Genomic DNA, 144,179 nt, shown 5'->3' on the forward strand with positions numbered 1-144,179 from the left:
CTACTCTGTCACCATTTCTTCTCCTTCTGTGTTTATTTTTCCTGCAGGCTTCTTTATTTATTCCTTTCCTCTACTTGTAGCAATCACTCTGAGTATTATAGTATCTGTGCTTTTATTACAAGGTTCATAGGGTCTTTTCTTAGCTTTAGCTACCTTACCTAATACTGTCAACTACATTTGTCAAAATTCTTTGTTTGAAAAATAGCCCCAACACTGAGAAAGTGCTACTATCCCCTCTCGAGAGTAGAATATTATGAAGAAATTCAATTCTAATCACATGCCTAGTGAACCGCCCTGTTATCATTATGAAATGATCTTCAGTATGGGAAATCTATGTCTTTGCTTAACTTTTTGCCTCAGTCCAATCAGTATCATAATGCTACAGCATAGAAAAGTACACTTTTCTATTATTTTTCAGAACCTTCTCTGTTTTATTAATTTCTGTTGAATCATCTGACCAAGCTTCCACTATTTCATGAAAGACTCTATTGTCTTTCATATGTTTCTTCTCGGAAGAATCATAACTTGTTTGTCACCATATCCTCCACAGTCACTAACTTTAAGCTCAGTTTGATTTTATTATCTCCTCCTACACCCTTATAATTGCTTGATAAATGATTTTCTCATATATTCTATCCCTTGTTTGAGTTACAGCTATACTTTGTATCTTAGGAATTTCTAAAGACCAGCTCTAAATATGTTACAATTCAGAAATTTTTTTAATGCAAAATGTAGACTGTTTTCCAATCTACCCTCAGCTTGCCTTCTTAAACTGTGCAATTTTATCTTCTCCCTACTTTGATGTCCATCCCCTATATTTTTAAATTTTCTGCCATTATAGCTTTGGAATTGTATAGATCATAGTTAAAGTTTGAGTTTCATCAATGATGTTCATATATTCATCTTGCCTTTGCATTTCTAAGTGGTATTTCATTTAAGGTTTCAACACAAAATGTTTAGCCACTGACCTATTTTTGAACAATTAGGATGTTTCCTTTTTATTTGTTTGGCTATTAAAATTCTTATGAACATTAACAACCAAATCTTATGAACATATGCTTTTGTTTTCTTGTAATAACAATTTAGGAGTAGAAAGCTTGTATCATTGTTTAGTTTTTAAGAAGCAGCCAAATTGTTTATTGTGAGAGTTAAAACATTTTCTTTCTCAGTGACAATTTATGAGAGTTCTAATGCTTCAGCATTGTCACCAACACTCTGCATGATCAGCCTGTTTCATTTAGGATATTATAGCAAAATATGCAGTTTTTCATGTAGCTGTAATTTGGAGTGCCCTAACGACTAAAAGATGTGAATAAAGCACTCATTCTCCTATGTCTTGCCATGCATATATTTTCTTTGGTAAAGTGACTGTCCGAAGGAATTTCATATTTTTAAATAGGAGGGCAGAGCCACGGCCCCCAGTCTCCTATGTACCCTAACAGCCAACACTGTGTGAATCAAGTTGAAGAAGTCTAGACCAGTGAAGTCTCCAGGCACTGCCGTTGACACAAAGGATAACCATGGATGTACATACATGTCACCTGCATATTTATGTTCATGTACTCACACTGATACACTGAAATATCACCCTTAAAATACCTTCTTCTATGCTCCTGTTCCAATAACTAGAATGAAATAAAAAACACCAAACATTGCTTATTACTGAGCCATAACGTTCATATATTTATTTCCTTCCAGAAATATAAAAAATCCAAATATATTCTATTCCTTTTCTATAATCAATTTCTAATAAGTTTCTCCTTTGAGGTAAAACAGAAATGTATTCCATCACTTATTTTCTGTTTAGTAAAATTTTAAGTTATTTTTTTCAGCATTTTTATCTTCATACCCTCTTTGTTTCAAGTTTGATAAAGTTATTATGAGCAAAGGTAGCAATGATTGAATTAATTATATTTCTACTCATTATAATGGCATTGTTTTAAATTCCTTAACTATAATTCATTTTGAATGTTCTAGTCAATAGGAAAGCAATCATAATTGATGAACTTAAAATTGTGAATTCAAATATAATTATCAATATTTAAAACTTTTTATAACACACATCCTATTACATTTAGTTGTGGATTACTTGAAAGAAAATAGTCCATTTTAAGTAGAAAATTGACAAAACATAAGGATTTTTCTAAACTAATCCTTTGACATCATGTTACATGATATAAAAGGAATAACATTTATTTGTGCATACTAAATACTATAGTCCCTAAGCCATTTTTAAGGTACAATTATAGAAACCCACTAATTTTCATTCTTCCTTACATATAATACAATACTCTTCATTAAAAATATCACCAATGATATACATTCAAAAGATTATTGTTAAAAATGTATATATAAATATTTAATTTAAAATTCATTAACATTTTTAGGGTATCAACCATTTTATCATTAAAATAATCATATAAGCCCACTGAGATAGCAAATGAGACACTGATTTTGCTTTCCAAAACATACAGTATTCATATTGGCATGATCTAAAGGAAGACATTGTAAAGGAAACTAATATTAAACATTGTAGTCTTCAGTGTTAGAAATGTAGTAAAATGCTAAACAGAAAAAACTGTATTATAGTCTGTTAATTGAGGCAGCAGGCATTCTCGTGGCATTCAACAGCTGCCTGTATACTTCGTGTACCTAAATATTGTGTTTACATGTAGAACAAAGCATGATCATGTGCCTTTAAGCAGAAATAAACACTAGTTAATTTATATTAAAATATCTAAAGTCACATAAAATAATTTGCATGTTTGAATGGAGCTTTGTGTTAAAATCATTATTCTCTATCTATAAGAGATAAGATATTTCAATTGCCCATTGTATTTAAAATGTTTCATTAGAACTTTTCAATACTAGAGGTAGGTTTTAGAGTAGATTTCAGGAAGCATATTAAAAATAAAGATCAGTAAGAAGGAGATAAAGAAAATTGTATATTAAAATTGTACTTTCTAACAAAAGCTGCAACCTCGGGACACTAAAGTTACTCAAGATTTATTTTCAGAAAAAAATTGAGAAGATAGGGATTTCTCATATAGCCTCTGCCCCCAGACATACATAAGCTCCACTGTTATCAACATCCTCCTTTAGAACATCCCTTTAGTCTGTGTTTTATTAAAAATATAGTCAGTCATAGTAGCTATAGTATTGAATCAGAACATGTATATACAGATTTACAACCTAGACTTGGAAGTTAGTGATAGTAACACAGGAGTCTAAGGAACCAAAAAGATGAAGCTATCTATCCAATGTGCGTGACGCCCATACCCTTATCTTTTACATCAGTGTGTCTCAAGTCTTCATGAACATAATTTGAAATCCAAATTCTGACTACAATTGTGGAGTGCAGTGGCAGATTCCACATAACTAATTAGATTCTAGTGTTTACTAATGCTGCTGGCTACGAGCTATGGGCTATGTTCCAAACTAAATGACTTTAGAACAGTTCAGGGCCAACCTGTGTTATTTTGTAGAAGGTTCTGGGTTACACACTTACAAAACAGTAGGTGGGTGTCTTTAAGGTACAGAGGCAAAATGGATATAGGATCTGGGGTGTCCACACTTGCAAGCGAACACTTTTCTAATATAACATCCAGTCTTGAGTAGGAAGAAAAATAAACAGGTGGTAGTGGTCAGCCCTACCTACATCACCATGCTAAATGATACATTCAAACGAACTCAAGAAATCTAAATTCAAATCAATTATTCCAGGTCATTAGGAAGATACATTTGTCAAAGCATGACACTCAAATATATTTTAATTTATGCATATTAAGATTTATAATTTTCAAACAGCAGTATCATATGTGAGTTTCCATAATGTTTTCTTTTTTCACATAGTGCGAATGATAGTACTGATCTGCCAATTGGTTTAACTGTATTACACCATTGCTCTCTGGAAGTATTCCGTAGAATTAACTTCTAAGGTTTGCTCAAGGGTGTAGATTTCTGCTGACTGATCAGAGACTATTAAATTCTTATGCAGTAAATATAGGCCAACTAAAATAGGCAAATATTGAATGGCTGTTGTGTTTATTCATAGGATTTATCTTCTAAGACTCATATTGTAGAAATGCGAGAAAAGGATGACAAATTCAGATATGTGAATGCTACTAACTCTGACACTCTTTCCTACATACCTAAAGGTAGCAAAAAGAGAGTTACAAATAAAAGAGAGAGTTTTCCTATTGGCACCAGCTAAGGCCGATATTTCTCTGGGTAGTTTGAGGATTTTGTCCTATTACATGCTGCAATAATCATTAAGCAAAAATATTTTGACCTTCAATGTTTCAAAAGATAAATCAGTCAAATTTAAAAGTCAAACTTAATCATTACATTTTGCTTTTCCTGTAACTATGAAAATATTAAATTCTATCATATTAAAAGAATTCATGAGACTAAGTAGAGGAGGATCAATATTTTATGTTAGAAGTTATTAGATTTCCATTAGGGTTCTATTCATCAAAAAGATTAACACAACTCAATCATATTCATTCTCTTTTTACCCTGTTAAGATGGGAAAAGTATTATATAGTATGCGCAAATCAGACCATAAAGAACAATGTTGTGTAGAGTAATTCTGAAAGAAAGTGTTTAGGAACTCTGAGTTTTATAGATGAAATAGTGAACTATTACCGCACATGTTTGCCTGTCCATTTTTTTTCCCACTGGAAAAACGTTAGAAAAGTTAAATGATTTAGGATATAAGACTTTATAAGATATATTTTTGTAATCAAATATACTTATTATCTACCTGGCACTCACAGTAAAAATATTTTTTTCTGCTCAGATTATTTCACTCACACTGCATAAGTATGCTAGGATAATAAACCCTGCAGCTCTTTTGAAATAACTTCTTTCCTTAATCATAAAGGGGAGAGAGTGTTGGCACATATTCAATAAGACATGAGATTAGTTTTACCTTTGGGCATATTATTCACATCCGCTAAAATCTCCATGACTCTGAAGATACATTTGCTTCTCTATAATCCTGGCCTGACTGGAAATTAAAAATATACAAGAATCATATTGCTGTACTGAACAACATGATGGAAATATACACAAAAATGCCTTTAATAAAGTGTAATTCAGAACCTTCTTTGTATTCAATAGAGAATAAACTTGCCTCTTTTATAGGAAAGGTTTGGATTCAATTTCATTTCAGAAATTATTATAGGGTACTTAGTATACAATAAGCAAAATTTAATGTTCCTTAATATTTATTACAAGAATAATTATTTAGTTACACTAGATTATTGACCTATGTGCATTGTCTCCTAAAAGTATATAACTTGTACATTCTTCAGGTATCTTTCTTCAGTTTGGTAAAACAGCTGCACATACCACTCTGTAAAAACTAACTTTCCTTAATACTCATTGACAATCTAAGCAAATATGGGAGAATTCTATCTTATTTTGAATAAGAGTGTAGATGACCTAATAGATTACTGGAAAGGACTAGATTTTTCTCTGTTTAAAAACATAAATAATTTAAGGATGGTATAGAATTTTTATTTTTTATTTTATTTTATTTTTATTTATTTATTTATTTATTTATTTTGGTTTTTCTCCAGTACCGGGAACCGAACTCACGACCTTGCGCTTGCCAGGCAGGCGCTTTTGTCGCTGAGCTAAATCCCCAGCCCCGGTATAGAATTTTTAAAGAATTATTTTGCTGGTTTGGTCAGTAAAACCAGATCAAACTAGTGATTTTTCCAAGTCTATTTTTTCTCACAAATATTCCACCACACCCTTACTCTGGGTTTTGTAGTGCTAACCTACTCTTGTAGTGGCACGTGGGAATTCAGACAGACTATGACTGTTAGCTGTATCATTTAATTTTTCAGCTGAACTTTAAGTAATAAATCTGTTGTCAACCTATCTGTGTTACTCTGAGACACATGAAGAATGAAGCTGTGAGAAAAGCAAACCACAGCTCATTCTTTCCTTCATGGCTAAGAGCAGCAGATCAACAGCTAAATAAAAATGCTTGTCTTAATCACTGAAAAATGCATATTGAGTCCTTTAGCCCATTTTCCTACCTCCAAAACAAGCTATAGATCATGCTTTTGCATTAACAAGCTGTTTTGTTTCTGCAAGGATCTTAACCTGTAAATTACTCACTAAATAATTAAATCAATGAAGCAGAATTTAAATTTCAATTCTATATGTAAAAATATGATATGTAACTGTTTTCTGTGACAATAAAAAGCTACATGAGCTTGCAGAGTGTGAAAAGTAATGGGGAAGCCTTTTAGAAATTTGTCATGAAAATTTGAGAAATCATTTGACTTACCAGTGTCAGTTTCATCACCTGCAAAATGAAGCAGACAGGTTCAGGTGGATTCTAAGGTCACTTTCAGCTCCAGCACGTGATGCCTCTCTAATGTCATAAATCAAGCAAGTCTCCTCTTATTCCCATATATATGATTTAAAATGATTATCACTTAGAGAAACCTGCATTTTAAGGTATGCCATTAATACTGCACTGCAATTCAATATGTTCATTTAATTTTGTTATAGATGGGAGATTTTTTAACCTCACCTGCAGCACTTAGCTTAGAGATTAAGCACAAAGTGCTTTCTGAAATAGACTTGCAAAACTGATATTTTTCTTCTTATCCTTCTATATTAATTTAATGGTAGATGTAATCAGCGTGCCTAATGAACCGTACATCTCACACCTGCCTCTGCACCTATATGGCAACGTCATTTCACGATGCACCTTTGCTTCCATGCATTTCTTTATTGATGCAAATTGCATAGTTATAGTGGCTAGTCATGAAAATTGCTGTCTACATTTAGGCCTCAATGTGACAAAGTCTGTTCTTACATGTAGTGTTAGAATATTTTGTGATGTGTTGAGGATTTATTTACAGGGGCTGTCCAGCATCCAAAAGAGCTCTGTTAACACAAACAAGACTTCAGGTTCTTCTCATTTACTGTCTGATGAAAATCGAAGAATAGCGTGCATGCCAATGAAGGAACATGAATTTTTCATAGTTTGTTCCTTTTCATTCCTTTGAACACCAGTATTCTCTGTAGTGATTACACGGGCTTCTGTCAGGAACCTTATCCCCTGGGTGGAAAGAAGCTAAAGGAACATGAGCTTAAATTGACCTTTTGATAAGTTTGATTGTACCATGTTTGCAGCCTTAGAGAGAGAATATTGGGCTAACTCTGAAAAACAAGCAATGTGTAGATCAAGAGAACAGAGAAACAGGACAAAGTGCTAACCAGAGGTGTATTTTTGAATAGTGAAGTCCTATTAAAACTGTATGAAAAGGCAATGTGGGTGTACGTGTGCGCATGCATGTGCATACAGCTATCAGTGATGAGCACATCAACCACGTTTTGAAAGCTAAACACACCAAGAAACAATGCAGGAAGGAATGTAATAAATTTTAAGTTCAGCATATTGAACTGAAGACTAAATAGGTACTCAGGAAAGGCATTTTGTTTTTATTACAGGAATGTCATATTTCTTGTAAAACTTCTAAGTCTCAGGGTACCTGCTCTATGCAGTAAGCATAATCAAATTCTACCCATTCATTGAAGATGTTTCCCTTAATTTTTAAAAAAATAACAAAAAATTATATGTCAGTATAACTTCTTGGAAACATGGGAACAATATTTGTAATTTCAGCAATCTAAGTTGAAAACTCCATAAAATCTAAACTAAATTCAGGTGAATCAAAAGTACATAAGATAATCCTTTTATCTAAGGAGGCCATTTAAAAATTTATTCTTTTCTTAATAATTACAATGCTTTACAAAGGAAATTTGAGTTTACAAAGAGCTTTGTTTCCTATTAAACCATTTTAAGAGTATTTATGGTTGATTATTCCTTATATTAAATGGATTGTGATAATTCAGTGTTAAAAACAATGTGCAATCTTCAAATAGCAAAGTGCCTATTTACCATACTGTTTAAACACTTTACAAATATCTACTAGAGGGGAAAATGGTACTTTGAGAAGAATAACAACGTCTATGTTTTTTATTCAAATTCCAAAATAAGTCCAGCTGACAACAAGCGATTTACTAATAGTGGCTATACTAAAAGCTCCGCGCAGCCCCAAGCAACCAGAGAACACAGTGACTGCCTGACAAATGGGAACACTCAGGCTGGGTCTGCGATCGGAAGAAATCCCTGAATTAATCAGAAAGATTGTCAAATGCACCACAATTCCCCAAAAGTAGAAACAGGCATAGTACAATCTAGAAATTGGATTCCTCAAAAAAAAAAAAAAAAAAAGGAAAAGACAAGTTAGCAAGAAATTATTGTGCACCTCTTAAGTTCCAATATTGTTCAAAGTGCTCCATAGAATAGAAAATAAATATGGTACTTGTTACGTTTTCCTCACGGGAGTCCGCAGTCTGAGAAAGCGAAGACTTTATATACATAAGACAGTCAGAGGCCAGCCTTCCCTCTCACCCGCACACACCACGGTGAGCTTCGCGCTCCTCCCACCAGCTCCACTCCTACTCCTTCAGTGTGCAATATTCACTCAGATCCTCTGTCGGTGCTCAGCCTTTGAATCTCCACTTTTCCATAAGATTACATTTTAAATATTATTTTCTCAAGGACGCTTCCTAGGTACTCACTTCCAACGCGATCTAAAGTGATCCCTTCAGCTTCATTCTTTCATAGCATCCTATATTTTATCCTCCTGAAATTGACCGCATTTAATACCTATTATTTAATTTTGTGGTTATTGATTTTATATCTTCCTTGTAAACTAATGACATGAGCTCCACCTGGGCAGAGGCTGCGTAATTTGTTGGACATTATGTCCTTTAACTTTCCATCATGATTTCTCAACCTCAGTCCTATTCATGAGTGATGTTCCATAATCCTTCCTTGTGAGGGGTTACCCTGGCAATCATAGCAATCCTGACATCTTCCTAACAAAAGTCGGGAGGCTCCTAACTGAAATGTGATCAACAGAAGTGTCTCCCAGAATTACCCCATGCCACACAAGGGACAACAGTTACTTTTTTTTTTTTTTTTTTTTTTACATGAAATGGATTTCCCCACACCAGTTCTTAACAAATAATACACTTTTAATGAATAATTAAGTAAATGACTAATAAAACCTAAAATGATATTTTAGGTTGGTGTGTTAATGTTAGACTTTCCAGGTTAATGTTGTCAAATTCATCATGGAAATTATTAAGTGAAGTGGTGTTTGGAAAGTAATTTAGCTCAATTTTCTGTAGACTATATAATGTGTACAAGTCTTTAGTAACTAATGACTAGCAGCTACTACTGTGAATGAACTGTACTGTCAGGCTGTGTGTAACTGAATGAGCACCAGCTCAGACTTTAGATTCTAAACCAGTCATCGTGGATGAAATCAATAGTTCTAAAAGCTAAATCTGCCACTCATCTGGGATGAGTGGAGGAAAAGTATCCCACAGATTTTTGTCAGTGGAATATTAAAGACATCAAGACAGGGGCTGGGGATTTAGCTCAGCGGCAAAGCGCCTGCCTGGCAAGCGCAAGGTCATGAGTTCGGTTCCCGGTACCGGAGAAAAACCAAAAAAAACCCCAAAAATAAATAAATAAATAAATAAAGATATCAAGACAAGTTAGGGATCACCATGCCACAGGGACTGTGAACTATGCCAGGTGAAAGCCACTGATGTAGAAATAGCCTGAGGAACTGACAGTTCGTGGGCCAGCCAAGCATCTTAGAAGGATAAGGTCTTCAGTTGGGTAAAATGCCAGCGAAGATGACCTTTCCATCTCCTTTTCTTGCCCATTCTTCATGTTTGTCATTCCTCTCTGCTTTCAACACTAAACTCAGTTCCCATCTCTCAGAACACATCTGCTCTGGCACTTAGGCCTATGGGGCCTCCTGGCAACTTGACTTCTCTCTCATCCACCCCAGGTCCTATAACAAATCATTAACATAATATGTTACTATCTCTTTCAGTTTTGATAAGCTAGTGCATGCTAGACTTACTGTTTCCTATAATTTTTGATGTTCCCCAACTGGAGGTGTATAGAAAGGAACACATTTTTATTTTATACTTTACTTCTAGAGTCATATGATATCAAAGAAAGAAAGAATGCAGAGGCCAATTAGCAGAACTCTTAGAAAAACCATAATACCTCCACCATAATAACTAAAAATATGGTTAGTAGGTGCTTCTTATCTATCGCTAGTGATAGGAAGATCACTGTCTCATTTCCAGTGTTCAAGCCTTTTTGAGTGTCCTCTCCAAATTATACAAACAGATAAACATAACTCTTCCACCATACTCTGGGCATCTGCTCGCATCTATTTTAGGATATCTCCTCAATTCCTTTGCTGCAATGTTCAACTCTATAGTAGGCCTTTATATCCACTGTTGCCCTTCCTACCATTTCTGTTACTTGCAGTCAACCATAGCCTGAAAATATAGAATGGAAAATTCCAAAAATAAACAACTCATACATTCTAAAGTTTGCCCTCCCTTGTGGAACATAATGAAAGCTTGTACTGCCCTGTTTTATCTTGCCTAAGGTACAAATCACTCTGATGTCTGGTATATACCTGCTCTATATCCTATGTTCCCATCAGTTACTCAGCAGGTGTCATGGTTATTATATTAACTGTCTCAGTATTCAGTGCTTCTGTTCAAGCAAATCTTACCTTACTTAGGTGGCCGAGCTACCCAAGAGTAATGATGCTGGAAATTCAATTAAGCCAAAGAAAGACCATAAACTACTTTCTTTATGTGGAAAGGTAAAATTTGACTTAATAAGAAAAAAAATGAGGTGATGCTACTAAGTTCTGTGGTAAGCAACAGTATTCTACGCCCAGAATTGTGAAGAAGTGGAAAGTCACTATAATTTTGTAGTCACACCTAAAACTGCACAACTTAAAGCCATTCTTTCTGTGTGATAGGGGCATAGGTAAGATGGAAAAAGCATTAAGCTTGAATGCATGTGCACAGGAACATATATGGTACATATAGGATTCAATACTATCTCAGATGGCAGGCATCAATTACGGGTCTAAAACATCCTTTGTGGGTAAGAGAAGATGAGCATACATTCTGCCATTCTGGATTTACTTTGTATTTGCTTAAAGCTAATAATTTTATGCATGAATTTTCTTGTAACATATATTTACTAAGTATATTTTTAAGGCTGGAGTGTAGAGAGTTTCTTTTAATTTTTTAATCCTTCCTATGCAATATAGTATAGAAAAATAAATTTAAAATATTTGATTTTGTAAACTGAGGCTGTTCTTTTGATCATATTTATATATATAATATCTTTGCTATTTTTTGATACATGAGAGCCCTAACCTGTTCTTGCTGGGTCTGAAAATTTGAAGGAAGTTTTATAAAGAGTATGTGAGTCAGTACTATGAATTGCACAGGATGGGAGTAAGTAACGACAAAAGGAAAGCTAAAAATATATTCAGGTTCATGAGTTAACAAATGTTTGGTTGAGTGACAATTCCTTAAATCTGCAAAATTATGCCTTGTGTTGACAACCAATATAATTATACAAATGTAAAGTATCAGTAGAAGTTTAGCATAGTTATTTTAATTTCCAATAAAATCAAGAGATATGAATATTGTCATGATTCTGAGAAAAGCTAATTCAGTTTTAGGCCATATTAGTAGAAGTGTCTGATGTGAGCTAGGCCGTGATCATTCCATATCACTGGTCATGGTGCACATGACCTGTAATGTAGGATGCTAGACTTTGGAAAGAAACAGTAGTGTATGTTGATAGGAGGGTGCTTTTAAAAGGATGAACAGGATAACAAAAACAAGATTAAAATAATCAGGAAAATCTAACTTGGAGAAATAGCTTGCTTGAATATAAAAAGCAAATTTTATTTAATTAAAGAGTCATCATATGCAAGCAGTCCTATGAATTATTTTTATGAATAGACTATGATAAGAATAATGATATTCTATGGGATGAAATATACTGATTAAATATAAGGGATTTCCTTTTACTGGCCAGTGACATTTCAATTTGGAAAGCGGTAGGTATTGAGGAAGTCATTTTGGATAATGGAAATTACTGACATCTGTATTTCACCCATCTGTCCTGCATTATAACAATCAAAACTATATTTTAATAAATTAAATCGCATAACTGTTAGAGGCATAGCATATGTAGAGTTTAAACTATAAAATGGCCATTAATGGACATTTTTCTGACCATATCTGAAATTTGTGGTTTTTCACAATTCGTGGGTGCTTAGGAAAGTAATCTCTGGGCGTTTTGGGGCCCACTGCACACAGGAAATAGGAGCTTAAAGTGTCTGAGCAGCAGTTGAGCACAGCAGCAGTTGTAACAGGGAAAAATGCACACAAAATCCTAATAGAAAACATTTATTTCTCCTTCCTTCCTTCCTTCCTTCCTTCCTTCCTTCCTTCCTTCCTTCCTTCCTTCCTTCCTTTCTTCCTTCATCATTGTTGAAGCTTATACCATTGTGATGAAGGAGTGGTAGCATTTTGTACTGGAAATATTGTCTTGAGATAAAGAACATCACATTCTTTTCTGAGCTAGGCTTCTAACACTGTGAGCTCAATAAACTCAACTTCCTTAGGCTTCAGTGTCCTCACCTGTAAAATAAGAGAACTGAATATGGTGCTGTTGGTGGCCTCTCCCAGTATGAACATTCCTCAACTCTAATCTTACATTATTAACTGCTTTTTGTCCCAAGAGAAAGGATTTACAATCTATGAATTTAGCCTCAGTGAATAGTGTATAATAAATGAATTACACTATGCATACACTTTCTCTGATTTCTAGCCATGTATGCATTATTTTTATAATTAAACATGAAAAAATATTCTCTTGCTGTTTCGGGAGATAATAAAATAAGTAAAAACTGAATCACACAGTAATTCTATATTCTTATTCTAATAAAAGCAAGAAATATATCTTAACTCTCTGTTCCTTTTCGTGTCCCAAGTATCTCCACCGTGGCCCCTTAGCCTAAGAGTCTCTTTTCTTCACTGTATCTGGGCCCTGATGTCCAAATCCCTTTTTCTGCTGAGAGCATCTCAGTCTCCCCTCTCTCTGCACTGCTCCAATCTGTTCTCCACCTTTCATCTCTCCCTCAAAGCTCAGCTCATATCCAAGCCGATCAAATTCCATTTCTTAGTATTTGCATGTAGAAGCAAGAGAAAGCTAAATTTAAAATACACACAGAAAAAAGATATGATGTGAAGTTGCATGCAAGTGTTCATTCTGAAGCAGAGCTATGATACGAAGAAGAGATCTGACAGAGCTGCTTAGCAAGAGAGCAGAGACGGGGAAAGCTGCTATTCCCGGCGTAGGGATTGCACATGTGGTCTTTCTCCTTTAGGACCTATTCTCTCCTTTATATTCTTCTGCCTGCCTTTCTCAAACTCAGTTCTGTGGACTCCCTTCATCCATAGCCTGAACACTGTTTAATGTTACTTGAGATTAAACCTGGGACTTTTGCAGTACCCTGAAGCCTTTTTATTTTTATATTTTCTATCTATCTATCTATCTATCTATCTATCTATCTATCTATCATCTATCTATCTATCTATCTATCTATCTATCTATCTATCTATTTATACCAGGAATCAAACTCATGACCTCATGTTTCCCTGGCCCTATTTTTAATTTTTGAGACCAAGTCTTGCTGAAGCCTAACTTGGCCAAGTCAGGCTCAGTCATGTGATCCATCCAAGTTGCTGAGGGGAAGTCAAAGTGTGATTTGTTTATGGGAGATTCACTCAGTGATCATCTTGTTCAGACATCTCCTTTTAGTTTACAGCTCCAAAAGTCTTGGACTTGCACTGTCAAAATGGCCAGCAGTGAAGTGTTTTTTGCATAGACAGTCTGCCAGTTCCTGTACTTGAATAATACTTCTCCTATAGAAGAAGAACTTTCACAGTTTCTACTGAGTTACATCCCCCCCCACTCTTAGAATAAATCTCCCAATACTTAGAGCAACATGAATGAACTCCATAGCTTGAAACCACAAAACCAACTGAAACAATAAATATTTGATTTCAAAGCTTGTATGTTCTGGAATGGTTAGGCACAGGTGGGCTGCACATTTCTTTTATTGATAATTCTCATTGCTTGAGTTTACAGTAGAACAGTGAACCTATTTTCTACTAATACAGTAATATAATTACTTGTTATCATTGAGACCTGCTCTTCTATTTAAGCCTGTTGTTCTGAGTTCAATTTTACACAAGACAAGTAACTGGCGAATAGCAAGTGAAACCCGGACAGCCTAATTCCTGAGCCTTCTTTGCCCTGTGTCCCACTGCCCTTGTGCCTTCCACACCCTGATTGCCTTTCTTATTTCCCTCACTCTATCTGAACCAGTGTCCTTCCTTCCCACATTGTGAAAACACCACATGATCCTTTCTCCCCAGCCCTGTGCATCTGTAGTACTCTATGCCTAGAAAATCCTCCCTGAAATATAAATATGTTTGACTCTCATTTATTCATGCCTCCAATTAAATTTTTTTTCCTCTTAAAACACACAATCTTTGTTTCCTCACTCGTACTTAGCACACCCATCCTCACTCGTACTTAGCCCACTCTATTCCCTAGCATTTTCCTTTGGTTTTTCAGTGTTAACACTACCTGATATTATCTTATATATTAAGTGGTTCACTGATATTATGTTTAAAATATTCTGTCTGGAAAGAAATATTTAGGAATAAAGAAATTATATTTCTTCTCTTTACTATGGTATCTGAAAGTATGCATCATAAAACGTGCCAAATAGATATTTATTTGATGAACAAACCAAAGAAAATAGGAAAATATATTCCAAGTCTCACAGATTTAACTAACTGCATACCTAGAGAAAAATAATCACATAAAAAGAACCTCACATGAGTTTGAAGTTTACCTGCGGGTTTTCTTAGTGATATCTGCTAAAGGAATCTGTTGTGATAACACTGATACCCCTAGCTTAACCGAAAGAAGCCTCTGGTCTGTATTTTAGCCCCAGGATTTCTTAAAGTGACATCTCACTTAGCTCAGTGTAATTTAGCAGCCCAAAGGGAAACTGCTTTCTTGAGTTTCTGATACTTTTTTAATCAAAAATATTCAAACTTGAACTAGAGGTGTAGCTTAGTACTAGAACATTTGCCTAGCACTCACTAAGCCCTGGATTCTACCACTATCACTGCAAAAATGAGTCTTTTAGCCTGAAATCATTTGATTTTTAACCTTACTGAAATTATACCATACATATAAAACAGTTATCAAATATTTCTCCTTTTTTGATGCACTAACAGAAATGCATATATATACATATATTTTATTTTACAATACTTTATTTCTATATTATATATACACATATATATATTCAATATTAGTGCTGGAATTTTAAGACAATTGTGATTTTTCAACTAAGCACTGATGGCATTCTAAAAGGAAACTAAAAACAGATGAGGTGTGCAGTCTTATAGCACTATGTTTCTATACTTTTCTCTTGACTGAGTATAAGAACTGTGCAGTGTTTCTTCCCCTCCTGTTTATCAAACCACGTTAGGGTCAGGCTTTCTGGGACTGAACAGGTAGCCTTTGACTACAAACAGTGTCAAGTAATGGATGTAAAGTGCCTGTCTCCTAACCTAAGGGCTCAGAAACAGCATCAGGAGACAAGTGTTCACAAGCGCAGCCCATTACCAAGAAAGCCCTCTGCCGCTGCACAGGGACAGAAGGTTACCAGTAGCACACAAGTAAAAATCTCACTTCCACTTAGTAACAATTTCTCTTGCAAGCGTAGAGGAATATACTCTCTGAGCCAACATTATTCAGCCTGAAAATTCTGTCTGCTCAGTTCTGAGACACTGACTATCCACCTAAAGGTCTGATTAAGAAGGAAAAATAGGTTTGTCTCCAGAAGCATACTAATTTCAAGCTTATGTGAGTGTTTCCACAGATAAATTCACCAAGGCTAAGTGTGCTTGCTTAGCAATTTGTCTAGATTACTGAGTAGAGAGTGCTGTAGAAAAAATACTTCCCCTAAAGCTAAAATAATCTTTTCTATCAGGTATGAAAAGAAAGTATCTAAAAAAAATAAAAAAACAAAACAAAAAACCAAAACACCAATCGCAACAGCATTATTGAGCATGGAAGATAACACTGCTGTCTCTGCAGAGCCTGTGCTTAGGATAATATGAAGAGAGGGAAGGAAGAATGAAAGAAGGGAGGAGGAACAGAAGGAAGAAGAAAAAGAGGCAGAGAAAAGAGATTAAAGATCAAGAAGGGCACTGGACTTCCTATTTTGGGTCACTGGATTATTTGAATCCAAATTAGTTTTGTTAAATCTTTATATTTCCATTTAGGATGTGTGGAATATGGGGAGAGAATGATAATTAAGAGGTTTTTCGGTATTATATTTTAAGTAGTAAGACTGTTATTGAAAACCTTCATGGAGAAAATCTTTAAATGAAACTATCTTGGGATGCCTTCTGTCCAAGAGACATGCCAGTTTACATACAAGCCACATTCACTATTCTCTTTCTCACGGTTATTCCTTGATTTAAGGAACTCACAGGAAAAGGTAGACACTTTGTTAAGCGTGGTGTGAAGCAGTCCACAAAATGAGAAAGGATTCTTGCTCTGTCAAAAACACATTTTAATAGAGCAGAAAGGCATTAATTAAAAAAAAAGAAATCCAAATGTAACAAACAATTGTAAGCAAACATAGAAAATATATACAAATAGCAATGGAAAAACAACTGTTCTCAGATTGACAAAGATCTCCAGTGAGGTGCATCTACTGGATTAAAGAGAGACGTTCTAAAGATGCGACATTCCCCATGAGAATAGGAGTGTGCAGGGAGATCAAGCCACACACACAGAGGGATAGCTGTAGAACACAAGCCATGACATAAACATGGAGCTCTAGGGCTAGAGGAGGGTGGAAAGAAGTCACCACACACAGAACTCTTACTATCTGATTATCCACAAAAATCCTGGAGAAATGCAAAATGAAATATAAAGATTCTAGTAGTTTCTCATACATTGGTTTTAAAGATAATGGCCTTCTCGGGATATTATAGCCTCAAGTACCCAGAACAAATGGTATTCAATACAAAACTGGTGATTCACCAATAATTACTTGGAATTATCTGAATTTTGAGAATTTTATCTTGCTGAGATTAGAAATAAACACTTTCAAATGATTAATAAAGACTGTAATGAGTAACTAAACACTATAAAATTTGGTTAATATTTTAATTACTGAACCCAAGTCAGTATTTTCTATTTTCACTGTCCAGTGTTGTGTTTCAGGTTGACTTGCAGAAATTATTCTTTATTCAATATTTTTGTTATTTTAAAGATTAATTATTAAATTCTAAATTTGATCTGGGTACTTTGTATAATTGGAAGTATCTTAAAATATCTACCTTGCAAAACAGATACTGGGAAGATAAAAAATTGCCAAAAGGAAAAATATCTATAGAAATATTTGTACTTTGGAGAGCTTTATCCTTTTATATTTAATTTAGCTTTATTGATACGCCTGCTAAGTTTTTGATATGTTGAAATGAGATCATTTAAATAGACAAAAGAAAAATTATTAATTTGTTTGTAATGAAAGTAGATCTCATGGTTTCTCAGCAGTAAATGTGTTTAAGTTTAATAATGCTACGGCTTTTGCTAGTGCTTTCTTGATGATTTGTATTGATTTGCCTGAAAAATTGATCGTAAAAAAATCTTCCTAACCACATTAATATCCTTCTTTGTGAAAAGCAATTCTACTTCTCTGTCATTCATGTGAGTAGAATTTATGAGTACCTGAAGGGACTTAAAGTTTGACAAAATTAAATGTTGAATTTCTGTCTGTAAAAACATGCTTACCCTTTATGCGTATGGTAAATAACTGTCTTGTTTACCTTGGCTTTTCTTAAGTTTGGCACAATATAAGGAAAGTACAAATGTTTAAATGGCTGATTTTATTTCTATATTATTATTGTTAATATTTGATTAACGTGATTTATTTCACTCAATTCCATCTATTACTAAAATAATTTTTAGAAGTATGTCCATCTATTACTAAAATATAAAACGTATATGTACAGCACATAAAATTGCAACAAATCTCATACTGATAATAATTCCAAGAATTATCCAAATCTGAAAGTTCTAAATTTCCATTCTGAAGATTTTATTTAGTTCCTGTACCTAAGGAGGGACAGTTGAACTGGACTGTGGGCTGGACTGGCTTGAGAGCTACCTAAGGATTAGCAAAACACACTTCAGGTTGTGTCTGGAGGGATTGTGGAGGCCTGATGTTGGGTGCTATAGCTGCTCCTTGGCCCATTCCTCCTTGATCTTGTTCCCCTGCTTGGCTTCTTAGCTCTCATGGGTTGTGCAATTTTTTTCTACCAGGCCCTCTGCCATACTATTTCTGCTTTAGAGCCAGCCAATTACATACTGAACTCGCTGAAATCATGAGTCAAAATAAACTTCTTTTCTCATAAATTGTGAGTGTCTAGTATTGTGTCTTAGTGATGAAAAGCTAGTAGATTAAGTCATATAAACATGTTACACTTTATAGAAATTTAATTAATGATAAGAAATTTAATTTTAATTAATAATTTAGTAGAAAATGATTTTATTATTAAACATATAGCTTTTAATGAGTAATTTAAATGTAGTGAATCTAACTAGTGTGTATTAATAGAATGAATTAAAGAACTAAATTTTAGAAAGCAACTGATACATATGCATAATATGGTATCTATTTTGTTGTCCTGCACATACCTGTAAAACATGCTAATTCTACGTTTTGTACCTCTTTTCTGACATCCTTTCTAGTATGATGTATGGAGGAATTTTTAACAAAATGTTTTTGTTGTTGGGGATGAAGAAGATGAAATGGGCATATTAGAATGCTTCTGAAGGACACGTTAGTAAAGAATTTCAGAGGAAGTGCTGTGGAAATTTGTTCATCCTGCAGATGTCGATCATACATTATGCAAAATGCACTTTTGTGATCAAACTATTATCATACTATATTACAGGAAACATCACTTTTAAAAATGCCTAATCAAATTTCTTCTTGTATGTGCATGAGATGAAGGAGTTGGAAGTGAAACAAAATAGTGTGTATGGTTTGCACTGGAAAATTTTCTTGTATTTTGACATAATCAAATCTCACAAACTTTTAGCATTACCAAGTTTACAGAATTTATAAGCTAGAGAGACTGCCTTTCTGCAAAATCATGCAGTGTCATTTGGCATTTGGCATTCCGCTGCACTGGAATAGCCACCGCATGCTGTGCCACTCACAGCTTTTCACAACTCAACAGATCCCTCACTTTGCTGTCTTCCTGGTTCCTACTGGTCGAGTCTGTTGCAGTCAGTTTCCAGACCTGAGTATTGAACCACTGCCCATTAATTCCACAAAGCCATTGTCCTGTTTAATAAATGAGGTTAAATTGCTCTTAAAATAAATTAGCTGTATATATCTTAGAAACTTACACTCTGGGGCTACAGTGATCATTTTGTCTATTTCTTACCCAATCTCCAACAGAAAATGTGCCTCCTATTTGGCATGAAATTCCTACCTGGATAATGTGTTTATAAAACTTCTCATAAGATCTACCAGAAACAGCAATCTATTATTTTCAAATGTAGTCCTAGTTTTCACTTTAAAAGTTTGAACACTGTTCCTTCTCTGTAACTTGTTTTATTTAAATTTTTTTGCACAAAAGGTAAAGTCAAATTTTATATCAAAAAAATAGGAGAATAACAATAGTTAATGCATTGCATATTGTCATTTTCAAAGTAGTTAGAGTACAACAAATGCATAAAAATAGTACAGTCAGTAATAGCACAAACCTTCCTATTCAATGAACTGAGGCACTAATAGCATACCTACCTTGCATTGTCTCCCTTTTCCATTCCTTTCTTTTCCCTTTAGCCCTGCTATTTTTTTTTCCTTTTAAATAATATCTTCCCATTTCTTCAACTCCATATTGCATTCTAGACCTTATTTACTCTTTAAATTTTTTATACCAGGGAAACAATAGAATGAGTACACATGTAAGTCTGATTAATTTCGCTTATGAGTATGGTCTCAAGTTACATCCATTTACCTGTAAATATCAGGTTTGTCCTTCTTTATGGATGAATAGTACTCTATTATATAAAAATACCACATCTTTTTCATCCATTCCTCCACTTATGGACATTTGGGTTTCCATGATTTAGTGATCACAAATTCTGCTGCTATAAAGATGGGTGCAAATATATCACCGTGGTAAGACATTTTTATTTTTTCTGGAAAGATACCCAGAAGAGGAATAGGTGGGCCAAGTGGGACCTGTAATCCTAGTTTTTTTTTTGAGGAATTTCCACACTGATTTCTTTCTTTCTTTCTTTCTTTCTTTCTTTCTTTCTTTCTTTCTTTCTTTCTTTCTTTCTTTCTTTCTTTCTTTTTTTTTCTGGTACCAGGAACCAAACTCACGACCTTGAGCTTGCCAGGCAGGCGCTGTGCCACTGAGCTAAATCCCCAGCCCCCCTCCACACTGATTTCTACAGTGGTTGCACGAGTGTACACTCCCACCAAAGTGGAGAAGGATCCTTTTACCAACAGCCTCGCCAGCTCTGGTTATTGGTTGATTTCTTGATGATCGCCATTCTTTCTGGAGTGAGATGGAATCTCAGTGTTGATTTAATTTGTATCTCTTCAATGACAAAAGATGTTGAACATTTTTTAATATATTTATTTACCATTTGTATTTCTTCATCTGAGAAGTGTGTATTCATCTCAGATGCCTGTTTTTGCATTAGCTCTTTGAATTTGGTTTTCTGAGGTTTTCAATTCTTTACATGTTCTAGATAAAAGTCCTTTTCTGAGGTATGATTGGCTAAAATTATTTCTCACTCTCTGGGGTGTCTTTTTATTCTTTGATGATTTCTTTTGATGTGCAAAAGCTTATAATAAGATGAGAACCTAATTGTTGATTCTTTGAGGTATTTCCCATGCTGTTTGGGTTTTGTTTATGAACTCTCTCCTATACCTATGTCTTCCTACACCTTCAATATTTCTGCCTGCTTTCTCTTCCAGTAGATTTAGTGTTTCTGTTTTAATATTTAGCTCTTTGAACCATTTTGACTTTAGTTTAGTGCATGGTGATAAACACGGATGTAGTTTTAGTCTTCGGCACATGGAAGCCAGTTTTTCCTGCACCATTTATTAGAGGCTATATTTCTTCCAGTGAACATGTTTGGCCCCTTTGTCAAAGATAAGGTGGCTGAGTGTGTTTGGTTATGTCTACATCATATAACCTGTTTCACTGATCTTCAGGTCTATTTTTTTTTCCAGTAACATGCTGTTTTTATCACAGTAGCTTTGTAGTGTAATTTCAAATAAGAATTTTTGATGCCTCTTGCCTTGTCTTTGTTGCTAAAGGTTGCTTTTGCTATTCTATGTCTCTTCTATTTCCAAATGAATTTTAGGAATGTTGTCTCTATTCTGTGATGTAAGTTAATGACATTTTGATGGGATTGCATTAAGTGTGCATAACAATTTTGGGCCATGTTCAATATGTTTGTTCCTCCTATACATGAGCAAGGTGTATCTTTCCACTTTTTGATATCTTCTTCAATTTCCTTTACCAGAGTACTTTCAATATGTTGATGTTTTACTTCCTTTGTTAGATTGGATTCCTTAAGTATTTCAATTTTTGAATGCTATTGTGAAGGGTGTGTTTTCCCTAATTTCACTTCTGGAGAGTTTCTGGTGTGTACAATAATGCTATTAATTTTTTGATTGTTGACTTTGTGTGCAGCAGTTCTACTGATTTTGCTTATTAAATTGAAAAGTTTTGGGAGGAGTTTTTGCTTCTTCTGTGTAAAGTATTATGTAATCTACGTATAATGATAATTGAACTTCTTCCTTTTCTATCATTATTCCTTTTATTTCTCTGTCTTCTATAATTACTTTGGCTAATGTTTCCAGAAATATGTTGAATATGAGTGATGATAGTGGACATCCTTGACTTGTTCCTTAATTTGAGTGAAAGCTTTCACTATTTGTTTATTTAGCATGATATTGGCTGCTGTTTTGTCATGGATGGTTTTTATCACATTGAGGCAAAAAACATCTACTCTGATTTTCTGTGGGTTTTTTTTTCTACCATGAGTAAGTTTTGGATTTTATCAAAAGCTTTTTGTGCATCTATCAACATGATCTTGTGCTTGTTCTCTTTGTTTCTGTTGATATGATGTATTACATTTATTAATTTGCATATTTGAATCATCTCTTTATTCCTGGGATGAATCTCACTTGGTCATGGTGTATAATCTTCCTGATGATTTGCTGCATTCTGTTTGGTAGTATCTTATTCAGGACTTTTGCATGTATGTTCATTAAAGAGATTAGCCTATAGTTCTCTTTTAGTTGAGTATTTCTCTGTTGGTATCAGGGTAATACTTGCCTCCAGGAATGAGTTAGGGAGTATTGCTTCACTTTCAAATTCATTAAAGTGTATGAGGAGTATTGGCATTAAATCTTCTCTAGATTTCCTAGTAGAATTTAGCAGTGAATCCATCAGTACGTGGGCTTTACTTTGTTGGTAAGTTTTTAATTACATTGTTGATCTCATTAACTGATATTGGGTTATTCAGAATTTTTCTTTTTATATCTACTAATATAAGAAAGAATCTTACATTTAGTAAGATATTGGCTGTTGTTTTGTCATGAATGACTTTTGTCACATTGATGTAAAGACCATCTCTTCTAATTTTCTGTAGGGTGTTTTTTTTTTTATCATGAATGAGTTTTGGACTTTAACAAAAGCTTTTTGTACATCTATCAATATGATCTTATATTTTCTGTCTTTGTTTCTGTTGATATGGTGTATTACATTTATTGATTTGCATATTTGAATCATCTCTTTATTCCTGGGATGAATCTCATTTGATCATGGTGTTTAATCTTCTTGATAAATTCCATGTATCCAGGAATCTGTCCATTTCTTCTGTGTTTTTCATACTATGAGAGTAAAGATTTTCAAAGTAGGTATTGATGACCTTCTGAATTTTCCCAAGATCTGTGGTAATTTTATATTTTTCATTCCTCAACACATGAATTTGTGTCTTTTCTTTCATTTTTTAATAAGGTTGGCTAGGGGTTTATCAATTTTATTTATTCTTTCAAAGGACCAACTCTTTTATAATTATTTTTTGTATTGTTTTCTTAGTTTCAATTGCATTAATTGCTGCTCTCATCTTTATAATTTCTTCCCTTCTATGGGTTTTGGGTTTGGCTTGATTTTCTTTTTCTAGAAGCTGGAGGTGCAACATTAGGTTGTTTATTTATGGTTGCTGTGTTTTCTCGATGTGAGAATTCACCACTATAAATTTCCATCTGAGGGCTGCTTTCAAGTCCCAAGGGATAAAATATGCTGTATCTGTATGTTATTTTAATAATAGATATTATTTAATTTTTTCTTTAATTTCATGTGTGATTCATTGGTTGTTTAGGAGGGTGTTGTTTAATTTCCATGTGTTGATGAACTTTTTGGTATTCCTTGCCTTTAATTTCCAATTTCATTACACTATCATCAGATAATACATATGAGATTGTTTCAATTCCTTTCCATTTACTTAAGCATGTTCTGTGGGCTAGTTTGTGGTCTATTTTAGGAACATCCCATGTGGAGCTAAGAAGAATGTGTACTCTGATATTGTTGGGTGGAATACTCTGTGTTCCTCTACGAAGTACATTTGTTCACAGGTTTGGTTCAGTTCTGGTATCTCTGTGCTGATTTTTTGTCTAGTTGATCTATGTATTTGTGAAAATGGGGAACTAAAGTCCCCCATTAAAATTGTGTTACTGCTTATTTGGTTTTTCATGGTTAATATTTGTCTTGTATAGTTGTGTGCTCCTGTATTTGGTTCATATATATTTATGATTGTTATGATTTCTTCTTGGTGTTTTCTCCTAACAGGTATGTAGTGACCTTCTTTATCTCCTTTTATCATTCTTCATTGAAACTCACATTATCTGCAAAAGAATAGCTACCCCTCTTTTTTCTAAGTTCCTGTACCCTTCATTTTTCTGGGTTCCTGTTTCATGGAGTGTTCTTTTGTATCCTTTGACTTTCAGTCTATGAATTTCTTTTTGAGTTAAATGTGTTTCTTGTATACAGCATACTGTTGAATCTTGTTTCTTGATGGATTCTGCCAGTTTGTTTCTTTTGATTGGTGAATTGAAGTCATTTACAATGTTGGCTATAACTATTATGTATTGGCTTTTCTTTGTCATATTATTTTCCTGCTGTTGATTCCCTGCTTTCCTTTTCTGTTTGATTGATTGCCCTGCCTGGTGTTTTCTTCCTGTTTTTGTTCTTGGAATTGTGGTCATTTTCTTCCCTATCTAGAATATCTTTAAGTACTCTTTGTAGGTTTGGTTTGGTGGTTATGAATTTCTGAAGTTGTTCTTTGTCAAGGACATATTTCCATTAATTATTTTTCCATTCATTTTCCATTAATTTTGAAAGATAGTTTTGCAGGCTACATGACTCAGATTTGGAAGCTATTTTCTTTCAGGAGTTGAAATATTTCACTCCAAGTTCTTCTTGTTTCAACAGTTTGTTTGAGAAGTCAGTCATGGTTCTAATGTGCTTTCCTTTATGTGTGATCAGTTTATATTCTCTAATAGCTTTCAATATTCTGTTTTTGTGCTGAGTTTCTAGGATCTTGATTATTATATGTCTCTGTATTGATTTATTTCGGTCATGACTCTTTGCAGTTCTACATGCCTCACTAACTGTATGTCAGATTCTGATCCCATGTTTGGGAAACATTCTGTTATTACTTCTGCAAATATTCTTTTTTGCCATTTGTGTTGACAACTGCTTTTTCATTGATATGTATCAATTTTATGCTGCTCTGTTTTGCATCATCTTGCAGCTGTTGAGTTGTTATTTCCTGACCCCTTGTTATTTTTAAGAGACATTTCCTTTCATGATCTCTAGCTGTGATCCTGTTTTGAAGGTCTGAAATTCTATTTTCAGTTTTGTTTTAGTGGTTTTGCCACCTTTCAGTGGAATTCCTGGATATCTTCTTGAATCTGTTTCATGCCTTCCAATTCTTTTCTATATTGTTCATTCAACGTTTCTATCATTTTCCTATGCTCCTCTATTTTTTTCTCTGTCTACTCTAGATTTGCCATGCAATTTCTTCATTATGGTTGTCATTCCTTTTTTTGCCCAAGAGATTATTTCTTATCTTATTTCCTCTGTAGCCTCATGGATTTGTTTCTTAATTTCAGTTACTATCATTTAGAATTTTCAGGTGTATGTCTTCCATTTTCCTGTATCTTAGTGTCTTTTGGACTTGTTCTAGTTGGGATGAAGAACTGAGATTGCATTTGGCTCTTTCATCTTATCATTTTCTATTTCAAAAATTTTTTCTTTTGTTTTATGCACTGATCCTTATAAATTTTTAAAGTAAGTAGCTATATCACTAGTATCAAGGGTTCTCTACAAAAAGTCTGTTTTTGAGGGATGTCTTCTGTGTATAAGAGATTCTTAATTTGTCTGTCCCAAGATCCTACCTTTCCAATTAATTGAGAATGGGATGTTGGTGTCTGTTTGGCTCAGTGTCTAGTCCTTTGGTGTTCAACTGTGATAAGGTTATTACCCCACAGCTTCCCAGTATTTTTACGGAAGGGAAAACAGTTGATTAAAACAGATATGACTTCCTTTCTAAAGTAGAATAATTAGCAACAACAAAGCATCAAGTACAGCTTAGAAATCTACAAACTGTAGTAACTATTAATTTTATACTTTGAACCATATGAGCAAAATCTGCAGTTATATAACAGAACTGATTATAAATTAGAAGCTTGTAGACAAAGTGTTTCCCTTTGGTAGAGTGCTTTTACCCTGTGGTGGGGAAATTTAGGAAGGGTAGTGTGTAAACAAAGATAACTGAAAAGGAAGTAAGACCAAGGCTGGAGGACAAAGAATGATCACACAAGCTTTGGAAAACTAGAGAAGTGGGCAGAAAAGAAAGAAAGAAGGAATAAGCATGGGATTATCTGAACTTGGTCTCTGAGTTTGGGGAATAGGATTAGTTTTCTGTGGTTGGAGTTCTCCCCTGCCATTTAGAAAAGAGAATAAAAAAGATAACATGGATGAAAAGAGAAAAGGAAAAGGAAGGGAGATAAAAATAAAGTAAAATGAAATTAAATTTAAAAAGAAAGAAAGAAAAGTAGGCAACCCCACTGCCTGCTTCTATTTTGTGTGTCTTTGTCTCCAAGCACAATGCTGGTTCACGTAATTTACCACCTTTTGGCTCCTATTGTTAATGTAGCTTCAGTCCTTTCCATCCTGCTAGTTTTGCTCTGTCCATTGTGTTCACCCTAGTCAGGGTTCTACTGTGTGGCTGCATTACTCTGGTATCCTGGTCCCACTGATGAGGATGGGGGAGCCAGTCACCTGGATTCCCTGCCCATGGCTGGTTGCCAGATCTTGCATTCTTCCTGGGCCAGTTGCCCTCTCAGTGATTTAGAGGAGGGGGCAGTTACCTAGATTCCTCCCCCTGGAGTAACTTGTCTTAAATTACACTCTTATTTAATAAAGCTTCAGAAGATGCAAGGCATTTGGTGGCTTCTTAGGGATGTGAGGGCTTTAAGAAGAGCACAATGGAGAACAGAAATAGCCAGAAGGTACAACAACCTGTTATCATGCCAGAATGCTAGTGCATCTGCCAGAGAAGGATTATAGTGCAGCAGCCAATCAGCAGCAAGGATAACTGAATAAGCCTCTTGGATTGGCTACATGCAAACCTGCCACAAAAGACAATTTTGGAGGATATTTGTAGTTTCTTGGAAATTGCTGGGGTTTTCAAGAACAAGTTTTAGTTAAATTCTCAGGGAAAATACACAAATGACTAAGGACCAGCTCTGAACTGCTATTTCTTGGGGGTATAATCTGTTGGTTATATTTATACTTTCCCTAGTCATAGACATTTGCTGTTCTAGCACTGCATTAAAGAAAGTGATCCTGTTCTTTTATACAATCACATCTCCCTTTTTTTGCACTACAGCTGATTATATGCTTCTCTGTTCTTTGAGGGTGTTCTGAAAGACTTAGTCAATCACAGTATGGTTCTTGGTCACTCACAACATGATTCTTTCAGGCCAAAATCATGTTTTGTTCTTCATTCTGTAATGATCATAAGTGCTTTTGACTGATCATTGATCAGATTTCAAGAAGGTAAATAACATTTGTTCATTTTTAAAAAGTTTTATATGTACAATTTTCCACTTTTTCTATTTTAAAAAGAAAAACCAATAACAAAATAACAACAAAGACAAGAACAAAACTATGTAATATTATTATATGCTTTATTATATAATTTAAATATATCACATTATATAGTAGTTAGTTATTTTTTATGCACTATAATTCCCAATGCCACTTACAAAGAGACTTTTAACCTGTTTTTGCTCTTTTCACTGAAGAGCATGAAGCACTTTTCACATGTGCCAGTTTAGGTTCTTTATGATGTCAGAGATAATTGTTTTGGCCTCAGGGAAAAGATGTACTTTTTGCTTCAAATGATGGCTGCAGAATCATCTAAGTAAAAAATGAACTAGACATGAAGCCTTAGATTTCTTTATCTTATCAATTATTGAAGAAAGGAACTTTCCTTAGCAAAAGGAGAATACTAAAAATGGCAAGATGCAGTGATGGGGGATGAAGTCGAGGGTAGGAAAGAGTGAGTAAACAAGTTTGAAGGCAACAAGACTTAATGAATGGGATAGAGAATGTGTTAACTACCTTTACATTTCATCAGGTGAAATAATTTTTGCTTTTAAAACGATAAAAAGGAAAATTGAATTTTACTATCAGGGGAAAAACTTTGAGACCAGTCTATCACCTATGAAGTCCATATTCATTTTTTTCTGAAGTAATAAATATATTTGGCTGTTACAAGGAGAATAACCAGAGGTGCTGCCCACAATAAAAATATATGTAAGTCACATGTCACACCTTTACACTCAAATAGATGAGTTGTAACTCACTTTGCTCATTAAGAAAGCAATAATTTATTTATTAGTAAGTGTAATTTTATTTGAATATTTTTGTGTGAGCATTAGAAAAACATGATCATTTCCATCTTCAGGGCAGATAATGGTAAACCTGGCTGCTCAATGTCTTTGCCATTTTCCTATTTTTCTTTCAGGGGAAAGAGAATGAGGGGGAAAGAACCTCTCATATTGCTCCTCCACTATTATAAAATTATCTAAATTTCAAAATTTCCCAAACATGCATTAAAAACTACTAGATATTTAATTTGTAAGCATTTTCCATTGGCAAAATTTTTGAAAGTCTCCTACAGAACTACACTGTTAGCATATACTCTTCCTTCCTGTCACCTTTATTCTGCCTGACATTTATAGATTTAAAGCTTTTGAGGATAAATGACTAGATAAATATTAATTCATAAAATCAATTTACTTCCAATATTCCCTGGAAATATCACTTTGGAACCTTGAGAAAAAATTCCAAAGAAGAGATTTGGGTTTGGCAATATTCTAGAGTCATTATGCACAAGGTCTCTAGTCATACAGGTTTCATTTCATTTTCCAGTCAAAGAAAACATTTGTTTGCTAACCTTTGATTCACCTTGTACTATACTGTACAATATGGTAACCACTGCTACTCATGGTAACTGAACATTGCATATGTGGCTGGACTGAACTGACAGTGTTATATATAGAAAATATACAGTGGGTTTTGAAGACCTAGTAGTGTGAACAGTACTGTAAATAACAGAATTTTTCTCAATAATTTTCAATGGAAATAATTTTTGGATGAATTAAGTTAAATATATTATTAAAATAAATGTTGTGTTTTAAAACTACTTAAAATGCAGCTACCAAGAATTTTTAAATTGTGTATGTGCTTCTCCTTATACTTCTGTTGTATAGTATTCTTCTAAATTGGGTTCTACCATGACTTCTGCTGTTAGGAGAGCTTCATGCAGGCAGACTTCCAATTCATTCTGACAATTTTATGAGGGAACTAGAGAGTATGAGTATCCACATTTCCCTGTGTTCATCTTGTAATAACCTGTGTATTTATTTACTATAATTAGCAGCAACATGTGTATGACTAAATCAATTTTAGAGTTGTAGTTTAGAATGATAACATGAAAGAAGAGAAACTATGCCACTGTCTTAATCTGTGATAATGTGAGGGAAGTTCTGCTCCATGATATTGCACTTTGGATATGAGAAAGTAGCAAAAATGTGAGAAAACCCACTTTCACACACCCAAACACACTGCCCACATGCCCCTCTCCTTACAGGAAGCCATGGAACCCAGAAACATTGCATTTATCTGATCAGCTTCTTTTTCGTCATTGGAAACTCTCATATGGAAATATCTTTCCCTAACCCTGGAAGAAAACACACAGCATCACCAAGAAGAATCTGAACAAACAGAATTTGGTCACTTTATTTCCCAGTTTATTAATATGCTATTTTTTCTTTCACTTATACTCATACATGACAATACATAAAAATATTTCTTCCTGGGTCTTCATTTCTGAAGTGTTATAAATAAAGTGAATATATGAAATACATTACTCATATTTTTCTCTAGCTGATATTCTTTTATTGTAGGAGTCTCAGCTATGAACCCCATGATGAGTAAGGCAAAACAATAATTATGTTTCTGTCCTCTGTAGACCATGGAGATAGATAGATAGCTAGGTGGGCAGATAGATAGACAGACGATAGACAGAGACAGAAGTATTTATATGAATGTATAGTGAGGAAAAGACCAAATTACCCCCTGAAGTTATTGCAAGACAGAATACCTAGGCAGCATGTCTAAATCTGATAAGAGAGCTGGAAGGTAGATACCTTAGTTCCAAGATAAAAACATAGATGGAGTATCCAAGGTTGCCATAACCTAGCATTGAGTGTTAACATTTTTTTTGTTGTTTTTTTTTAGGGTAATGGGAATAGAACTCACGACCTCGTGCTTGCCAGGCAGGCGCTGTGCTGCTGAGCTAAATCCCCAGCCCTAGTATTAACACTGAGATACTTATGGACTGATTCATTAGCTCAAAGGAATTATGTAAGCAAAAACTTCCTTACCACTGGTTATGAGTTAGTGTCCTCTAGGACTTCTTTGACAAGACACACATGAGATGAGGAAACTAGGTAAGAATCAATTTACAGCGAGTGAGAAGGAAAACTATTAAAATGTAGTAAATAACAAAGAAAGGAGGTACAATTAACCAAATATGTGAAGTGTATGAATCCTGCTATGAAACCAATGGGAAGAGACGGATTAACAGAAAGACATGGGTTGTTTTTGAAACAGAAAATATTTGAGTGAGAAGAATAAAATCTATTGACAAAGGGTACTTTTATTTTTGTTAAGACCTAGTATTAGTTAAGTACTATTGCAAGATAGTGTAGATGTTGGAGGTACTTTTGCTATTAATTTTCATTTGAAAGCAGTAAATAAACATTGATTGATCTTGCAAATCTGTGTTGAATAGCAGCTAACTTCCAGTGTATAATAAAACACCAATAGAGCTGGGTGTGTTGGATCATGCCTGTATTCCCAGCACTTGGGAGGCTGAGACAAAAGGATTGTTGTGAGTTCAAGACCAGCCTGGGCTATAAAGTGAGCTCAAAGCCAGCCTGAACTGTATGGCCAGACCAAGTCTCAAAAAGACAAAAAAACAACAACAAAAAAAGGTCACCAATAGATATTAAAAGCCAGCTCATACTCATTTCTCTGGGACCATAGTGATTCCAAGTCACTACAGCATTCAAAGTGTTTTTAGAGTTTTCAATAAATTAAATGATACTTATAAAAAAATATGTAAATGAGTGTATTTTAGATTGTAGAAATCACCATCCCATGAATTATACAGTAATGAGTTTTACAGTTAACAAGCATGTAAAAAGTGTCACATGTAGCCATGCAGCTTTCAGATAGAAAGTAATAACAATTCCTGGCAATTATTCACAGATATTGAGTGAGACCTCACACATTCTAGTTACTCTTATAGTCCTTAGAGTTTAGCAGTAAATGAAATAAACAATAACTCTTTATGTCGTGGCACTTACAGGTTTGTTAGTAAAAGGAAACAGAAATAAGATACATAAATTAAAGATATGTCTAATAGGGATTATTACCATAGGGTTGTATAAATCTGAAAACCATAATAACAACCTCATGGGAGGAATATGGTTATAGTTTTAATGCAACACTGAAAAGAGGAAAGCCAACCACAGAAGTAAGCATGAAGAGGAGGTAACAAGCAAAGCAAGTGCCCTTTGAAGGTCCCCAGGTGTTGCACATCATGATATGTTGCATTAGCTTTCCTATACAGGGAAGAACTACCCCAAATCCACAATTTAGGAGAAGAGGTTTAATTTGTCTCACAGTTTCTGAAGTTCAGTCCATGGTCAGCTACCAGGCAGAAATATCACAGAAGTGCGTGGTAAAGCAAGGGTGCTTCAGAGTCTAAGCAAAAAGCAGTAGCAAGAGATAAACCCTCCAGATGCTGCCCCAAATGATACCTCGTCCAACTAGGCCCTGATTCCTAATATCACATGCTGCTATGAGCTGCAGTGGATTAATCCAAGGGAAAGAATAGCAAGTCTGTGATTCAATTGCCTATCCAGGAGTATTTTAACCCAGTCAAATTGATAATTAAAGTTAACTGGCATGTATGTAAAGAGGCAATAGGATAACAAGAAAGGAATGCAATAAAGCAAACTGCAAATTTCAGGAGTTGCTTTGCCTGCTGTGTTAGAACTAGTTTGCAGAAGAACAACCAAAGATTACTTAAGAGGCAATTCAAATGTGCCAAGGTAGCTGCCTGGGAAGGATCCAAGTGTCTTAGTGATTTGGATATACAGTGAAAGAGAACCAACACGAATTTTGTTCAGGCATCTGAAGTTACGTGATTTACACAGATGTTAAGATTGCTTGCAAGATTTTGTTTTGCTTTGTCCTGAGAGAATGATAAGATGGAATAGTCGCTGTCTAAAATGTGGAAGAATATGGAAGAGGTTTAATCATGCTACTCTGAAAACAGGTCTTTAGAGATAGAAGTGTAGATAGTGGTTAATTGTGTCTAAATTTGGGAGAAGTCTAAAGTTGGTAGAAGTTTACACAGTAGACACAAGTTTGAAATCACCAGTTTATAAATATTTAGAACCAAAAAGCTAAAGAATATCACCAATCAAAAGGCATGCTTTCTTTTGAAAGTGGCATTAGCTTACCCTGTGGACTCATGCCTAGAGTTTAAGAGACAAGATACCAGAAGGACTATTCTAGGAAGAAGAAGACAATCAGAAGCCTGAGTTTCTAACAGGCAGGTGAATAAAATGTTTCCATAGAAGTCAGTAATTGATTCTATGAGATATTTCTGCTCAATTAAAGCCTTTAGTCTTTGAAACAACTAAGGTCCTATATTGGAAATTTAATTCCCAAATATTTATGTGGGGACCTTTGGAAGCTAACTGGGCTGAGCTAAGGTTATGTGCAGCAGGGAGACCCAGGATGGGATGAGTAAGTATTGATTAGCGATGGGACTGATAAGAAAGCCCTGCACTTACAATCTCCCTCTGTCTCACCACTTGATGAAACACTGCCGTGCCATGACCTGGCAAAAGGGCCTCACCAGACGCCACTCCTCTTGGTGACTTTCAGCATCATCAGAAATATGCTGCATTTGTTTGTCTGTTTCAGATTATGCAGTATATTTATCAGCTTTTCATTACATAGCTTACAGGAGGAAGGGGTCTAGGTTCATTCAGGGTTTCATAGGTTTGACTCCCTAATCAGCCCATTGCAGAGCAAGAACATCAGGGTAGAAGGGTGCTGCAGAGCAAAGCCATGAACTCAGGATGGCCAGAAAGCAGAGCCTAGAGCAGCAGCAGGGAGAGGCCAGGGACAGACAGGGTACTAAGGTCACAAGGTCCCGGCTCCAAGACTCACCCAGTCACACCCAAACTTGTGCTTACTAACCCTGGGGATATCTGAAGCCATTCAAATTGACAATCCAGTTTAGTGCCACACTAGCATGTAGTAATCTGTTGTAGCAGCATGAAATTGATTTAAGACCAAGAACAACAAGCATATATCGATAGATAGTACAGATAGCTCCAGGAGAAGCTCTGCTGGAACTCATGGAGAGGCAAGAGCAGAGCCTACACAAGAAGTGGATTTTTTTCTTTGTTTTTATTTTATTTTACTTTTTTGAGACAAGGTCTCATTGTACAGTTCAGGCTGGTCTTGAACTCACTTTACAGCCCAGGTTGGCCTCAAACTCCCAAGGATCCTCCTGCCTCAGCCTCCCAAGTGCTGGGATTACAACTGTGCACCTCCACACCCGGTGTTTTTATTTTTAAGAGTCAAAATACCCAGTGAAATTGATACACAATTTGAAAACAAGGTGTTAGGAAATTAAAAATGGTTATTGTATTGCATGTTGTTATTTTGAAAGTACTTGAGCAGATTACCAGCTACAGGCATGCTAAACTGATCAAACAATATAAGCACTAATGGTTCCTTTCAGTGAACTAATAGAAATTAGTTGTAAAATTATCTTAGCTGTCTTGTGTATAGATACATATCTTTTTCTCCCTTCTTTCTTTTCTCTTTTCCCCCACCCCAGTTGTTCTTCTCTTTTGAGCAGTGTCTTTGCCTTTTGCTATACCTATGTTTTGTTTTAGTTTTTAGAAGGGGGAAATAACAGAATGGTTTTATGCTAATAAAAGATCTGAGGAGGAGGTGAAAAATTCTGGTGTAGGAAATGGAAGAGCCAATTGGTTAGAGTCTGCAACAGTCCGCGATGAGCGAAGATGGTTGGCATAAAAGAGAAGGAGATTTGCTAGTAGAGGCTAAGGATAATAACAAGAGAAGAGGAAGTGTACGTGAGCAGGAATGCAATAGAATATGCAGTGCATAAGGTGCACTGCATCCACTTTTTTCTCAGTAAAATGGGAAGCAAGATCGTCAGATGAAGGTGAGATGAGAGATGTGTTAAAGGTGAGGAGAAGCAAGAAGCATAAGATAAAAGTAGGTAGTATTTTTGCTCTATTCAAAAGAATAGTTAATGTTTAATTATTTAATCAATCTTACGTGTCTATATTTGTTTTCCTGAGTAACCACTTTGAAGAAACTAATATGTAATAAAACAACCATTGTTAATTTCCTGTCACCTTGTCTGACATTCTGTATTGTTTGTATTATTTTTGTGCCATTTTCTAAATGTATGCCTGTTTGTTAATATGTTTTCGTTCTTTTATCTTTAAAATAAAAGAAAAAGAGGCATAAGATGGTGCTGTCACTGAATGAAAAGTAAACAGATTGTGATTCTAATCCTAGAAGCCATCAGGCTCCTGAGGCTAAAGTTAAAGATGTGTCAGTCCATAAGCTTGTGTGCTAACTTTCAGCTGTGTTTGCTTCAGGGGGTGTGACGTACGCTTCACAGCACCTCTGCGAAGTATCACTGCCAAGCCTTCCCCAGCATGGATTTTTATGATATACATATTTTAGTAGGAAAACAGGCAATAAGATGGTCACGACATAACCGGGTAAGAGCTCTAGTTGATGATCCATGGAACTATAGTGAAGAAGTGTTAAGTTTTCTTGGGGGAGGTGGGAATAAATAATGGTGTCAACAAACACTTCCCAGAAGAGAAAAACAGTCAGGCAAATCCTTGAAGAATTAAAAACAAAGCCCTCAGGCAAAGAGGAGTTTGTACAACTGCCCAAAATAATCACTTGCAAGGGCCCCAAATGCCCTCCCAGGAATTTCTGAAGTGCGTGACAAAGGCGGGCAGTTATTTAAGAGGCAGAGGGAAGACAGGGGTGCAAGATTTGCACTTTATGAAGTAGATGTGGTGCTCAGTTCGGAGGATATATGGGAAGGAGAGTAGAAGGGAGTAATTAAGGGAAAGGGACTATTTTCATGTTTAGTAGTAGCTGGGAGTGAAACTGCAGTTGTGAAAATGCAGACGAGATGAATTCCCAACCATCAGAAATCTCCTGGAATTCTCTTTCATTTTTACCACACTACTGGCATCATCACATTCTTGATATGCCTAGTACCAAAAACACTTTTGACATTTTCACATTTTAATAACTAAAATTAACTGTTTATTAGTGATTGATAAACATACATCAAGGTCAAATGTATGATTCAGATAACAATTTCATTCTGAAAATAAATTTGACAAATTCTAAAGCTATGTGACTTGGAAATGTGATACATATGTAATCTAGTAAATTTTAAATTTCCTCAAAGAACTCAAATATATCAAATCTCTTTAAGATAAAGGTAGATATAAATAAACAAACTAAAATAAATACCTGAATACTTAATGTTTAGCTACAGGAGACAAATAATGACATATAGTGGCATTTTCACTTAGGTATAGATAATAGGCTAGTACCTGTGGTTAAAAGTACTATTTCTTTAAACAATCACTATTGGCTATTTAGGTAAAACTTTTTATAATGATTTTCTTTTGTTTGTGCTTTTTTTTTTTTTTTTTTTAAGGTACCAGAATCCAGCTCATGACCTTATATTTGCCAGGCAGGCGTTGTGCCGCTGAGCTAAATCCCCAGCTCTTATAATGATTTTTGGAATGTGAATAAATCCAAAAATACCTCCTACAATCTTTATAGATACATACAGCTGCCTGAGATTTTCTTCATACATTTCTCTTCATTTGGTTATTTGAGCTTATAGTCATTTACATTTTAGTGTGAAATAGTTCATCTAGAAAACTTTGTTTACCCTTGCCTGAAATGAATAATACTAAGGGTAAAAAGAAAAATAAAAATTTTGAAAAGTAAACTTGAGTTGTAAAGAGTACATAGGCATTTTGTACCATGAACAGTTCTACAGGACTGCCAGCCCTGTCTCCTACCCATCCACTGGCTTCCTCAAAGCAAAAAGTCAGGAAGCAGTAATACACTGACAGCAAATGTGTTTATCCAGAATCTGTCCTAAGCAGTATCTTTTCCCCAGGGTCCTCTGTGCCCAAAGTTGCATTCCAAATTAAAAACTAGTTAATTTATTTAAGATGGAAGGTCCTGCTTGATCTCATTTACCTGAAAATTAAAAATATCCTTAATCAGACAGCATTTCCCAGATCTGCAAATCAAACTGATCCTTGCACTCATATGTTGCCGGTCTTTGTGGAAGGTCACAGGCTGACAACTCACATAGCACTGACACCCAGGACACCTCCAAAATACCCAGAAAAGAAAGCCCATGTGTCGGTGTTAATTTATTAAATCAGAAGCAAAGCTTTTTTGTGTGGATTAAAGCTATAAAACTGCAAATTGATCATCCCAAGGGGAGGATGAATGACTCCAGTTCATAGTAATAGTTAACTGTCTTTTACAATACAATTCAGTACCTTCCCCCAAAGAGCTGAATTCTTAAAATCTCATTTAACAACTCTAACCTTCATTCTGAAAGTGGTGTTTGCACAGTAAATTAAAGTTAAAATTGAGCAGCTGGACCTCTTGCTTGCTCTCCCCCCACCTTTTTAAAGGAGTTTGGTTATAGTTTATAATAATCTGAGAACTAGACTCACCATTTTGAAGAGAGAAAGAGGAAGAAAAAAGTGTACCATACATGCTGGTCAGTTCCCCTTTGGATATATCTGATCTTATTCTGTGTCAAACTCTATCTGTCCATGATGTTATTTTTAAACCTTGAAGAAGGAGGAAACTGATTGATCTTAAACGATTTCTAAAAACCTATTTTTCCCCCATACTTTGCCCATTATAAGCCACAGGGATCAACCTGCCCCCTGCTGATAAACTCCATAGTTTGAAAACACTAATCAAACAAGATAGTGAAATGATCAAAGTGCAGTAGTCTGATTCCCCCATTCAGCGTACGACATGTCTGTGAACTGAAGGAGAGCAGGCGATTTCAAATAAAGACTAAAAGAACTCTTTTTAAGCATTTCTTTTGTACTTGAAAATTTGTTCGTTTTGAGCTATAAAAAAAACAGGGGAGCTAAAAGCCTAATAAATTCCTTTGATCTGGACATGGCAAGTTCTTAAAGAGAAAGTCTAAAAGGTTGCAGACTGTCTGCTGTTCTCTGATAATTAGGATCCAACAACTGTCACCCCACTCCTCCACTGCCTACCCCCCACCATGCCAGAATACTATATATTATATCCATTTCAGGAAGAACAGAAACTCCTAAAAATGATCAGAGTAAGTTTTAAACCTAATCAAATATTTTGACCAAGAATACAGGAATCTCTCTCCCTCTCTTTTTTTTTTTTTCCAGACTGAAAGAGGGTCCCTCTCATCCATGGTCTGTACTGGAAATACAGCAGTCACAGAGATCATTCAGAATGAATGGAGGGAATCCATGAATTGACATCTAAACCTGAAACACTGGAGCTGGGGGTTGTAGCTCAATGGTAGAGTGCTTGCTTAGTACATCTGAAGCTGTGGGTTCAATACCCAGCAACACACACACACACACCCACAGCCTCAACATTCACTGGTGGCAAGATGATAATTTAAATTCATGACGCAATTGCTTTTAAAACAATAGGAAGAGGATAAATGGGAATCTTCAAGTCCAGAAAAAAAGCATCTAAATTACCTTAAAAGCTGCAATTCTGTGTTGGCTAAAGAAAATAGTTTCATAGCCAGAGTTGCTCTATACTTTGTTCTGTACTTTAAAGCACTGCTACTCTAAGTGTGGTCAACAAATGCTCCTCCATGGCGCCATCTTGGAATTTTTTGAAATACTGAGCTTTAGCCCTTAACCTATATATAGTGAACCAACGATTTGACTTTTAAAAGCTCCTGGGTGATACATATACACACTACACTTGGGACCGTCAGTCTTCTGAGAGTCAACACAAATTTTACTTTTCATCCATGTGCTGAATTTGTTAAAATATGAATGCCATAAAAACTTTTACTTGGCCCTTTATTTGGAATTGTAAACTAGTGGAGACCAGAAAATGAAAATTTCTCATAACACGATTTCCTGAAACAATATTTTCCCTTGCATTTTTTGCAGGTTTCTGGCTGCTGTGTTTTGTTTAGTTTCCCTTCTCCTTTGCAGCTGAATTAACTTCATCTTGGTACTTTTATTAAAAATTTCTCCTTTACAAAAGATTTTGATGCAGGAATACAAAGATGATCAACACAGAGTCCTCAGCCTCAAGTTTGTATAAAATGTTAGCAGAAAACCAGATACACTATAATTCAAAACAAATTTATAGTTGCTTCGGAGTGTACTAGATATAAATGATTATATTATAAAGGGATAAAGGATCATAGTAGGCATATTCTTTTAAGTCAGAATTCCTTCTTGAAAAAAAACACCATTTCCACTAAATACAGTATGAAAAGTCTTTTAATTACATTTCTCTGAGGGGATCATAAAACCCAGGCAAAGGAATCACAGGACTATGTCCTCCATACTGATTGAACCAGCCAAGGCAAGTGGTTCTAGTGGGGTTCATTAAAAACTTTCAGCATCATTTGTGGCTTGCTTAGTTTTACTTTTAGTGGTCATTTGGGAATTGAGGAACATGTTAATCTAGGACACACATAAATATATATGTATATATACATAAATATGTATATATAAATATTTGTATTATATGCATTCTTTATAGATTAAAAAATTGATAGATGAATAGGTAACATATAATCCTACATATGAGGATTTTCCATTAGTATGCTAGGCATGAATCATCTTTGCCATTCCTTGGCTTATTCATCTCTGCCTTACTTTTCACATGGCCGTTATGTGTTTATCTTTGTGCTCAACATTCCTTTTGTTAGAGGATGTCAATCATACTGGATTAGGGCCCCACCTTACTCTCATATGATCTCAACTAGTTACACCTGAAATTGTACTGTTTTCAAATAAAGACACATCTAAAGTAGCTAGAACTAAGACATAAATGTTATATTACACAACGTAGCATACACACATCATACTACAAATATTTATTCATAATAAGAAAAATATCCTTCACCATACCCATGAATGAAAATCTTCATACAGAATGAAGCTGATTACAGACACAAAGATAGAAATAACTTTCATAACATAGCTGGGGATTTGGGGGTAGAGTCATACCTAGATTAAAATCCATTCCTACAAACTATTGAAATATTAAATTCTTTTTCTGTACAACACATAACTTAAGGCTTGAACACTCCTGACTATTATAGGAATTACCATTTACTGAGAAAACGTTCCATGTAAGAGGAATATGTCCTAGCCAGTTAAATGTATTGCTTTATTTAATCTCTACAATGTCATAAATGTTACTATTCTCTTCTCATCGAAAATAAAATCAATATGGAAGAATTAAATAAGTAAAGGTAATTATTCTGATCCAGGTTTACATTGTGCTTCGGTTTTGGTTGTTTATTCTTGTGTCATCTTGAATAATTCAATGAGTAGAAACCAACACTTCTATAAACAATCTAAAGTAGGAGAGAGAATAAAACTTTTATGAGTTTAGGAAATCTTTAGAGAGGATTTTTTTAAAATCCTCATCAAGCAGAAGCAATAGAATTTCAAAGTGACAGGAGTAATTCTAGAAAACTGTGCTGCATGAATAACGCCTTGGTAGTTGTAAAGTATGGAAGTATTCCGAAGGGGGCACAAACATGTTTTGCATATAACAAGAGAAATAGAACTGGGAAGCCGGACTGAAGAGACTAATTGATGCTGCCTGGTGTACCTTTAATTCCGAGTTATTTGGCTTGCACTTAATTTATTAGGCAAAAGGGATTCACTGAAAAAAATTTAGCTGAGTCATGAACTGATGAGAATTTCAATTTAGAGCCATTGGTTTAGTTAATATGTGCAGTTTAGATAAGTAGGAAGAAGAACACTTTCACAAAAAGCAATTGTAATACTCTGGGTGTATTTCTCTGAAGTAATCTAAAGTTCTTCAGTAAATATTTCCTTAAATATTCTAAATAAGCTAACATGATGACAGATTACAGATTGCCCTATGGGATGTTTATGTACTATTATATTTTTTGAAAGACAAAACCATGCTTATATAGCAATAATGAAATTGAAATGAAAAATAATTATATAAATCATTAATAATAGTACCTTTTCTGAAAACAACAGAAACATATAACTTTTACTTGATAATTCATAAACTCCAGTGTAGGATATGTGAGAAATCTTCAGAATATTAGTGCTCCAAGGTGTGGACAGGAAAGGGAATAAAAGTAGGACAATGAACATAGGTTCAAAGGTTATTCTCAAATGGGATCCCACGACTGGGACTGATTAAGAGAGCATAAGAGGCGGGTGGGGATTTAGCTCAGCGGCAAAGTGCCTGCCTGGCAAACGCAAGGTCGTGAATTCGATTCCTGGTACCAGAAGAAAAGACAAAAAAACCCAGAAAAACAAACAAACAAAAAAAAACAAGACAGAATAAGGGAGGAAGTTTCTAGAAATGGAAATTACCTGGCCCTCTCTCAGACTTAGTAAGAATTCCAGGGTATGGGGCTCATTGATCTGTTTTAGGTAACCCTTCTGGTGATTGTGATGTCCTTTATGGTTTGAGAGTGACTAGCCTCAACTACTGAAGAACATGGGTTTGGTCATGCATTCAGTTGTGTGAAGCTAAATTGTGGAAGCTTCCAATTTCTCCAAGTGCAAAGAGAGCATTTCCTCAATAGATTTATATGATGACTGTCTGAAATTGTTCTTGTAAAATATTAATACAATGCCTACCACATAGTAAATACCAAGCAAGGGTAACTGTTACTAAGATACAACAACTAGGTAGAAATAATTTCAGTTAAAAGTTACCATGGTAGATTTCATATTCTCATTATTGGTTATTTACTAGAACACTGGTGAGTTTTGCAATGCAAGCCAATACAAAAATAACAAATAAGAATTCCCTTACCATTTTATGATTCTAAATCTCAACTAAGAGTATGACCTATAGTTAGATCATTAACCTGTTCAGTGCCCAAGCTTTTAACCATAAAAAATAGAATCAATGCTCCCTGACATTTTCTTTTTAATTTTAAAAATAAAAGGAGGAAAACATTAACAGACAGACAACATTTTACAAAATAGCAAAAAAATAGTACAGACAATACGGCGTTACAAACAAAGTGGCTGGAAATTAACAATGCTTGTTGTATTACATATTGATATCTTCAAAGTGGTTTCTCAAGAAAGCAGATAGAGACATGCAATATTGATCAATCAAGGACTCACTGACAGTTTCTTTCAGCAAAGAAATAGAAGACAGTAGAACAACTATGTTAACTATCCTGTATATACATACATACAAAATTTCTCCTTCTTTCCCTTCTCTTTTCCCACATTCCAGTTGCCCTTTACCCTTCAGTGTTTTCCTATCATTTCACAATGTCTATCATACCTCCTAGTTTAAATTAACTCTTTCAGGTTTTACACTAGTGAAACAATGCAGTGCTTGCACATGCAGGTCTGATTTATTTCATTTATGAGTATGGTCTCTTTATACTGCATTATATAAAAGTACCATAATTTTCTTATCCCTTCTCGGTGGATGGACATTTGGGTTGCTTCCACAATTTAGCAATTACAAATTGTGCTGCCATGAACATAGGTGCACACACATCACTGTGATATGATGTTTTTAGATCTTCTGGGAAAATACCCAGCAGGGGGATAGCTGGGTTGAATGGGACCTCTAGGCCTAGTTTTCTGAGGAACCTCCAAAGTGATTTCCGCAGTGGTTTCACCAGTCTGCATTCCCACCAGCAGTGGAGAAGGGTTCCTATTTCTCCACAGCCTCGCCAGCATTTGTTATTGGTTGATTTCTTAATGCTAGCCACTCTTACTGGGGTAAGGTGGAATCTCAGTGTTGTTTTAATTTGCATTTCTCGAATGACTAATGATGTTGAACATTTTCTCATATATTTATTTACCATTTGTATCTCCTTGTCTGAGAAGTGTGTATTCATCTCAGCTGCCCATTTTTGGATTCGGTCTTTGAATTTGGAGGGGCTGATATTTTTTAAGTCTTTATATGTTCTAGATAGAAGCCCTTTGTCTGAGGGACAGTCAGCTAAAATTTTTTCCAAGTTTGTGGGTTTTTTTACTCTGCTGGTGATTTCTTTAGATATGCAGAAACTTTTCAGTAGGATGAGATCCCAGTTTTTGATTCTTTCAAGTGTTTCATGTGCAATTTGGTTTTTGTTCATGAACTCTCTGCGTACCCCTATGTCTTCAAGGTTTTTACCTAGTTTCTCTTCCAATAGATTTAGTGTTTCTGGTTTAATACTGAGATCTGTGAACCATTTTGACTTGAGTTTGGTGCATGGTGATAGGCTTGGGTCTATTTTCAGTCTTTGGCAGGTATTAAGCCAATTTTTCCAGCACCATTTATTAAAGAGACTATTGTTCTTCCAGTGAGTTTGATTGCCCCCTTTATCAAAGATTAGGTGGCTGAGTGTGTTTGTGGTTGTGGCTGCTTCTTCCAGTCTGTTCCATTGATCCTCAGGTCTGATTTGTAGCCAGTACCAGATTGATTTTATGACAGTAGCTTTGTAGTATAATTTCAGGTCAGCTCCCTGACGTTTTTATGCAAGTCCATGCTCTAATCGCTTCTCATTTATCACTAAAGTCATCAATCAATTAACAAGTATGTTTATAGCATAGTAGTCACTGATGTAAAAAATACAAGAACTATAAAATACACAAACCCTGTGATAACTTAACTGTGATAACACAGTTAAGAGTTGGAAAATGTACATGAAAAATTCACTGACCCTAAAGGCAGCAAGTGGTATTTCAAGATAATGACAAAAATGTATCTAGGGACAGAGGAAACAACCAAAGTTTGGGGGCTGGGGATTTAGCTCAGCGGCAAAGTGCCTGCCTGGCAAGCACAAGGTTGTGAGTTTGGTTCCTGGTACCGGAGAAAAACCAAAAACAAAACAAAACAAAAAAAAAAAAACAACCAAAGTCTGACTACTAAAACTTTAAAATTCATTGCCACTCATTTTTTAAATGTTATTATTTCTATACGGGATTCTTATTTTTCCCTAAGCATTTATTGTATCACATTTTATATGATCTTTTGATCAAATCTTTATCACTTTTTACTCTCTGCTGGGTGACAGCTACGATTCTTTTTTAAAAACTAGTTTGTTTTTTCTCTTTAAAATAAAAAAACCACTAAGATTCTTAATTTCACTGAAAAAAGACACATTCAGAAGCTAATTTTTGTGAGCGCTCATTAATGTATCCATTGAGGCATGTGCCTGAATATGTCGCATTCTCTTCTGATACATGCTAGAATGAGTGAGCTCTCTATTTATCCAAGGCATTTTCCTCTCTTATACGAGTCCTCATGTCTATCTGACACCTTAGTGACACCACTCCAGTAAATATCACTTGTACCCATTACAACAACACATTTCTCCCTCACTGCCGGGAATAGTCCATCAAAATACAACCATGGCTTTTTTTCTCTTTTTAAAAAATACCCCTCTTTCCCTCCAGGGAACATTCATTTTTTCTGATCTCATTTCACTCTAAAATTTCTCAAAATAATTATATCATCATCCAGTCTTAGATTTAGCCACTCTCTTTTTTTTTAAGCTCACTCTTAACACTTTGCCCTGAGAATCCATTTAACTGCTGTTGTCAAGGACATAAGTGGCTTTCAATTTGCTAAATTTGATAGCCAATATTCGCTTCACATTTACATAAACTAGCATATTAGGCAACATTGATCTCTTCACTTGGCTCATGGGAGTGGTGCTGTTTATGGCTTCCTCTTTTCAATCTTGTTTACTGGCTTAGCCACACCATGTAAATCTCCTGACGTCATGACATTCTGATATTTAACAATAACACTCCTACATCATTATGTGTTGTGCATCTTTCAAACACAATCGTTACGTTTTTTTCTACTTGCAGCATTTGCACCACAAAGTGTTTTTCTACTTCCCCTCCAAGGTAGTTGGTATACAGAAATGTTCCACCTTCTGTAGGATCTTTTAACAAACCTCTGCTTCAGTAGTGAAGCTGCGAGATCAAAGGAAGAGTGTCTAGCCTTTTTCCATATGCAGGACATTAGTTACCTCAATGATAACCTTGTTTTACAGATAAACAAGTAGCCACCAAAAATTACCAGCCTTATAGAACAAAATGTGACAAGGTCAGTTGAATGATATGGAAGTAGAGCTGCATGAAATTATGAAGAAAACTGAAGAGAGATTAAGAGGTTTCACAAAGTGGATGCAACTCTTAGCAAGCCTGAAAAAGTCTAAGATGATGACTAGTTGCTGGTTGTTGATTGCTTCCCAGAAGTCCTTATCATGCTCGCTCAGCTTTAACACTTTCTCACACATTCCCTCTCCCACAGACCTGGTCGTACAATATATCGCACAGATGTTGTAAACCCTTTGGACGTAGTTGCTCATTACCTCATGGAAGGAGAGCTATTTGGTAACTGGACTCAGTGAAGTTACTACTTGATATTGAACCAGAATATGAAGAGTGAATATGCTCCCTGCTGAGTTACTATGGAGGCTGAACTAGAAACTAGAATCATATCCTCAGTGACATAGGGCTGCATGAAGTTCATTGTCAAGCCTGTATTTTAGTTCCATATCATGCATATCCTGAGACTCTAACTTTTAAGGCTGCTTAACTAAAAGTACCCTAAGACGGTGACATTCAGAACTGTATAGTATAGAGAATACAAAAAATGTAATGTCGTTTGTTCTAGAATAGATTTTTGTCATGCATTTCAAAATGTGAAGTAAAATTTCATACAAAAGAGATTTGAAGATCAAAAATGATGCACATTTCTATCATATTTTCTGGTTCCATGTTTACATCTCTATCAAATAATTTGAAACCATCAGTACAAGTACTCTACAAAAATATTCCTCTTACCACTGTGCACATATAATTATTTACTCCAAAAATAAACAACTAAAATCCCTCAAGAAAAAGAAGTGTTCTTGTTAAAAAGTGGAGATTATTATTGAGACAGTCCTTACATGAAAAAACATATTCACTTAGGTGTTGATGAAATACTCTAAATTCAAGTAAAGCCTTTTGTAATGTTCTTACTGAAATGGTTTTGTTATTGCTTCAAATCTGAACTTATTTTAAATGATCTTAGTTTCCATAGAGAAAGATAATACACTACAAAGAATAATTTTTCCACCCAGTTTGTGTAGTTTTTATTTCTCAAGAGAAAGCAAGCCGGATATGAATAAATATAAATCATCAAAACAGCAACTTCTTTCTTCTGTTTACATCATGTCAAGTGCACAGTGGAAGGGGAAAATGGGGAGGTTTTTGATGAGTCCCAGGTTATGAGTAAAAATACAGCAAACCTAAATAATAATTCTCAATAGGTGATTCATTTCTATGAATATTACATGGTTTTCAAAGATCAAAATTTAAAAATGCATCAAAATAAAAGATACTAACACTTTTATAACATGTGAGTTTCTGTGTGTGTGTGTCTGTGTGTATGAAACCGAGCTCTCCAGGTAAAATATCAGTGTTGAAGAAAATTTTTGGTGATTATTGTACTCCTCAGTAAAATATAACATTATCTTTCAAGTAAATCTGGAATGGCATTCCTATAAAATTTCCTTTATGTTTAAATAGAATTCAACAAAGTTATCTGCCCCACTTATATAATCAAAAATGTTAAACAAGAAGTGACATATAGAAATAAGGCTTATTTTCAAATTTGATAAAGTAATATATTTGTTACAACACTGAGATATCATTAAAAGATATCTCAACTTTTGTTGTATTGCATTAAAATCCTTATGGCTCTCAGAAAGGAAAATTTAAAAAAATTTCAAGAACATATTAAAATTAAAACATAAATGAAGTAAATACTAATTATAGCACTCAAACATTCAAAGACAAGAGGACAATTAAAACATCAGAATAGAGTCTACTTAAAGATTATTTCAATAATCACTATGTATTTGACAAACTAGCATAACCTATGTACTGCCTTGTGATAAGGGTAAGACATTAAACAGGAAAAAATGTATCATATCAATGAAACTAATTGAAAGTGAAAAGATGGAAAATTTTAATTAACTTTGTGAACTGGCTTTGTCTCTGTCAATTACCTAAATTACACTATAGAAACATGGGCAAAAATCTGCATTCAAGTTCAGATCTGAGTGCTGTGAAAAATTCCTCAGTGAGCAAGAGGTAAGTCATTCCAAATGTGTACAACATCAGGGATGGAAACTAATAAAAGTACAAGATAAGGAAGGAGGAACTATGCAAAGGTGACCAGGAAAATCATAAAAGTAGATTGAATTATATCAGGAACAACTTATTGGTACAAGAATATTAATTGAGTGGATAAACGATTATTTGCTAATATGCTGACAAAAGAAATATGTATTGTAATTAACACAAAATAACTGAATTGATATATAGTTGGTTTTATAGTTATTATTTTAAAAAAATAAGTAAAGTTTACAGGAATGCTTTAATATAATTAGCATCTTGATATATTTATAATCTAAAACTGCATTCCATCTTTTTTTGATTTTCTAATATATGAGAATATGATACAATTTACGCTTAAATGAAATTATCTAAAAATCAATGGAAACAAAATATCGTCAAGTTGAAATGTGTTCTCAAATATTCAAAATCACCAAAACATCCATTTTTACAAAAAAATTTCTGGAATTTCCAAAGTAGACGAACTTGAAAGTGTTTTGTTCTGACTGGAGATAACCTACGGATTATGTCTTAAGTTATCTAAATATTTTTAAAGATATCTAACTTCATTAACCAAAGGTACTTATTCTACAAATTAATTGAATCTAGTGTGAAGAAGGCCACATTCTAAGCATTAGAACTTATATAATAAACAATTTTACGGTCTAAGGAAGACTGTTTACACTTAGTATTAGGATTGCACAAAAGCATCATCTATTGTACAACAAGAAAATATTATACAATGGCCATATGGTGCAGGTTTGGACAAAACTCTATATTTTGAACAAGAAAAAAAATACATGATAAATTAACATCTGCTTTATCCATGGATGTGTGGTGAGGGGCGATTTCGTGGGATTATATTTTTCGTATCTGCCAATTTCGATATAGCTCAGTTCCCCCTCGCATTTGAGATGGTAGCACAAAGTATGAATGATGAAAATGCCAAAGATCACAAATCCAAGTTAGTTTAGAAAAATCCCTACAACAGAGGTGCTCTGATTAGTATAGCCATGTGAATGACATGCAGAGGCACAGCTGGTACTTCTCTAGGAGACCACTACAGCATGTGAGGCATTACCATAGGCCAAGGACTTATAGTCACATGAAAGAATTGATCTCGATGTTCCTAGATTTTAAACTATAACAAAATAGATTAGATGAATCAGCAAGACACAATTGCAGCTAATATAATAGATAGTAAAATAGTACTTTATACTTCAACTTTAAATTTGCTCTGGTATTCAAGTATAATTACTAGGCATGACTTCTATGCTATGATTTAATGGTCAATTAGTATGACTTTAAACAACTTTCCTCTGCAGTATATCATAGTGTCTAAAATTTTATTCCTTTCTTAAGATCTTTGAGGCATTTCTATGATTTACTTATAGTGTCTCCTTAAATGTAAATATTTTGTGTGAAAAACAATATTTTTATTTATTTTAAGTAGAATGTAAGTAAAAAAGCAAACTAGAAGATTGCTATGTAAACATATAGTTTGCCTACAAATATAAGGTATTTAAAGTAGTAATTCTTTTAGAAAGCATTTCTTGCTAGGTAGGTGTTTCTATAATTTTACTACTTTATTTCTGGCCAAGGCAGCTGTTCAAAATTAATTTTAATTAATTTAAAATGTGATTTCTATCTCAATTTGTTCAACAAATTTGTCATTCTAATACAACTGATTTGTGTTTGAAATCCCTTTGTGAGAGAATCTTAAAAAGTATATATGGGAAAAGTAAAATTTTTGAATATCAAAAATAAGTTATAGTTTTTTATTTTCCATAAATCAGAATTTCAATGTAGCTACAAAAAGGAAGATTGAATAGAATGTACATAGTACTTGCCATTTGGCAGGAAAAGGGTGGACTTACAATTGATCATTTAAAAACCTGGACACTGTATAGCTTCTTAATAATCAAGATGATTATTTACAACAGAAGGCAAAATTCTGAAAACAAATATAAAACTTACAAAAAAATGTTTATGTAGAATATCCGCATGCAGTGGAACTATCCCAATTCCTGGAGAGAAGGAAGAAGGATTTCTGGACATACAGACATTTTGAACCTCTCGGTTTTGCCCTCTGAGAAGGATACTGAACCTCTGATAGACAATCACAAGGTGCAAGGTTGGCACTTTTTAAGACTTAAAAATTACATAAATGTCTGCGCACAGTCACTCATGCTTGTAATCCCAGCACTCAGGAAACTGAGACAGCAGGATTGTCACAAAGTTTCAGTCATCCTGGGCTACATAGTCCATACGTGGCCACTATTTAAATATCGTATAAGACCCTTTCCTAGAAATAAAAATACCAGTTATAGAAATGCACACAGTCACATGCTGCATAAGAACATTTTGGTCAGTGATGGCCTATTCGTAAAGGTGGTCATTTAAGATTATATCAGCTAGTAATGTCTTAGTAGTGTGTGTGCTAATGAGTCAGTGTGTTGCCCAATAAGGAAATCATCTAAGAACTCATTGATCATCATGCAGTTCCATTGTTAGATGACACGTGACTTAGCACACATGAAGACATATGCCTGTAAGTCTACTACTTGGAGGCTGAGGCAGGAGGATCTCCACAAGTTGGAAGACAGCTTAGGCTACATTGTGAGTTTAAGGCAAGCCTGAACTACATACTGAGAACTTGTCTCATATAGACAGATAGATAGATGGACAGATAGCTAGAAGATAGATACATAGATAGATAGATAGATAGATAGATAGATAGATAGACAGATAGATGCTAAATAGACAGATAGATGCTAATTACTTAGCTGTACTTGGAGTTATAGAAGTAAACCAAGTCATATAACTCCCCATCTGACTTGCTAAATGCCTTTACATTTAACTTTGGGAAAACACTTGGTATCTGTTACTAAAATCTCATTCCTTAAGGGTAAACTAAAGTTATGAAAGCTCTAATTCCTTACCAACAGGTCTTGCAGACATTTTAAAGTGCAGTGATGCTTATGAAGCACCTCATGTTAACTTTTCTTGTGCCTTTCTCTTGTCCTTTAAGTTTGAGTACAGAAGCAGGCATTAAGGGGAGCTGTGGAAGGATTATGCTCACACTCTTCAATTTTCAAATGTTAAAAGTCGAAATCTCAGTGTGAATGTATTTGCAAATAGTGCCTACAAGGAATTAGTGAGGATTTAATGCAGTCATACGGGAGGAGCCCTGATCCAATAGGTTTGAGCTCCTTATGGGAGGGAGACCCCAAAGATCTCTATCTCTCATGTTGCTGGTTTTATCTGTTTCTCTGACAGTCCCAAGCTCTGTCTGTTTCTGTCTCCTTGTCTCTGCATATATAGGGGAAAAACCCATGGAAGAACACAGCAAGAAGACCATCATCTATAAGCCACTAAAGGAGCCCTGCACAGACATCAGCCCTGCTGGCACCTTGATACTGGACTTCCAGGTTCCAGAACAGTGAGCAATTATATTTGGGTGGTTAGGACTCCCAGCCTGTGATAGTCAGACATGGCAGCTCCACCGCATTACTCTATTACCTTTGCAGGAATCCATTTTTATTTTGCTTTGTTTTGTGGTACCAAGGATGGAACCCAAGGAATCTACATGACCATAGGAACCTCTATTAAATAATTAAACAATGGTTGCTTAAAAAAGTCAAACTATATACATATATATAATTATATTTTATATAAAATAGTAGAATGATTCCTTTATAAAAAGAAAAATAAAGCTAATGGCAACAATTCATTATCTATAAAAAAAAAAAACCCAAAAACGTACAGTCAGGCATAGAAAATCCTTAAAGTGGTGGATTTTCCTTCTGCCCAACAAGGCCCTAAATCTGGAGTGCACACAACTCCCCTCCCCCATTATTTAAACTACATAAACTATAATTTTAGTAAATCAAGCAAAGAACTAATCAAGTTTTGATTTGCTAATTACTTCTCAATTTGATTAGAGCTGGCAGCTAATCATCTCTAGAAATTTAAAGTCAATCTTTCACTCACATTTGGAAATCAAGACTTCAGTGTTAAATAAAATTGGGACTATAGCATGAAAGTTCTTTGTTTTAAAACAAATAATTAATTTCTACTTGTTGCTACAATCTTAACAATAAAGAAAAAATGTCCAGAATGCTTCAACAGTTGAATAATGCATGCATGTGTCATCTTACGCTGGCGAGAGAAAAAGAAAGCCAGTTTCATACAACTTTGTAAAACATCCCACACTGAGCCATGGCAGTGTCCATGCTACATTAAACAAACATAATACAATTCAAAAATCACAATTCCATTTTTATGGTCAACATTAGTTTGCAGAAGAAATACCTGCCAAGAAATTGAACCATGAATAATCAATATTATAATTGTTTGTCCAATTAAACCAATCTTTTATAACATATTTAAGAATTATTAATACCTCTAAGACAATATCTCCTTGAAAAATGTGCCAAAGTAGGAAACAGACTGTTACACATTCAGCAAGGGAAAATGTTAAGATGAAACTTTGTGGGGAAAAAAAAAAAGTGAGGAGGATGAGTAGGTTCCAATTTCAAATAAAAATATCTTCCACTGTCATTTCCAAAATACTGCATTTAAGTTTTATCCTGTAGCAAAGTTTCTTCTATCTTTGTCACTTTCTAGTCCTATCATAATTATGCAGCTTTAAACTTGCTTGAATGTGCTGCATTGAATAATGAATCAACTTTTTCATGAAGTATTTCATTATTACTGCTGCCCCATTAGTAACATTTCCAAGCCACATCTTCACAGGTGAAGTTATACGAAGCTCTGGACAATTATCTTTTAAAGTGAGCTCATGGAGGAAACAACAGATATCTTCCCAAATATTTTACCAACTTAACTGATAAAAATTTAATTTCTTTTCCCATCAGTATTTATCTAATTATAATGCAAAGTGACAAATTGGATGAGTCTTTAGAGTTTCTATTCATTTCTCTGTTCCTATTAGTGGAATACTTCTTATTTACTTCCAATTTCAGTTCTTCTATTCTATTACTTCTCCCTGTATAATGTTTTAATATTTTAGTTGCTAATTTTAGCAGTAAGCCAGTAACAATTACGGTTGTAGTTTAAATAATATTTTTATTGTGTCAAATTTTGGTCATAATCTACTTTCAAATTAATGAATTTTTGAATAATCATAATTTACTCCCAAATTCAAAAATTAATGTTAGAGAATTATGCCCACCTCTATATGAAGGAACACTCACAGTACAGTTCTGTCATAAACTGCAGCATCTCACACTACTCTTAGGCAATACATGAAGGAATTTTTCCTCATTTTTTTGCATCCATTTCCACTGGAGCCTGGTGAAGTGGATTTTGAAGTTCTATTTTGAAAGGCATAAAGCTAGAAAGCTCCAGAAGTGTTCCTAGTGCATGCATACACCTCATTTTTACCGATACTCCAGCCTTTACAAATGATATCTTGACCCTCAGAGATTTACACAAAGATCTTTCTTATGATAGCAGATGTATTTTTGCCAGATGATAACCCAAGGCTCCTTTCACCCTGTCCAATCAATACATTTTTTTTTCGGAAAATAGCATATCAGGACTAAGAATGTGAGCTGCTCCATTTGATTTCATTTTTGTTAGAAATAGCCAACTTGCATCACTCCCTCTTTCCCATGAAAACTATGCTACAAGGGAACTTATTGTGAAATTTTCTCTCTGTAGTTCTCTGTGTTTTGTGATACTAGGAATGGAATAATGTAGAAGAAAAGAGTTTTGTTTTGTTTTGCCTTGTTTTAAATAGTGGGTGGTTAACTGATTTTGAGCAGGAGCATTTTCTATTTCCAGCTTTCAAAAACAGATACAGGCAACAGACTTGCAGACTTAGAAACTGAAATACATTAATGCAACACATTAGAATAATTCATTCATGACATTTATTGTAATGGTAAAGGTCCCAGTATGAATTCTCACATGATGTAAGTTAGCTAGATTTTAGTAGCCTGAGTAAATGTTAGGCCTCTGAACTTAGTCCATGTTACCTCCTTAGGTTGACTGGGTGATGTGTTTTTGGGTTTGAACTATAAGCACAATAGGGCATAGATTACCCACAGACTAAGATGTTATAGATCTATCTTCTGAGGCCAGGCAGAAATATAGTTTAAAGATTTCTTTAAATTCTAGAGTATCTATTAGAGCCAATGCCAAAATTTTAAATCATAGCTTACTCACCTTCTTACTGAATTTCTTCAGCAAGTTGTTAGCTGTTCTTATTGCCAATAGTCACTTTTCACTCATCTATTCTGTAAGATGATGTCATAATGATCTTTCGCTTGATTTGAGTCTCCTCCACTAGCACACTGCTACTTGTAGGAAAGCATTCAGTTATCTTTGGTACAGTGCGCGAATTCCTTCACAGGCTGCCTCTGTCTTGCTTTGCAGTTCACCAGTCTGAAGCTCCGGGTGTTCTTGTACTTCTTGGTGTTCTCTAAACATGCACGCTCTCTTACCTCTCGAAGCCTCCGTCCTTATGTATGGAATACTGACAAGGCCTCCCCTCCAGCCCTGGTCAATATCTAATTTGAGCTTAAAATCAGATAAATGCCATTTCCTCTGTGTAATCATTAAAAACTCTCTCCAAATATGCTCTCTCATATCCTTAAAAAACCTTTTGGGTTTTGAACTTAATTATGGAAGGGTATGTTGTTGTGCGATCACTTGCTATAGCAAGGGCTGTCCTTTGCTCACTCATTCAATGCTTGAAAATCTATGACTTTTATGGTATTCTGTTTAATAGTAGAAATACAAAAGTGAGATGTGAAATGTAGGTTCAGTGAGACAGAAACAAAAATATACAGATGATAATAGTCATGAAGGTATTAAAGAATAGAGTCCTGCCAGAGCAACTAGCATTTGCCAGATACTTAATAGATATTCATTAAACATGCTTTAATCATGAATGAATAAATTAAGAGAGAAACGCTCATCGGTGTACTACATTTCTATTTTATGTTAAATATTTTTGTGAAGCTTTTAGATCAAGAATGATTCTCTTTTCATAAGTCAAGAATGATTCTCTTTTCAATATTGTATAATGATTTCCATATTTTTCATGACTTGTTTGAGGTTAGTCTTATTTTGCCCATTTGATGCAAGTGATACAAAGATCTTCAGGTTTCTCTGTCCTGAAACTTTCTTCACTTTGAATGCACTATTTGCATCTTTATCAATTAATTAGCCTTTTTATCCCCTGATGCTTTATGAAACTTGAATAAAAAGGGAAATATTTCAAGATGTAAAATATTCATTGCAAAAAAAGATTTCAAATAAAGGTTAATTTTGATTGATTGATATGAGGTCATAGTTTAAGCAACATGAGTTAGTATGTACAAGTGGGCTCATCTTTGCATTTCTTTATGTCAGAAAATATATAACAGTTGTCCACATATATATGCATATTTCAGTGAAAAGAGAAAATGCATGATTTAGTCATAAGCAGGTAATTTATCTCTGGAACTATAACCAAAATGAATGAGTATAATATAATGCTTAGCTTTCAGAATGAATATGGGTTATTCTGCCTGCTAAATAAATTTTATGTTGGGAAAACAGAGACATTTCACAATTACATATAATGAATTCATAAATATATTTTTCACTCAACAGATTTTTTAGATTGAAATAAAAATAATCATATACTTATAACATCTAAATGAATATATATACAGTTTATAACATTGTATGCATTTAAATTTTGTTACCTAATTAATTTCTGCCTGATATAGTAAATTATCCTATTGTGCTAATGTAATAAGGAAAAAGCAACACCAGAAGTCAACAGGAAAGTCGTCATTCAAAGATTTCTCTTTTTAGTTGTAGATTAACAAAGTTAAAAATGTTAAATATATCTTACATAAATCACTAAGAATTATTAACAATCTTAGAACCATTATTGTAAAAATAGTCTCCAAAAATTACTTCTGTGAAGTGTACTATAAGATGCATTGGAAAAGCTCCATTTAATTTTGTAATAATCTTTTAAAATACATTTATAAATAATTTTCCTGTGTGGAAAAGTTAAGTCAGTGTAATATAATAGATTATGTCAAAAATTGGAAAGTAAGGTCTAGAATCCATTCCCACAAATGTCTTATTCTTATATTAGGGAAATTTTTATGCAACCAGAGTGATACAATTTTTATCATTTTAATAAAACTCTGTTAAAATAGAGGAACTATTTCAATGGAGTTTTAGAATAAGCTATAAAGGAAGACACATTAAGTATCTACCAATAACGTTCATTATGTAAACTAATATTTGTTTAAACTTTCAAAAATGAGACTGGCACTATACAATGATAACAATTTCTCAAAGACTAATTTGTTTTTTACAACATTTCTATGACATAGGAATTGCTCTACTGTTTATTTTCTGGTCAGAAAACATGGGTCTCAAGAATTGGAGTAAATTGTTAAATACTTATATGCATAAATATCAAACAGTTTAAAAATTTTAATTTCATTTGTTTCAAAATTCAATATATAAACATGGAAATTCTATGGAGTTTTTAACTCTACTGTCAAAAACCTTACCTTTTCTTATCAGAAATTAGCACTTTAAAATTTTACATTTACAACCAAGATGATAGATTTGATAAACTGCATGGAGAGTATGCAAACCATATATTTGTAATACATACAATATTGACAATGAAATAAATTCTAGAGAGATTTATATTGTAATTCTTTCTATGAAAAATTGTAAAAGTTGCCAAAGAATATAAATATACATTAATTGAATTGTGCTTTGATAATAATTTTGCAGCCATTTTGACATACAGTGCTATACAGAGATTACTTCTTTAGAAACTATGCCAAATTCCTATAAATTTTATCTAGCAATTACATGCAATTATATGTATTTTTATAATAAAGACAAGAAAAAGAAATTAGGTTCAAGGTTATTTACAATAAAAATAAGGACCCAGGCAATGTCTTTAATCTAATATACAGTTTAATCTACTAACCTCATAAAGATACAGTTATATGAAGCAAGAACACTTTAGAATCACATGCTTACAATTTTAATACACTTAGCAAAATGTTCTCTTTATAATCAACTTTGTGTATAACTAGTAGAATGTTAATACTATGTGAGGCATTGCTGGGTTTCGATCTAGTTATTTCAATGCACCTTCCTTTTCTGTCCTCGGTCTTCCTCTAAAGACATCTCACTGTGACTCCCCTGTGTGCTCAAGTAATCTCAAGATTTTGTCTTTTCCCAAAAACGAAACAAAAAGCAGACAAAAAATGCTGGAATTTGAACTCAAGAAACGGTGCCTTTCACGTATGCTTTATTCGAAGAGTCTGATCATACAATGCCATAAAATTTTGTTTAGGTCTCATACTTAGTTAAATATTTACCTTGCCCCTAAAATGAGACAGAGTGGACAGTACTATTGCAACCATTACTAACTGCTTTACCATCCATTCACTTGTGAAGGACGTTGTTTCACTGCTCTACAGTGCAAAATTGAATTGGAATAGATTTTAGAACATTTCAATTTTTGATACTCATTAAAAAGATTCTTTCAAATGGGCATGGTGAGACACAAATGCAAGGTATGATGGAGGCTGAGGTAGAAAGATCTCAATTTTGAATCCAGTCTCAGCAAATTAACAAGACTCTATCCCAATATGAAATGTTAGAAAAAAAGATCTGAGATGTGTTTCAGTGGTAGCGCGCTCACCTAGCAGATACTAGAACTTGAATTCAATTCCCAGTATAGAGAAAAATTGTTTTTCTTCATTTTAATCATTTATTTTTATTTTTTTCATCTTTATTTTTCTTTTTTTAAAGATATTTCTATTTTTATTTTTCAATGCATAGAGTGATTGGCCCAATGGAAGCGGAGATTATGCTAATGTACTGACTGTGAACTTGGAACTTGTTACAAGATTTTCTTTTCTCCTGAAAGCCATTACGCTTTATAGTATAATATAAGAAAAGTTATTTCCACTTTACAAATGAAAAAAAATATGTTTCTTATTAATGACTCAGTGTCTCAACCATTATAGTAGGTCATGTAATTAGAAAATAGTGGTGCCTGATTTGGAAAATGCTAATACTGTCAGTGAAAGATGAACTTTCTTCAAAGGCTGGATGTGCTAGATGAGGAATGTCACAACCATATGGGAGAACATTTACCACAGTTAGAATTATAAAACTGAAAGCATTTGCTTTGAACTTTGTAAGTACAAGAAAATTAAATAATAGTAATACTCAGCCACAAGGATTATTCAGTCATAATCATGATTAATCACAATTTTATTCTCTGTAGAAATAGAATAAATTGCATTTATTGATATTATTTTGGCTTTGAAACTTTCTATAGTTGTTAATAGATTTGATGAATAGCATATATACTTGACAATAGTTTATGATACTGAATTCCTAAGTTTTCGTGCTGGGTTTCTAAGCATGGCCATTTAAATTAAAATCGCCTTTTAACAAAAACAATGCTCAAGTTTTCCTATTTTCTATTAAGTATTTATCTGAAGTACTAGGATAGCTTTCATTAAAATTTCTATCTAACAGTGTATTATAATTTCAAGTCAGCACTCCATAAAGAAAATTTTTGTACCTATTGTGACTCTAAACAAATTGACTGTTAACTTGAAGCTTGTTATAAACCCTGGGAATTTTCCAAAATACTCACAAAAGTGCACCATAATGGGAGTAGTGAAATCAAGACACTTACCTCACGGGAATTTCTGAATGGGTTACTGCCATGAGCACAGTCTAAATTTAGCTCTTTGTAAATTATACACTTATGGCTGTGGTTATCAGCCATATGGTGATAATGAGAATTAGTCGTATATTAGGAAACCAGCCAAAATTATTTTTTCATTTCAACCTAGTAAAACTACTTCCAAAAAGTTACTAGTTACAAAACAGCTCATCAAATAATACATCTTTCTGATTTTGGTATTATTGCTCATTGGCTTTATTCATATTGAAATTTAAGTTTTGTAAAAAAAAAAAAAAGCATGCATAAAAAACCAATGGTATAATATGAATAGTCTGGACTTTAGTTCAGAGAACTAAATACCACTCGATATGTTGGCCATTGGTAAGTAATAATAAATGAAAGCAATAATTTATGTTAGGTTGAAATAAAATTGCTATCATCCATGGAGATATAAATTGGATGAAATTTTCAAAAAGATATATTTTGATAAGTATTGATTGTCCAATAACCTTACAATTATTTATTGTACTATATGAAAATATTATCTACCAGTAGGAAAATATATAAAATTCTTTAAATTACAGTGAAATTAAATAATTTTTAAAATGCTATTGCTTTAAATGTTTAAGCAGTAAAGTACACACATTAGGAAAGTAGCTATTTCCATAAGTTAAGGGAGTGACTTTCTTTTGACTTCTTTTAATCCTGATTTTTCTTGTCTGAAGAGAGATTTGTATAAACTATGGAAGTTTCTATAGCCTAATTTGTCTTTTTCCAAATTGGTGAAAGATTTATTTCCATACACAAATGTAAACCTTTCAAACTTAATGTACTGTAACCCATAGAACAAGATTGTTTACAGGGCTTTCGTCATGCACAATTCATTCATTTTTAACACAGGTATATTGAGCTCCTATGTTCCAGTTGCTTTCTCTGGCCCTGAGATCACAGAACAAGGGGCAGAGCAGGAGAAGGCGGTACTGCCACCTTCAGAGGCACTGCCCTCCAGAGAGCCTTCACAAAGAGATGGTGTTCAAGCTGGCACCTAAAGTGAAAAGAGCTAAACACTGTCTGAAAGGAATGGTCACTGCTCAAACAGTAGGAAGGGCGTAAGTCCCGAAGGAGAGCAAGAACTTGGAGTTTCTGAGGAATTAAAACACGAGATCAAGCTGACCAGAACTTTCCGTTTTAAACTTTGAATAAGGAGGAAAAATTGTAGCAGAGAGCTAGAAAGTGGCCAGACATGGCTTTTAGGTATAGCAGACGGTTTGGGATTTTTTTTCAACATACAATAGAGAGCTTTTGGAGGGTTCTAAGCAGGGGATCTATTTGATATATTAAAAGAGCTCCCTGCCTGCACTGTGGGGAGGGGATTATATGATGAAATGTGATTAAAGATGAAAGCCTAAGTGGCATTTACAAAATTCAAGAGGTGAATGATTAATTTTGCTTCTTGGTAAATGTAGTTTTAATACCACACACTGCGGTAAGGGAGTTATTTCAAAGTAATTCCTGATAGAAGTTTTACATTTCCTCCTAATGTTGGATTTTTCAGAGTATTATCCTGGAAGTATAGAAGAGTCATTTGATTTCATAGTAAGATAGGTGGCTTCTTTCACATCATCCATCTCGGTATTTGGTGTCTGGAGATAACACTTGAAGATGTATATTACGTAAAATCTAGTGAGATTATCATTATTTATGTTAACATTTCAGAACAATTACTGGTGCTGGTCATACACTATAGAGATGGCAGTTCCCACAGAGGAGCATCATAGGTTTGAGCATAGCACCATAGCATCGGAGCATCAAGCTTTGAGTGAGAAGTCAGGGTGTGCCAATTGGAAGAGAATAGGGGAAATGTCATAACGGTGCCACAGGATTCATGATTCAAGACCGTTAAGCATGGAGCAGAAGAAAAATTCACCACAGTGAGGTCTCTCGATTTTAGAAAAAAAGGCATTAGGGTATGAGAAGCAAGTCAACTTAGGCACTATATGAATTCCCTAAGTGCATGAATTTGCAGAAAGTAAGAGCAAAGAACCAGGCCTAGATTCTCATATAATCAATACTACTAGAAATAACAGAAAATAAAATATTATGGGAAACATTGCATTACAGACATCTAAAATGGATCAAGAACATTATATCTGTCTTTCTTCTATTTATTATTTATGTCACGAGTAATAAATTAAATCCCTAAAGGGACTAAGCTATAGTAAAAAGCAGGAAAACACAAGCTCCAAAAAGAACATGCAGTGTGAATTAACCCATTTAAGTGTCATAACAATTATCCGAAGTTGATGTTTTACTTTTCCAATATTACACATGAAAAAATTGATGAGTTTAATGCAACACAGTTTTACTCCAATCTGCTAATTTTGTGTGAAAGCATGGAATGGTAGATGTTTGTATTAGCTAGATGTTGGATGAACTGTATCTTTGGAAGTTTATCCAGGTGAAGATGCTAAACTGTTCTGTCTCTAAATGAATCTTATAAAGTGCCCACTTCATCTCCTTGGTGAAGATCAAATGATAAAATATGTGTAAAGCATCGAGTACCATGCCTGATGCCACTGTAATCACCATTGCTTCTGTCTTCCTTTCCTCTTGTAAACTAACTTTAAGTAAATAGTTATTATTAGTTTACAATAATTCACATCAGTTGCTCTATAAAAATCAACCAATTTAAACATTACTATCAGTATTGGTGATTAGGTCATTTTTCTTGTTTTTTGTTTTTCTCCTCTTTGATATCAGTATTTTCTGAGTTTTACTGCATGTAACATCTCTCTATTTGGCTTAGCAGATTGTTACCATCATTTCGTCCACAAAATTAGTGTTATAAGCTTGGAGCTCCACAGTTAAACATGGAGTGGAAATTAAATTTTATTACCCATGATAGAATCAAAAAATTCTATCAGCAAAGTATTCTACATTATCTTTGGAGTGTTGTTTAAAACTGGTAAATGTTATGTATCCTAGATATATCTTTGACATACTGAAGTTCACAGGGATTGCTATTACACAAATGCAGGCTAAGTATGTGTTAACATGTGTTTGAACATGTTAAAATAATATAATAGTATGTGTTAATAGTATGTGTTTGAACATGTTAAAACTGATTGCAGAAATTAAAATACAATCCTCATGTCTAAAATAGAGCATGTTCTTATTTCAAATGTGTTCTTTTTAGTATGTTGTGATTATAATTAATATAATATTACACCACAATGAGACACTAGAATAGTATCATATATACAGTGCCTCTATTGTTCATAACTTTAAGAATATTTAGAGAACATGACAAAAGGCAAAGAACCAAAAGTAAGAGCTTTGTACATTTAGTTATTTCCATGCATTCATACTCTGAGTGTTAATATTTTCACTACAGGATTTCCCTTCGTGATATAACTGCATAATTATTCATGCATTTAACTCAGGCAGGTATCTGACAGCAAGTATACGTATGCGGACAGACGCAGAGAAAGAAAACTCTGCAAAATACCTCTGTACTATAGATATCTACAATCTGTAAATAAAATCTACAACAGAGTACTAAGAGTTAAGAAGCTGAAACCTTAGATAGATTGCAGTACTGAAATAGATGCCAGTACGTTTTTTGTTTAGCAGTAAAGTAGAAATAAAAAGAACATAAAATTCTTGGCCTTGATTGATATACCAACATGGTGGCTAAACAGACCTGTAAGTAACAGCTGTAAATAACATCAGGTACTCCTAAGCAGAGGCACCTTCTGCAGAGGCAGAATTATTATGTAATTATATCTACTTTTCCAAGTTACAAACTACTCCCTGGCAGGGATCCACTTCTTCATTCATTACAATTCAATATAATTTGAGCTGCTAAGGTAAAGTGTCTCCCGGCAGGAGGCTGAAAATGAATCCTGCTGATGCTTTTATTACTACCGATTCATACTGTTCGGCCCCACACTCAAACAACTCCAGCACTTTGGGAAGCATTTGCAAGTGGTTATTTTGAAATAGAGCAGAGAACCTCATCAGGATGGGAAAATCCAGGGGATCTAGGAAGAGGCATACCAATACGCTATCAGTTTGCTGTACCTTTACCAGATTTGATTGTTCACAATTGTCCAATTTTCTAACTAGTTTATATCTTCAATAAAAACTTTAAAATTCACTTCCTACTAAAATGAGAAATAAACTGTTAGAGGACTGACATTTCCTCTGGAATATATTCCAACTTTTTCAAAGTTTCTCTTTTGCTTTGTTTTGTTGTTGAGTTTGTCTTTCTTTTTCATGTCTTTTTGTTTTAGTAACAATGTTAGAATTTTCAGGCATGAGAAAGTAATAATTATCTTCATCTGAGAACTTCTAGAGAAATTATATCTCATCATTTGGATCTATGTAGTTGATCATGTCATAGCCTCAGGATATAAAACACTCCTGTGGCCAAGCAAATGCAATGCAAACAGTGTTTTTCTCTACTCTTACATGAAATATTAATATTCACTATGGAAAGTATCACTTTTACCAAATTTATAGATAGTTCTACCATATGCATACACATGAATATTTTAAGTTCATGAACGTATACATAGGTGTATATGTGTGTACACACATTGTGAAATTCTAAGAGAAAAATTCCTAGGGATCCATGCCATTTGCAGTTAATTCATATCCATTCAGAATCAGTGATTAATTTAACATACATCTCTGTGGAAAAACTGAAATACTTTCTAAAAGAAACGCAGAAAGAATCACAAAAGCCAAAGTCTGGAAGAAAGTGTCATTGTTCTCCATACTTTGTTATGTAATATGAGGGTCATTTCAATGATCTCCTGAATGTTGAATGTAAATGTCAGATGGAAGATTTCCAAACATGTACAAAATAATGAAGGAAGATTTACTTAAAAATATAACAAAAAATTACTTTACTGTTATAATTTTCACATATTATGCGGCCTGATCATGGAGTCTCTTACTAATGGTAATGAAACCAATTTAACTAAAATTCCCATACAGTGTTCAAAGAAAACTTCTCCAGTTTGACCCTGCAGTCTCTGCAAACAATTGGAAAGGCCAGGGCCTTTAACTGTAATGGTTAAATATTCTTCCACTGTCATTGGTTTCATTTCTCTCCACTGTGATTGAAGCCAAGCTCTGCACTTACTATGCCAGCAGGCAATTTCAATTTCTCTTTCATGTATCTCTAACTCCTTTTAAGAAAGGAAAGGGTGAAAACAATGGGTTCATTAACTGTGAATTTGCAATGCTGATGGTTAGGAAAAAGATATCAATTTTAATAATTTGAATACCTGCAATTTAAGGATTTTGACTTCATAATTTATATTGTCAAAAACATACAAACTTTTCTACTATAAACAGGAACTGACAAAGTAAGAGCAGTTATATTAACAATATTTTACAAAATCGGATGCAACTAAAACAAAATATTAACAATTGGATGATAGGATATAAGTATGTAACTAAAAAGAGCTTCCATTACTTCATGTGAGAGGACATAACTCAGTCATGGATGTCTTTATTTTTTGAGAAAAAGAAAGATAATTACCCTCCAAGGGTGAGACATTTGATTTATTCTACTGAGATTCATTTCATTTCATTTTAAATTAAAGAGTTTAATTTAATATTTACAATGCTACCTCTTACTAAAAGGGAATCAGGGATGGCTAACAGTGAATTTGTACATCAGCTATATACATAATAAAAACTATGTGTGTAATTATTGTCATAAGGTGAGCTGTCACTTTGATAGCAATTAATGCTTTTCCTTATGACCTTTCATTAAACTAGAAAGTATAACGCAGTTACAAATATCCAAAAGATATGCAGTGTGAAATAATAGTTCACTCTTTAGCTTTTGTTCTAGATCACTTTGCAATAACTGCTTGATTTCTAAGTTTCTATTATAAATCTGATAAAGATTTGTTCTTATTGACTATCAGTATTTAAAATTATTATTATGCCTTATGTTTTAAAAAGTACAATCTTTTAAATGAGTAACAGTCCAGTTTGACAGCTCCTAAAGTAAGATAAAATATTTTACAGTTCATAACATTTTAAATACTAATATTCAGAACAACATGTAAAATGTGGATTTAAAATTTGTGTTTTATTTTTAATCAAAATGAAATAGAGAGCACATTTATTCTGATATTTAACCATGTTAAGAAAATTCATTGAAAACAGCCTTTAGATCACAGAATAAAATAAAAGGTTATTATTTATCTAAAGTAAGAAATCATTAAGGGTATGTTTTTAACCCCTAAATCTCTCCATTTTCACCCTCTTTTAAACAATCCGAATAAGTAATATATGTAATAAGACATTTTTGAAATGGTAACGTATTTGTTGAGGAGTGCATTTTGATGCTCATCTATACAGACAAAAAAGTCCATTGTTTTTGTTCAATAGATCAAAACTTTAATAGAATATAGAAATAAAAGACATGTCCTTCAGTGAAATTATTCACTGGTAAAGTGATTGTATAGTATTTATTTAGTTATATCCATGCACCCTAAAAGATTGGTTTAAGGAAACTTATAAAAATAAATGTACTGGTGTAGTTTTTAAAATGACAAAACATAAAAAATTAATAATAAAATGTTAATAGGAGAATTTCACATACCAAAATACATACTCATATTCTTCAGGTTATTCAATTCAAATTAAAAATTTAGGTCTGAGATTCTATTTAGCGAAAACAATTAAGGATATGTAATATATCATCATCATCATCAAAATTATTCACTGAGAAATTTTAGACATCTCTGTGGGTCACATCTGCTATCTTCATTAACCAGTTATTTTTCACTAACCTTTGTATGAATTCTGAGAGGATGGCCATTACTCATTTTATAAGTGAGGAATGCAAACTATAGAAAGTTAGAAAAGTGTCCAATATTTTACCAATATTTGAACTCCATACACAACAATCATTTTCAGCTCTTCAGTGTAAAACAGACTCCAAATAAATTTGCTCATAAAACAGGAACATTTGTCCAGTTGATCTTAATGGTAGGAATTATGCAAAACCACTAATTTTACCTACTACAAGTTTGTAATATAAACTGAAGGAACAATGTATATGATCTATTCTGCTGTGAGCAGCCAGCTAAGAACAGGTAAGATGTAAAGATGATTTTCTAGTAAAATATTCCATAAAAAGCCAAACATTAAGAACAAATATACAGCTGTCAAATAGTCTGTTATGATCTAAGGATAATATTTACAGGTACATTTTAAAAGATTTTGAGTTTTTGTCTTTAATTTTTCAATGCAATTTAATTGATAATGACCATGAAATAACGGAAGGGTAGGTACTGTGTTCACACACATTGTCTATGCTAATGAAGAGCTTCTTAAACTCCTATGACTGTGTGTTGCAAAACACATCTCGACATAGATACACATATTAATTAACTTGATATTTAGTTTTAAAAATAAGTCAATTATCTATTGAATGATTATGTAGAATATTCATATTTTATTTTAAAATAGTTGACCTTAAGTCAATGTTTCTTACAGCTGTCAGCTACTGCCTGCAATTAATGAAATTCTTGTTAAAAGAAAAACCAATCTCAAAATAAAGAAAAAGTTATAATTGTTTACTTAACAAGGAGAGTGCTTCTAAATGATACATAATCATTCTATAATGATTTCTCTGCCATAGAGAAAGATAATCTCGAGACATTTACAGCTAAATGGATGCACCTTGAGACCATACTGTTAAGTGAAATAAACCAACGCACATTTAAATACCGCATTATTTCTCCGGTGTGAGAAACCAAAAGTGTAAATAAAGACCAAAATGTATAATAGATTTTGGGAAATGGGAAGAAAATAGTCAAATGAGAAAGGGAACAAGAGAGTGGGGGAAGGAAAGGAAGGAAGGGACCAGAAAGAAGAGAGAATAGAAGGGAAAAAATGGAAACAAAGTTCTTGTAGATAAGGAAGAGGAGAGGGGATGAAGGCAAGAGGAGGGAATGGGAAAAAAGCAGAAGCAAGGTACAATTTCCTGTGATGAATGTGATCATTTTGTGTAGCTAAACTGTGTCAATATAAAAAGTATTTCTCTTAGAAGACAAAGGAGTCTACTATGAAATCTCCAACTGTGATGTCTTTGAACTAACTATAAAATAAACTATTTTGATATAACAATTAAAGGGACTTTGAATAGAAATATAATGTTATAAGTTAAAGGTACCAGGTGATTGCTGTTATTTGAATTAAAATTTGATGTTACATTTTCAGAATTGTGCAGACCTTAGAAAGAAATAAAAGAAATCTTACAAAACAAAGAACTAAGAATGAGAGGAGTGTGACGTGTCTCCAAGAGCACCATCTGCTCTCCCTTTCCAGCCTGTGTTCCCTCCGCTTTGCAGCTTGTGGACTCTCAGCCCGGGATCTCACACTTACAACACACGCCTACGTCGTGTAATTTCTACCCATACAATCTGCTTCCTTTTTATCTGGAAAAAGTGAACCAGGTAGTAGTTTTTTGATCTTATATACTCAAAATAATACCTTATGAATAAAATCAAGTATCTTTAACAAACAAATTTAAGGCAAATTTTGTGTGAGTTGCCTTTACCTGGTTTAATTAACCACCCTGTAAATCTAAAAGGTCATATGCCTCCCATATCAACAAAGACAATGGCCAATGCTGTCACATTAAGCAATGTAGAAATTGAGCAAATGAGAAATGATGCTAAAAGATGAAGTGGAGAATTTGTATGCAGATAATGTACGCATTTAAAATAAGCAAAATGCCTTCTTTGTAGTTGTGGTAAATGGCTTTTCTCTGCAACCCTTCCTTTCCTTTCGGCCTGTGTCCCTGCTTTAGTGTCTACAGAATATACATTAGTGACACACTAATTTTTATCATGCCATGTGATTTACTTTTACCACTGAAATGTGGGAAGACTTAACTATGTTGTCACAATGAAGTTTTAATTGTACTTACATGATTTGCCTTGATCTCTTCCACTTCTGTCACTGACCAGGAGAAAACCCTGCCCTAGTTATACATAGTCCCGTCAAACTGGTCCCCAAAATGCATGGCACATAGGCAATCCTACCCCAGCCCACAGATGAAAGCTCATCCTAGCTGAGTCCAGAAGAACCACAGAAAAACTGCAGACACATGAGCAAGAAATTAATGTGCATTGTGCAAGCTCCTAAGTCTTGAAGTCGTATATAACAAATCACAGTTGCACCAACCAAGGCTGATTATGGACCAATAAGCAAAGGTGTATAAAAAACAGTGCTTTGACTGAGGGGAGGGGTATGATGATTAAAGTAACTATACTATGTGCAAATTTGAATGATGAAAGAAAATAAATCAATAGTTTTAGTTTAAGATCTGTGGAAGTATAAAATATGATTAAAGAACAGTAAATCTAGCCAGGCCCGGAGGGGCATCCCTGCGAACTCAGCACTTGGGCAGGAAGATCAGGAGGATCACAAATTTGAGCACACTATGGGTAACTGACTTAAGAAGACTTTGACTCAAAATAAAAAGTAAAAAGTTCTGGAGGTAGAGCTCAGGGTGGAGGCCCTGGATTCAATCCCCAGTACAACAAAAAAACACAACAAAAGAGTAAATCTTCAGAGAAAGAGTCAGCTATAACAATACGCCAAGAAAACTTGAATACATATGATAACTTTAAGTAGAAAAAATTAAAATGAGGAAATAGGAAAGTTATAGATGATAAAAGCAAATCCAAAGGAACTCTATACTACAACAAAGCATAAAATCACATACTTTTTAAATCTCATTTTTATAATATATTTTAGAATTAATCCTTTTATTAGGAAATTTAGTTAAAAGTTCATTTGAAATATTTTGTTGGTCTAAAAAGAGATTACAATTATATCACGAATTATATTTATTTATTATTATTATTATTTGGTATCAGGCATCGAATTTAGAACCTTGCACTTCTCAGGCAGGTACTGTGCCACTGAGCTATATCCCTGGCCCCTCAAAAATTATATTTAAATTATATCAAAAATATATAAAAAATATTCTGTTTTATAAGGAGCACTAGATAGAAGGTTTGTAATGTCATAAAAAATTATATGGTCTTGCTTATAAAAGGATTATTGCAGCCAGGCATGGTGACACACGCCTGTAACCCCAGCATTCAGGAGGCTGAGGCAGGTGGATTGTTGCAAGTTTCAGGCCAGTCTAGGCCGGAAAGTGAGCTCAAGGCCAGCCTGAACTGCACTGCAAGACCCTGTCTCAAAAAGACACCCCCCAAAAAATAAATAAAAGGACTATTACCGCACCCTTTATCCCTCCAAAAAAAAAATCTACTAAACCACTATTGATAGTGAGAGGCATCTATGCAAAGTTTATTTGTAAGAATTGCTATTCTTGTATCCATATGTAAGAATATGAAGATAGATCATGTATTAATACAGTAAGCAATTGTGTGAATTTCTAATTTTCTATGCATATGTATATAATCACATTTACACATGGGTCTCAGATATATAATTTAATTTTGTAAGACTAAAAAAAGAAATCCTTGGGAACAGTACAAGTAAAGGAATGCCATGGGGGAATTCTCTTTTGCTCTTGTGTAGTGTCTACTTCTTTTTTACATTATTATGTACAAGATGTGAAAATGCCCATAAGATGGTCACACCAGTCTAATATGTTGTTATCATGCTCAAGGTAGTGTTGGATTTGTGATTTCTTGATGTGTCAAAGATTTCCAGTGGATTAAAAAAATCTGAAAGGAAACTTGTACTCATTATCTTTTTGTTTTGTTTTTGCTTTTTGTCTTTTTGAGACAGGGTCTCGCTTTGCAGTTCAGGCTGACCTTGAACTCATTTTGAAGGCCAGGCTGGTCCCCAACTTGCAACGATCCTCCTGCCTCAGCCTCCCGAGTGCAGGGTTTACAGGCATGTGCAACCACGCCCTAATTGTACCCATTATCTAAATCATAGGATTTCCTACCAAAAGGAAAATGAAGAGTAGACACAATACAATTAGATAAAACTGAATCTCTGCCCCCAAGAAATTTGAGTCAAATTTAAGACTGTTGTTCATTGTTGCAACAAGCTAGTAAACTGCATCAAACTAACAAAGAATGTATGAAAACACAATACTTTGGAAAATTTTTCCTATTATAGATACTGGGCAAAATAAATGAAAGTAATTCAAACTTTCAAAATTAAATGTTGCTTTTAACTGAATATTTATAAATTATTAACAAAGGAATAAAATGGTCTCAGTATTCTCTTTCTAGTTCATTTAAAATGTTTTATACATGAATAGACATTGCTGTCTCATATTAAAAAGAAACAGCTAAGAGAATTTAAAAGCAACTTCTATATTCTCACTTATATAATACAAATTTGAAGCACAGTTCATTAGTTTATGATGATTTTTATAACTAATTGTTATACATAGTTTCTGATAGTCTGATAAATTCCGGTTATACATTCATTAAATAACACTATTTCTATTGTTTACTTTCCTAAAGACAAACATCAGTTATATGTATTGGTATTTGAAGTTTTTCCATTGTCAAAGGGCACCTTTCATTGTTGCAGAATAATACATTGTGAAACAAATATATATATATATATATATATAATATATATACATATATATACTTAACAAAATTAAAGGACACCTTCCTTCAAATAAAGTCACTAGGAAGAGGATTGCATCTCAAACTATTTTTAATATCAGTAACTAAACTGAAATGAACTCTCCTATGAAGTGGTATTCTACAACTATTTAGAAAGAGTTTATTAAAGTTAGATATTATCTAACTTTGGTGCTGTCAGATGAAGGTGTGCTGGCACTAAAAAGGTGAGTTTGGACAGACTATGATCATTAAAAGTTTTAGTTGTAGCAACACCCAGGACTATGTGGTACATGTCACATAATATTAAATCGTTTAAAACTTTTTTTGAGGTTTGCACAAATGTCTAAATTTTAAATTCTTGTTATAATATATGTTTTCTTGTTGAGTTTAATATTCTTACAAAAACACTGTCCGATAATGACAAAATGGACTCTTCGCAGCAAAATAAGACATGCAAGGGATGGTAATGATGCTAGTGATAGAGTGGTTCTCTAGATCATATGAGGCCCTGGCTTTGGTCCACAGCACTGAAAAGTAAGAAATAAGTAGAATAATTCACCATTTAAATTTTGTAACTAAAACTGTGGCTATTTCTTGAAGGAATATTCATAACGTTATTTCCCTAGTTCCAATATCAGTTGTAGTATCTGTCTGTCTACCTATCTGTCTGTCATTCTTGTACCTGAGCTTCTATTTGTAGGTTTCCTGATTGCTCCATGAATTTCAGACAGTTTTCCTTTTAGTTCATGTTAAATTCTATAACACACATTTCTACGATGAAATACAATCCACATAAGCACCCTTATTTATTGAATTAAATTGAGTATTTTATGTTCTTTGTTTCAAAGCAAGTCATGATATAAATATTTCTAGTTGTTCATACTGCTGTCATCTAGTTAGCTTTAATTTCATTCCGTGTAAATTCATCACTTTGGAGCTCAAGGATTTGACAGAAGTGGGATATTAGGCTGTTGGACATGAATCAGTGCTGCTTGCCAATAGCTTAAAGCATTGGCATCATTTTCACAGTGTCTGTTCACATATTTGAACATAAATATCACTTTCATGAAAAGATATTTAATCACACTTTGTATTTGTATAATAGATTGTAAAATGATTTTTTTTTTTTTACCAATTTATGGGTTAGTTTGAGTTTGTCCTTTTAGAATTTCCAAAAGTCTGAGATTTGGGGAGTTTAGTTCTAAATTCTCTTTGCTTATATAGAAGCAAAGCTGATATGGTATCACTCGCTGTCATTCTTTGAGAAGAGGGGAGTGATGCTGGTGGGATTCTCCCTTAAAGACAAGTTACAAAAATACACTCTAAACCTCTCTCTTGGAGGGATGAAAGAAATTTAAGTCTACATTTCTCTGGAGTATAAAAGACTAAGTTCATGAAAAGGCAAAGACAAGGAATAATAATTATCTTCAGGCTATCCTAATCCTGACAAATCCTTGGTACCAACTCTTGAAATAGCATTGAAGGGTCAAATTCAGATAAGGCAGCATTTCCCCTAAGAGAACTTATAGTGAAAAGACCCAAAGTGAATTTGACGTACAAGAGCGCTGGCGGGTGGTGTCTCTGACACCAGGAGACCGCCACAAACCAGGTGATTTCATGAATGAGACTTCAGGCATAGTTGCAAGATGAGGACGACAGTGTACTTGGTTTAAAATAATTTATTTTTTCTTTTTTGTCCCATCTTATCTTCCCTTCTTTGATCTCCTTTTCTAAAAAGTAGTCTAAAATTCCATAGCATTTTTCCCCAAGAGAAAAACTCTTTCCAATGAGAAAGTATCTACAAAACAAGGAATTTGGAAATGTTTTTCTTTTTATGTTCAATAAACTCAGCCTAAAATGTCATCATTCCATCCACTGACCTGAAACCCTTATCATTCCAAAATGACAGCTCATAGTAATAGTGGCTGAACTTCCAGTACTCTTCTCTGTACTCCCATGGTGACCTGAGCATGACATTGGTAGAGGTCGTTGTTACATCTGGGAGCCTTCATGTCTTGTTAATTAATTAATTAATTTTGAGGCAGTGTCTTGTTGTGCAGTCCAGGCTGGACTGCAACTTCCTGGGTAGCCTAGGCTGACCTTAAAGCCTGTGTCCTCCCTCAGTTTCCCAAGTGCTGGAATTACAGGCGTGCATCACCAGGTCAGACTCAGATCCCAAACATTTTAGAGACTTAAATTTTGTTTTCTTTCATATGTACAACTCAGCAGAGTGTCTGCTATGTTTAGAGACCTGCGTGTCCTTACTCTTAATTCAGTTAACAAAATATTTGTTGAATGAGATCCAGGTATATATCTGAGAAAATATGAATAGTTTCTAGCCATGTGCCAGGCAATCATATGACATTGTTACTACCGTCATCTTACAAAGTAGGAAGTTAAAACAATAGAGGTTAAATTGTCTGAAATGAACAGCTCATCAATGGATTAGAACTCGGTCATAGTTACTGGATTGAATGTTTTTAACCACTGTGTTAAATGCTAAGAGGTGTAATTTAATGATTGTTAGGATTCACACCACACAGCAAATAGCAACAGATAGTTCCAATGCATAACAGGAAGGAAGATCTGAAAATCAGAATGATTGGCTGTCAGAGGACTTCAATACTTTCTCAGCTGCATAGGAATTGTAGTTTTGCATCTAGGTCTTCATTTTGAGAATAACATAAGAAAAACATAGCAAAATAGTGTAAATATATAAAAAATTTTACTTTTACAAAAAGCTAGATCAATTACAACGAAAGTCTTACTAATACAAAAGTCTTCCAGAATTAAAAAAAGTAAAAGGAAAACTAATTGATCCAATAGTATTCTCTTAAAAAACAAGGACAGTGGAAGTAGATTTTACAGTATTGTTTGGTTTTCTAGAGTTTTACTGAACTTACCTCATTGAAGGGAGCTCTTGATACTGTTTTTACTATAACTTTGAAATGTACCCCAAAACATACGTGCTGAGGACTTGTTGCCAGCAGGTGGGTTTTTGGATGATTGGCTCACAGGAACTAACTTCCTCAGATGGATTAACCCATTTGCAAGATCGTAATTTGTGGTATCACTGGGTATCAGTGGAGTGAGGACACCAGACCTAGTTTACGACAGTGAGTCCCAGAAGCATGACCTTGGAGATGATGTCAGTTTCCTCAAGCCTTCTGCTGTGGCTCTGCTCTCCCTAATTTCTGGCTGCAAGGAGGGAAGCAGCTTGCGTCTGCCACAAGTCTCCCAGCGCGTTATACTCATCTCCACAGCCCAGAAGCAATGGAGCTGCCACCACTCACTGAAACCTGTTCTACCGTGATCCAAAATAAACACTCTTTTATTTAAATTGTTTAGGCCAAGTATTTGATGGCAATATTGGAAATCTATCTAATATAAAATAATTAGGCATATGCATAAATTTATTTTATTCCTGAGATCAGCTACTACAAAAGGTTTATACCTTCATTTCTTTTGACTACATGTAACTTTTCAATCATTTTTGGGGTGTTCTCTCATTCTGTGTGGTATGTTTTCTATATTCAGCGAATTTCGATGCAAACTTTTTAAACAAGGCTTGAACATTTATGGAAATAATATCCTCATTTGTATTTTAGTTTTTCATTCCTTGAACATTCATATATCTTTTAAGAATCAGTATTTTAATTGAAATTATTCACATATTAATAAATGTGTGTAAAACTGTTCTGGGGAAAGATTCTTTTTAAAAATCCATTAAATCATAGGAAAATAAAGAATACCCATACACAGAACCATATACATGTACTTTGGTCTATAGTTTATGACCCCAAAATTGGTACCAGGACTGCTATTCTCAGAGGGCCAATATGCAGGTTTCCATGCAGGTCTGGAAAAATACAAATTGTACCAAAGAATTTCCCACTGTGTAAATTTACCTCTTAAAAGTCAAATGCCTGTATATCAAGAAATCCACACAAATTTTCAACACTGACATGCTATACATACTCACAGAGCCTATTCTTTTTATATGAGGGAGGTGTATGTGTATAGGTATTTTGCATTATACAAATGGAGGCCAAATCCAAGAACAATGAATAAATCACAACCTCAGAAATTTGCGGCCATTAACAGACACTGAGATTGATGGAAACTACACGTTTTCATCATTTTAAGATGAAGTGGGGAGAAGATAGGCAGAATGCTTCTTATTTTTTCCTCTTTAGCTTTACTTATATTTCAGGTCAACATCTTACACTTATCAGCTAAACTCCTTTTAGACACACTATATTGTTATAACAGTCTTAGGCTTTTTCTGCAGCATATGAAGGTGTTTTTCCCACACACATTCTAACTTAAGCATTAAGTACAAAAATTCAATGTAAGGGACATATAAAGTAAGATAAAATCATTCCCATTGCCACTTAAATGTATTTAGTACTCTTTGTGGTTATGTTTCTGACAATTTTTAATGCATTGTTGTATTTCCATGAAACGAGTAAATCATAAAACATGCAGTAAGTTCTATATCTTCATTAAACCATATTAGGGAAATACATCCCAATACATACAGATTCATCTTTTTATTTTGTTTGAAATTAATAATCTTTATATTGCAATTGTCTTCAATATTTAACAAATAAAAATACTTTTACAATACACCTTCTCACAAGTACATCCCTCTCTTACATGGCTACAGAATATACTAGTAAGAAAAATACATTAATTTAAAAATATTTATTTATTATATGCTTCACATGTCTTTAAGAAATGGGAGAAACACCAAGTCTTAGTGAATTTGATGGATTGTCTAAAATTTCATTCCTTGGAACTACTTGAAGTCTGATATACTTAACTTTAAAGTATACACATTACTTATTTTGCCATTAATATTATAGTGTTAATAAAATGTATAACAGTAACACAACTGTCTTTACTCTTCCATGTTTTCATCATCTAATCTTTAATTTTCAATTAGCTGCCATTTATTATGCCTTTATTAATTTTAAGGTTTCACACAGCAGCATATAATCATTAAGGTATAGTAGAAATTTTTATGCCATGTCACTCTCAAATCAAATAGAATGAAAAATTTGTCTCTTGAGCACTGGTGACTTGATCATGAAAATTTATGTCTAACACCAAGAAGATTTTTCTTAATGTTGAAGTATCCATCAACCCAGTGTAGGACTTTACCCTGTATGGAAAGAAATGATGTTATATTTGGCAAAGTACATGTGGGATGGTCAACTCGATTGGCTCTGGAGTTACCCAGAGCATTAGTAAAGCACACTATTGGCATATCTGAGTGGGTGTTAAAGGCGGGACCTCGGCGCTGTACATGATCTCTGACCTCCTCTTTGGCATGGTTTTCCTGCATTGCTTCCCTGTTGTCATGAGCTAATGAGCCAAGTTCTGACTCACTTTTCCTTCATGGAGTTTCTACATTGGATCCAGTTGCCCATGGACTGAATAAAACCCTTCCTTCTTTAAGTTTCATTTGTCTGGTATTTGATTCAGCAAGAAATTGACTAATGTACTGTGAATTTCCAATGAATCAGTTCCTTTTAGAATAAAAGTCAAAATGGGTAGGAAATATCTTTTATATGTGTGAGTGTTATAAACATTTACTATGATTTCTAAACATTTTTAATAATATGGTGTAGATTTTAAAAGCTAAATACTGAATACATCTATCTCTCCCACCCTCCATAGCACAAAGTTTAGAAAGTGAATTTGATAGCACATTCTTTGATTTTCTTGCTACTTAATATTCTCTTTGTGTTCTTATATTCAATTTATTGGTGTGTCTGTGTGCATCTTGAAAAACACTTTTTGCATCATGAATCCATGTAACTACCTTACTCCTCTGTGTGTTTATATCCCTTTCTTATTCAAACTGTGAAATTTGTCATTAAGCCACAACCAACCTGTGAAATCTATCATTCCCTCTCTGTAATTTATAGCAAAAGGCTCTATGATCAATTAGGATTTACTTAAACATGCAATCAATGGCATGAGTGGTCACAGTGAAAATTAAGAATCTTAAAAATTGACTGGATTTCAGTTTAGTAAACCAGTTATTTTATGGTAAATACACATAAATATATGATTAATATACTTATTAAGCTTTAACTATCAGGCTAATAAAATATTTTAAATGTTTTATTATTTTATAGTTATTGTGTTTAATAAATATGCCTTATGAAAATTTTATTGTTACTACATTAAATAAAACTATAATAAGTTGCTTCCAGACTGTTATGAGTGATATTTTCATTGTTTTCAAAATGTTTAAATTTTGGCATCACATTTATAAATCTTAAATTTGTTCATGTAGTTTTGTAAACAAAGTGCATTCAACTCATTTCATCTCAGCCCTGCCGTTGGATCCTCGCTAAGGTATGTACTGACAGTGCCCAAGTGTTCAAATGGCTGTTATAGTACTCGAGAATAAAATTTATATGTTAACTTTACTAACATGAGCCACTATAACTTAGTCACTTTTTACAATACATAGCAACCTGTGGAAATAATACAGCAGTGTTAACTGTATGAGCTTAGTTAGAAATCACTAAATGCAGGATCTGGGGGATGGAGCTCAGCGGCACAGCACCTACTTGGCAAGTTGTGAGTTCAATACCTGGCACCAAAACAAAAAAAAAGAAAAGAAAAGAAATAATCATTAAATGCTACATGATGCTTGTGTGTGTGTGTGTGTGTGTGTGTGTGTGTGTGTGTGTACTGGAAGTTGAACTCAGGACCTTACACTTGCCAGGCAGGTCCTGTGCCACTGAGTTATATACTTGGCTCTGTTCTTCTTTTGTAATTAATTATAATTATAATTATTCCTTTGTAAAGCAAAGAAGAAATATTTCCCTACATTATTTACATAAGAAATAATTTTCAACTAATTCTCAGAATTTGAATCTTATGGGATATGCATGTATAATTTCCAGAAATGCAGCATATGAATCAAATTTTATCTCTTTGGTACACACAATATTTTCTATAGAGGTACAGCTCCTGAACTCTAAGCAATATGTTGTGAAGTTAATTTTAATATCAAATTGGTTGAATTAAGAAATGGCCATCGGATGAGTGAAGCAGCATTCTGGATGTGTCTGTGGATGACTGAGACATAAGCTGCAAATGGAAAAAGGAAGATGCAGGCTGGATGTGAAGGGCACCAGCTAGTAAGCTTTTGTCTGGATGTGACCCTCCACTGAAAGAAAAACCTGTGAAGGTAAGGTAATGAAATTTTAGCCAATGTCTGACCTCCAGTGGGTCCAGTAGGTCCTGACATCCACATGGAAGTCATTTTCCCAGCTTCAGAAAGCATCACTGGGATATAGTTAGTGTTTGGCAGAATCCTCACATTGGTTCCCTAACCTACAGTGTGAGTGCTAGATGGCTAGAAGGGCCAAAAGAAGCCATTAGTGTTGCTTCTACCCGGGAAAGTAGTAAACCAATATTGCTGACAGATTGTAGAGATTAACACCCCTATCAAGAAATTGAAAGAAGCAGATGTGGTGGTTTCCACATATCCCTATTTAACTCTCCTATTTGTCCTGAGCAGAAAATGGATGGGTCTTGGAAAATGACAGTGGATTACTGTAACCTTAATCAAGTGGTGAATCAAATTGAAGCTGATACACCAGATGTAGTTTCCCCACTTGAGCAGGTTAACATGTCTCCTGGTACCTGATATGCAGCTATTGATTTGGCAAATGCCTTCTTGGATTTGGCCCTCCAATGAGAGAAAAGCCTATGAAGGTAAGGTAATGAAATTTTAGCCAATGTCTGACTCACCTATCCGTGAAGCCTACCAGAAGCAATTTGTATTCAGTGGGCAAGACCAGCAACACAACTTACTTGTCCTCTCCCAGGCTTCTATTAACTGGTCAGCCACAACTTAGTGTGCAGGGATTTTACACATCTTTCTCTCGCACAAGGTATTACAGTGGTCCATTACATTAATGACATGGTGATGAATATATATCATGTGCCTTTCTGACTACTTACTTATGATGTTCAACTGAGGTATAAAGTTAAATAGAGTACAATACATTTGTAAGTCAAGAAATATCCATTAATAGTTATTGCACACACACGTGGACTTGTCAAGTCAGGTGCGTGTTGTATCTCTAATCCCACATACAGAAACTCAAAGATAATTTGCATATTATGAAGTAAACATTAAGAAATCATCTTCTACACTCTCAAGAACATAGAGCTCCTAAGTACTTGTTAAGTTGCGGATTTGGCTTCTGACAGAAGCTGTTGACAAAATGAGCATTTAACTAGAAATACAGTAATATGAAAAAAAAATTAGTCCAAATATAAAAATACAAATATTTTCTAGTTATAGTTTAGATAAGTAGTTTGGAAAATACTGTGATTTGACTAAATTTTACACATTTCAAAGTCAGGCATGCTGGAAAAAATTACAGCAAACTAACAGGCTTTTAAATACAGGCCTCTATTATTTTCTTTTTTATCTCTCATTTGGGGCTTTTCTTGCTTACTAGATTATTACTTACCCTAAAGTAACTTCAAATTAAATTTAACTACTAACAAAATAACAGGACAAGAGAAAGAGATAAGATAGAGCTCCAATTATCCTAGAGAGTATTCTACAGTGTATAATTAGTCTGATCAGCATAAAATAAGCCTTGAAGTCTCTTAAATAACAATGTATGAATGAATTACCTTGACTTTTTAAGCTGACATAGTGGTATGTTTATATCCTTTACTCCATATACTTTGCAATACTATTCATTTGTGTCTGCCCTTGTTTAACACAATTCTACAACTTAGTTGAGTTACCACCAGAGTTTTAAAAATTAAGCAATATTTTTCTTAAAATGTTCCACAAAATTGTGATGTTTGATGCTAACAAAATCAAGATTTTTTCTATCCTCGCTATCCAAGCTAATACCATACTGCTAAAAAAATTTTCAGAGGTCACAGAGAATGTTTACTGATGCTAAATCTACACAATAGCCAGAAATAGTTTAATTCCATGCTTGTAATATCAGAACTCAGGAGGCTGAGGTAGGAGGATCGCTGCAAGTACAAGGTCAGCCTGAACTACACACTGAGACCCTTACTCAAAACCAAAACCAAAACCAAGCCAAACCAAACCAAAAATAAGTCTATGCAATGGTGACTTACTACTTCCTTAACAAAACAGTACCTCTTCAAGTGAAACACTGGCGTGGAAACAGACAATTTATATCAGTCTCTATGTCATGGCTAGGTTCATAAATGTGCTAGGTAACATTAAAATACAAATTTAGCTATGATTTTAGGAATAAGAAGGATACATTTCAAATACTTTATAATTGCTCAGTTTTAGTAGTTCTTCAAAACACTTGTGAATTCTCTAAAGAACACTCCTCAATCTTTTTTAATTCTTCTATATTAAAGAGAAGAAAAAAATGATACAGAATTTCAAAAGTTATTAGGAAATTGACAATGGTTATTATATTACATATTGTTTTTTTTTCATAAGAGTTGCTCAGATTAGCAGATGTAGGCAAGTAAGATTGATCAAACAATATAAAAACTAACCATTCATTTCAATGAACTAATACAAATTAGCAGCACAGTGATTTTGCTATCTGATATATTCCTTCCTCCTTTTATTACTTTTGCTTGTCTTTGTTGTGCTTCCTTAACATGTATTTCCCCTGCCAAACTCCCACAGTAGTCAAGTCAGCCATTCTTATACCTTTATGCATATAGAAGGATCTTTTAGCTTATTATATGACCCTGCCAACTTATATTTTACTTAATCATTCAGTTATAAAATTAGAATTATAAATTTCCATGCTTTCCTATCTGTCTTGGTTTTCATACTATGGAGAAATTTATTATAAATGACTATTTAATTATCAAATGTTAATCAGTATTCATCTTAAATGTCCTTAAAACGTTCTCATTTTAAAACATCTTAGACAATCTATCTATCTTTTTCAATATTTTCCTGTAAAAACTTGAGTTCTCATTTTTAGGTATGGTGTAGAATTAACTGACATAGTATGATTGTTTATCATAGCATTCTAATAGAATTCTTCATTTCTAATCTGTCCCTTACTGGGTTCCCAAATATTCCTAATGATAAAAATTTGGAAATACTATGCTCTGTGTATGTCATCTTCACACAAGCAGATCCAATATTTTTTCAGGTCCAAACATACACTATTCTCCATACACACTTAGCAGAATATTTCATATTTTCATCAACTGTCTTTCTGTTGTATGATTCTGCTTGGAATTTAGTTCTTCCACCTCAGTTTTTCTTCAAATCCTACTCATATATTAAGGTCTAATTCAAATATAAACACTTCCATTAAAGTTTCATTGATCATCCGAGTAAGAAACATGTGCCATGACCATCTGATTTCCTGTAGATTTCAGCAACATTCTCGAGGAACTTTGTCCCAGCCTGCTTCTAGGATTGTAGGCATTCTATTCTCTGCCAGCTCCACAGATTATCTGTGAACTAAAGTTACTTTATAGATCTTATCACTTAATGATGATGGCCAGAAAAAGTATGTGCAGCAAAATAATGTAACTATGAACTTATATTACATATTTACATTGGTTATTAAAATATTATGTAATGCTATGCAACTAGAGGCCATACTCCCAAGTGAAATAAATCAGATGTGCATGTGTTAAAAATCATACTGTCTCTCAGTGGAAGAACCTGAAAGTGTAAATAAAATCTAAAAAGTACTTTGTATACAAGGATAGCTGGGATAATTGTACTGCTGATGTCTAATTGTTTATTGAAAGGAACAGTTAATGCTTAAGTTTTTGATGAATTTTGCATGCTTATAACTGGTAATCTGAGCAACTAATTTGAAGATAACAATATGCAGTATAACAACCATTGTTGAATTACTACCACCTTGTTTAGTGAAGCTCTGTATCATTCTAATGCTTTTTAAAATTACTTTTTATTCTCTTTGTTTGATCAATCTTACATTCTTATATCTGGTAATCTGAGCAACCTCATTGACGATAACTGTATGTAATAAAGCAACCCTTGTTAATTCCTATCATCTTGTTTTGAAATTTTGCATGATTTTTATTGTTTTTGTGTTGTTCTTGTCTTTGTCATTATTTTGTTATATTTTCCCTTCAAAATAAAAAATATTATGTCATGCTTTTAAAATTTATTATAATAAGAAAAATAAAGGTGGTGTTTTACTAAGTGAGAGATTTCAATGCACTCTTCCATCAAACATTTTGCATAAACCTGTGTACATTAAAATATACATTTTTTTTAGCAAATATTATGTCAAAAGTGAGATACTAAAATTATGATATTATGGAAACTAAGATGTGCGCACTAGCTTTTTTCTGTGAAGGTAAATGCTTCCCGTTATTGAAGAAAGTGCAATTGTGACCTACAAAATTCTAGCACATAGAAGGCAGCAGGGAATAGCAAATGGTAGGGGAGGGTCCTTGAGAAGTGATATTTGTACCGTGAAAGTGAAAATTCAAATTTCATTCTAATATCCATAGTATTGACACCAAGCAAGGTATTTACTCTCTCCACACTTTCCTCATACATAAAACAGGGATACAAAAGGCTGTGAAAAGAAGAAAGAATAACTGTCCATAATTCCCTTAATATGATGAAAATATCCTCAGACTTTATTAGCTATATTTTGTTGTGTTTATTATTGAGTCCAAATTTCCAATAGTTTTAAGAGCAAACTATACCTAGAAAGATCTCTGAAGCATGACAAAAGAAAAGTGTCAACCTCACAGAATTTTCCGACTCTTCTAACAGTTAGATGCACCCTGGGGCCATGAGGCTTTCTCTTAACTTAGTCCTGTAATTTCCTGTTAACATGTGAGGGTTGGTCACCTGGCACTACACATAGACTCTTTGAAACAATGGAGTTTAGCAAGAGTTTAGGGGAGTGGTGACGGCACTTCTTGGGAAGGAGGGGAGTTTGTCTTGGGAAGGACAAATTTGCCCACATCACAGCCTTACCCCTAACTGTGGTGCTAGAGATAACCAAAAGGTTGAGCTATGAGCACTTTCAGGGTAGATGTGAGCCAATCTTTCTTTTTGGGCTGATTCTAGAGGCAAAATAGGAATATCAAATGCTCCAACCAACTGTCTTCTGTCTTCTGACCTTCACCCAGGAGCTCACTAGGTTTATAATTAAGCTTTGTTTATCCTGCTTATCTACCAAGTGTTGGAATTGGTGTATGTGAGCTCTAAAATCTCTTTCAGTGTTAAGGGGTGTTCGTTTTCTGATTGTACTCTGTTCAAAATGACAGAAGACAGGGATTAAAAAAGAGGGAAAAACATGCCATACAATTCTCCAAGACAACTGTACACTACATGAACTGCAAACATGCTCAAATAAACTGAAACAATTTTAAAAATGACAAAAGTCCTTAACATTATGTATACAACATTCTAAAAAGCCATCTCTTTTAATCCTATGAATATTTGTTCCTTGGCTTACATTTTGAGAATGTAAACATGAATATGTGTTACTGGAGAGACCAGAAAAGATTTTTGTCTGAATTGCTAGAAGGCACATCCCTCAAACCTTACTCATGCTCTTTCTGGTTCATTGTTCTTATACATGCAGGGGGCTCTTTAATTTCATCTTTGGGTTGTATACACATATTACTGGTATTTTTAGAAGCACTTTATGAGTACAAAATCTATTCCCTGTGCCCTCATCAATTTGAAATTACCATTTTAAGGCTGATTAAATAAGGATTAGTGCCAATGTTCTACTTATTAGGCTGTGTCTTCAGCTGGAACTGATGATGTAGTATTTGTCAATAACTAGTTCTCAGCCTTAAATTCCACAAAATGAAACCTTTGCATCAGAGTCCATCTGTCTGAGAGTTTTGAGGCAAGCTTCCATGAAGAGGAAAGTCATCTATTATATGATGATATAAGCGTAAAGTGGCATGTATCACAGCTGTTTGATTACTGCTGGGAAGATGACTTGCCTTCCCTCTAAGCCCTCTATCAGAATCCAGCAATGATGAATTGAATTCCCCTTGCCTTAGCATGATGATGGATTACTTTAGGAGGATGTATAAGAATTGTAGAATCTCAGCAGAAATTAATTAACAGCACAACAACATTGATCTTTGCTGTGATACAAGATTGATCCAAGAAGTTGGTAAAATATCCACTAAACTTTCAGAAAATAGAAATGATCAGGCATTTAGCCACATTTTCTACTCACTGATGCTTCTTTACTGTACAGCAATTACAAAATTCAAATTGATATTTCGCTCAGGAATTACAAATGTACTCATTCAAAGAAATCTCATGAGTATACTAATATGGTGTCTCTTGGTGTGTGGTTCACAGGGCACATTTGGTAGTAGTAGGCTTTTGAAGTGACCTGTGTAGGTGAAGGAATTAAAAGATTAGGGGGTTGTGAGTCTCAATCAGATCAAACCTCAGCACCTTAAGGTAGACCAGTAACAGCCTGTCTCACTACAATTTTGCCAGTATAAGCACAGCCTTGTGCTTTGTTCTAGTTTCCTGCATAGACATCAGTATTAAATAAACTAATATACAATAGCTTTACAATGTATGTAAAACATTAAAGCCTTACATAAATTAGGTATACCCAAAGAATACAGTATTTACCCTTTCTTTCTTACACATGATGATTAAAGGAAGGATAGACAGTAACTCAGAGAAATAAAAGTCAAACAACATATTTGGAGTTTATCAAATTAGAATCATTTCTTTAAATGAAGCTGAAATTTGTTTAGGGAGATTTTCTAAATCACAGTATTTTCAAAATGAAAAATGCAAAGAAAAAGATAACCAAATGACAACTTTACTTTAAAAGGGCATATTTCCTTATTGAAGCAAAACAAATAATTTAGTAGAAAATGTAGAAATGGTTTTCTTAATAATAAAATGTACTAGACTTAAAGTGTCTAGTCCATTTTTGGTTGTATTGATTAATTTGGAAATTATCAAAATATGCAGGGAACTTCTAACATATATATATTATGTAAGGTACTTGAAATTCAGTTATTCGAGATGAAAAGAAACCAGCTCAAAGCCAAGCACAGAGAAAATACAAGTACAAATGAAATCAAATTGATCTTCCTTAGAAACAGGTGCTGAGCCAGTAAAAAAAGGTTAATGGATGACAACAGTGAACAATTCCTTTGTTCCCCCCAAAGCAAAAATGTTTTAGCTCGGTAACAGCAAGCAAGTTCCTAAGGGAATTATTCAAGAAGGGTGATAGAGTACTGTGACACATGAGTTTATTGTTCAAGTTGAAGAAAAGCAAAAGTTTCTAGGCTGAGAATTTGGGAAGAAAATATTTAGAAATGTTTTGTTTACTAACCTAAATAGTTAAACAAGTACTGAACATAGGAAATACCGACTATGTTTCCTATTTTCCCCAAAAGAAAGAACTCTCACTCAATCTTTTGTAAAAATGCACGTGAAAACTGAGTTTCAGTATGATTTGGTAAGGCTAAGAGACACTTCTACCTCATCATGTATTCATATATCTCAGAAACCATTAAGTACCAGACATTGTGTTAGATATTAAAGCCTATATGTATATTATTTAAAAGCAATATATATATTGCTTTTTATGTTGAGAAACTTATCATCTACTGGGGGAAGGGACATAGGTAAAATAAAGTGACCTGATTAATCATTAATGACACCATAGCCTAGGGCATGAAGGCAGTTTTACTGAAATCTGCCTTTACATGTCAGTTCAAACAAAAAAAAAATGACCAAAAAATAAAAAACCTAAACAAAAATCAGTATAAAGATGAAACCATAAATCTAACTGGTTTTCACAAAAAGTAGTTTCTTGAAAATGATGAATTTGAAATGTGAGAGAGTATAAAAAAGTGTATTAAGGGTAAAATGCAAATTGGACTGAAGAGATAATATGACTGAACACCTTGCCAGAATTAATTGAAAAATGTCTCATCTAAAAGTACATTTACTGATATTGATGCAAATGTTACTGACACTTCCACCGGAGTGGTAATTTTAGAGTTCATTTCTGAACTTATATTAATTTGTTTCATAAGAATCAAATATCAGCATTCGATCATTCAAATCATATTTTAAATCAGATGTTCAGCAGATAAGGTAAAAAATCCCAAGTATTGGGATGTCAATGAAATACAAATAGTAGAAATAGAAAATTTACAAAAAAGTAATGCTTCAAGTTTTAAAGGATACTGTAATAGTTGTGTTAATATGCAATGTAGACTAGTGTGCAGTTTTTAAGAGTGGGTGAAGACTCAAGTATGCTTTTCCACTTTCTCTTTCACTCAAAATTCTGCCACAAAATAAAGGTTTCCTGACAGAACTCCATTGCATAAAAGTTACTTAATTTAAAACTTATGTCCTAAATTATATTCCTATATTTCACAAGGTACTTGGCACATAATTTTATAGTAGTCATCCAGATAATTAAGTTCTGAATCAGATTCAAACAGTAGGGAGCATCAGAACATACATTAAAATGTTTTAAATAACCACATTTTATTTGAATCCCCAACTATATATTCTTAAACAAATTTACCTTTGTCACTTTAACAGACTCACATTGCTACATTTTAATAAAAAAATCAAAAGCCTTTAATCATAACTGCATTTAATTTCAAATAAAACTTTGAATTACAATAGTAGACTTTGAATAGAGAGGTGTTTGAAGTTGTATCCTGCTGACAGTTTTAATTTGACTTGCTTTTAATTTTTCTGGACACTAAAGTTTCAGCTGGCATTGCATCAGTGTGAAGTGTCACTTCTTATTTAAATAAATTTAAATACACAGATAGATGTGAAAATAACCAAAGAAAACAGAATTGGAAAAATTGTCACAAATACGGAGAAAAAGGAAGTAATATAAGGAACGAGCTCATGAAAATTCACGGTGTTAATTGGATAATAAATGAATACAAACAAAGAATTCTGAAAGAGAAATGGAGCAATACACAGGGATATGTTTATAGAAAATAAAAGACTCAAACAAATATTACCCTAGGGATCAATTGCTTTTTAAATTAGGACAGATTAACTTAGTAAAAACTGAATGAATATCATGTTGTCTAAAAATATGCTAGTTTGGAAAGGCGTATGTGAGGAGATCTGTGATTGTCCAAATAATAAAAACAAAAACATTTCCTAAATAAAGAAATGCCATATACTTTTTTGATTGTCCAAAAGTCAGAAATTCTGTAAAACAATAGGGTCATGATTACAATGGGATCAATTATTTTTTAATAACATTAATATAAATGCTCATTTGGTCAAGGGTCTTCTTTAGCACAGAGAAAATAAAAGGATGGATAATTAATATAGCATACATTGTCGTATTTCAAAATAATATTCCCAATAGAAAGATATCATATTTCCCTTCAGAAAAAATGACATTTGTATGTTTACATAAATACATATGCAAAATATACACATACTACTTTCTTTCATTTAATATAGAATGTAAGTCAGGGAAGTTGATAGACAAACTGATGGAGATACATACATATATATGAAATATGTGAAATACATGTGTGTATATGAAATATAAATACAGAGGCAATGATTTCTAAGTCACTCATCTCTGTCTGTATCACCTAATTTTAGTGATCATACCTATGGAATTGAAATCTACATTAAGAGCTTGTATAATTGCCACTTTCCCAGTCCAATTATCCTTTTATTCTATCTTTGAATTAGTTTGAATAGATTAATCTTTACATTTCTATGGAGCTGACTCAAAATAATTTATGTCAATAGAGTATAACCATGACATAAATGCATAGAAATTTTCACAATAATTTGTACTGATTCAAAATCTATTTCTGTACTATATTTGAATTTGTTATGAATGGTGCATTGAGAACACCATTAGAAAAGATTAGTAGTGAACCCAAAGAGTGTGGAAAACTGTCTTGCTTTAGCACCCAGATTCTTCCTCAACTCCTCTGGATGCATATGCAATATTCAAAGTTTTAAGAGTAACAAAGAGATTTTTAAAAAACCTTACACATTCTCACTGTTATATCTTTTGGGGATTAGATGAATACTTTCATCAGTTTTAGATGTCTCAACATTGGGTACCATTAACTCACTAATTCACTATATCATGTTATAAATATTTAATAAACATTCTATTTCAGGCTCACAATGCACTGAAGGAAAACAAAGCTATGGTCTTTATCATAATGGAATTTAGAGAACTATCCTACGTTACTCAGTCCCTTAGTGCCTCTCCTAATTCAAATGAAAATTCCTAAATCAGGCTATGATCACGCAAGTTCCTTCTGCATCTCGAGATCAGTGTCATAAAGTCAGGCTCTACACGGACAGCACACAAGATGCTTAAAGTGGCAAAATATATATCAGCACCATACAAAGCATAATTTATATTTGAAAGATGAAATATTTTATTAAGTAAGCACCATCCCCTTCCACAATTACATAAAGACTTAAATATGTCTCATATCTGTAAGACATTTTGCTACATTTTTAATAAAAATATTTATATTGTGTCCAATGAAAGAAATAGCCAAATCATTCTAAAATTTGCAGATTTGTGCTGAAACTTTAAGCCTTAAAATTAAATTGATTATGCATATAATTCCCAGGTGTTGTTGATCTGTGTTCCCATGTCTATCATGCTATGGATTAAACCCAGGCCTTTGCACAAACTAGACAACCAGTATCACTAAGTACCTACAAAATCCCCCAGATGCTTTAAAAAATAATTTTTACTGGCATTGTAATTGTTAGCTAATTCTTGGTGTGCATCAGCTTCAGACAGTGATATCCGAGACTATTGATTACAAATTGTATAAAGTAAGTTTTAAGTTTTGTGGTGATGTCTTCTCTACTTTAAAAAGCTAACTTCTAGCAATTTTTTCTCTTTAAAATCAGCTGAGTTTTTGTATCTAATAATAATAATAAGCTTGCTAAGTAAAGTTTTAGGTTTTTTTTTTTTTTTTTTAGAGAAAGTCAGTTTGATACAAAATAGTTGTGGGTGTTGTCAGGGTGAAAATTCACCTCAAGCTACAACAACAGTGTATTTGTATTGTTATGCTAGGTTGCAGAATGCAAGAAGAAAGAAGAAGCAATATTTGCTCATGAATGAAAGTTTCAGTGAATAGGAGAATGCAGGAAGATCTTTGGATTCTGGACAAAGTTCCAGATCTATTATCAGCTGTCTATGTGACCTTGTGTCAGACGGCTGAAAGCTCTGTGAAATGACAGGATAGAACTAGATGATCTTTAAGATCCATTCCAGGTAAAAAAGACTATAATTCCAACCATACTGTAATGGTATAATTCTGCCTTTAGAAAGTAGCTGACTCCTAATAGTGGCCTCTAGTCTGAATAATTGCTAACCTTTGCTTTGTAACAAATAAAACTTCTATATCAAGTAATTCTAAAAGATAGAGACGTTGAGGCTAAAATGAAATGAATAGGTTACATTGCCAAAGAGAATTGTAAGGTGAATAACAAATCAGGGGTCTGCCCTAAATGCAGTGTGACAGGAAGGAAAGGTCAGTGCTATTGCGTAAGTCACCACAGCAAATCTGGAGACAGCAGTTCTCCTTTGTTCAACTGAGCCCTTGAAACAGAAAGTTCAGGGTGACCCCCAAGTGTTAGCAATGATATGATCAGTAAAACTAAACAAAGATCAAGAATACTTTCCTCAGTATATATTGACAATGCATTTTGATTAAAAAATTATATATATATATATATATATATATATATATATATAGAGAGAGAGAGAGAGAGAGATGTTGAATTCCAGTAATTTCTCAAAGGAGAGTCTCTAGGACATGTATTCATTGAATGCTGTGATTTTGTATGTTTTTTTTCTATATCATCAGCACTTAGAACAGTAAGCTTAAAACCTAGTAGATGTTACCAACTACTCTTTGGAAGATCAGGGATGAAATATATGCATACAAGTGTGAGTTTTTAAGTTTGCTAAATTGGAAAGTGGTGCTCTTTTAATTCTATCTTCATTGGTTGTGTTTCAAAACAATATTTTTAAGACAAAAGAAACTATCCCTTCCAGGTTGGATACTGGCACAAGTTTTTCAATGCAATATGTAAATGGAACTATTAATTTACACAAAACAGAAAAAAATGTTGACTAAAACATTCCAAACCTGATGAATGTTAGAAATTACAGATATTGTACCGTCCTAGAACAGTTTGAGAACAAACTATGTTGTGAATTTCAAGGTCGCCTCTAGTTTCCAAGGCTCTACTCTGGTGTTTGCCCATATATGAAAATGGATGAGAATTTCTATAGCAAGATTAAAACCTTGTCTTACTGCTAAAGTAAAGCTTGGATTGTGCCTTTTAAAAAGACCTTTCAAAACAGTGATCTGAAAGAGTGATCATCTGTTTTCTTTTGATTTTTAGCACACTGTCTTGGGTGGAAGAATGAGGAAGACTTACAAATAGTATCAGTCTTAAATCTTTACTGTAGCCTCAGTTTTAAATCCTCTAAAATGGGTATTCCAGGGCATCTGGGAGAACATGGCTGAGGTCCATAGTTACATGGGAAATTAAGTATTGCAACTTTATCTCATTAAAAATCCCATCTCTACAAGTAAATGTATAGTTTGTCAATATTTCAACAAATTTTCTGAAGTACATAACTAAAATGTAGATTTTTTCAGGAATCTTAAGTTTTTATAAAAAAAGTATAACTGAGTGTTTAGCAATGATTAGATTTGTATTGTTTTCATGAAAAGAGAAAAGCTCTCTAATCAACCTTGCTGTCTTTATGTTTTTTTAATTGAAATCCAATAAATCTTTCTGATAGCTTTACATGTAAAGATGCACTTTTGACAAAAACATCTTTCATGATGATTTAAAATAGCACATTCTAACAGCTTGATTGAGTACTTGTAGCCTTGTCTTCATTTCAAGAGTTGAAACTAATAATTAATTTTAAAAGCACAGATTTCTAGCTCTTGTAGGTATGAAAACACTTTAATTGCTTTGATAATTTGTTTTCAACTATCCTGCCATCTCTGGGGAGTTGGAAACCAAATTATCAGTGCTATATAGATAAGGTATATCAGCAGCAAAGAGATAAACATGTACCTTATATAGAGATTTGTATTAATAATATATTAAATATGTACCTATTTCGGATGCGAGATCCATTTATGTTGCAATCCACAGCACAACTGTGTGGTAAATTGATTTAGATGAACTACAGTTGTATTTAACCTTGCAAATACCATATGCATTTCAGAGCTTAACTAGATCCTTGTATTGTTATTTCTAGTCCTTTCTTCCTTGGTGATAAACTGAGATCAAGAAGGGAAAGTATTGTTTATAAAAGACAACAAGTAAATTACTCTCAACTGGACCTTGACAGTCAAAAAATAAAGTAATAATATGTAATATGAAAATAAAAACAATAGAAGCCAAAAATCACAGATGTATGTGTGGGTCAGAAATGTATGCTATAGATTTTTCACATAATTAAGTAAATATGCTTCAGGCAAAAATGTAAAACAATTACCCTGGAAGAAATCATATAGCAATTAATTACAATAGAAACAAAATTTACTTTAGAAGGAGAGAAACATGCAAGAGATCCTTGGTTTGGTGATTTAAAATTCAGTATTGGAAACACATAATACACATGATTAAAATTAGTTCCATTACCAACTATTTGCTTCAGTAATTCACACAACTCTCTCATAGAGATGGAGGGGACTTTTTCCCATCTATCTGGTTCTCTTACTAAAAAAATAAAATTTTAAAATTTCATCAATTGTATACATATATATATTCCATAGTTTTAACTAAAATATGTCACTTAATATTAGTTTTTGTTTAATTTAGATTTCTAGTCCTTGCTTGACACAGAAAGAAGATTCAGAAATCACACTGTTTCAATTTTATTGCCATGGGATGGTTATAATTCAAGATATAAGAGGTGTAAACACCAAACCTTTTATATTGTGCACACACCTTACGGGAACACCATGTCATGCTATGCATAGTTGTTAACCCTTCACAATTATTAACCAAGCACGACTAATTTCTCAGGAGCTACTTGCAAAAGACCACATATAAAATGATAAGGTGAATGTATTCTAAATAGTAGCAGAACAATGAAAATAATACAACAGCTGAATATATTTTTGGAAGTTATTTGAGTATTTCATCAGTTTATGTAGTTCAACTGGTCAAAATTTGAGACTCAGAGTAATTTTCAAGTAGGACAGTGAAGATACTGTTAAATAGTGCAGAGATTTCTACAGGTGACTGTTAGGGCCCCTCCATGCCTAGCTATGGCTGCTACTCTAATAAATAAAACAGATGATTTCCTGTGGAACTACTGGTGCTCTATTTAGGTCCAAGAATGATTTGAATAAGCACTTCGGACCTAAAATGCATTAGTTCCTACTACAATTTAGATTATCACCCAGGAGCACAAATGCATGTAAAAAGGACTTGGAGATCTTGACGAGAAGCTCTTGTTAAATGTAACTCCAAAGCAGATTTGAAAATTTTTCCCTTTTAAATTTATTTTCCCAGGGTCCTCATAAATGAAAGCTGGGCTGCCATCCAGGTTTCCAAGCCACTAGAGCCTGATTGTTTTCTATTTGTTTCAGTGTTTAAAGCCAACAAAAGCTGCATTAAAACTGATGGTGCCAAGTAGTAAGGAGCACACTTTAGGCGTAGCTAATGCGGGACCCCACAGCCCCAGGTCATAACATTTCAAATGCAACAGACTTTAGAGGAGAGCCTCTTTCTGACTGCTTTTTCTTAATAAAGCATTTTTAATAAAACTTGTTTGTGGAAGTACAAACATATCTCACTACTAGAAGAGTAGTAATTGTATCATTTTATGTTCCTTGTAGTTTTCATTTGCAGCCACATATTTCTTCCTTTCAATGGAAACTTATCAATAATATATCTCCTTTCCTATTTTTCTCATTTCAAGCACACGTGCAGGCACACATACATAGATGCACATGCGTGCGCACACACACAAACGCACACACACAGAGTTCTTACTAATTTGCAAAACATTCCTAATTGTTCATATCCCTCTCTCACACTTCTGGGACAATGAAATAACTCCCTGCTGTCAGCATTGCGAACTATAAAAGAATGTAGCTAGTATACTTTAAATGATGTCTGGATGCAATGTAGCAGCTATTTTTATATTTTTATTTAGATAAAGAAATTAAATCGTCTTATGTAGTCATTGTATGAGTCCTGATATTGATTAATGCAAAATTGTTATATCTTAACATCATGACCTTTTAACTTTCAGTCAGGCAAATGAATGTTCTCTAAAGGTGGGCAAAGATCTAGGCATTAGTTATGGTGAATAGAACCTGTAAACTACTCTCATGTTAGTAGTGGGAATGTTTTAGAGATTACATATTTTAAAGAACAAACTTGAGAATTCTGATATCCATACTGTTTTTGAGAATTCACATGAATAAATATGTACCTTGCAACAACCAGTATACAAAATGCATCCTTGGAGTATTTTAGCTGTAATCTACTTTACCCTTTTCCTCTCAGTATATTCAGCAGATGCAACTCCAATGTTAAGCTTCAATTAACCTATATTAATTTGTGTAATGATTAACAGAAATAAATCTCTATGTGATTCTGCACTTGTGCCTCCCTCTGTTCATAGGAAGAAAAGAGTGACAATGAAAATAATTCCAAGTATTTGGAAAGAGTCCTTGACCCAGTTAACAGATAACATAAGCCTCTCATTTGATTTCTTCCAGCTCAGATTCCCTCCTGCTTAAGACTCTGTAATGTAGAGATTCAAAGTCTTTTAAGTGTAAAATCCCCATTTGAACATCAAAAATTTGAAAGGCACCCAAATTTGTTCAATTTTATATAAGATTTTTTAGAAAGAAATCTTTATTTTATTAATTACAGCAACATCTGTTTATTCCATTTGTAGATAATACCTTTCACATATGTATATTGGGAGGTAGCTTAGTTGATTTGCATATGATTTCAAAACCAATTCTTTATGGTTATATGGAAATCTCTCATGAAGCGCAAGAACATATTCACACAAATTTTGCATTGGTGATTACATAATAATTTGCTTTATTCTGTTGATTTTATAATTAAAAACTCTAGAGTTTTAGGACTTTAATTGACAGGTCAAGTAGTCAAAGATGACTTTATCTCTTTCCATTTTCTTACCTGGACTTTCAAGCAAACAAAATCTCAATTTATAAAAGCAAAGCTTAAGATGCATATTATTAGAGAAGAAGAGAGTTGGAAAATACAAGGACAATGTTGAAATAAAATAGGCTCAAATACTCCTTGAAGCCAAGGTTCTGTATGACCCTGGCTACTTTAAATTATTTCAAGGCAGACAAAAGGTGGGTGTCAGTGATATCCCTCTTTAATACTAGCCTGATAAATTTCTTATTAAGGAAATTTCTTTAGTGATAGTTTTGGTTAAATCTTTGCCTGTGGAAAAAATCTCACTCAAAACTCCACACACTTTTCTTTTTTTAATTTTGAAAAATGTTTATTAGTACATGTTTGTAGTACATAATATTTATATTCCTGAAAGCCTAGCTATTAAAGGTCTGCTAACTGAAATCCATGAAAAGCAACACAAGTGTGATTCCTGGAGGACAAATTCCTGTTCAGCTCCTGAGTCTGATTCTGTTGTTACCTCATTTCCTTCTATTCACATCACCAATGGCTTGAAAGCAGGACCTATAGATTTTGGTGTTCTGGCCTGAACTGAGATGGTCATCAAATAGATCAGTCGTGTTCCTTGTTTCCTTAGCATGGAAAGTGAATGCAGGAAGTGAAAGCAGAAAGTTTCCTTTACAGAAAATGAAACTGTACTTTTGAATTTTTTTCTTGTATACTTAATTGCTCAAGTAATGTGTTTTGTGTTCTTTCCTTAAATGTTTATCCATCATCTCTCTACTATAGTGAAAACTCACTAGTCCTTTCTTCAAATACAGAGATGTTTTCTTTATGTAGAACTCATTGGAAACAAAGTAGATCTCACAGTATTATTAGATGTTTTGCTGTGACTCACTCTCTTGCAGATGGCATGCACATCTGAAGGGACTCAATTCTAGCTAGCGAAGATCCAGCTGATGCTCTGAAAAATTATTCTCTCTTGGTAAAAAAGTTAGCTTGCCACTGCTTTCCCTGCTGCATTATTAAACACGAAGGAGTGATTCCCTTAATCCCAACCATCTGCTCTTCCGCTTCTAAAAAGTGCAAACATCCCCTTGTGTTTATAAATGTTGCTGCTAAAGCTTCACAAATTATAAGAAATGGTTGTAAAATTTCCGTATATACTACAATATCAAAACAAAATCCTAGTCACCATAAATCTGTAAGAAATGTACCAAATTTATATCACATGATAAACTCAACTGTGTTTTAATGCAATGTAGTTTATATTTAAACTGTACTTGCAGAATATAAATTATGTTAGCATCTCAAGTGCAATATTTGCATTTTAAATATACTCCTACTTGTCCAGACTTTTAAAAGTATATACTGGAAGAAATGGCTCATCTTCAAGCCTGGTTAATTTTCACAGATTTGTAGAGTACACAGAATTTTAGCATTAGTAAAAGTTCAGTTTTATTTGGAATTAAAGGCAAGACAAATCGGTTGACTGCACACATGAGCAACAGACTCAAAACCTTTAAGACTGGAAACCAGGTCACAGTCTCACACCAGAGTATTACTTTTCAAAAAGTGATTTACACGAAAGTACTACTAGGCAAAACTGGCGTTTCCTCACCCCCAAATCCTCTTTTCCTCACAAAAGGTACCACAAGTCAGAAGCGTCCTAACTTAAGAGCTACAAAATACCAATCAGTCAAGAAATGAAAAATGAACAACAAACCAAACTTAAGAAATTTTGGAATTCCAAATATTTTAATTGCATATTCATTTTTAAAAAATATGCATGTAATTTTACCTAAAAAAAATCCCTAGGTTTCTTTCGTTTATAGTATGAAGATACTTCAATTTTTCAGTGTATTTTTGGTTGACAATCCATTGCTTTAGCTCTCCTCTGGGACACTGTCCTTACTAGAAGATGCATTTCTGTTTCATAAGGTTTACCCCTTTTGTGGTTAACACATAATTTCTTGTCCTCTATGTTCCAGATCCTTTTCACCCATTTTTTTCTCTATCCCTTTTATTTAATTCTTGCTCTTATGAGTTTGTTTTTCATATTGTAACAGAAAACATTCATTCTTACATAAAATGGAATTTATATACTTAACCATTTTATTGTCACACTATCCTGTAAATAAAATTGTGCTTTCTTTGTAAAAGTCTTTCTTTTAAGTCTTCATTAAATTCACTCCACATACCATATGGTGTGTATGTGTGTGTATGTATGTGTGTGTGTGTGTGTGTGTTTCTAGTCAATTTACCTGTCCAAGAGATTTTCTTGCCTTTAGTCTGAAGGTCTGAATTATTTAGGTGATTAGCTCCCTGTGGTCGAGCAATAGAAGCCCTGTGCCTTCCTAGCTTCTGCACTTGTGTTAAGACATCTCTCCTCTGTATTTACGACAAACTCTTCTTTGTACCTTAGCGCATCTTTGGGGACATGTCAGAGGCTCCTTCTGTATGGCTATGTCTAACAATATATACTTCCCTAGATGGTTTTTCCATCCTCTGAGTCCATTTGTGTTTGAAGCTTGATCTAGTGAGTTCTGTAGAAAACTACCTCCACATGTGAACCATCAATGACTAGCAAGCTAAGGCTTATCGTCATATGTACTTCCATCTAAACAAAATGCAAAAACTGAGTCTGTTCTTAAATGTATCTTGAAACTGTCTCTCAGTATATGCTTTACGCCATATGCTTTTGTTTATCGTTAGTCTTGGAAATATGTACATTTACTCATTCTTTACCCTGGCCCATTTAACAAACCAGCAGCATTTTTTTCTTAAATTCTAGAAGTTCATAGAAGCGCTCATGATATATTAGTGAGTTATGATACCTCTCATAAGTTTACTTCTATGGCTACATTTTACTCACTTCTCCCATTAACGTATTTCCAGTAAATATGTTCTCATGACTCTCCTATGTTCACATTCATCTGATACATTTTAAACTGCAAATGACTTAAATGTTATCTAATTTGTTTGAGAAATTATTTAAGGTCATAATTGTCTCTCTTTTTATTCTAAAATATTAGCATTCTGAAATAACTCACAGCTTCTTTTGTTCCTGAGAGAACCAAAGAAAAAAATTGCAAAGATGCAGTAGTATATTTTCCTTTATTCTTGTTTCTGGATTTCCAGTGTGTAAGCCCCAGTGTTAGTGCTGTGTTCATGCACAACTCTCAGTGGAAGGAAATTCTGGATGTAGACAGCATTATAGAGTACTTGCGGTGCACATAAACTTGCTGTATATGGCAAGGTAATTGTAAGGTTTGGGAGTCGATCTCGGGACCATGATCACCGACTGGTTGAGGGTATATTGTGCTGCAGGTGTCAAAGTAGCGTGGACTCTTCTGAGCTGTACTTTCCACAGCACTACCACTACTTTTCAGAGCAAAGTGAATTAACTCAATCACTGGGTCTAAATGATTTGGCTTTTAGACTCCAAAACTCAAATATTGTTGCTGGAGAACTATAAACACATGTGAGTTCCTAAATGAGGTTACAACTCTCCCTTCTGGGTGGTAATCAAACAAAACATGGATGTGGTAATATGATATGCTCATTACACTGTGATACCTCTCCCCTGCACAACATGTTTTCCTTTGGAGCATTTTCCTGCCACTTCTATTATCAGAATTTCTCAGGACTATCTGTGATAGCATTTGTTATCACATCTCTTCAGAGCCTCGTGTGGTCAGAGGTGGCTGAATCTAGGGTGTGTGATACTAGGATCAAGTATGTGCTGCTGGGATCTATTCATGGTCTGATGCTCAGATTAAGGGTGTGCGTGGTTCCCCACCCCAAGGGTGGGCAGCCTGAGTAAAATATGAGACAGAAAGAGGGCTGCTGCTGTTGCTGCTTATTGCTTACTGCTTGCTGCTTGCTGCTTGCTGCTTGCTGCTTGCTGCCTTCTGCCTGCCTGATCTGCAATACCTCTTACTATCCCACCCTGCCATCCCTATGAACTGAAACTTCTACAAACTGTGAGCGAAATAAACCTTTTCCTTCTTTAAACTTTGGGTGTCTGGTATTTTGTCTCAGCAACAAGAAAAGTAACTAAGAGAGTGTTATGATTAGGGTCTTGATGTCCCCACCAAAGCCTCATGCCGTCATGGGGTGGGCTTCTAGAGTTTATGATTGATGGATGGTCCAGTGCTGGGATTATGGATGAGAGTATTACACTCACCCTGGGGCAGGTAGTTTGCATACCATGTAAGAGAGGGAAAGAGGCTGCTTGCCACCACTCCTCTCTTTTGCTCTTGTTGCTTTTGCTATTTTCTGCCACCATGAACAGTTGCCCTGTCCCATGTGCCACTCTGTCTTGGAGCCAGCCAAGTATGGACTGAAACCTCCACAAATTGTGAGCTAAATAAACCTTTCCTTCCTTAATTTTGGGAGTCAGGTATTTTGTCTCAGCAATGAGAAAAAAGTAACCAAGACAGACAGCATTTACACATAATTTTATATTTCTAATATAATTTGAAGCCTTTGACCTCCCCTGTAAAGTTTATATTTACATAGGGATAATAGTTTTGGAAATATATGACCTAACAGAGTGACTATTTGGCAATAACATTTTTAATGCATTAGCTGGCAGTGAGTGCAATGGACAGCTTTGGAAGTTCCCCGAACTCTGAAAATCCCACCTGTCTGCATTTGCCACCCACTCCATGTCTGGTTTTCACAGTCTAATCTAATTGGTTCTCTGCAAAGATGTGCTATTTGCACAGGTCTTCGTGTCTGCCCTGATGCTGACATTTACCTTTGCTTGCTGGATTCAAGATGCACCTAAAACATCACTTTAGTATACTGTGGCTACCAGAAATATAAATATAAGCTCTCCAATTTGCTGAGTAGGGTTGCATAAAAAAAAAAAGAAAGAAAAAAAAAAGGCACACAGAGGAGCTAAAGATGATGCAGAGGTACTTAGATGCAAACAGACAATTTTGGAGCAGATTGCCTAACATATTGGCAGTTCTCAAATCACATCTCAAATCAGATGAAATAAGTTTCAGAAAGTTATTTAGCATGAAGAATACATTATTAAATTCAACATATGAAATGTTAATGCAGATCTGCTGGCTCTTACCCTCCTGCTTACCTTCCTCCCTTTTGCAACTTTGGCATCATAAACTTAACTGTCAGTGTGGGGTGAGCATTCTCCCTCCAATCAACTAGCAGGAATGCTTTTTAGACATTATTTCTACATCTCCTGCAATTAAAACAGTTTAAAAATGAAATTTTTCTATGCATCATCTGCAGCAGTCAGATCTTTAATCAATGTGTGTACTTTTCTGTTACCTAAATTTATGTTGTGCCAAGAATGATATGTGTTGTATGCATCATTTCAAGTGTTACATTTTATTTCTGAAAAGAGTCAGCATTGAGTTTTTACAAATTACTCATTCTAACGATTTTGTTACTGAACTGGTATATGTGCACATTTTTTATGGCCATGCTTCTTGTTAATTGTGGGTATTTCCTGGCAGAAGCATTTTCTGAGACTCAAATAATCTCACAGAATCGGGACAGCCATTTGGTACCAGGTAAAAGCAAAGATGATAAAACACTATAGGTCCTAGGAGTTGAGTATTTAGAATGTCTCACCATGAATGCTAATGCACACTCACAGGCACATTGTCTCAGTGTAATTTTCCTAAGACTACAAGATTTGAATATTTTCTTTAAAACACCTCATTTATGAAAAGAACAAGTTTCCTTTCTGGATTCTTTAATCCAGGAAAGAATACAGGACTTGTGAATACACCCTAGTTTTTCTGGAACAAGTAAATTGTTTTTTGCACAATCAATTTTTCATGATGATCAATAACATGTATCATGATCATGTGGTTGCTTGTGCTTTTTGCATTATGGCCATGTTTACATCTAACTTTCTATCTTTTCCCCAGAGATAAACTACAGGACAGTCTCTACTACTCAAACACTGAATAAAACACTTTCCAGGCCCTTTATGTACAGAGTTGTTTCAGTCCTGTAGGATTCTCAGTGAAGTCGGTGTTATTATGCTGTTTGAAATATTGGAAAACCACGTCAGTAAGTTGGTATTCATAGACTGGTATTATCGTTAGTACAGCTCTAAGTATCACCTTTTATAGTTACATATTTCATTGTTCATATTTCATAGTTACATATTTCATTATCACCTTTTATAGTTACATATTTCATAGACATTGTAAAAATGAGTGGCCTCACACAGCCCCCACATAATGGTGAGTTCGCCTTCCGTATGGTGGGCACCCTACTGTTCATGAAACCATTTTCATGACCGAACATAGGCTAAGAGTTAAGTCTAGATCTAGTGAAAACTCATGAGCACTATTCACCATTATGTGGGGGCTACATGAGGCCACTTATTTTTACAGTGTCTATGAAAACTTCTACAATGAAATATGTAACTATAAAAAGCAATACTTAGCGCTGCATTTTTAAGGTGACCTTAGATTAGGACATTAAAAGTGTTATTTATTGAAACTATGGACAAATTGAGCTCTAAACCTGTAGTCTGTTTAGTTTCATTAGTATTTGTAGTCTCTAAAGAATCTGTTCATGCTGTTGTTGACATTGGTACCTTCAAAACTGAATGTTACACTTATCACAAAGTGGGAATACTTTAGCTGTAGTTACTTTTCAAATCATTTTCTGTCATGAACATCAATGAGAAATAACACTTTTATTATACATCATTACAGTTGCAATTATTTTCACTTCTTATACCAACACTTCTATAAAGAGAAACACATACCTTTATTTTGCAGAGGAAATCTTGTGTTGCTTTTCATTTGCTTCTCTAGTTTTCCTTTTTCATTGTTTTTGCTCTTTTTTAAAATAAGGTTTTTGCAATGAATTGCTTAGAATTTGGTTTATCCTAGGTAAATGGAAAGTAATTCACCCTAAGAAAACTGTGAAAGTGCTTTGTCTCAGCAGGTCTCATTGTGAAATCTCAGCATGAACTAAGGCAATGTGAGATAGGCCAGAATATAGCAGACTGTTACTGTACATTTGGAATGTTTATGAATTACTATCAGTGGATGGGGATTTAAAAACTGGACAAATGTGAGCAACGTGAACATCAAATATACTTTAATTACTAGTGACTTTCAAGTAAATAAAATTACTCATTGGATTGCCACCATATCTGCTTTAGACTTTATTTTAGATAAGATTCATCAAGCAGTGTCATATCCAGTATACAAATAATAGTATTTATGGTTAAAACTACTGTTTTTACACATCTATCATCTCATTTGAGCCCTATATGCATTGTAAACCCCTATATTTTTCTCAGGTTGTAAACTTGAACAACCTGATAATTAAGAGTTAGAAACCAAACCATGTTTACAAACACCAAGTGTGTCATGATGTGCTACTGTATCATTTTTAAAGCAACTGCATACAGAACACAGATATTCTTACACTGTTAATCTTTGATAAATTTATAAAAATGTTATCTTTTATTTGAATCTTTCCTTAAATTCATTCTGCCATGTAAAATAAATTTAATTTATAATAGCTTTAGATTTGCCAGAAGGAGATATAATAGAAGCACCACAAGTTTTGCAGTTCAGAAATAATGGGATAAAAATCCCAGGTTGGTGATGTAATACAGGGAGACTGTCTGAACTGAAATATTAGGTGCTGTTACCAGAGCTACCTTCTTTTAGAATCCTGAGAAAACTAAAAATAACGTCTTTCTCTCACCAGTGCCAATGCAGGGTCTAACTCCAAACTGACTTCTGTCATCTGGTAATTTCTTCTTTTTGTTTCTTTTGCTTTTTAAGAAACAATTTTTTCATGTGAACATCTGGGATAAAAGGGGTACTAACATTTTCACACAAACGTCTTCAAGTACAGTAAGCTGCTTCACAGAACTTAAATGCAATTTGTTTAGAAAAGTTAGAAAATCCATTTACTATTTTTGATGGCAAGCACTATAACATGTAATGAAAAACAAAGAAAATTAAATATCCTAGTTGAATTTTGAAATCCCTTTGCATTACTCGAAATAAATGGGTGGGATAATATTATTTGCATATTATTTGTATTTAAATTTGAACTTTATATCTTGCTATAAAAATGCACTCTAGTAGATATCATTAAGGTAGAAGGATTAATTTCTTGCAAAATACACAGAATGTTCCCAGCGGAGTATTATCAGTATTCTACAGACTGCTTTCCTGACACCTGAATTTTTCTTATTTTTATTTAAAACATGAGGTCTGTAAATCTAAATCAGTAAATACTGTGACTGAACGACACATATATCATGTGTTATTGCATATGTATAAAAGCTAAATCATTAAGCTAAATTTACCCTAAACAAAATAACTACATAATTATAAAATTAAATAACAGTTTTGCATAATTTCAAGTATATGTCAAGTTATATTACAAATACAAGGTAGGAATTATTGTGGAAGCAATAGGTCTCCACATGAAGACAATAAATAATCCAAATAAAGATATATTTTTAAATATGAGTCATAATGATTATATTGTAAATTTTTCATATATCTTCAAATTTAGTTATTTTTATGTAACAAAATAGAATGATTTGATTCTAGCAAGACTATCTTCTCAATACTTTTTATAACAAAATATCACTTAATAATCATATTTTTCATTTAAAATCATTTTCAAGTGATTTTTCATATACAGAAATGATTAGAAATAATATCTCTCATAAATGTAGTACTGTTTTCAAGAAGTTTGTTTAATACTTTATGCTTTTTAAAAGTTTATTTTCTATTTCACGTAGTCTTACATTTAGTAAATTATCTCTTTAAAATAATTCTCTTCAGCTATAATCCTAAGATTACAAGACTTAAAATATTTGCTTTACAAATTTAATTTTAGTAAACCTGAAAAATTCTGAAATATGACCCGTTTATAATTTCTACTATGCCTCAGAAGCTTTTTATATAGGCACTATACTTTTTATAATGATAGTCATTTAAATGGTAAAAGAATTATTTCAGTGCTCTCCACTCTTTGGCCTTTTTCTGTGGCTTTAGTAGTGTAAAAAGTTCAATTCTTAACAACAGACTAAATATAGTTAAACTATCTTTTGTCAGATGGCATTTTGTTATTATATTTTAACCTCTATGAAAATCTAGCAAAATATCCAACCCTAGTTTTAAAGTTTATCTATACAAACTGACTAAATGCATGGATGAAGACCCTCTCTAATCATCAGAGCACCAAATCTACACAGGTGTGTACATTACAGACATTTTTAGAATTTTTAATTTAGTTGCTTTTTCCATATTGGAGAAATGTAGGATACAGAGACAAACTGTCCTCCAAAGCTCAGGAATCTGTTCTAACTTACATCTTGATATACAATGAAACAACAACATAAATTGTCTTTATATATCTATGTACCAAATACCATTTTAAGTGCTTAAATAATTTATCATTTTTATCATCTTTGTTTTGGCTTTTTGTTGTTGTTTTTGTTTTATTCTTATTATTAGCCTTACTTTACAGGTGAGGAAAGTAATGTTCAGAAAAGATAAAATGTCTTGTTAATATTCACCAAAAGGATGTAATAAAACAAGGATTGCATTAAAACATATGTAGTACTAATTCCCCAGCATTTGTCCAAATATTTCCCAAGATCAATTGTCGATAACTCTGAGTAATTTTACTGTCTCAACTGTGCCTCTCTCAAATTTATATTGAAAGCTGATTCCCAAATCCTAATGCCATGCTACTTGGAGAAAGGGCCTTTGGGAGAAAAACACATTCAGGTGAATCATCGTGGTGGGGCCTTCATGAACAAGCATCCATGAAAAGAGAACCCAGGACATTTGCTACCTCAGTTTGCCATATGAAAATATAGCCGGCAGCTGTCTGTAAATCAGGAAAAGAGCCCTTGCCAAAACTCACATGCTGGCACCCTGTTCCCTAAGTACTAACCTCCAAACCCGCGAGGAAATCCATTGCCATTGCTTATGCCACCATGACTATAGTATTTTGTTTGGTAACCTGATCTGTGGCGTTGCTCATACATACTTTTGTAATATACCATTTTAAGACTCCTCTGTTATGAAGCAGACAAATTAATCATTTGTCTTGTCCTTGAACAACTTTTCAGTTAATTTGTTTGATTTATCTAATTATGCTTTTGGCTCATTCTTACTTTTCACATTTCACTCTATTTTATTTTATTTTATTTTTTTGTTTATTTCACTTTCACAATATCACTGAATGATACTCTAATAACAGCTTCAAATTAAATGTTGTGGTTTAAAATTTATCATAATCAAGCTATATGCCTAAAGCCTTCAGTTTACCTGCTATGAAAACCTAAATACACAAGAAGTTCAGCAAGCCCTTACAGTAAATGAGAGTGACACCATGTGAATATACTTTTGTGTAGAGTTTGCCAAGGTAATTATAAAATCACTGGAAGATAAAGATGTGATAGTCTAGCTTTCCCTGTTTTAGCAGATTTATTCAGTTTGAGAGATTATTGGGCAAGCTTTCAAGTATTGCAAGGTTCAGTTTCAATCCTCTCTTAGATTAAAGGTAGTTTAACAAAGGGTTGTTTGTCAGAGTGCTGCAAATGCAAAAAGAAGGAAAACCATGCTTTTAAAAAAATGACTAGAAATCTTGAAACATTCTTGCTTCTTCAAAAGCCTTTCATTCCTCTGCTTCAAAAATTCCAACATATCCTCAAAGACCTTCTCCTTGAAGCACCCTGGACTTCTTAGGAAGGAATTGTTCTGATTCTTAAATGTCTTTGCTTAGCACTCAGACATCAGAGCATAATTAGTTTTATTCAAATGTGTCATATTTTGGATACTAACTTGTTCACTAAAGGGGATGGTATAAATATTTATACATATGCCTAGTGTTCAGTATGCAATATCTCTAACAATTAAAAGAATGTCCAAAAGTTTTGAAAGACTACTTAAGGTAAATAGGAATTGCTATAAAAATACTTTTATATGCAACATAAATGCAAATGGCAGAAACCACACAAAGAGATATTTCTTAAAATAGTGTCAAAATAAATAATTTATATTTATCAAAACATTTATCAAATATTTATCAAAACATTCCACCATAATATAATTTATATTCAGTGTCTGTCTATTAAAAGATGAGAGTAACACGGGACTAATAAGCTTCAAACTTCTACTCTTTAAGTGTGAATGGATAGAATTTCTATCTTTGAATGTTGGAATGAATTGACATACAGTACAACAATAAAAATACAAGGTAAAGTATTCTAAATAATTAGTATTAACTAAATACTGCTCTAAAGTATTACACCTGTATTAATGTACTTAATTCTAGCCATTAAAATATGATACAGAAAAATACTATTATAAGTATATAATATATTATAATAGATTATGATAGAAAATTTATATAGCATTTTAAAAAAATTTGTGATGGGATTCTTTCCGCATTAGAGTTTTTCAAAAATACAAATTTTTCTTTTAATATTACAAAAAAAAAAACATTTGACAAATTCCCATCTATCAAAAGTTTTTTATTTGATACCAGGCAAGATGCAAAAATAGGTCAATATTTAGGTCAATTATACCAAGACCCTCTCTGGAATAAATCATATCTATATTTGAGAAAGGAAACTTGATTAGTAATTTATGCAATGCTAATTAGTTTCTAGCCACAAGCCACCTTGTACCACCCACATCACCCTTTCTTTCCAATACCTTGGGGTGAGTTCCAATCTTATTCTGAAAGTTGTTTAACCTGAAATGTCTTTAGGGGATAATTTTCTAACCACCTTTCAAACTACCACCCACAGCGTCCCACAAACTAAAATGCATCAAAAAGTTTGTTTCTTCTTCTATCCTCAAATGGAACAATGGAAATACTGAACGTAAATGACATAGGACAATTGAATATATTATACCATTTTCCACACATACAATTATACACATATAAAGTGGGATAAATTGAATATAAATTCTCGGTTGTTATCACTGTAGTAGACAGTGGAATGTTTACATAAGTCAATATAAATAACAAAAATTATCAATTTTAATGATACAAATAATCTCTAATAATATGAATGATATTAATTTCAAACAACTGGTAAAATCTAAATAGATTGTAGAGTTGGTTCCTTGTCAAATCTATTGTTTAAGGTTAAATTTAGTAGAAATATTTTCTCACTTGCAGTATTTGCAAACCAACTTGTTTGACAGATGACGACCTCTTCTATTTATAGTGAACACACGCATACATTCTATCTATCTATCTATCATCTATCATCTATCTACCTCTCTACCTATCTTGCATATATATGTGACTTACATACACAACTAGCATACACATATACCTATAAATATATATATGTATTTATTAAGAACATATACAATATTGAACTCATTTTATTCTATACAAACTAATTCCTTGTTTTAAATATGTTTCATAAGGACAAACTCATTTATTTATATTATTTGATTAATTCAGTAACTTTTACAAACTTAATTTTACTACTGTAGTCTGAAAATTAAGATTTTAATTGCCCAGAATTCATCCAAAGTTATCCCATCACGTTAGCATATTTGACTCTCATCAGTGCACAATGCTGAACCAAGGAAGGAAGTGACCAAATGTGTATTTTATGCAGTCAGTGCAACAGCTTTGTGAGGATGAAGTCACCAGTGACCAGACCAGCACAAAGTCCATCGTCACACCACACGTGAGAGACAAGCAGGACGTTACTGAGGGAGCACCATGAATCAGATGAGCTTCTCCAACAACAACAACAACAAAAGAAAAAGAGGAAAAGTCCCGAAGCCAGTGGATGCATGCTATTAGGCTAAATTAAAACGGGCTGCTCAATAAGCTAAGGGAAAAATACTGTACAAGAAAAAGAACAACGTGAGAAAAAGCAGACAGCAGTAGGGGAGTGGTATATTTTGAGAGGGTTGTGTTAAAATTATAAATTAAGTTCAAATATACTTGCTAAAATCTGCTTACAAGTACATTGTGCAAGTTCAGTGTTTTTCAATATTAGCAACTGGATCCAAAGCTACCCAGAATTTTTGTTATAATTTTCTCTTTAAGGAAAAAATAAGACACTACTTTAAAAATTAGTTTAAAACTTTTACTGCTACTGATTTCAACAACCCAGACTCTGATTTAGTGCTTATAAAACTATGGTTCTTAATTTGAAAGATTTCACACTTCGTTAAATTTTAAGAGTTTTAAAACTCCATAAATACAAAATACAAAGGAGTATAATGGAAATGTGTGGATTCCTCAACAGTATTCACAGATGGGCGGTACAAAGCTGGCATCAATAGCAAAAGAAATTACAAATTACTCATTACTAATGTTAAATACAGATGACATAGAGCAGAATATTTAATGTGACTGAATTGAAATTTAAATTCATGGCATGCAAAAGAGTAAGACTCTAACCATTGTTTCCTCCTTTATTGTGCAAACAAGTAATATTAGGTTGCGGATGACATTTTAGTGCCCGGCCCCTGATAGTACTTCATGAAGAGTAGCCGGAGAAAGTGATGCTGACGAATAAATTATGGTTTTGTGTGCTTGAGCTGCATCTAAATTTACTTTCTAGAAGTACTGTGAAGCAAAATAATAGGGTTCTAATCTATTTAAAATATTATAAAAATATGTGGTCTTTGCCCTGGTTTTAACCTTAACTCTTTTTGCAAGCATCTCTGTCATAGCAGTAGGAAAATGCATTTTAAAGGAAAGCTCACTGCCTAAAACATCTCTTAAGCCATCTGTTTACTGCTGTTGTACAGGGTTAGGAAAGAGTGGGATGTTCTCTAATTTATCATCTAGAAATAACTGTAGTATTGTTATTTTTGTTTTGAAATCATTACATAAATCTGACAGTACAGACTTCTTATATGAACATGAAACTATTAAAGTAAAAATGAGGAGAGAGTAATTGAAGAGGTTGTTATACGCCATAGAATGTTAGAGTGAGGTGTTTTCAGTGGAACAGAAGACTACACTGGAAAAATAAACAGAGTATGTGTTTTCTGAAATATATATATACATATATATTATAAATATCCTCTGATTTGACACAAAAGGTTTTATGAAAAAATAGTTACAGCATACTTAAAAGTTATTTTAATGAAATAAAACAAAATAAAAACAGCTGTTGTGGTGTTAAATTTGTTATTTAAAAGAGGTCTTTATTAATAGAAAGTTAAAACAGCATTGTCCTTTAACTGCAGCTAAAAAAACACCTCAAATTGTAGGTAGTGAATCCATAATGTGATTTGTTTTTCTTTTCCTTTTATTTATTTATTTGTTTCTTTGTCTTTTTTTTTTTTTTTTTTTTGAGACGGTCTCATTCTGCCCTTCAGGCTGACCTTGAGCTCACTTTGTAGCTCAGGCTGGTCTCAAACTCACAACGATCCTGATGCCTCAGCCTCCCGAGTGCTGAGATTACAGGAGTCTGTTTATTTATTTTTTTAACTGGGAATCAAACTCAGGACCTTGAGCTTGCCAGGCAGACTCTGTGCCACTGAGTTATATCCCCAACCCCATAATGTAATTTGAATCCACAATGTAAATTGGAAAACTCAATGCAAGTCAGCAAAAATAAAGAAAAAATTGATGAAACACTCAGATTTCATTATTAATGGGCCAAATATACCAGTTTATTGATACTGTCAAATGTTCTTCCTCATGTTATCTGGAAAAAAATCTTGCCATAATAACAATGTGGGTTTTTTTGTTTGTTATTTTGTCTTTTTTAAGATAGGTTTTGCTATGCAGTTTAGGTTGTCCTTGAACTCACTGTGTAGCCCAGGCTGGCCTGGAACTCTCAGTGACCTTCCTGGTTTGGCCTCCTAAGCACTGGGATTATAAGCAAGTGCCACCACACCCAGAGACATCAATAATTTAGGTCAAAGGGGCTGGGGATTTAGCTCAGCGGCAAAAGCGCCTGCCTGGCAAGCGCAAGGTCGTGAGTTCGGTTCCCGGTACCGGAGAAAAACAAAAAACAAAAACAAAAACAAATAATAATTTAGGTCAAGCAAGAATAAGATTTTATTCCAGGTCGTCTGTCCTGTTGCTGTCTTCTTCAGGGCTCTTGGTGAGCACACAGGTTCTGTTGTAAATGCCACGGGACACATGATTCACATGAACACAGAGAAGAGGGGGCACCGCAGTCTAGCGTCACAGTTATCTGAAACTTGGAGTTAATTGTTGCTGAAAGCTGAATGAGTCCTTTAAATGAGTTTTTTCACGCATTTGTTTTAGGAAGGAAAAAAGAACCAACTTTGGAAGAAAATGTGAAAATTGAAATAGGACTGCCAACACTTCAATTTGAAAAGTTTGGACAGTAAACAAAGACAAGATGTTCTGTCACTATAATTTTATTTTTAAACACTGAGACTTCCAGCAGAGAAATCTGGCTATAAAGTATACATGTCTGTGTTTTCACGGTTGTACGTAGATACGGATATGGAGTATTACCTTTATTAAGGTGAATTTTAGGAAGAGCTACTTTCAGCGTGCTTTTAAAAAAGAAAACTGTAGATTTAGTGGTACAACTTCTACAGCAGCAATAAAAGTGGGATTTTTCTAGAAATTCCCAGATATGTTTTGTTCTAAAATGAGTTTTTCATGGATGACTTGGATCCCAACCCTTTCTCAGCTTTGAGGACTCTATGCCTGCAGTTCCAAGGCATTGACAATAGAGGGCAGCCCTGCGCACACGTCAGGTGCATCACTTTGAAAACTGATTTTCTCTAAAGAAATCACATTTTGCTGAAAAGAAATAAAGAAATATATTTAGTGTTTACACCATTTTTATAATGTATTAATCATGTTTAATACAAGCTGGCTATGTATACTAAGAGGTTTTGTGTGATTCATTAGGTACATAATAATGCAAATTGATTTATGGAGTAATTTTTTTTCTTTTTGCCAGAGTCTTTCTGCAAGTTGAATTAAAACTTACAAAACCCTATAAGAGACTGTTGTTTCTATGCTGTCAATGAGGGAAGCAAGGTTCAGACAGGTAGAAATATTTAGAGCTTTTTATATTTTGACTTCTATCCATATTTAGTCCAAAATTCATACTACATGAGCTGAGTAAATTCCAGTGACCTGGAAATTCTCGTTTTATATATTTTGTATATGCTGTTTTAAAACGTTATCTGCAATACATTCCCATCACAGTTCCCTTCCTGTCTCTATCCCAATAGTTTGTACTACTCCACATGTGTTACCTCACATCACATCCTCGGCGAATGAACTCTGCATACATTTCATTAAGCCGTGTTTGATAGCGTTCTCTCCTGACAGCATTTTCATAGTAATATTATCAAGTAGTTAATTTCAGAGACTCCACATAATTTATCTACACCATATTCGAGATGTGTCTGCATCTCTCCCTCACTTAGTGCTGTAATTTGGATCTAGAATGTGCTGACAGAGCCTCATCCCCTCGAAGGTGGAGCTTTTAGAAGGTGCTGCGGTCCCGGGGCCACCATTGCTGACCGGCTGTCGGCCGGTGGGGCTCCATGAGACCCTGCCCCCTGGGGGCGCGACCTAGAACAGCCCCTCTCTCGCTCTGGGTCCACCCTCCTCACTACGCTTCCCGACCACGGCAGTGCGGGCAGCCTTTCCTTCACTGTCCTCTCTGCCGCTCTGCTTCTGCCAGCTTACCATGGACTGTCACAGTGAGCCAAAGCAAATTTTTCTTTTCATTCATGGATGGACAAGAAAACTGACTAAGGCACCTCTCATAAAAATTTCTGAAATCAATTATTAATCCAGCTATAAATTATCTTCAAAGGGTATGTTTTCGGTAAGTTAAAGTAAAATGTTGGAAGATTTTAACCAAAAGTAAGCTGGGTTTAAAATGCAGCATAATATTACTGGTATGATAGAACTTTCAAGGATATTTTCATTTAAGAAAGTTGCTCTGTCTGGATATCCAAATTTCTCTCTTCTTCATCGTCTCCATTTTATTTGCAAGTTGGTACTGGTAGGGTGATAAGGTCCACTAGCTAAGAAAGACTGAACAGCTTGTATAATGGGTTTTCATTTGGAGAAAGGAAAGTGTTCTGACACAGTCTGGGGCAACATCAGGTGCTTCCTTCTGTGAGCAGAGAGTGTGCAAAATACAATAATGGGCAGCTTCATCCAAACCTCTGCGAGTGGCACAGATATTCTAAGAGCGCGTTTTCCACTGCACATTTTATCAGTTTGGAATCTTCGTTGGACCAGGGCACACTGAAACATTTCTATGCTTCTAAAGAAGATGAAACAACTAGGTCTACTAGTTTAGTAATGCAATGAAAAGTAGAACAGATTGCGGGTCTGTACATGATTCAGCAAGGGAACTCTTTTCTGCAGATGATCCTGCCCTAGAGATATAACAGGAAGGCACTCTTGCAATGAAGTTTCATTTTGTAGAATTGGAAGAGCGCAATGGACTGACAGTAAGTGGACCTAAAATGAAGAGTATGTACCAAGTTGCTACAGGCAGTTCACTTGCAGACTAAAATCCTCATTAACAGCACAAAGCTAGAAGCCAAGTGTTTGCTACCTTAGCAGCACCCAGCCAAGGATGCACTAATTAGACATGGAGAAAAACTGAGCTGCTAAAGAAAACCCAGCATTTGTTTATGATTAGGCATTGAGTGACAGCAGCCAGCATCAAGATCCAAATTCCATTCATCTTGATGGGCAACGAGGGGATGTGTAGTCTGAGGATCAGAAATGTGGGCTGCTTGAAGGTTAATTCTTCTGCTGAAAAACTTTGATCTCACTAGCTGAGGAAATTAGGTAAAGTGATGCAGGAGGAGGATGGGTGGGAAGATACAGTGAACAAGTCTGTGGATCCTATATAGCAAGCAGGATCTGAAATAGGCCATCAGCATTGTACGCCCTGGTTTGCAGAAGAAACAGCATTGTCGGCAGGGGTGAGCTTCATGTGTGTACCACTCCAATAGACTTAATTGGTAGCAGTGTTGTGGTGGGAATAGGGGCGACAGATCCCTGTGGGTAGATATGTGATAATGATTAGTAAATTAAAATTATAGACATTAACAGTGACAGAGATTCTGAAAAGGATAAAGCAGGGAACAAATCATGTCAAATTTCCAGCAATGTTAGCAGATCATTTGAATCCCATAGTTTCATCCGGCATATCTTAGAACTGGACCTTAATCTAAACACTTCATTGTATTGACAATAATGTATGTGAGCTTAATTACTATTCCCAGGTCACATGTTTATAAAACATCAGACGCTGGATTAGGAATCAAGAGATTTCAGTGCAATATCTTTCACAATATGTTAATGGTTGCAGGTAATAGAAATGCAGCCACTCAAAGTGTACATTTTTATATGCTACATTGTGACTGATAATCTGGATGTTGAAATTATCTCCTTTCTATATAAGACAATAATTTCCCTATTTCTGGCAATGAGATTTTTCCTACTAAAATATTTCATGGAATAAAATGGTTTAATTCTATGTGTACTCATAATGCTCATGCATCTAAATGTATGCATGTCTGTATGATTAAATTTGAAGATCAGTTAATTTACACGTTATATAAAGTTTTGGAGCATTAACTTCACAAACAATTTTTTAAGTAGAGCACTAGTGAACTGGTTTATTATCACTTAAATAACTGAAACATTGAGACACTTGTCACCTTCACATTGAATTTTGTGGCTAAACTTCTATCTTGGAATTGTGTTTCAGGACCATAAGTTAAGTAAGGTAGATGCTCATATGGTATGAGTGTGACACTACTGAAAAGCAGACCTACCATATTAAAACTCCCACATAAACACTTAATGCTATAGAACCTATCAATGGCTAGTGAAAGGCACTACACTCTAACCATCTTTGAGAAAAAAATTATATTTACTTGAACTCTCAGCAATGTATGAAAATATAGAATTAGGCATAACAATTTAATGTTTCATAGCTATTTCTCCATACACATCCAACATAAAACTATGTATATATCATGATTTTTTAAAAATTTTTTTCCCATACCAGGAATCAAACTCATGATCTCGTGCTTGCCAGGCAGGCTCTGTGCCACTGAGCTAAATCCCCAGCCCTATAATCCTGATTAATAAGAAAGGTTTAACTATTTTTAAATCACTAAGCTGTTACGTTCAAACTTCTTTCAATGTTTCTCTAATCTTTAACACACACACACAGAGAGAGAGAGAATTCCTTATCAATTTTGCATAATTAATAATAAGGACAGTATTAGTAATGCTACTAATGTTTAGTTTTTTTGCTATATTGGAATAAGCTTTTGCTATATTGGAAAAAGTTCCCAGGTAGTTTTTAAAAAAAATCTCAACTTGACTTTCCTTTTTCTGAGCAACAACTCTCACTTTTCAAAAGCACTACACACCTGATTAAATTCACACACAAGCTTCCTAATACTTTCACTAGAAGATGGTGTAGAAGATAAATTATCAAGTAATCATTTACTCTCCCAAAACAAGTTTTATTGATTTTCAGATTTGTGGGAATAGATTCTATCTGTAATGGAAGAAGCTTGGATTCTATATTTTTCCCTTAGATAATAAGATAACCATCTCTAATAATGTAGGGTGTGTTCAATCACTGTGTTATTTTATGTATTTTTCAATACTCTAATTTAAGTCTCTACATCAGCTTTTTAAAAAATGTTACCTATATCTGTGCTAACAAAAATACTATCTACCTGAAAAAAATTACATTAGAAAGCAAAGACTTTTAATGCTACAATATGAATATAAATTACACCACATTCAGAAGCCAAAAACAAAGCTCATGCAGCATCTTTTTCACTGGAGAAACCCATCACTGTGTGTTCTTAAAAAGTAATTTTATTGCTTTAGTTTTTCTATATTTGCTTTATACCTTAGTTTTGTAAACTTAGCTGGGTTTATGGACAGTTAACTGTGAACCTGGGTGTGTTTGATGATGGACTTACTGAAAAGGGAAGCCCCAAGCTGGGTGTGGGTGGCATCAGCCAATAGGCTTGCAGACTGGATGGAATAAAAAGGGAAAGAAGTCTCTCATCTGCCCTTTGAATGAACTCCAGTCTTTGCCTTTGCTTTTTCACGGCTATCTCCAGGATTCCAGGTCAGATACTCCAGACTTCTAGCACAGACTCTTCAGCCTTCCAAAGAAGACCCTTACGGGGACAGACACTAATGGGGCTCTGCAGAGAGCTCCACGTCTTTCACCTTTGGCAGTATCATTTGGCTTTGTAGTGTGCAGACCATGCCTGACTCTCCAGGCAGCCATTGTAAGCTCTTTCTCTATAATAGATGATAGATGATAGATACATAGATAGGTAGATAGATAGATAGAGAGATATTATATATCTCTATATAATGTTTATATCTATGTAATATGAGATCTATATCATATATAATATAAGGGATATATATATATAATATATAGGATATATTGTATTAAATCTGTAACTCTGATGAATTTTGATACCGGTTTCATAGACTACAGTTGTCCCTTCGTGTCCCTATGGGATTCCTTCCAGAACCCCATTTGGGCCATCAAATAGGCAGATACTCGAGAAGCTTAAATAAAATCATGCCATATTTGCATGTAACCGATGCACAATTTTCCAGATATTTTAAATCACTCTTGGATTATTTAAAATAGTTAACACAATGTAAACATTATGTGAATAGCTATTATACTGTAGAGTTTAGGGAATAATAACAAGAAAATAGATGTATCTGTACATCTTAGGCACAGATACAATTTTTTAAAAATACTTCTAATCTGTGGTTACTTGGATCCATGGATGCAGAAGCACAGATACGGAGAGCTAACTGGATTTCCTATGCACTAGGGGTTCTCATTCTCACAGCCCCTCCATTTTCACATGCAACCATTAGCAAATAAGGAGTTAGGCTTCTGTGGGGATGATGCAACACCCCCCCTCCAAGTGAAGAAAATTTGATGGAGCAGATATTTATAAGCTAGATCATAAATACGCAGATTGCTACATAAATACAATGACTGAAAAATGTATCAGGAGTTGTTTTTCTTTTTTCAATGACTATTCTGAGTTCTCAGATTGATCTGTCAAGTCTTCAAACCACACTCTTGAAAGCAAGCTATCTCTAAGGATGATCAGTAAGTATTTGTGCTATGTAGTGTGCTCTGAATAACAGATATGTGCCTGTGTTGTAGAAAATGAACTGTGTTTCCCGTAATAGGGATGCTTTGCAAAGGAAGATAACAGGATATAGCTTTTGAATTTGACTCAGTAAACTATTTCTACTTTTCCAATCTAAAATTGTCTAAAATACTGAATGATGCTTCTAAAATACTATGAGAAACCCTCAGGTAATTCTTCCAAACCTTATTGCTGCTTTCTAATCTAAATAAGATCAGATCATGGATTTCTAACCTAAATAAATTAAATATATTTCTAAGGAACAGTACTGACTAAAACCTCCCCATTTCATTCCATCTTTGATTTTCATATCATTAGAAAGGTTCTTCCAGTACACGTACTAACCAACTCATCTGCTGTTCAAAACCTGTGATAGCACTAGAGAACTATGACTAATGTAAATAATATCAGTAGTGATAGCAACATCAAATACTGGCAAAGGTAGAGAAAGTGAAATACTCATTTATTGCTTGCAGAATCTAGAATGGTACAGACACTTTGTGAAACACTGCAGTGGAATCTTATAAAATAAAACATGTGCCTACAGCACAGTTAGGCAATTGCACCATTAAGCATTTAATCTGGAAGAATAAAAACATACTGCCATAAAAACTTGTACGGAAATGTTTTTACCAACTTTTGCTATGCTATCCCCAAACTGGAAACAATGTAGAAATTCTCTAATGGATGCATGACTGACTATGATGCGGTACAATGTTAAAATGGAATACTAGTTAGCAATTAAAAATAGTAACAAGCCCCTCCTACTGATTAATGATATCACTTGAATGAATATCAGGGGAAATTTAGCTGAATGGGGAAAGATACATAACACACGATTTGATACGTGTAACATTAGCTGGTGGATACCAGGGGTCGTGAATGGGTGAGTAAGATTAAAGGGGCATAGATCCTTGTGATGACGAAACTGTTCTTTGACTTCATTGGGTCAAAATAAATATCTGGGCTTTGATATGGAACCACAGTTTTGCAAGATGTTGCCGTGGGGCCTAATTGGAGAAAGGATGCATAGTAGCTAAATTATATCTTAAAGCCATGTGCCTTAAGCTTCATTAAACCTATAATTATTGTATCTCAAATCAAAAGGTGTGGTTGAAACAAAAAGTGAAGATGATCAGGGAGTGTCAAGAAATGTTATAAGCTCTTCAAAATGATGCATAAAGATAATGCAGAGATTGTCTCCAGGTAGTTTCTCCTTGCTGTGCTGTTTGCTCTGCCTTTTCTTCCTTCCTTCCACCACCACCTGTCTAGGCTTCTCGCATGTTAAGCTGCATACAGTTTCTCTTTTGCACCACTTAGATACCACTAAATAGAAAGAGTGGTGATTGCTTGTATTGTCTCCTGCGATAGCTGTGGACTCTGAGGATAGAAGCTCAGCTCACAGCATTTCCTCACTTCCCCTCCGAAAAGTGCACATACCACATGCACACACAGGTGCATACTCACACAGTTACACACATAAAACACACATAAAAGCAGAGGAGGGCTGGAGAACAATTTAAATGTAAGATAATTCTGAATTTTCAAATTTTGATAATTAATTTTCTATAATACTGTACTGAAATTTTCCAGTGCATAATCTGATAGGATTTTCAAAAGATAGGAATATTTTATTATCCCTGGTTTAGAGCTGAGGAGAGATTTACACAGAGATAAAATCTTCTCTAAGTTTATACCTCTAGTAGCTCATAATTTAAAACATTACATTTTTTTGTGTCAGGGAGCATAGTGTTCTGATTCACATAGAGAAATAAAGGCTTTTTAAAAAAAAATCTAGACATTATTTTTAGGGTGGAAAAGTTGGCATACATCAAATGTAATGAGTTTCCTTAAAAATAAACAGTTTTGTACTTTGAAATTGTTAGGTTTATTTTATTAATAATTACCATAATTTATGTCTTAGAAGTATCCTGAAGATGTACCCTTCCTTTAGCTGACACTATCAGCAAATGTCACATTGTAGTTTTCTTCCTATCTAAACAGAAGCCTCAGGAGACAAAGATGAAACTTCTTACATGAAAGATTATACACTCTAAATGTCAGTCTCCTAAAATACTCTAGACCCTTCTTTAGATACTTAATGCAAATAGCCTAAAATATGCTTCAAATTATATTTCACAGTATTTTTCTTCTCCTAGATGAACAAGTTGGCAGATACACATGCAAGTTATGAAGCCAAACAACTCTATGTGCAGTTACAAACAGTGCTATTCAATGAGCATAAACAGAAGAACTCCATGAGGTATGAACAAATTGGCATGATACCATCTGCAATTAAGAACACCATAGCACAGCTAATTGTTTTTGTTCATAATGACTAGTGAGTCCTTGTCCAGCTCTTAAAGTTACCAGATGTATTCCTAATTTGCAAATATTAGATATATGTACATATGAGGCTTTGAGGGGTACACCTTGTGCCTCTGTAGAATGCTTAATGTTTTTCATCTTCTATCTCAGCATTCTTAAATGGAGTCATTACTCATTCACTATACAGTTCATAAGTCCCAGAATACACTTAGAAGAGTACTTCCTTGGGCGACTTATTTTACAAAATCTTCAAGTAGTTTTAGTTTTTCAGTCATGATGTGATAGATGAACATACCTCTTGTGTATTTTGCCCCTTCTTCCAAATGTTTATAAATTAAATACTTAATTCTAGATATATTTAAGGAATCCATCAGTATATGTTCTTACTCTTCAGAAAAATGGACAAGTATGTTTAAATTATTTCTAAGGCTGAGGATGCAGTTCCATGGTGGAGCGCTTAGCTCACATGAGTTAAGGCCCTGAGTTTGATTCTTAGCATATAGCAAAGGATATCATTCTGAACATCATATGCATATATATACTTGTCCAGCAGAAATATAAATATTGATATAGATATAAATACAAATATATGAGCACGTAGTAGAAATAAACATAAGCAGGCACATACATGATTTTGAAGAAAAGTTCAACACATATTTTGTGAATATTTAAGGTGTAGATAAGATTTTGTAAGCCTTTAAAATTAGCAGTATACTCTGAGAGTATCCATAGTGGGTCAGGACCACAGAACATTAAGGATACATGATGCCAGAGTTAACTGCACTCTTGATATCATGGACCATAGAAACAACTATACTAGAAGGGGTTCTTACCTCAGGATTTCTCTTCCTTTAACATATATTATCACTAAGATTTCTTCCCTGTAGTCATTGTCATTAAAAGCCAGCTGTTTTCAGAGTGAATGTGTTGTAAAACAAAGTAAATGTGCTTAATTCCAAGGATATGTGTGCTTAAAATGATACAGTCTGTAATAGCTAAATCTTAGAAATAACCAAGATGCCAATCAACTGATAAATGAATAAGAACAATGTGGAGTTTTCAAAAACTACATACAATGGAGTACTACTCAGCCATAAAGAAGGTTAAATGTGAGACATTTATAGCTAAATGGATGGCCCTTGAGACCATACTTTTAAGTGAAATAAATCAGACACATACATGTAAATATCACATTGTCTTTCTGGTGTGAGAAACTGAAAGTATAAATAAGAACCAAAATGTATAATAAATATTGTGAAATAGGAAGTAATTGTTCAAAAGGACTGGGGAATTCGGGGGGCTGAAAAATGAGAAAAGGACAAAATGGAAACAAAGTTTTGTAAATAAGGAGGGTTAGAAGGCTTGAAAGGAGGGGAGGAAATGGGAAAGAAGAACTAAGATAAATCATGGATAGGTATATATTCCCTATGATAAATGTGATCATTATGTATATCTGAATTGTACCAATAAACAATTTTTAAAAATAGCATTTTGTATTATTATGTATGTTTTGCCAAGATATTAAAAATGCAGAGGGGTAGGTAGAGAATTCATTATGCTTTCTAAATTATTTTCATGAAAATTCAACTAATATCTTCAATATCTGAACCAGGGCAAGTAATGTCAATAGAAAAAAAAGACATTGTCAGTCCTGAAATTATTTACAAACTTATTTGAAAGACATAACAATTAAAATTTGTAGACACTGCTAAGGAAATTCAAAGGAAGGTATTGCTAAAAGCTTTTGGGGTCGGATTCTAGACTAGAATGAATATAAAGGAGACAGTGTTAATTTAAGAACAGGTTCTCAGAGCACAGGAAACGTTTTTAGGAATAGAAGCTGTTCTCTTTTCTGAGATTCCCTGACATACAGGGGTCAGAGCAGTACAATCAGCTATTTATGTAAAATACTTTAGCTACTCAGTTCTTTTTCAGCTTCTGGCCACCACAGTCCGTGTGTGAGATGCCTTCCCCACTTCTCTTTGAGGTAGTGTTTTAATTATTGCTTTTGCCTTCGGTGGCTGCAAAAGTAAACAGAGAGGTTGACTGAAAGCCTTGGAATTCTACTAGCCTTTTTAAGTTCCCAGGGAAGTGAGACCATATGTGGCCGTTTACTCAAGAGGTGGTGCTAGCCTACACAAATGTATCAAGAGAACTGAAAGTAGTTCAATTCTATAATAAAGATTTCTTCATATACTTCGCTCCTTTGTTTGAACTTTTGAATTGAAACAAAACTGGTGGTTTTCCTACTACCTAAATATTTAATAAAAAGCTATTCAAATAAAAGTTATCATATACTTTTAGCATTGAAAACAATAATCCTCTTACAATTTTATTGCTGTTATACTCTACTGATGTAAATATGTAGTGCTTTGCTTTGAAGTACTTATATTTCTTGATTTTAAGCAACTTTCAAAGATATAGAACAATTCTAAAAATATTATATGACAATAATTGTCTGCAAAAGCTAGTTTTTCACATCTTTAAGGTGTGAAAATCTAGTACTTCTTTTGTTTGCTTTGGTCTCCTTGTAATTGTTTTATTATCCTGTTTTAATTGAATTTACCCTTTTACTTCTCAAAAATACCTTGTTTTTGAAATATGGGTATCATTTTCTTTATCATATTGATTAAAAATATGGATTAGAAATGTACCTAAGTGCCATCATATTGTGTATCCTCTTGAATCTACTCAGGTCCTGGAAGTAAATTACTAGAGGCGGTTTTTACCACAGGTACCCTGACAGATTTGTTATAATTTGAATTTTATGTGATTCAGTTTTTCTCTTAACCCCAACAGCATTTTATAGTTTTAATGATTTATTAAATCCACTTATTAGATAACTTTTATATTTGGGTACAGTTGCGTTGCCTAATAATTTTCTAATAAAGGCAGTCATGTGACATATTGCTAGTTTCAATTTATAAACTGAACAAAAATATTAAACAAATGGTACAGCATGGAGTCCTGATCACATTTCAAGAGTACTTATTAGTAAACACTAGTACATTATGGCCTTTCTTGCATGGTAACTTTCCAGGAAAAATGTTACTAAGTTACAAATTCTGTATATCAGATAATTTAAGGATGAGGGATGAAATAGAGACAAATCTCTAGGGGAGGAGATATAGTTGATTGTTACAGAGTTTAGCAAGAACAAAGAATAACACAAATCGTACTGGCTGTCACATACATTTGCCCCCTACAATGGTCTCAGCAACAACAAAAAGAGAATGGAGAGAAAGGATGATCATGTGGATATTTTCCTATGGAGTTAGTAGAGGTGGAACTAACAGGTGATTAAAAGTGCACTATAAGTCAAGAATCATGCTAAATACTTTCTACATGTCTTCTCATCCAAAGTAGGAGCTATTGTTCTAATTTCACATTTGATGTGTTTTACACTAGAAGTTCACAAGTCTTATAATCAGATGTTTTTGATTCTCACTCCCTCACACACAAGCTGGACTGTGATATCTAAACCTGTACTTGGTAGAAATGACCCAAATTCACTTAGCGAGCTAATGTACTTTCATGGAAATGTCTTTAGCTTTATTAATTTCTGTTTTCCTACAATCTTAAGTATTTTCATAGAAGTACCTTTCATGGTTCCTATTCTATATCTGTAACATTTTCTTCTATTGCTTTTTATTATTTTTCTGCTTATAATTGTTGAAAAGTCCCACGTTTCTAAATTGTAAAACTGACATCAACAAATAAAAGCAAGAAATGTAGTAAATTTGAATAGAATATCAAATAAACTCTGAACAGTATAATTTACCGTTAAACTCTGCACATTTGCCGCAGTGCTCTCCCCCAAACAAGACTGACAGAATACGTTTCCATTGAATGAATAAATGAACTGAGGATTTTTTCATAGCTACATCTCCAAAAACCATGGACAGAACTGTGACATATAAGGTACTTAAAAGACATTCATCATTTCTCTTTTTTCTCTTTCTACTCCTCTTTTTTTTTCTCCTTCCTCTACACTTTTTCCTTCTTCACCTTCTTCTCCTTCTTCCTCTTCCCCTTATCCTTCTTCTCTCTCTCTTCTCTCCCTCTCTGTCTCTCCATAGTTCCTATTTCTGTAGAGAATCAAATTTCCATAAAACATATTCTGACCTGGGCCACAGAAGTGAATACGTGTGATGAACTTAACTCTTTTAAAGGAGTTTTCTTACCTAAGAAATCCCCTAATTAGATGACATTATTGGTGAAAATTATGAAAGTGAAGTAAGAATTTTTATTCCATGGTGCTTAAAATCTTTTAATTGAACATCAAACACTCCGACACATCTTGAATGTGGTGTTAAAGTAATATTATAATGGTGAGCTTTTCTTGGTATTTTTATGGAAAGTTCATTGGTAAGAGTTAAATAGATATGAACCAGTTTTGTAAAAGTTAAACGAATATGAACCATCAGAAGTGGGCATTGATTTATTTAAAGAAACTGTTATATAGTCTCATGAGTACTCTCAAGCATCACAGAAACCTGAATATGAGTAAATCATAATGAAAAGTGGAAGACTAAATCGCAAAAGTATAGCGTGTCACTGCATTAGCAGTCTTTCACTCAGAAGTTTCACTTTCCTTTTTGGGAGTTTCATAGGCTACTATTCTAGGTAATAGATACGCAACACGAATTTTAATGCAAGCTTATCAGGATGGACACGTACCAATGCAATAAAATTCAACGGCACGCATGGCAGACACGTCAATAAATCAATTGCATTTAAAATAACCTAAGAAAAAGACAGCATACACGTTTACATTTGAAGTTCCTAGCTAGGTTCAGGAGTAGCTAGGTTCACGTGCACTATTTCCTGTATATTTCAAAGTTGAATTATTTTAAATGAAATTGTTTTATTTACTCTCTCCACTGATATCTATTGGGTAAGTAACTCATCCAGTGCAATTTCATGGCTGAAAGTTGAAAGTATTGGTGTTTACAAAATACAGGAAGGAGCAAAAGGAAAATGGAAAGGAAAGCGTCCTGTCCTTGTTTGACTTGGCAGTCTGCTGTCGGTGTCAGCGCTGACTTTTCAGTCCTTGCAGCTTCCTCCACGCCGCGCGTCTGCTCCTCCAGCCCTGCCAGCTACCGTGTCTGCGCGCTGGCTGCGTTTAGCAGTAACGATACCAGGAATAAGCCCGCGGCCTGAATCTGTGTTTTCTTCCTTTCATTCATTCTTTCTTTCCTCTGTGGTTTTGAAACAACGTCTCCTATTTTAGCTCATTCCCTGGCAATTTCTCTCTGTTTTGGACTGCCACGGTGACGAAGTTAACATGAAGGGACGCCTGCCAGAACTCGGGGTCCCTGGCTCCCGGGACCTTGCAGGTCATGTGGCCCCTGCACCTGCTGCTGGTTGGAATCGGGCTGTGGATAAAACTCTAATCTCCTCGCACGTTGCCAGTTTAGCTTTGAACACGACCCCAGGCATGAAGAAGCAATGTGCGGACGGGGTGAAAGCATTCCCAGGCACATTTTTCTACAGTCTGTCTTCATTTTCTAGTCCGTAACAATCACTTTCATGCGTTTCAGCAGTAGGATTTCAATGTGTCGTTTCTCCAAGGTGAAACTATGACTCAGTAGATTCTTCTTCCTCTTTTCCCGGCCTCCCCTTCTGCTGTTGACATGCACCTGTTAATAATCATCTCTTCAGGAAGATTTGCTGAAAGGGGCCGGGGGAAAATTTCTATCAGATGGAAACTAATCTGAAAATGCCTTCTTCCCTTAAAAACTGGTCATGGTAAGAGGTATTTCCTTTTCTCAACCTTCTAACAAATCCTTGGTTTGTGTTCATACTCACAAAAAATTAAATTTGTCTTGTCACATGAGAGATGTGGCTTATGAAATAAAAATAGATTTTAAATAAAGTTGTATGTGTATTCTAAATCCTTAGTGCTCTTCCTAAAGAAAACAAAAGCTCAAATATATTTACTATATTGTATTTCACCAAATCTCAGTCTCATGGTATTAAGCTGTGTTACATGAGTTTGTTACTATATATTAATTTAGGAACTTAATAAAACCTTTGTTCTTATCACCATAAAATACAAAACTCATTCTGATAAAATAGAACTTAGGGAAATAGCCAGCATATTTCCATTAATATTATGAACAGGAAAATGCACAGAAACTTCATAGACCTTCTGTTTTCAAAGTTTATCAAAAGATGCCTACTTTAAAAATAAAAGCAAAATCTTCAAAAATTTTTACATATACTAAAATAAACAATCAGGATTTAATAAAACATTGATATGTTCACATATAAATATGATTTTTTCTAGTGTGTATCCTGGATATGTTCATGAATTTATAATACACATCATACTGGATAATTACATAGAGAGTAATATCCAAAACATTGTCAGAAAATGTACTCAAAGGTACTTAAAAGTGATCTGAATAGGAAGGGTATACATCACAAAACATCACAGCCAAAACAAATATAATTCAGTCTAACTCTTACAGGATTAAATGTATACTTACTAGTTTTTTCCTTGCCCTATACAAATGGGTTTGGCTTGCTGTCTGTTGAGGAAAAATCTGTATTTGGCAAAGGTTTTATACACAAGAGATCTGGTTTATTTTGATAAAATTAAAATGTAAAACTACTTCTTCCTGTGACTCTTTTGGTGCCTGTACACATGCGGGGGGCACTTGCAGCACGTGAGTAGGGTTAAGGTGCCATCTGTACCCCACATGGGACCTCAAGCATACTAAATTTTGGGATGGCTTTTCCCAACACTTCTCAGTACTGAAAAGTAGAAATAGATTCTAAAGTTCAGTAATAAGAACACAAGTTATTTTTAGAAAGTTTGTGATAGATTAGAATGCACAAATATTCACACATTTGCTCAGAAGATATCTGCATTCTAAAAATGTTAGAAGAGAGAGTGATAGGATTATCAGGATAAAAATGATTTTGTCTCATTCTGAATTAACTCATGATATACCTTATGAAGTGTATCTAGAAAGGGAAAAAAATACCATACTAACTATAATGATTTTCTCTTTGAAATTCATTTTTAAAGGAACATTCACTCTATACATAAAATCAACATTACTATGATTCTATTTCCCAAATAGACATGCTTCTCTTAGCCAGTATTTGCTAAAAACCATGAAATTAGCCCATCTTTAAGGTAGAAAATTTTGCAGTAGAACCACGCTTCTTCCTCAGGCTATATTCACATTTCTTATTATAATTTGATTTTACCTAATGAGCATCACATAAGTGATTGCAAAAATGAAAAGCAAAAATCCCCTTCTCCCCATTTGTGTAGGGTTTGTAGTCTCTATTTTGGAGTCTATTTAAGACTGGCTTTATAAAGAGACAAGTACATAGAAGTACCTGAAAGTTCAGTCATCTTCTCCTTTTCCAGATCTTCAAATACTTTATCTCAATATTGGCATTTTATTTACAAATACAGATGAATGTGTATGGAATTAATCATGAAATTCAGTTCTGAGCAATGCCTACATTTGCTCAGTGAAATATTTTCTTACAAAGCATCAAGTCCTGAGGCTACAAAAGGATAGAGGTTGAAGAACTGGATACGGGAGAAGTTAAATGTTTCAAAAATATTTGAAAGTTGCAAAAAGAGTGTTTTTTACTAAAGCTTTTATTTTTAAGTTGGGAGAAAGAATTCATACATATACAACCAAGTGTCAATATTCTCATCCTAGAATACAAAGCTATTGTTACAAGGGAATATTTGAGCTGTGTGCATGAAGTTACTCTGCCTTATAGAATTTTTACACTTTTTAATTCATTAAATAAATGACTTAATTCATTAAATTAGTGAATTATTTAATTCAATTTCTATTTGATTTTTAAATAGAACCACAAATTAGGTCCTATGTTAGTAAAAACAGAATTAATTATTTTTGGTTTTGCTAAGGAAGTCCTGCTTTGAAATAGATTTAAAGGAATAAAATCATAGAGAAAAAATAGCTTATGTTTTATATTACTTTGAAAATATGAAAATTTACTATTTCAATAATTATTTGTTTTTTTTACTATAAGTTTTTAGGTATTTGATTTTTCTTTCCTCAAATCCAAAAGTAGCTGATGCAATTGCATCTTGGGTAGAGTAAAATATATTTATTTCTTGTTAACCACTGGATATTGGGTCCAGGACTGCCAAGGACACAAATATATGTGGATACTCAAGTCCCTTGTATAAAATGTGTAGTATTTTCATTTAACATGTGAACATTTTCCAATATATGTTAAATCATCTCTAGATAACTTGATACCAATACAATGTAAATGCTATATAGTTTTTATAGGTTTTTTTAGAGAATAAGAAAAAATATACATACATTAATAGCATAGATACAATTATTTTCCCTGAATATACATTTTAATATGTGGTTGTTTGAATCTTTATGTGTGTATGAATTTGTGTATTGATTTTAAACTATGCTTTTGTTTTTATTTATTATCTCTGCCCATTCTTACAGGAAACCTTGAGATACTGAGATAAGTCAGACTGGATCATTTTACTCCCTACCTTTTCTGAAAGTAAAGAAATACATTGTGGATGTTTAACTTCCAATCCTGCCTTTACTGGTTACTTTTTGCTGCTTTTGTTATACAGTCACAAGGTTACTACAAAGTGACATAAAAACTGTATTAAACTAATAAAGGCAATAATTCAGAATAAATGGTTTAGGAGTCCTGCTTGAATACCTTTCAAATTTGTTCATAAATAAAGAATCCTATTTTATTGGACTAAATACATTGTCAAAATCTAAAAATTTATTCACATTGACATTGTGAATTACTTTCTAAGATCAGTAATTTTGATGCCTGTCTTGATTTGTAAATCACAATATAGTTGCCTAAGCATGCACAGGATATTATGCACACTGTAAAATGACCAGTAAATGATTTCTTGTACTGTAGCTCTTAATGAGGCAATACAAACTTCTTTAGAGCACTACAATTGTACAACAAATTGTTTCTTTGCTAACCTAGAGCAAACTGCGCTCTCTCTAAACTGAGTTGATGAATATTAAAATGGTTTGAGGCAAGTTTTAAGACTTAAACAATAACCACTTTCATTTCAAGTCACATGTTTCACAATTTCTTGATATACCACAACACTTCTAATTTAAGAACTTTGAAGAGAGGCATTTTAACACTTAAATCTGTGAACATTTAAAAGGTTACAGAATAGTTTTGCCTTATATTTTGGTAAAATGAAGCATATGAATTCATAATATATATATATATATAATGCACATTTTATGGTCCTCTCTGGGCTTTATGTATACATAAAATATAATTCTACTTCTAAAATGAAAATTCTAATCTATAAACTGATATGTACAAGTGTACATGTAGGTATATATACATCTATATGTATAATATGTAAATTATATATCACACTTTTAACATAACCATTGGAAATAAAAACTAAACTTGACTTATACATAACTTTAGAGAATTGGCTTAAAATGTCTCTTGAAATAAATGAGAAGCTGGGGATGTATTCAATAAAAAACCTGTAAATGCATTTGTATCTCTTATAATTACTTTTTCATCCAGAAAATACACTGAACACTTTAAAAGTATAAGACAAGCTTGGTTTACAAGTCAAATGTCAAAGATAGATTCTTCTTCTTGCTGTCGTGTGTGTCAGTCCCCACACAACACAGTTTACCCCAGGTTATGTACTGCGTGCCTATGTCCCATCAGTGGAATCTCACTGAAAGACAAGAAACACTCGTTTACATCCTTCTTTCCTTTCTTGTCACTGCTTTGTCAGTATCCGAAAGTAGTTAGTTTAAAGAAAGAAGAAGAGCAGGTAAGATCTTGTGGAGAAACCGCTCCCTCACATTATAAATGCCAACCAAGATACAAGAAATGTGCTGGAAGCAACATGTATTGTTTTAAATTGTTGGAAAACATCATATACACTCCAAATTATCAGAGACCATATTCACACATGCTAAGGATAGTATGATTCACATATAAAGCACAGTTTTGGAGATATGGAGCATATATTATTGGTATAAGTATTACACTAGCATGCCATGGCCTAGCTCTGCCTTCTCACTCCATATGTAAAAATACAGTGAAAGTATTAGTAAATTTAGATTTGTTTTAGATCAACAGATTTTAAATTGAGTACCATAGCAGTTAGACATAATATTTTTAAATTTATTTAGAGTAAGAATAAAATCCTGCCAATTTTAAAGGAAATCTTTGGAAATATCTTATGTATATCCTTTTATTTAATGTATATTATAGTGATAATATGATAATTGCACATCTTGTACATCCATATATAATGTTGATTTAAAGAAAGTATTTGGAGCTTTTTCAAATGCTTTTAAGATATCATACATTTTTGGTGTCCTTTCTCATTAAGTTCTCCAATTGAAGAGCATTTTTTAAACATTGATAATATTAATTCTGAAACATAATAAGCAAATCGAATTAGTGTATATGTACCACACTGACTGCTTATTGCAGCATATAGCATTTCATCTGTTCATCTATCATCTATCTATCTATCTATCTATTTACTTTTGCCCTACTGGGGGTTGAACCCTGGGCCTTGTATTTTCTAAAAAAAATTCTACATCCCCTATCCCTTTTATTAAGTCTACTTTTCGACTGTCTTGCTGTGTTGTCCAGGTTGGTTCTGAACCTATGATCCTCCTGTCTCGGACTCCCAAGTAGCTGATATTATAAACTGACACCAGTATGTATCACCACACATAGTCTGTCCGCAGTCTACACTCTTTTACTCAGATCAAATACTCTGAACCTTTTCTAGTTAAAATATGTTTGCAAATAATCTGTTCTATCATGTAGCTTTATAGAGTTCTAATATTTTATAAAGAAATTGAGGCCAAATTGATTAATTGATCCAAAGGGCAGCAGAATGGCTCAAGTGGGCTTTTCCTAAAGTCATCCCTCTGAGTTTGCCCGCAGAAATTAATAATCACGTGACCATGGGAAAGTTCCAACCCTAGAACGTGAGTTTCTTCCATGCTACACTGAAGAGTATTATGTAGCTGCTTGTTAGGTAGATGTCATCATTTATACTTTCATGAACTTCTCACTCCAAATTCCATTCCTTTTTTCCTACATGTATAATCTATAGGTTTTTTTTTTTTTTTCCTCTTGGCCAGTTACCTAGTGACTTAAGAGCCCCTAGTATCTTTACTTATTTACTTATTCTGATGTATAATATCTTGTAAATAATAGGAAATAAGAAGTTAACTTCTCAGAACAAAACATTGACCCGATATACCAATACATATGTCATGTCAAGATCATATTCTTTTAGTAGAATGAATTCTGCAAAGAAGTTGTTCAGATGGTTTCTAATGCAACTGCTCTACATTATTTAAAAGGCTTTGAGTTGTTTATATTGTAAATTTTACGTGTCCTAATATCTGATGAAGTATACCTGTCTCCAATTTATTTTTTAAATGTAGAAAAATGTAAGTCTGAGCTCCTAATTGATCGGTCTTTAGTGAGTTAATTATCACATTTAGGCTTCCATTCCATTATCTTTAAAATATTTGGATACCCACTATTTAAACTCTTTTGTAGCCCTAAAGCTTAAAAAGATCTCATAAATGATATTTATTTAACTAGTACTCTTTGCACTACCTCCCCTGTGTTTGAATATATCAAAATAATAGAAGAAAAAAATAGGGGGTGGGGATTTAGCTCAGCGGCAAAAGCACCTGCCTGGCAAGCGCAAGGTCGTGAGTTCGGTTCCCGGTACCGGAAAAAAACCAAAAAAAAAAAAAAAAGGAAAAAAGGATGAAATCTTAGAATAGCAAATAATTTTACGTTCCTGAATCATTAAAGTGTATTAAAGATGTGAAATTTATAACTTGTAAACAAAAGTGTGTGTATAATTCATGGAAGCATTTTAATTTAATTAAATTAATTTTGGAATTACCATCCCCATTTTCTGAATGAAAAAGTACAAGAAAACCTAATTCAGCACACAACAGAATGAAATTTGCATAGGACAAAATTATCTAAAATAATGAGTTTCTATAGACTTTAGGAAGTGTGTGTTCTCTTTGAAATTATATCTGTATAGGAAAATTTTAAGAATATTTTAATTAGAATTTAACATATTACTGCAAAAATTATTGCATCGTGTTTGTACTGATGTTAAGGAAACTGAGCATTATTGTGGCTGTTTTCAATGAGGTAAGAGAGATGATAAATAAATAGGTATCAGATAGATGCTAGATAGACAGATAGGTGTTTACAAGATGTAGGAAAGTCATGTGATATTTAAGCTTATGTGTCAGAGTTATTTAATATTATAGCCTCAAGGTACATCCATGTTCCTACAAATGATTCCTGTTTATACTTTTTATGGCAGAGTAGTACTCCATTATATTAAAATACCACTTTTTGGTTTTCTTACATTTAAAGATATATATATATATATATATATGACAGATAATAGGAAAAAAGAGGAAAAATGTATAGTAATCAGTTTAGACTGTGTATCTTAAATTGATTTAATACTACTCTTTTACATGATTCCTACCTTCTTTCACCTGTTAATGTGCTCTTCAGTCTGTATATATCATAACTACCTTTTTAAGATTTTATAAGATAAATGGATATGACTCTGGAAAAATAAAAGGGGAATGGGGGAGAGAATGAAAATGATTTATGCATATGTACCAATCCCCTACAGTGAATATAATCATTATATACTCAAAACATGTACATAATGTTTCTTACTAATAAAAGTAAAAAAAAAATACTAATTAAAGTAAAAGGAAGAGCGAAAGAAAGAAAGAAAGAAAGCAAGAAAGCAAGAAAGCAAGAAAGCAAGAAAGCAAGAAAGCAAGAAAGCAAGAAAGCAAGAAAGCAAGAAAGAAAGAAAGAAAGAAAGAAAGAAAGAAAAAGGAAAAACAAAAACAAAATAGGAAAGCATTCTTAGGTAGATAGATAACCCTTTAACTGATCTTTGTAAACAAGATGTCACTTTTCTATATCATGAGAATTCATGAAGAAGAAGAGAACTTCAAAGAAATGGAATGGGAGAGAGGCAGGCATCTATGCATTCGGCGAATCATGTAAATCAACGCAACCTATGGCAGTACCTGACCAAATAAGATTACAGTGCAGCAGAAGAAGGCAAAAATTGATCTTATCAATAATCATAAATGAGTAATGGTAAAATCAGCTTCAAAGGCAAGATTCTCAAGGCTTTAAAATTCAAAAAATCAGAGATTACTGAACACAGAGATAGATGAAAGATTTCTAAGAAAGTGATAATCAAGTTCAAGTCAAAGATAGTTGAAGTGTAGTTAGGGAAGGTAAAGTGTCTTATCAACTTCGGATTAAGAATGTTCATAAATTCTCAGGAGTAAAATGCTGTGGCTACAGGGATTGAAGAATGTGTACTTTGCATCAAGAAATTAAAGAAGACCTTTATTCAAAAGGGGCTGGAGAGGAAGGTCAGCGAATGAGAAAACAAAGCTCTCCACAGCAAGTTAACAGAGCTTTTCTTTTTGCGTAAGAGTAATGGAAGCACTTTTGGTGGGAGGAGGTGTTGTGAAGGTGACAAAGCAATTAGCTGCTTTTAACGATTGTGCACGTAACTTTAGAAAATACCCAGAACACCTTCCTTTCGTTTGATTTCTGATGATGTACTTTACCACCAAGGAAAGAAAAAAGAACTTGTGTTACCTATCTAAGTGATTCCTGAACTTGATAACGTACCAGAATCACCTAGAGAGATTACTAAAATAGACAACAGGGTGCAGACCTTAAATTTTGGATGCAGTGTGTCTGAGCTGGAGAGCGAGAATCTGTACTTGGAACCCACAGCAGCTACTAACCTGCTCCTATCCTGGGGCCTACTTGGGGAGAACCATTGATCTCCATGTAAGACAATGGGCCTAAACAGTAAATACCTCTCCTACATCTTCTCGTTTGTTTTTCTCAATGTCCTGAACGCTAGAATTACAGTGAGCATCAGCACACCCAATTTATTTCATATGAAATTCTTAGGCAAGGTTTCCATAACCACATCTGAACCAGTTCATCGCTTATCCTCTCTGAGTTTACAATATACAGTGCAGTATTTTTAATCTTCTTAATTATAGAAATGTTTGGATAATTTTCATTTAGTACAAAGTAATAAATCAGCCCAACTGTGGGGCAAACTTCCTGGGTTCATATCCTAATTCCACTGTAACAAGAGAGGTACTTTGCTTTATTCATTCATTGCTTACTACTTCATCAGTAAAAGGCTATGATAACATCTGCCTCCCAAGATTGTTACGAGTGTGATATAAGTTAATATATTATGTCACTTAGTCAATGCCTAGCACATGGTACTATATGTGTTTGTTATTGTTATGTTTTGATTGACTTGTTTTGTGGTTAAAACAAGACACTTAAATTTCTTCAATAAATACAGAGTATGAAAATTAAAATAGTCTGGCAGTCATTTGTGTTCCCTTTTACACCACGTATCTAGGTCAGATGCTGTGGGTAAGGTTAATATATTGACCACTCACTTACTGTGATATATATATTACAAAACTGTGTTAGGTGATTATATCTATGTATTTATAGTTCTATAACTTTTATGCATGCAATTGTTTATAGGAATGATTCAAAATTAATTGCTAGCACCTGTGTGTATAATGAATGTGACTCCAATTTAGCCTAGTATTTCCTGTTACATCTGCCTTCTGTATATTCTCTATTTTAATATTAGTTTATATTCATTATGACTTTCATCCCACTACTGTTAACTCTGCAGGTTGCTATGCCCTTCCCTGTATTTCCCAGCTAATTTGATTCTGGTATCAGAAAATGTATTCCACAGATGTGAGAATGTCATTAACAAAATACTTACCGTGTGCTAATACTGACCCCTTGAGTCTCCTCCTACAGCTCTCCCTTTAGAGGCTGAGTGTTTATTGATTACGGTTACTCGACTTTATATGACTAGGTTTTCTTCCAGGTATTTCTTCAATTAATTTATAGGCATCTATTATGTAGTACTATAAAAATGCCTTTCCACACTTCAATATGCAGTATCCTTTCATTACTTTTATCTCCTAAGTAAGGAGATATGCCAAAGAAGGTTATTACAATGTATGATGTGACCTACTTTTAATAAATTCACATTTGACTTACTTTATTAGATACCTTTTCTTCTTGGTGTTCATATTTGGACTCTTTAATTATATGCTCAGCCAAAGATTTCTAATACATGAAGGCAATTTAGGAAGCAAGGAAGTAAAGCTCCATAGACATTTCAAGATACAAAAATAAAGACAAAAGGAGAAAAAAAATTGTATTTCAAATCTAGAAGAATTTGTCTTCCTGTAACCTTCAGCCTTAAAATTGTCTTTAAGATCGTAGGTTATTTCTAATTTTGGCCCTCAAATTACATCCCACACATTCCCGACAGCCGGGACAGTCTTTCTCTGCTTTTTCTTATTATTATTCTGATTGTTTAATGCATTGCAAATGGGAACTCTGGGACTCTAGACTTCTTTTTCCCCTTGAAGCCTCTAAATAATTAATTAGCCTGTCGAGCTCTCAGTGCTGCAAATTTTCCCCTTCATGTTGGCCAGGTTGGCACACACTTATCCTTAGGCAAAGCCACAGGCAAAAGCAGTTTTCATATTAGTGAAACATCTTAGACTATGGCATGTTATCTCTGAGGTCATAACATGAAATAGCTCCAACCCAACGAAAGAGGGTGAAGTCAGCAGAGCTTTCAGATGAATGTGAAGAGTAAATGGGAGGCCCAAGCGAGCTGTCAGCAGCTTGGAACCTAAATCACCTGTGATTTTACAAGGTGGTACATGTTTATTTTAATAGTGCTAAAGAGAAAGTCTGAGGCCTGCTCTCTCATACAACACATTGTCTAAAGTGTTCCAGGGGAGCAAAGATGGATTGCACCATTTTTTAAGTCACTCCAAGATCACTGAAATCTTCATTGTAATTCTTTTGAAGTCTATACGAAAGCTAGAGTACCTGAAACAAATTTTCCAATTGTCTTTTCTCTTTCAGTTGCTGTAAGTATATAATAGGGGCTTCTCTGGATGGCTTTTCCCACAGGAAAGGCAGAAAGGCGCCACGGGACAGTCAGTCTCTCGCTCAATAGCAGAACATTATCAGTCCTGCTGCAGTGCTGCCGCAACACTGGTGTGGTTTTTACTGTAAGTGAGTGGAGGTGCCCTTCGGGCAGGCCGCAGAGCAACAGCAAGGACAGCAGGAAGAAGGTGGCTTTCTAGGCCTATGTTCTCCCTAGTCTCTAGTTAGACAAAAGATTCATTGCTCAGTAGTGTCTTAATCTTCCCAAGCAGAATTGGAGGCTTTCTTTGTACCAGTCAACACTGTGTGGACTGTGTGCTGTTCTGTGAAGCAAAGATAAGCTGGTTGGTCTAACTTAAAAAGATGGCATAAAGCTTGAGCAAGCACACACCTACTAACTGAGTTCACTCTGGAATGCCTGAAAAAGCACAAACTGCAAACAAATGGAAATGTGCCAGTTTCCTAGGGGGAAAAATCGAGACACTCCAGGGATTCACTCTTCTTGGCAAAGCACTCATTTGGAGGACAGGATAGGAGAGAATGTGAGTTAATTTATCCAGTCATGTACTTCTCATCTTTTGTATTTGCTCTTAACAACAAATACTTCTATGAAAATAATCATAAATTCTCTCATGAACCATGCATGGATTGTCTGACGAGCTCTATGATTAGTACGCTACAACAGAGATGATCTTTTTAGTTATTTCAGCCTGCTCTATTTCCTTTCCACAGAGAAACCAGTATAGAGCAGAATTGGTAACTGAAAGCAGGTTCCTGAGACATCAAAGTACATTCTCTGATAATTTCCACATTGCGCAGCAATTGTCCCTGTACCTGAACATTAAGTGTTCTTGGGCAGCTGCTGATTGATTTTTTTTTTTTTTTAACCTTGGACACTCTGTTTTAAAGTCCAAGTCTCCAAATGGAGATGACATGATCATCATTTAAGATCTTTGTTGGAGTTTTTGTTTAGTCTGAAACTGTCTGATGTCATCATACTGAACACCAAAGATCCCTTAGATCCCTTACATAAGTCCAAGTACTGCACAGCATAGTCGCTAAGTTAGAATTCAGCTTTGTGGTTACTTGCTTTTAACAAGTGTTACAAAGACTCATAGGATTTTTAAGCTTGGAAGGACCTAAACAATGATGAAATCCGTTCCTATTCTAAAAACAAACAAAACCAAAAAGAATCCTGTAATAAAATCCGACACTGAGTAGGATGCTTCTGGAATTGACAGCAGAACCTAAATTTCCTGATTGCCAGTTCTTTCCACAATGTCACAGTGCTTTCTATGAAAAAAATGAAGCAAATCTTGTTGAATTATTTAATGTTGCAAGTGAATTTTCAATATGTAATTACAGCTTAGCCTCTGATTTAATTATTTGGATAATTCACTTCATATTTTTTGGTTAATTGCTGCCATCCATTGCACTGTATAATTCAAACAATCATAAATAGCAGCTTGAATTTTATGAAATCACCATGCCAAAATTCCAAGTATTTAGCGCTGAGCAAATATTTACAAAGACCAATCCATTTGTTAGGCATTATATTTCAGATCTGCTGTCACTAGCTTCAAAAATGCATTTTAATGATATTTACATCAATGTAGCAATAGTTAATTTACATAATTTAAATAATTGGGATGTATATAAATTCATGCAAGCAACATATAGTTGACAAAATGTATATTTATTTGTTGAATTCCTACATCCAGACACTTACAAATGATAAGGTAGATGACTTCTTATTTTACATTTTAGCCATAAAAAGGAACACGTGCTTTATAGAGACAATGTCAAATTAAAGAATTATAATAAAGATGGTTTTTGACAAATTGGGCTCTGCTCCATATGCAATCTTGGCTTCCATATCTCACAATATTTTTCCATTGACTCTGAATTCTGTGCTATTTCATTTCCTTTTCTTCTTCATTCTTTGCCCTCAAATGACTGACTTCCCCGATGAACCGTATGGTGTGGGCTTCCCAGTGAAGCAGGCAGGCAGTCACAGATGCAGAATCTCATTGAAGGCCCATCGTAGTAGTGTGGGATTTGTCAGTTATCAACAACTCAAACAGTAACTCAGCTTACCTTTCCATCCTCACTTATTTCTCCAATTACTCTCCTTTGTGCATAACTAAATACCAGCATTCCTTTCATTTCCAGTAAATATATACTAATGCTAGCAAATGTTTTATATATATATATACACAAATACATTCATATATATATATACAAATACATTCATATATATATACACAAATACATTCATATATATATATATATATATATAAACATATTCATATCTTTCTTCTGCCCAGCTTTGAAAACAGAATAAAGGTTATGTTAGGTTAAAAAAAAAGTGAAGTGGCAGAAAATCTCCTTTTCTGTTTTCCAGTGGGAGGAAAGGAAAGTGACATGATAAGTTGTTCTAATTGTTTATTTGAATTCCAATTGAAATAAAATCTAAAAGATGCTGTGAAAGAAGCAACTGCAAATGTAAAAATTTCAGACAATCCTTAGTATCTCTGCAGGTGATTAATTGCCTTAAAAAACAAAACAGCTGACAAGATTGACAAACAGCAGACCTACCCAAGATTTGCTTAGCATGGTGCTAGAATTTTGAAGAACATCCTTATCAAATCACCTCCTTTTATATGTAAATACTGCATCCCTGGGACTGAAACAATATAATTTAGGACATTCCTAAGAGGTGTTACTATACTAAAAGTGACCATGATCACGTATAATTTAGATAATCATATCACAGACAGTTATAGTGCAGTCTATTTAATTAAAAGTAAATTCCTCCCTTAAATACTGTGAATATCCCCAAATGTGGACATTTATTCTTGTACTAGGAAACTGGAAGGAAAGGAAATTGGATGGAAATTAGTAGGCATTTTTATCTGTACATTATCATCCAAAATTGTTATGCCTGGTGGATTGAGATAGTATAAAACAAAGGTCTTGGTTCTTATCTATCCAATTTAGATAAAAACAAGCTTCAACTTTTTATTTTTCTTCTTTTTTAGGAGGGGAGTGTGGAAAAGAAAACATACCTTGAGGAGTTGCAGGTATCATAGCACTGACTGCTCTGGTATATATTGGAGATATGGAACAGAAATGAGGGGTCTGCTTAAGGCTTTCTAGCCTTTATTGGATGCACTGAACACAGCAAAGAAAATAATCTATGTTATAAATTGCATGGAATCTGAACAATAGGGGAATGAATTGTTGCCTAATGATACACTGAACCTAAGGTTATAGAAATTTGAAGGAAGAATCACATTGTTTATGTTAAAAGCACAAATTTTGGAGACTAATAATGAAATGGTTTGAAATTTATATCTACATTTTTTCAAAGTGTTTGATCTTAGTTTATTGAAGATCTTAAGTGAAAGTTTTCCAATATAGTGAAAAGATGATTACATTTTCTATCTCCTAGTGTTGTGGAAATTGAAATAAATTATGCATGGAATACACTTAACTCAGTGCTCGGAGCATAATAAAGGTCTGATAAATGGTCCTGAAAATCTTTTTTTGCTCTTGCTTGCAAACAGTAGTTACTCAAGAAGCATTTGTTCAATTAATGTTTCCTGAGGTTGTAGGTCCTAGAAACCAAAAACGGATGTCCTGCTTACTACTGTTACGATGAACTAAAACCTCACGTAAATGAGTAGTTCCTTACTAGCCCACCAAACAGCGTATCATCACACTTTCTTCTGCGAGGTCATCTGGGGATCAAGACACAGTGTAGCTAACAAAGTAACTAAGAGTTTGTTTTAGACAGTTTTCTCATCCCTGGGACAAAAACATCCAAAACCCACAACATAAAGGAGAAGTTTGTTTCGGTTCACATTTTGTAGAGGTTTCAGTCCATGGTCAACTGGCTCTGAGACAAGATGGCGTGACATAGGGGTACGGCAGAGAAGAGACCCGAATGCGTGGCAGGTGGAAGCAGAGAGAGTCAGGGGAGGAACCAGGAAGAGAGACCCAACCATTCAGGTCATGCCCACAGGGGCCGCCTCTGCCAACAAGAGGCCATCTCCTAACAGCAAGCCAACTATAATGTCTTTATAATCCACTCACCTTCTGAAAGTACCGCCTCTGGCCCATGGAGTTTTAGGGGGACCATAGCAGAGTTACAGGAAGGGGAAGGGTTAGTACTGAAGCTTTGATAAAAGATCCATCTGAGTGGGAAGCAAATAATCCAGTAGGTAGTGAAGTGGAGATGCAGTGGTGTGTGAATGTAAATAATCAGCAAGTATCAGACTAAAATGACTGCTTTCTCGCCCTGCCTTCCATCACTCTGTCTCTACTCATTTCCGCTTCCCTTCTGTCTTCCATGTCCTCTGTGCCCTTCCTCCTCTTTCCTTACTTGCTTCCCTCTCTTTTTCCTCCCACCCTTTCCATCCCCTTCCTTTCTCTCCTACCTTCCTCCTTCTCTGTCTTCCTTCTTTCATTTTCTGCCCTCACCTTCTTTTTTGACATATACAATGTATCATCAACAAGTTAGGTTTTTGTCTTGAGGTATCAAAATTTACAAATTCGTCCATTTTCTATAGATCAGTCAGTGCTTACTAGAGAAACAGATCTAATGAAAGATACACAGATATATAAGAATTTACAAGATTGGCTTACAATGGCCTCCCACAGAGTCAGGTGTGGAAGGGTACAAAAGTTCTCTCTGCGCTGGATCTGAAGGATCCAGTGCAAGGCTTCGAGCTCACTGCAGTGTCCTGTGTGAGTCCATTATCAGAAGGCCAAATGATCTCTACTGGAGGCTGAGGAGTCTGCAGTAGAAGCCAGGAGACAATATTCAAGGTGAAGGCGAAGACTAGAATCTCTGAAGAGACAGAGGGAAGTCTCCCCTTTTCATTTCCCTTTTGTGCCATTCTGAGGACAATCCTTCCCAGGGTGGGTCTTCCACACACAAAACTATCTTGACCTAATTTAGTAGGGCATTTGTTATGCAAATTGCACAGTTAATTATCACAGTTTACTATGTCCAGTTCCATTCTGGGAATAAAATTATCACATCTCAACAAACAGTTGTTTCAACAAACAACTGTTGTACCTCTCTGTGAATTTTGGATTAGGCATCTGCACATGTTCTCACATAGCTTCTTATGCCAGCAATTTTTTTCTCTTTTGTTTCCTTTCATATGTATAAATTCCTAAGATTACATAAGCTAGTTGTTGTGGTTTGTGTTCAGATGTCCGCCCAAGCTTCATGTAGCCATAGAGCTTTCTCAGAGGTGGCTGAATCTAGAGTGTGTGATGCTGGGATTAAGGGTGTGTGATTTTGAAATCAGTCCACTGATTGGTTTGGCATCACCTAATCTGGGTAGTCTGGATAAAAGAAAAGGGGCAGAATGATGCTGTTAAGTTCTCTTGTTACTTTTGTTGTCTCCCATAGCCATGAATGGTTGCTTCTCTGCCATGTGCCACCGTGCTTGGAGCCAGCAGACTATGGACTGAAACCTCTACAGATTGAGAGCTAAATAAACATTTTCTCCTTTAACCTTCAGCGTCAGGTATTTTGTCTCAGCGGTGAGAGAAGTGACTGCGACAGTGGTTGAACGGGCTTCCTTCTACACCTTCCCATGCATTGCTTTTACACATTGCGCACACTCTGAACTTTCCTCTTCATGTAACCAGGATACATTCGGCACCAAATAAGCAGTTATTTGCCTGTAAATTTTGCATTATTTTTAATAAATTGTGTTATAATTGTAATTGCTTTCTGTTTCATTCATTTTATGTCCAGAAATGTTTGAATTGAATTTTTAATTTAAAAAATAACACTAAATAAAATAATTGAAAAAGCCCAGTTATGTAGCTTAGCGGCACAGCATCTGCCTGGCAAGTATAAGGTCCGGAGTTCAACTTCCAGTGCCTAAATGCATAAATAAATAAATAAAGTTAAAAAATAAAATAACTGAAAATGAAGGTAATTATGGCAAAGACCTGAATACTATGAGGACATTAGGATGCAACTAACTGCTAGTGAATACACAGTGTTTCAATGTTCTTTGCTTTTGGCTAAAGGAGTTCACTGTGGGTGAGTGTTTCCTTAAGAATCCATACACTGGAAACATTCCTCCCATAACAGCACTCAGAAGGTGCATCTACTAGAAATGGAGCCCAAATGTTAAGCGGCTGACACACAACAAGGTGACTGTACGTCACCCCAAGTTTTAGTGACGTACAGTCACCTTGTTGTGTGTCAGCCTACTTAACATGTGGGCTCCATTCTCAAGAGGAGAGGAATGGCGTTATAAAACACACAGGGTAGACTGCGTTGCTTTTTCACTTTCTGCCTTGCACCTGGTGACGCTGCAGAAAGTAGGCACTTGTTGGACCTCAGTGACAAGTGCACTTGGTGGACTTTCCAGCGCCAAAACGGTAAGCCCATAGTTGTGTGATTCCTTCTAAGTTATCCTGTGGCATTTTCGTAGGGCAGCAAAACATGAACTGTGACATAGTCCTATAACTAAATATATGTGTAAGAGTCCGCATACCTGTTACACACATTTTGGAATCTGCTTTATTTGTGCCCTTTCCAAATAAATGTACTAAGGAAATAATAGTTTATACAGACAACTTAGTATGAAGTCTTTAGTTTTCTGCCATAAAACACAGTTTATGGTAAAAATAAACATACAGCTTGACACCAATAGAGCAATTGGTTTCAAGATCTTTGTTTTCATTGGTCCTCTGGCATTAGAAAGAGGCACAGGACACTCTTAAATAGTTGAAATACTTAAATTACTAGGTGAGTTTATAAAGTATTGCTCACTGGAATGTAGGATATCTGCCACTGTAGATATTAGGCTTAAGACATTTGATGCTAAACCCTTTAATTCAATTATAATAATTAGTTAACTGTTTCAATTGCTTCTAAAGCCAAACAGTTTTGGAAATAATAAAGTCATGTGCTAATTTGAGAATAAGAGAATGTTTTCTTTTTCTTCACAGTAGCTGGAGGACATGCAGCCAGTTCTTCTAATAGGTAAGTCATCATATTTAAATATAAAGTTAACAGCAGAGCTAGAGCAAAGCTATTTAAAATACTGTTTAGAATGTGATTGTTACTCATTCATTTATGTTTTGTGGGGAGGGTTTAGAAGGGTTTCACTATGGAGCCCAGCCTGGCTTGAATTCACAGTGACTTTCTCCTTCCTCAGCCTCCCGTGGGTGCAATTACAGGGGTATGCTACGACAGCCTTTATTTTTACTCCTTCATGAGTCCACCCTATGCTTCTGGTTATAAGACTGGTATGCTTTCATGAGGATTTATTAAATGTCTGGTCAATACACAAGCTATTCTACGAGGTGAACAAGTGAAAAGCTAATGATAAAACAATGTTCTAGTGTTCTCAAATCTGAGCAACTTGGTTAAAGATAACAGTATGTAGTATAGCAACCACTGTTAATTCCTATCATTTGGTTTTGAAACTCTGTATCATTTTCATTGTTCTTGTGTTCTTCTCTTTTTGTCTACATTGTTGTTATTTTTAAATTTTTTATTCTCTTTAAAATTGAAAAATGACTAATTTCATTCTGAAGAAAACTACATTAATCTCTTGCACAAGCCTAGAATGCAAGTTGTTGCTGCTGTTGCTGTTGTTGTCTTCAATTACCACATTACTGTAAGGGAAACTGCTTCGTGGAGAATTGAACTAACTTCTCAAGGAAAGAATTATGCAATTTCTCCTTGTGTGGCTTTGGGGCATTGGAAGAGTTGGCCACTACTGAACTGTGGTGTGCACATTTCAGGGCAAATTTAACTTTTTGTGGTTCAGTGGATGGGAGTCAGCTTAAAACCTTGACCAAACGGGTTTTTCAAAGTAGAGAAATGTGTGGGCTCCTGTAATGTAATCATCCCGTGGGACGGGGCAAGGAGTCTGTCACTCCAGACTATGATAGATTATGTCTTAGTAAAGAGCAATTGAGGGAGAACTACTGCTACATTTTTGTGGGAAATTTGGCATGGTTGATTTTTTTAAAAATTTAAGGAAATTCTATTAGTACACACTCCCTACTGTCTTTACACTTCTGCCTACTTTATTATTTCAGCTCAAATCTCAGTTACTAAAACTTGGGGTGACTTACAGTCACCTTGTTGTGTGTCAGCTGCTTAACATGTTACACACTTGTTATTTGCTTCCATTGCACATTAAAAATTTCAAGATTGGATATATTTTGTTGTTATTTGTTTTTAAATGCTAATCATACAGATGAAGAGCTAACTTAAATACTATATGGATGAAGAATTAACTTGTTCTGGATTAAACATGAAGTGGATCCAAGATTTGTATCTACTTTACTGGCCTGTGAAGTGTGGAATCCACCATTCTTCGGTACTGTGTCTATATATTGTTAACTATGTAGTTGTCTTTCTCTTCTAAATGCTCTCTTAATCCTACTGTTGTCCCTATAACTATTAATGATGCATGTTTTGATGCAAGGATTATTTTATATTTATCAATATTAATTATCATATTCTATTTTCTGTAGTTGTATGAATATAGTCTGTGTAAATGTATAGTTACATGTATTTAGATTTGTATTTGTGTTTAAATATGTGTGTTCACATGTATGTATGTATAGTGTATAAACATACATTTGTGTGTCAATACTTAAACACACAGAGATATATATAAATATATATGCATATTATAAAATATAAATAAATATATATATTTTTTAACAAAATTGGCTGAAGATTATCTAAAGGGAAGGTTGCACTTTCATAACCTTTTCATTGAATGAATGGACTCACCTGTGTATAGAATCTCCATCAAATTCGTATGCTGAAACCCTAACCTACACGGTGACTACATTTGGAGATACAGGTGATTAAATTTAAATGAAGCCATGATTCAAGGAGACAATCAGGGTGAACAATGGTCACAAGGGTGGGAGCCTAACACACCAGGACTACTGTCCTCACTGTCCAGTCTGCTTGTGCACAGACTACGGGTCCCGTGTGGACATGGCAAGAAGACAGGTATCTGCAAGCCCAAGAAACAGGTCTTAAGAAAAGCTGCATTGTCCTGCACAGTGATTTTAAACATGCAACCAGCAGAAGTATGAGAAATCAACGCCTGAGGTGTTTTACTACAGCTGCCTTAACAAACTAATGCAATGTACACCTCAATAAAAGCTGTAGATAAAATTGGTGGTTGATAACTACCTGATAATTGGACAATGAAGTAATATTGAGAATGATAAAAGGGCTTCACCTTCATCCCAAATGTAAATATAGTGTTAGAATCAATCATCGTGTGATGCAGAGCGTGTAGGACTGACTCTGTAACCAGGTGTAGAATCCAGTCATGATGTGGGGATGTTGATACTATCTCAGTTAATGTGAAAGGTGAGGGTGGCAGCAGAGATGATCATATTTGTCATCTCTAGCCATGGTTCAAATGCTATTATATTTAGCATGACAAGAATTAGTTTGTGCTTACAGATGTAAATACAATAGTATAGATTTCTCTACTGAATTTTGTGTGCAATAAAGACCTACAAAGTACTTTATAGGTAGAGTACTAAGGGGCTTTGACTCATTAATCCACAGGAATTAAAAAGGGATTCAGGGACATCTTATTTACTACCAGTCATACTCAGTGTGGTTACAGCTCCCTTTATCTTACAGATTTTGATGAATAAATATAATCCTAAGAGATTTCATTTGGTTTTCATAACATAACATGGTAATATGCAATTTGAAAGTTAGAATTCCATTAGAAGTACACTTAATAGGAGAATAAATTTATCATGATGAAAATCCCAAGGCTTTTTCCAAGGCTCTGATCTTCCTTTAATTTCCTTCTGAAATAATCATATCTATTCTGTGAATCAGACGTTATCATCTCCAGTCATTTTTCTTTGTAACTCTAAACTTATATATTGATCTTTCTATGTGACATTTCTACTTTTAAGTCACAGTGGCAATTGAACCTTAATATTCCCAAAGTTGAAATCTTGACTTTATCCAACCTCATTGTCCATTATTCAATTTCACCTTGTCCATTTCCTCCTATTTTAGAAAATGGTACTTAAATCCACCTAGTATCACAGCCCAAAACATAGATCGCCTTTAAGTGATTTTCTTCCCTCATGCCATACGTTTTATTTCTATCCATGAGGAAAAGCCAAGGGACAGATGCATATTGAGACAAGGTATTAGTAATTGACAAGAGCATGAACTATTCATGATGATTTGATTAAATTATCTGAAGGAGTTCCAACACAATAAAACTAAAGACAAATATATTAAAATAAAGGGGAATAAGGAATAATAGAATAGATAAAGAGAACCAATAAGGCAATGACTGTGGGAACTAGGAATAGGTTGATGTACAAATTCTAGTACATGGGAGATAAGAAAGTATAAAAGGAAATTGAGAGGATTCTAAAAATTTTATGGATTCTCCACATTCTGAAAACATTTCACAACCAAACAGATCTGGGGATGAGGGAGCCTGGAGAGTGATTGCAGAAAAGGGAAGTGCAAAAGATCAAGGAGCGATATTTATATACACCCATTTCCTAAGTGCATTCACTTATTATGTACTATAAACATATACTAATAAAAAGAATGGGGAGTCAGGTTTTAAATTTGGTATCATTTCAGCAAATTCTATTTGTCTGATAAAATTAGGGACTTTTACATTTTGATATATGTTGATTTGTATATCCGTGTTACATTCTTATGGAGCAGAACACTCAACAAAGTTATGAAGCCAAACTTTAAGGGTTGGAAACTGGAATAATCCCATTCAGCATTTCCTCTTGAAATTGTAACCCTAGTAATTTTGATCTAAAAAGTTGTGTTTATGAAAACTCTTAAGTCCTATTTAACCCAAGGAGGTTGTTTGTGAATTCATCAAATGGATAATAAATCTAGACTTCCCTATAAAAAGAAAGGCAAAGCAACTCATAATCTGAGTGCTGTATTAGGAAGATTTTCTTCTTCACTAATACATTCAGTCTTAAAAAGCATATATTTGAAATGCTTCTGCTTCCTCCGCACAATGTTATATATAGCTCTACAATGTAATGTATTCAGCTCACAACATTATAGTCCTTAAAGGTCAGTGTGGCTGGTGAGGCACTCATTCCTGTATCCTAGCCATCAGCTCTCCCACCTCACAGCGAGATGGCAGAAACTCATGACATCCAACAGAATCAGTGGCTGTGAAGTGTTTTTAACATCATGATTTTATTATAAGCACACTAGAAATTGCACCAATTTCCTAACAGCAGTTTACTTGATACAAATTTTATGCAACATAGTGTCTGTCATCTAATCCTGACCTCCACCTATGGCTTTTCACTTTGAAACCTTTTCCAGCCTCTCAAAACTCTCTTGATTTTTTTCAAGTGTTAAAAAGCAGACTCTGTTTTACATTCATGAAAGCAACTATGGTGAAGTGGAAAGGGCAAGGCTACTTTCAAGACCTAAACCTGAGTCTCAGCACAAGGTACCCAGGTACAAGGGACTTTCACTTTTCTTATATCATTGTTTCAGAGATTCTCACTTTACAGTGTTGGTGGCTGGCTGTGGGGATCAAAAAAGAACCATGATCATGAAAGCGATTTAGACACTGTAACGGAAATGTTGCTCTACCACAGGGACAATATGAATATAAGGTCCTAGAACTGTGGTATTTGAAAGTATAATTTTCTACACCTCCCCACTGTCTTAACAGTCATCTCATACTCTAACACAAGAGAGAAAACTAAAAATGGTAGTATTAAAAGGAATAGCTGACATATATATGCAGGTTTTCATTAATAAGGTAGGTAACTATGGTTTTATGCTGTTTATAATTTTTATATTATTTACAATTTTATATTGCATGTATCTCATAAGCTTAACATAGAATTCGGAATTGCATTTGCTGCTGAAATTACAAAAATAATTCCCCTAATTTTAAATTTTAATTTCCTAAGTAAAATATGTTACCAATGTTAATATATGCCAAGGTAGATCATTCTACATACAACAAATATTATGAAACTTTAAATTAACTTTTTAAGGTTGCAGTATTAGTGATTTCAACATTCTAATATGCTAGAATAGGTATAATTCTTCTTAACTTAATGCTCGTATTATCTTTTGAGAAAACACTACACATTCAGAGAACTAAGCGTACCTTTTATCTCCTCATACAACTATTTTATTAAATAAAGATTCAAGAAACAATTCTTAGGAGTGTAACAAGTTATTTACATAATATTTTACATAACAACCCCTTATGGAAAATGAGAATATTAAAATTTCAAAAGTGCAGTCACAGCAAGTGGTAGGCAAGGCACGAAGATAAATCAAATCCTATTTTTTACCATGCTGTGAAAAGACTGCTGGCTTTTAATCATCCTGATGTGCCATATGTAAATTCCATCAAAAAAGAAGTTTGGTAAATGTTATATTACAAAACCATAGGGAGCAAAGCTATTTATAAACATCAATTAAAATATATACCATAGTCTAAACTCATTAATAATATTCTACTAATCCGGCTATACCCGTTTTTCATATTTACAAAATCTTTCCTCTATATTTATGTGCAAACACCAAATCTCTGAATATCCAGATGTCTGTCTATGAACTTTTACTTTACGCAGGGTCAATAAATTTTTTGAGACATAATTTTTCACTGAAAAAGATATAAAGGCTCGTTAAAGAATGCAGTGAGAAGAAAATGTAAGGTAGAACAACCTCAGAATGAGGCTGTATAAAACCTGATGTAATCTGTTAGAAATAACCATGCATAC

The sequence above is a fragment of the Chinchilla lanigera genome, unplaced genomic scaffold (genome assembly GCF_000276665.1).
Source record: "Chinchilla lanigera isolate Chin_1 unplaced genomic scaffold, ChiLan1.0 scaffold00006, whole genome shotgun sequence".
NCBI lineage: Eukaryota > Metazoa > Chordata > Mammalia > Rodentia > Chinchillidae > Chinchilla > Chinchilla lanigera.